Source organism: Mesoplodon mirus (assembly GCF_964341445.2).
Source record: "Mesoplodon mirus genome assembly, chromosome: 2".
NCBI classification, from domain to species: Eukaryota; Metazoa; Chordata; class Mammalia; order Artiodactyla; family Ziphiidae; genus Mesoplodon; species Mesoplodon mirus.
This window is the reverse complement of record NC_138977.1, coordinates 86,945,638-87,089,816: the sequence shown is the minus strand read 5'-3', so window position 1 is coordinate 87,089,816 and position 144,179 is coordinate 86,945,638. Positions and strand designations below refer to the sequence as shown.

The 144,179-nt window shown below is 33.1% G+C and overlaps 1 protein-coding gene across 2 annotated transcripts; it reads left to right on the top strand.

The window, feature by feature from the left end:
- Positions 1–34,775: 34,775 nt before the first annotated feature.
- GABRG1 (gamma-aminobutyric acid type A receptor subunit gamma1) lies at positions 34,776–96,234 on the top strand (the record flags this gene model as incomplete). Of its 2 annotated transcripts, none has more annotated exons than XM_082608328.1 (9): positions 34,776–34,894; positions 51,536–51,684; positions 65,765–65,832; positions 79,028–79,248; positions 80,093–80,175; positions 83,397–83,534; positions 83,661–83,813; positions 87,649–87,860; positions 95,968–96,234. In XM_082608328.1, the coding sequence occupies 9 exons, from the start codon at positions 34,791–34,793 to the stop codon at positions 96,232–96,234; spliced, it is 1,395 nt and encodes a 464-aa protein (XP_082464454.1). The 2 variants fall into 2 exon arrangements, with proteins under 2 accessions (XP_082464454.1, XP_082464455.1); XM_082608329.1 differs by having other exon boundaries at positions 34,791–34,894; positions 87,772–87,860.
- Between the last annotated feature and the right edge of the window lie 47,945 nt (positions 96,235–144,179).

Below are 144,179 nucleotides of genomic sequence, written 5' to 3'. Positions count from 1 at the left end.
ACTTCCTAGAAAAAAAAAGACATTTGAGCTGAGGGTTGAAGGAGGAGAAGCTGTTAGCTCTACAAAGAGAGAGCACTGAGAAGACAGAGCTAATGAGCAAAGGCATGAAAGCCGGAAACTGCTAGATGAGTGTGAAGAATCAGAAGCGGTATGATCACCTGGTGACAATCATGGGTAGGAGAGGAGATTAATAAGAGTCAGAGTCAATTGATGTACCTCCTGGAGATTAATTAATAATCATTGTTTTTCATTTGTAAATGAGAACTCCAAAGAGCAAGGGAAACTGTGCTTGAGAGGAATAAACTCTTCATCCATATTAATTGACTGGCTCTTCCAACGGATTGCCCCATAACCTGAGATTTTCTTTAAATTTAACATTTAACTAACCATAGTTATTTGATGATTGGGTTCTATAAACTCTGGTTTCCTCATCTGAAAATTCTACTGCTCAATTTCTGGCTCTTACAAGGATAAGGGAGGAAGTACAAAATTATTTTTGTCTCAATAGGCGACTATAAAAATTCCAGGGTACAATAAATGTCTAAGTCATTATCAAGATGACTGAAGATCAGAACATCATGCTTTGCAATAATTTCGTTAGCAATATTTTGAAAGAGTATTAAAAAAATTCAAAATACTGCCCTGAGAAAGGTTAAGATTAGGATTTACTAGACAATCTTCAGTATGAACAGCTGGATTAGTAACCTTTATTGCAATATGAAAGAGGAAAACATGATCACATCTAGATCTCTGGAGAAATTCTCTATGTTGTTGGCTTTTACAAACTCTGTATATACTGTTTAACCTTATTCTATTTAAAATATAGCTATGTTATGCACCAGTAATTAGCATAATATTATAGGAAAATTATATTTCAAAAACAAACTCATAGAAAGAGATTTGTAGTTGTCATGGACAGGGAGTAGTGGGAGGGGGTATTGGATAAAGGTAGTCAAAATGTAAAAATTTCCAGTTATAAGATAAATCAGTACTAAATCGTGATAAATATAATATAAATATAATCATCATGATAAATATAATGAACACTGCTGGATGTTATATTTGAAAGTTGTTAAAAGAGTAAATCCTGATAGTTATCACAAGTATTTTGTGATAGTATTTTTCTTTATATATATATATATATATATATATATATATATATATATATGGTGATGAATGTTCACTAAACTTACTCTGGTAATCATTTCTTGATGTATGTAAGTCAAATCATTATCCCACAGACCATAAACTTTTACAGTGTCAACTATTTCTCCATAAAACAGGAAAAAAGTAACCAAAAATTAAAAATTATATATAGCTATTTTCACAATATTGATAACATGAGCTATTGAGTTAAAGTAGAGGAAAGAAGTGACAAATACAGGGTCTGCAAATTGGACCCTACTGTATCTTCTGGTCTCAGACTTCTATTCTAAAATTATAGACCTGTGGTTCATTACTTCAAATTGTGCATTGAAAATATGAATTATTGGGTTGGCCAAAAAATTCGTTCGGGTTCGCCATACCATTATACAGAAAACCCGAACGAACTTTTTGGCCAACCCAATATTTTTTTTCTTGAATATGAAAGCATGAATTATTTTTTCTTGAATGTTTGGAAACTTATTCTTCTTGTAAAGGCCACAGTGAATTGTGTTTTGCTATTTGACTTCTAGGCACAATGCTGGCTTTTAGGATTTAAACAATCACAGCAAGTCAGAGGCCATGTCCCAGTGATAGCAATAATAACCAACAGAAAACTGGTTGTGTTGAGCCATAAGAAGAAAAAACTATAGACAACAACAGAAACTTTTCTTGTCTGTATTTTTTTAACCATAACTCCATTGGATGCTTGATTATTCAAGATTAAAATGAAGTTATATCTATAAAATTCTGAAAGGCTGAAGACAATATGGTACTTATTTCATTGAACAACAGAGGAAGAGTTATTTATTTGGACATTACCTTCAAAAATTAGTATCAAAAGTGTGGGATGAAAACCATAAAATCAAAAGTTTCCCAAGAAAGTTTTCTTTCTTTTTAAGTGTTATGGAGTCAGTTGAATACAAGTTCCACAAGAGCAGTTATCTTGTATGTGTGTTATTGCACAAGCAATTCCCAGGGCCTGCACAGTACCTGCAAACTGGCATGTGCTTAAAAAAAAATGTAATGTGGAATGAATGAATTAATAATGGCCATAAAATGGGACCTTTATTGAAGGAGAGAGTACTTATATGCTTTTGGTAATTACCTTATTTAATCCTCTCAATAAGTCAAGAAGGTATTAATATCTTCATTTTATAAATGAGAAAATGAAAGTATAGCTAGAAAATATCTCACCCAAAGTATGTATGCATTTATATACATATATTATATTAAAATTATATATGTGTATATAATATATATATATATATATATATACATGAAATGTGTGTGCATACACATATATCTATCACCTATCTTATTTCTTACCTACTTGGCCACATGCCTATCATCATGTCTAGAAGAGAGTGGAAGCTCATTAGATGCTAATCTCCTTTTCCTCCTATTAAGGGTCTTATATTTAACAAGCAGATTAAATAAAATCTTGAAATGAACTAATTTTTAGCTTTGTATAATACTATAAATTCATAAGGTGAGTTAAAAAGCAAAACTTTCTCTGTTTTCTCTCTCTCTCTCTCCCTCTCTTTTTCTCTCATTTATATAATTGATTTGTCTAGCATTCTTCCCAATGACTTAGAAAAAGACATTTATGTCTCAAAAATTATAACCATCTCACTTGTTCAGAACTTTATTCATTTCCATGAAAAACCTGACATTGCTCTGTATTTCACACAAATTACAATGTAATATATTTTCCACATTATTTGAATTTGTGTCTAGGGATGTCAAAAGGCCAAGAGCTTAAAAGACAGATACAGTGAATCAGAGAGCTAAGGAGATACAAAATTTAAAGTAATATATTCATTTTGATTGTGCTAACCTTTCCCCACAGCCTTTGAATAAAATTACTTTTGGAAAGGAATGGGTATTCAGAGATTTTAGGTTGTTAAGAAAATGAGGTCAGTATGTAAATGGTAGCTAAACAAATCCATAAAAATGATGACTTGAAATTCAGGGGTACTTGGAGGAAGTATTTATGAAGTCATATAGAAGATGTTCTTCTAAAATTTATGCATCTTAACATTGTCCATTACTTAGTAAGGCATATGGAAATATCTCAATATATCATTTTCAGAACTCATTCTTTATAAATAATTCAAATACTTCATTGTGATTCATGTTTATCTGAAAGAGATTGTAGGTCTTTTTTTTTTTTCTTTTGGCTAAATACTGGGCCAAAAGTGAAAACTAATTCATCTTTAGTTTTTCAATAGTGAAAATATTACAGATCTTTCAGAAGAGAGACGAATCCATTAGATAAGAGTGCTTCTCAGCCTGATTACAAACAATTTACTATTACATTGCTAGCTAGAAAACATAGAAATTTAAGTTTTTATGTAAATAAATGTGAATAAATAAATGTAAATCTCCTTCCAAGTTTGAGGTGGCTGTGTGCATTGATTTGGCTAACAGGATGTATTTTTTTGGACAGGAAACTTTAAAATCCATTGTGTTGTTCCACATATTTTATTCCTCCAGCTACAGTAACCTTGAGAACGAGTCTAGGTGGAGACTTTGTCAGCCCAGGTCTCTGACTAAAATGAGCAGAGCTCCTCTGCTGATCTTTATTGCACTTAGAACACACCTGATAAATGTACCTGTTATCCAATTCTGTTTTTGTTTGTTTCTGCAATATAATTTAGCCTATTATGCCTGATACATTATTATTTGGAATAATATTGTTTATGTATACAAATGGTATGCATGCATATTTGAAACCATAGATAAAGTCACACATTAAAATAATAAAATAGTTTTATCTAAAAAAAGCTAGACACATATGTTGCATTGTGCTATAGTACTTAGGAATAAATAATTACTCGTTGTGAATTATGGCTATGTTACTTAAAATCTAGTTCACAGTCACTGAGAGAATTCAACCTGACAATAATTATACATCTAGTACAGTATAGGGGCATAGTAGGCACTCTATAGATAGTTTTCTTTTTTCTTTGGCTTTTAACTGGTAAGGCTATTAACTAGTTTATTTTAAGCAAGAATTCAGAATTTGACTAAAGTCAGTATTAATCATGCAAACTTGAAATTTTGAATTCCCAGATTATTGCATTAATAAAAATTCAGCCCTTGCTCTCAAAGGGTTATAGGTTTTAACCAAAGCATAAAGCCCCAAATAATCAGTGATCTACTTTCTCTACCATAAAATAATCATACTAAATGGGTTTGTATGTATTGGTCAGTCACAACTTAATATAATTCCTGAAACATATGTGTATATGTGCCATAAAATGTTGGTATGACAGTGTTGATATGTGATATAGGCCATGTTTCCCAATATTTACATGCTTATACATATGATGTTTAACATGTATTAACTGAGTGCCTTATAAAGTACCACATATTGTGATAATATAGAGTTGTTACTCTTCTGGAAATGCCCATTTTTTCCCTCTACATTCTGATTTTCTGAATTTGTAAAAGAGGTTTCATTAAAAATTTTGTATATTTTAATGTTCAAAATAGGGTCTGACACATAGAAATGGCAGAAAGAAGCAAGTGAACCTGATTGGGTTTAACATTTGCATAGTATAAATTTTCCTGTGGTGAAAGTGGCCATTTATATCCAGGAAATACCTAAAGTCTAACAAATTGTTACCACATTTCCTCCAGCCACCATTTTAATTTTGCCCTTTATCATTTCACAGAAATGATCACAACAACTTTTGACTGGCTTATTGCATCTAGTCCTCCTTCCTTCTATTAATTCTGCATTAAATCACTAGAGTAAGCCTCCTGTCTCTACTCTGTACAAATAAAACAAAACAATCATAATAATAGCAGGAGTCAGCACTCTTAAGAGTACCTTCAAATCTCTTTCATATTTCTATATCCAAGTATTATGAGCCAAACATCCCTATTTCACTAGAGCAGTCAGTTGCTGACCGGTATTTCAGCAAGTGCTTGTCTCTCCAAATGCAGATTCAGTTCCATTTTAAGCAATTTGTTCCCACACTAAACCCTTGAATAACTTTTATCCCATAAACCACATTTGGTATTTATTATTCATTTCATAGTATTATAAATTCCTTTGTATTATGTCCACATGTTATTTCTGTAATTAAATTTTAAATTCGTGGAGAATACTCATGTTTTGTTTTCTCCCAAAATATCTATGATATTTAATGGATATTTATCAGTTTGATTCTAAAAATTTTTCACTTAATTTACTTTTTTTAAAAAGAGCATTGAAAATTTTCACCTTAGTAAGAATTTATATGAGAATTAACCTCAAAAATGAGAAACAAGATTACTAAAAAAAAATTCTGAGATTTAAAAAAAAATCCAAAGATTTCATATTTCCTAATATGCAGAAACTTTTAGTAGTCTTCAAGATCTCCTTTTGGAAAAACTAGTTAAATAAGAGAATTAACTGGTCTTTCCTCTCCAATGCCCAGCCTTCAGTTTTTGACATTTATAAATCATCATTGGAGCAAGGTGACTTCCATTTTAGTATGACAATATCATCCCAAGATGGAAAAAAAATTAAAAAGATATCAAAAATATCTTTTAGAAGAGAAATGTGGTAAAAAAAAAAGAAGAATGTTTGCTTTTCTCAGAGCAAACAGAAGATAAAGTGGTGAAAGATTGCATTTGTCAGTGAGCAAATGGAACTTTCATGTTAATGAAACATTGAGAGATGTAGTTGTAAACTTAGACAAAAAAATAAATATTGAAAAAGATAAGGGGAATTCATAAAATTCAAGGAACATAAACAGGATTTCAAGCCAAAGTTTTACCAGTGTGTGGGGAGTTAAAAATCACACAATGGGTTATAGAGAGCTGGGAACAGAAAACAGCAGAGTTAAGAATTATAAAGTCCAAAATGTTTTATGAGCAGAAAGTCAGTTTCTTCACTTCTCTAAGAATCTAGGAGACCAGTGGAAAGAAGAAAGATAATTATCTTGCTTCAGTACTAGAGATTAAATGGTGACTCCTACAAATGGCCTCATAGCTCCTTTCTTTCTTCCAGATCACCTTTAAGAAATAATCATTTCAGACTTTTTGATGACTTTTTGTGGAGAAAATGGAACCCTCTTACACTGTTGGTGGGAATGTAAATTGGTACAACCACTGTGGAGAACAGTATGGAAGTTCCTTAAAAAGCTGAACATAGAACTACCATATGATCCAGAAATCCCACTCCTGGACATGTATTTGGAGAAAACTATAATCCAAAAAGATACATGCACTCCAATGTTCATTGCAGCACTATTTATAATAGCCAAGACATGGAAGCAACCTAAATGTCCATCGACAGAGGAATGCATAAAGAAGATGTGGTACATATATATAATGGAATATTAGCCATAAAAAAGAATAAAATAATGCCACTTGCAGCAACTTGGATGGACCTAGAGATTATCATACTAAGTGAAGTAAGTCAGACAGAGAAAGACAAATATCATATGATATCACTCATACATGGAATTTAATTTAAAAAATGATACAAATGAACTTATTTACAAAACAGAAACAGACTTATAGATATGGAAAACAAACTTATGGTTACCAAAGGGGAAATGTTGTGGGGAGAGATAAATCAGGAGCTTGGAATGAACATACACACACTACTACATATAAGGTAGATAACCAGCAATGACCTACTGTATAGCACAGGAAACTCTACTCAATATTCTGTGATAACCTATATGAGAAAAGAATCTGAAAAAGAATGAATATATGTATAACTGAATCACTTTGTTGCACACATGAAACTAATACAACGTTGTAAATCAACTGTACTCCAAGAAAATTTTAAAAAGAAAGGAAGAAAGAATCATTTCAGATTAATATTTGTGAATGTTTGGTACCAGGAAGATAGACCTGATTTTGAGACTTTTGGAGAGTTAACACAAACAAATTTAGTTTCTGAAAAAACAAAACAAAACAAAAACAACTTAGAACTAAATCTAACACATGATAAATGCTTTCTTAGGGGATTATAAGGCAATTCTATCATCTCCCTTTCTGCTGGCTTTAACCAAGGAGAGGATTCACCTCTGGTGAATCTTTGTGATGATCAGGTAAAGGCCCAACTTAGTTTCAGGTGGACAACATAATGATTTGACATTTGTATACGTTGCAAAGTTATCCCCACAACAAGTCTAGTTACCATCTGTCACCATACAAAATTACAACTTGTTCTTGTGATGAGAACTTTGAAGATCTACCTTCTTAGCAACTTCCATATTTGCAATGACTTATTTAAAAAAATTCTTTAACTCTATACATTCTGCTACTAATGCATTCCATATATTCAATTATTTTCTTATAGTCTGTCATTATTTTGAAGTTTTAACATTAAATTTACAAGTATTCACACCTTTATATTACAAAGATTTTCCATTCCACAATATGAAATATTCTAAATGTATTCTAGTTGTCTTTTATATCCTTAATTAAAGTGACAGCATAACTTTATATGGATTCGACACATTTATAAGTTTTATTCCTATATTTTCTATAAGTTTGTTGCCTTTTTTTGGGTTTAATTTTCTCTATGTTGTATAAGAAGGTTATCTACATTTATACATCATTATTTTGTCTGGCTACTTTAATACTTATGTATTAAGTACCCACTATATGCAACGCAATTTCTAGCCTCTGAGGACAAAATAGTCCTTGCTTTTATGAAGTTTACATATCCAGCTTATATGATGCATTTAATGAGAGTTATAACTCTTCCTTTATAAAAGATACAATGTGTGAATGTTTATCAAAATACTTCCAGTTTCCCCTCAATTTAGTGTGAAACTTAAATTACTCTAAAAAAATAAAGTCAATAAAAAAATGACTAGTACAGTACTGAGTAATAACATCATTCTTGTCCAGCCCTTGACCATAATAGAAAATGTATCTAATCTTTCACCATTAACTTTGAAGTTTTTGATAGATTTCTGATAGATATATATTAACTAAAAATTTGTTGTAAAATATAAATTTGTTATTCTTTCTTTGTAATCACAAATGCATGTTAAACTTTCTTGAATGCTTTTTCATTATCAATCAAGATTATGGTGGGATTTTTCACCTTATTCAATAAGGGTAATTGATCCTACAATTTGTTCATGTAATTAATCATATTGTCATAGTATACTATCACTTTAATCAGTTCTAGACTTTATAATTATCAACTTTTTTTAAGATTTAGATGAGATAACACATGTGAGGCTTTTATTTATTTTTTGTAATTTTTTTTATTTTTTAACATCTTTATTAGAGTATAATTGCTTTACAATGGTGTGCTAGTCTCTGCTTTATAACAAAGTGAATCAGTTATACATATACATATGTTCTCATATCTCTTCTCTCTTGCATCTCCCTCCCTCCCACCCTCTCTATCCCACCACTCTAGGTGGTCACAAAGCACCAAGCTGATATCCCTGTGCTATGCGGCTGCTTCCTACTAGCTATCTATTTTACATTTGGTAGTGTATATATGTTCATGCCACTCTCTCACTTTTTCCCAGCTTACCCTTTCCCCTCCCCGTATCTTCAAGTCCATTCTCTAGTAGGTCTGCATCTTTATTCCTGTCTTGCCCCTAGGTTCTTCTAAACATTTTTCCTTTTTTCTTTTTTTTTTAGATTCCATATATATGTGTTAGAATACGGCATTTGTTTTTTTCTTTATGACTTACTTCACTCTGTATGAAAGTCTCTAGGTCTATCTACCTCATTACAAATAAGTCAGTTTCATTCCTTTTTATGGCTGAGTAATATTCCATTGTATATATGTGCCACATCTTCTTTACCCATTCATTTGTTGATGGACACTTAGGCTGCTTCCATGTCCTGGCTATTGTAAATAGAGCTGCAATGAACATTTTGGTACATGACTCTTTCTGAATTATGGTTTTCTCAGGGCATATGCCCAGTAGTGGGATTGCTGGGTCATATGGTAGTTCTATTTTTAGTTTTTTAAGGAACCTCCATACTGTTCTCCATAGTGGCTGTATCAGTTTACATTCCCACCAACAGTGCAAGAGGGTTCCCTTTTCTCCACACCCTCTCCAGCCTTTATTGTTTGTAGTTTTTTTTTTTTTTTTTTTTTTTTTTTTGCGGTATGCGGCCTCTCACTGTTGTGGCATCTCCCGTTGTGGAGCACAGGCTCAGGACACGCAGCCTCAGTGGCCATGGTTCATGGGCCTAGCCGCTCTGCTCCACTCTGCTCTGCTCTGCGAAAGGGCTTCCTAGTTTGTGGAAACCTGTCGTCCTTCACAGTTCCCTCCCACTGATGCAGTTCCCGTCCCTATTATTTTGTCTCTCTTTTTTCTTTTTTTTTTGGCCCTACCCAGGTATGTGGGGAGTTTCTTGCCTTTTGGGAGGTCTGCGGTCTTCTGCCAGCGTTCAGTAGGTGTTCTCTAGGGGCTGTTCCACATGTAGATGTATTTCTGATGTATTTGTGGGGAGGAAGGTGATCTCCTTGTCTTACTCTTCCACCATTTTGAAGCTCCTCTCAGCTTTTTAAAAATACAAACTGTGATCCATAGCTTAATGTCTTTCAGTATGTGTAAAACATAATTTAGATTTTAAATATCACTTTAACCATTTTATTTTGTAGCTAATGTTTATTGTATTCTATATCTATCTCTTTATTTAAACACATTTGTAAAAAAATTATGCCTTACATTCTTATAAAATTCTTTCAAAACTCTCCAAATGACAAACTGACCAAGTACCAATTATTATTTGGTGAGAAATTTTTGACTAAAAATATATCTGTTTCATTTTCCAGATTTTAATCATTATTGGGAATATAACTCTGAGTTGAAAATAAATTTCATTCAGAAATTTAAAGACATTATTGTGTTTCTAGTGTCCAATATTGAAAAGGAGAAATTTAATGCAAATTTTATTATTCCTTTAAAGTTACTATTTTCTTTCCCTCTTGAAGCTTTTAAATTTTATTTTATCTTAAGATTTCTATAATTTTACTAGTTTATTAATAGGTCAAAGTTAAGGAAAGAATGAACTGTTTCTCAGCATTTGATAGATGCAATCTAAGGACTAGTTTTAGACAAATTATCCTCTTAAAAATCCTAACAAGGACAACAAGCAAAAGCAACAACAAAAGCAACAAACATTTCTCCTATTCCATTTTCTTTGTTCTCATCTTAAGGAAAACACATTAGACAGAGTTCTAAAAATCTCCTTTAGACTAATCCTCTAGGTACTGGAAAATTTCTCTGATTTTCCCATTCACACAATGAATTTTACTTTTAGCCAATTTCAAACTTACTTAGCTTATATTTAAAAATTACAAGTGTGTTTTGCTGTTTAATATTTTCTCCTCTTTCACAACAGGTTTTTTTTCCAGGATTAATTTTTCCCAAAAGCTGCTCTTAGCATTTCTAATACTCAGAATTTTCTTTTTCTTTTTAAAATTAATTTTTATTGGACTATAGTTGCTTTACAATGTTGTGTTAATTTCTGCTGTACAGCAAAGTGAATCAGTTATATGTATACATATATCCCCTCTTTTTTAGATTTCCTTCCGATTTAGGTCACCACAGAGCACTGAGTAGAGTTCCCTGTGCTATACAGTAGGTTCTCATTAGTTATCTGTTTATACATAGTAGTGTATATATGTCAATCCTAATCTCCCAGTTCATCCCATTCTCCCTTCCCCCCCTTGGTATCCGTAAATTTGTTCTCTACATCTGTGTCTCTAGTTCTGCTTTGCAAATAAGTTCATCTGTACTAATCTTCTAGGTTCCACAAATATTTGTTTTTCTCTTCCTGACTTACTTCACTCTGTATGACAGTCTTGGAATTTTTTTGACTCATTTTGTTTCTTTTGGGTTCAGTTATTTTGGTCACTCACTTTGGTCCTTTTCCTTAGGTCTATTACTTATCCCCCCAATTATAGAAAATTCATTGTATTACTGAATGAAAATGCAGATTTATTTATATAGGTACCTAGTTTAGCATTCCCCCACACATACTATTATAAACCTATTTAGACAGTTGTGCTATTGTAATAAATTTAACTTCAGGGGAAGGTGCATTATTAATTAAATATTAACTCTTAGAATTGACTAAGGAGTCCCTCTTGATTACTTATTTCTTGATGCTAATTTTGGAATATGATGGAATTACAATAACCTTTCAGTGACTTGCTCTTATATGCATTTTACATTGTGATGGGCTTTCTTCAATCTCCTTTCTTCATCATTGCAATTCTAGTCGATGTCCTGGAGGTTTTTCAAAATACATGGCCTATTTATGGTGCAGTTTTGGTTTCCAGGGCTATTGGCTTTCCTTTAACAAAAATAGCATTTATGCCAAATCATGATGGATAGGTTTGGAAGAGAGAAATATGTTTTCTTGATCCTCTGTCATGATCCAATTTTAAAAATAACCAATCTCAATCTGTAAAATAATTCACAATCTTAACACACAAAAGTAGTATTTGTGATTGTTGGATTTAGTAGATTGGCCCACTTGAACCCCTATTCCAATCTCCTTCTATCATGCTGAAACTGTTTCTCAGATTTCTTAGGAGCTAGGTTCTTGGAGTTAATGAATTAGTATAAGATTTGAATTTGGAAATGAGTTAAGTGGAGAAGTGTTCAAATTATTATTATTTTCTTCTGCTGAGGGATTAATGATATGACTCTGAATCCAACATTCTGGAGGGGGAATTCTTAGTTCCTGATTATAACTGCAAGCCAATATGCTCCTGTAGCTAAAAATTGCAGAGGCAGCTTTCTGATCCTTCAATTTCCCGATGTGACAGGTTCAAGGAGTCATTTCCAAGGGGCTTAACCATGAGTCTGTTCCTAAATTCTTTTCTGTTTAACATCTTTAATATTAGAACAGAGACTGGCATAAGTTAAACACTCGAGAAACTTAGGGTATTATTATTAATAGAATGTTTGCTTTTTGCTTACTATATACATAGCCTGCATAAAAACCAGGGCTTGATCTTCTACACAAACGTTCTCTTGCAGAATACATAAGCACAAAAGGAATACATGAATCCTAGTCAAAATAATTGTTTTTATCTACAAGTGTAAATTATAAAACCTATTTTGGGTTTAAATTGTAGGTCTGAAGCATACAACAGAGATTTTATTCTATTTCCTTGGCAGTGAATAACTTTGGAAGAATTTTTATCTTGCATTTTCATAAAAGTTAGACAATTATTTTAAAATATATTAATCAGGACATACTATTAGTATAAAGGGCACTGATGGAGACAAGCGAAATATGTATGATCACATCAAGGCAAGATTACAAAGTAATTATCAAATTACTTTGATATTAACAAAGTAAAACACAACCTACATACCATTTTAAATTATGATAAACCTGTTATAACAATTTTAAAATAAGTTTTCATTTCTATTTCAAACATGTAATTAATAGAAAATATTTACTATATAATTTTGTACTCGTTAAATTCATGAGTATGGCAATAATTTAGATTAAGCAAATTATTTTCACAAGGCAGCTGAGGAGTAAAATATGGAATTCAAAATGAATCACACTTGAGGAAGAATCCTTAATACTGAATCACCTTTCTTGTTTTATATACTTCTTTAGCAATTACAGCTAGATTAGATATTAAAAAGAAGATATATTAAAAAGAGTCATACAGAATTGTAAGAACAAGCACAAATGATCATTTTAATTGTTTATATAGGAAAGCCTTGACTCAATCATAGCAAGGCAGGCATGGCAAGAGCAGGGTATGGTGATAGCATGTTATCTTAACTATACAACACTATTTTATTATTTTTATATATTATATTTTATTTTTATTTTTTTATTTTATTTATTTATATTTATATATTTCTATTTTATTTATTTATACTTCTATTTTATTATGTTATATATTTTATTTATATATTATGTATACTTATATATTTTATTATTTACACATTACACACATTTTATATATATATATATATATATATATATATATATATATATATAGTGCTTTTTATACCTACTCATTGCTTGAAGATCACATAGTAGAATGCTGGTTTTCAAACTCTACTCTTTCCAACTCTTACTGAGGAGACTAACTAAGGATTGCTGTTGTTTGATGGTATGAGATAAGAGCAAACAGCTGTGGAAGGAGCAAGCAGGGCTCTATAACCTGTGCCCCTGATTTATCCAGTTCAGGTCTTTTTTTAGTTTTTTGTATATTGGGATTTATGGTAAGTTTTTAATCTGAGAACAGGACTATAAATAAAATCAAAACCAAACCAAACCAAAACCAAATGTTTAAAAACATGTGATCTAGTTCAAGGTTTGCATTGTTAGATGAAGGAACTCAATCCTTTAAACATCCTTTGATTAATGCCAAAGTCAGCATTTAAGACCACTTCCTAATCCACTTGCCAGTCCTCTTTAGGCAGTGACACATTGCTTCTCTTATCCTAGTCTTTATTCATTCTACTTAATTCAGTTTATTTCAATAAACATATTATGTCCCTCCTGTATTCCATGCATATATTAGGCACTGGAGATGTGAAGATGGATAATTCATGATTTTCTTCCCTCCAAAATCTCAGTTTACTTAGGAGACAAACAGTACATACAGATTTCAGAATACAGGAGTAAATGCTACTATGAGGTGTATCATACCCAAATAAAATTAAGGCTCATTAATGCAGGATTGTTTGAGAAAGGGCTTTTATTCCTGATTTTGTTCATTCTGGGTACCAAAATCTTAATTCTAATATTCAGAAAATATTCACATGTTTCATATAACAGTAAGAAACAATATTAAAGTGTTTTCATTTAACTCAGAAATTTTTGAAGTTGACAAAAGGATTTATTGAGCATATGTAAATCTACACTCATTTATGAAAACTATGTAGAATTTCCTAAACTATACTTATACACAATGAATTCCAAAGAAGAGTGGCTTTTATTATTAATTTCTAGTTTCTCTTCATTAAGTAACAGGTAATAATATTTAACCATTTTATAAAAGAGAAGCTGTGATCCAGTTTGTGTTTTTTCCTGGCATTCACCATGTTTTTCTTTTCCAAATCTTCTGGTCAATTCTGGGATGTTTATATTTCGCTTCAGTGAAATATAAACTGAAGTTCTTTTTTCTCCGCGTTACTAAAGTTTTTTCTCCACCTCCCCTCCCCACCCCAACTGCAACGACCCACCTCCATCTCCAGTCTGAATAATGGTGTCTCTGGTGTCTCCATTGAATCCATGTGTTCACAAAGTATCAATGGTCTTCTGCCTGGTAACTAGAGACACGTTGTATTTTAAATTTCTTTGGCTACAAGACTTCCTCTGTTCAACTTAAAACAAAGCCTCCATTTGCACTGATGACACATACAGTGAATCATCATCAACAGTAGCTCAGGACCTAACTCTTTACTTATTTACTTGTCAATATCACATGGTCATGTATGAGATGAAGCTTAATTGTGAAGCTTAAATTATCAGACTTTGCTGCAGACTTCACTGTAAACAATGTCTTACCAGGAAATGATATCATAAGTTGACAGAACTCTTCTCTGCTTTGTGTTATACATAATGCTAACTTTAAATATATTTGGGATACTAACAAACATCTATTTTATTACCAGAAAGTAACTTTAAACTTCAGAGATCATGGGTCCTATTGCTTATATGAATGATTTTTACTTTCTAGTATTTCTCTGTAGTCACCTTTACTGCTTGTACTTCTATATCTGATAAATTATGTTCACTTCTATAATATCATGATTATTTAATCTTGTCTTTGAGTAAGCTTATGATCTCTTTAATGAGAGGCTATAACAAAAACACTTAAGCTGAGGCTTCTGAGACTGATTTCTTCATTAATAGATTCTGATACCCTGAGTTTAATTTATAATCATAAATTACTGTCAATAAACCCATGCATCTACTAAATTAAGATGAAAAGAAAAACTTTGAGAAGATATCTTTAAATTTAGGTGGAAAAAGTCACTTTAGTTATTTTGGATATTCAAGTCCCAAGTTTCTTTTATGATTAAAGAAATCAATGTTTTATTACCATTGGTATCCAATTTGCAATTCCCTTCTTTGATGTTTTGCTAGCATCATGTTAGCTAAATGAAGCAATTATGCTTTTAGCTTTAAGTAGCTACTTAAATTCTTTTGAAGTATAGTGGAAAGCAGCAGGGTTTTGGAGTCAGGAAGATCTGGGATTTAAATACCAGCTCTGCCATTTAGTAGCTGTGTAATCCTGGGCAAGTTATTTAACTTCTCTGAGTTTTCATTACTCTATCTATAAAATAAGTATAATAATATAAAGTGGAAGATTTCTTCCAGGGATTAAATGAAATACTAAATATATGCAAAAACACAACACAGATACTACTAAAAAGTAATTATTCATTTAATGGCAGCTATTACCAATTTTATATGCTGATGTATTTCTCAATTTTAACAGCTTACTTTGTATATACAAATATTTTAGAATAATATACTTAATTTGAACTGATTTTCATTTAGAATATTGTAGAAGCTTTCACCCAAGACCAACTGAAGTTATAAAGAAGAGCTTGGCTGCCATCAGGAGGAAGAGAATAAATGCATAGAAAGTCCTATTCCCAAGTCTGATAACACCAGGTTAGTCTCTGACTGAGGCTGGACCAGGGCACTAGTGAACCACTATCTCCGCATCCCACTTAGTTCAAGCAACAAGTGACAAGCAGCAGTAGCCTGGCGTTAGGAAGGGTGAGGTCATGTAGAAAGAGCCTATCTGTGGTTGCAGGTGTGCAGAAATGATTAAAGTTGAAAGAGGAGGAGGGCCACTAAAAAATGTCTGTTTCTCTATTCCCTACATTCTACACAAGGAAACAACAGCCCATTAATAGAAGAATTTGAAGAATATGTACCAGTATGAGTCAGGTTCTTTAGAGAAATAAAGCCAATAGGATATATACATACAGACGTGTAGAAAAAGATTTATTATAAGGGATTGTCTCATGTTATCAGGGAGGCTGAGAAGTCCCATGATCAGCTATCTCTAACTGGAGGCCCAGGAAAGCTGGTGTAGTTCCTGTCGAAACCCAGATGACTGAGAACCAGGAGGCCAGAGATATGAGTTCCAGTCTGAGTCCAAAAACCCAGGAACCAGAAGCTCTGATGTCCTAGGGCAGGAGAAGATGGATATCACCATTCAAGAAGAGCAAGTAGATTTGCCTTCCTATGCCTCTTTCTTCTAATCAGGCCCTCAACAGATTGAATGATGCATTGGTGAGGGCAATCCTCATTACTACATCTACCAATTCAAATGCTAATCTCTTCTGGAAATACCCTCACAGACAAACAAGCTATTTTTTTACCAGCTATCTTGGTATCCCTTAGTCTAGTCAAGATGACACAGAAAATTAACCATCATAGTAACCTGAAGATAATAATAGCAATAACAAAACCCAAATAGAGTTCAACTACAAACTAAATTAGCTCATCCCCCTACACTAACAGCATAACAAAAGAGGCATGACCATTTACGAGAATAAACACTATTTACTTCAGTCTTTATTAATTTACATACAATTCCTGATACTCAAGAAAATTATGAGACATTGAAAAATGTAAGACAAAAAATTAAAATTATTGTCAAGAGATAAAGCAATCAACAAAATCAGACTCAGAGATGGCTCTAGTCTTGGATTATGAGATAGGGACATTTACATAACTAAAATTAATATGTTAGAGGATCTAGTGGCAAAAGTGGACAACATACATGTGTGAGGAAAATTTAGTTAAAAGATAGATAACATAAGAAGGTAAAATAAGAATACTAGAATTCTAAAAATGTTACCAGATATAAAGAATTCCTTTAATGTATTTATTAGTAGAGGGACATAAAAGAGAGAAAGAAGAAAAAAGAGAGAATCCAAGAGCAGAGAAAAAACATGGAACAGTCAAGTATATGTATAATTGGGGTCCCAGAAGGAGAAGAGAAAATTTGGGTGCAGAAGAAATATTTGAAGAGATAATGATCAAAATGCCCATAGAATCTTAATCAGTATATATACAAAGAGAAACAAACAGATAAAAAAACTACCCACTTAGATACATCATAGTTAAAATGTGTGTGTGGGGGGGAAAGATTTTCAAAATTTTTAATGCAATCAGGAAAGAAAAGAAAACATTACACATCAAGAAAAAATAAAAATAATCTTATTGATCAGAAATTATGCAAGCCAGAATACAAGAGTTTTACATCTTCAAAGGACTGGGAAAAAAATAAAAACACTCAAAGTGGAATTGTACATCCAAAGAATATATCTTACAGAAAACTAAGATGAAATTAAGAACATTTTTCACTGACAGCATGCCATGTTAAGAAATTTTTCAGACCATGTTAAGTAATATGATACCAGATAGAAACTTCAATCTAGGCAAAGAAAAAAGAATGTGGAAAATAATACACACAAAACAGATGCAAATAGAAATTACATACTTTCATATTTTTAATACTTTAAAACATATTTGATTCTCTAAAGCAAAAATGTGAAAATATAATGTGGACCTTACAGAATATATAAAAGTAAGATTATGAGAACAATAGTAGAATGGATTGGAGTGCATAATTGGAACTATACTGTTATAATTTTCTTAAACTCTTTGTGAATTGGTATAATGTTATTTGAATGTAAAATGTGATAAGTTAAAGAAGAATATTGTAAGTGCTATGGCTATTACTAAGAAAAAGAAATATGAGTAACATATATGCAAATTGGATTAAAGCCTTGAACATAAGACCTAAAATTATAAAACTCCTACAATAAAATATAAGCAGTAAGCATCTTGACATAGGTCTTGGCAATGATTTTTATAATCTGATGCCAAAAGCAAGAGCAACAAAAGCAAAAATAAACAAGTAGAACTACATCAAACTAAAAACTTCTGTATAGCAAAGGGAACCATCAACAAAATGAAAAGGCAACCCAATGAACGGGAGAAAATATTGGCAAATCATATATGTGATAAGAAGCTAATATCCCAAATATATAAAGAACACATACAACTCAATAACAAAACAAACAATCAAATTAAAAAATGGGCAGAAGACCTGAATAGACATTTTCCCAAAGAAGACATACAGACGTCCAACAGATGTCCAACAGTTACATGAAAAGATGTCCTACATCATTAATCTTCAAGTAAATACAAATCAAAACCTCAATGAGATGCCACCCCACACTTGTTAGAATGGCTGTTACAAAAAAACAACAAATAACAAGTGCTGGTGAGGATGTGAGAAAAGGGAACTTAAGTACATTGTTGATGGAAATGTGAATTGGTACAATCACTCTGGAAAACAGTATGGAAGTTCCTAAAAATGTTAAAAATGTAACTAGCATATGCTCCAGCGAATCCACTTATACAAAGAAATGAAAATACTAACTCAAAAAGACATATACAATTACATGTTCATTGCAGCATTGTTTACAATAGCCAAGATATGAAAGCGATTTGAGTGTTCATCAATGGATGAATGGATAAAGAAATTGTGATATGAATTGTAAGTATATTACTTAGGCACAAAAAAGAATAAAATCCTACATGTCATGTTTGTGACAACATGGCTGGACCTAGACAGTATTATGCTAAGTGAAATAAGCCAGAGAAAGACAAATACTTTATGATCTCTCTTTTACGTGGAATCTAAAAAAAAAAAAAAAAAAGAAAACAAAAAGCAAAACCAAGCTCATAAATACAGTGAACATACTGGTGGTTGCCAGAGGTGAGGAATGGCGTTGTGGGAGAAATGGGTGAAAAAAAAATGACCTGTGCCTCCTGGTATAATGTTTGGAGAAGGACACAAAATTTTTTCATTTGTGTTCTTGCCAAAATCATGTAACATAAACCTAGTCAGAAGGAAATGTTGGAAAACTCCAGACAGAGGAACATTCTACAAAATAACTTGTCTACTCTCTTAAAAAATATCAAGGGTAAAATAGACAAAGATAGATTCACTATAAACAACATTATTGGAACAAATGTCAAAGTATGAATAATGTCTATAATTATATAGTAGTATTGTAAAAATCTTAAATTCCTAATTTGGATCATTGCTCCTAGGAAATACACACAAAAGTGTTTAGAGTTGAGAGATAGCATGTCTACAACTTACCCTCAAATGGTTCAATAATAATGATAATGATTAGTAACAATATTATGAAGAAGAATATGTATATACAGAAAAAGTAATCAAAGGTGTGGGGAGAATTTTACAGTTGGGACTATCACAGAAGAGTGTCCCTATATTTCTTTTTATTATTATTTTCTGTAAGTCTGAAATTATTTCAAACTAAATATTTACTAAATAAACTTCAAAAAGAGATATAAGTAGTAGTGAAAATAAATGAAATCATGAAAATAATTAATACAAAAAGACATGAAAAAGGATAAAAAAAGTACAAAGAATAGATGGAACAAACAGAAAATAAGGATTAATATAATAGATTAAGACTAATCATATCCCAGATCAAGTTAAATTGAAATGGTCTAAACACCCCAGATAAAATGAAGGGCTTATCAGATTGGATAAAAAACAAGACTGAGCTACATATGACCTATAAAGAAACTACTTTATTTATAAAGGTATATATAGATTAAAACTAAAAAAAAGAAGGATAGAAGAAATAAAAAAATAAAGATAAGAACAGAAATCATTTAAATTAAAAACAGAAAGACACTAAAGAACACCAATGAAGCAAAAAAGGTGGTTCTTTGAGCAGATCAATACAATTAATAATTCTCAGCCTGATTGATCACAAAATCAATTAAAAAAAACAACAACACAAATTACCAAAATCAGGAATGAAAGAAGTGACATCTCTAGATCCTACAGACATCATAGCAAGTATTGGTAATTTTTTTTCTTTATATGGACCAATAATAAATACTTCAGAATTTCCATGCCACAATACAGCCTATGTAGCATATTCTTGTTTGTTTGACTCTTTTTGTGACAAGTTAAAAATGTAAAAAACATTTTCACTTCGTGGGGTGTATAAAAACAGGGCCAGATTTGGCTCTCAGGCTATAGTTTGCCAAACCCCAGTTAAAAGGACATTAAGGCAAAATTATGAACAATTTTAAGTCACTAAGTTAGTAATTTACATAAAATGTACAATTTCCTCAAAATATAGAAACTTCCAATGTTCACTCAGGAAGAAATAGATAACAGGACTGATTACATGTCTATTAAAGGAATTGAGTTTCTAGTTAAAAACCTCCCAACAAAGAGAACTCCATGCCCAGATAACTTCACTGGCAAATACTAACAAACATTAAAGGAAGAATGTACCAGTTATACACAAATTCTTCCAAGAAATAGAAGAAAGTTGAGAATTTCCAACTCATTTTATGAGGGGGAAGAAAAATCCTACTAAATATCCCTCAAGAATATTGTATTAGTTTCTTCTAGTTGCCATAACAAATTACTACAAATCTGGTGGATTAAAACAAAAGAAATTTATTCTCTCACATTTCTGGAGGCCAAAAGCCTGAAATCAGTATAAGTGGGTGTAAATCACGAGTTGGCAAAGATACACTCTCTCCAGAGGCTTTTAGGAACACTTCATTCCTTGCCTTTTCCAAAAAGAATTTGACATTTATGATAAAAACTGTCAGCAAAGGAAGAATAAAAGGGAACATTCTCAACCTGGTTAAAGGCATTTACCAAAAAAAAAAGCAGCTAATATCATATATATATATATATATATATATATATATATATATATATATATATATTCATATGTGTACAGTAATATTGACAAATGCATTCCTGCTAAGATGGAGAGTAAGGCAGTGATGTCCTCTCTAACCATTATTACTCATATCATAATAAAAGTCTTTACCAGTAAAATAAGGCCAAAAAAAAAAACACTAAAAGTATAGAGATGAGAAAGAAATAACTAAAATTTATTTTATTCATACTTTGATATAATTATCTGCATAGAAAAATCCCAAAGAATTTACAAATTTTCTCTAGTACCAATGAATGTATTTAGTAGGGTTGTAGGATACAAGGCCTACTAAAATCATTTTTTTATATATCCCAGTGATAAAAAATCTTTTAATTTAAATTTCAATAGACTATTTAAAACAGTATGAAAAATGACATCTATAGGAATAATTTTAACAAAATATAGTCAACTTAAAAAATAAAAATTAATAAATGGGAAATAAAAATTATACTTTCAGTAAACAACTGAAAATCAAAAATTTAAAAATTGTATTTATAATAGGATCAAAAAATGTGAAGCACTTAGGGAAAAATCTAACAAAGTCTGTATAAGATGAATATGATGAAAACTAACATCAATGAGAGAAATCAAAGAAAATTTAACTAAATGAAAAGTTTATTTGGAAGATTCAATATTATTAAAATATCAATTATTCCCAAATTGATTTGTGCATCCAAAGCAATTTCAGACACAATCCCAGCAGGTTTTTTTGCTTTTTGTTTTGTTATAGATTAATAAGTTTATTTGAAAATATTTATGGATATGTAAAGAACCTAAAGTAGTCAAAACAATTTTGAAAACAAAGAATAAAGTATGAGAACCCCCAATTTCTGATTTCAAGACTTACAACAAATCTATACTAATCCAGATAGTGTGATATTGGCCTAAGGGTCATTGGACCAGAATAGAGTCCAAAAATAGGCTTACATATATAACAGTAATTAATTTTCAACAAAAGTTGACAAGGTAATACAATGGAGAAAGAATAGTCTTCTCAACAAATGGTGATGCACCATTTGGATATCTACATGAACAAAAGGAGACTTTGATGCATACTTTGCACAATACATAAAAATCAACAGTAATTGGATCATAGAATTAAACACAAAACATACAACTACAAAACTTTAGAAGAAGTCATAAGAGAAAATCTTTCCAAGCTTGGATTAGGAAAAATGCTTTTAGATCATCCCAAGCACAAACCATGAAAGAAACCAAATTGATACCTGTATTTCATCAAAATTAAAAACCTCTGGTCTTTAAAAGACACTGAAGAAAATAAAAAGAAAAACTACAGACTTGGAAAAACTATTTGCAACTCATATACCTATTAAAAACAATTCAATAATAATAATAGTAACAAAAATAAACCATTAAAAATGGGAAAAAAAAGGTTTTGAACAAATTCTTCACCATGAAAGAGATATGGATGGCAAACAAGCACATCCAAGAGGTTCAACATCCTTATTTATTTGGGAAATGCAAATAAAGGCCAAAATGAGATTTCATTACACACATATTAGCATGGCTAAAAATAGGCAATGCCTAGTGTTGACATGAATGCAGAGCAACTGTCATACACTGCCTCCAGGAAAGCAAGTGGTGCAGCCTCTTTGGAGAACAGTTTAGCAGTTCATATATAATATATAAGATGTATCTATGAATACAATATAATATATAATATAGTATATTTTAATATAATATGCAACCCAGTAATCCCCACCCCAGGCATCTAACCAAGAGAGTGAAGACATATGTCCACAAAAGACTGTATACAAACGTTTATAGCAGCAACTGGAAGCAAGAAAAATATACGTCAACTGGTGAATGGATAAATAAATCTTGGTACATCCATACAATTAAATATTGTTCACAATAAAAGGAACATAATATTGATAACATCTAATAGAGCAGAATCTTAAATTTATTATGCTAAATGAAAGACACAAGAACACAAAATTGCATACTTTATAATTCTGTTTATATCACGTTCTAGAAAAGGCAAAGAACAGAGATAGATATCAAGACAGTGATTGCCAGGACTGAGTATGAGATGGATTGACTACAAAGAAGTATGTTGAAAATTTTTGGATAGTAGAAATATTCTATATCTTCATAGTGACAAGTGTCAAAACCTATGGAATAGTATTCCTAAACAGGGTAAATTTTACCAATTGTAAATTATATCTCACTAATCATGAGATATAAGCAATGTTCTTTACACTCATTTCTGTTAGGTTTTATCTGCATCAAGATTTCCCAAAGCTAAATTCTGTCATCCAGCATATAAGTAAGCTTTCTCTTCTAGCTTCCTATTTTTCAGCCTTGCAAAAAATGCCTTTTAATTTTCTTTCAAGGTGACATTGATCAACTAAATCTATTCTGTCCTTGTTTGGTTGACTAACCAACTTTAAATCCACACAGACTACAGCTACTAAACAGTCTGAAACAACATGGACCCCAAGGACTTCAAAGCTATGACCCTCCACCTTGTCTGTTGGCAGCAAGTTCCTGCAATGTAGTCAACTGAGAGGGTTGATGAAGTTATCTCAAAGCAACCGTATCTGTCTTGAATTCCAAGATGAAAAAATTAAACCTCTGAGGTTATTCCACATGTATATTAATGTGGAAAAATGATATTATTTGGCTTTTTTTTTCTGATCACACATCTTCCTTTTTATTCTAAGGGTATATAGATTCTTGATAATTGCACTTTGCTTAAAGTTTAAATGATGTTAGTTGTGAGCCTGGAGGAAAGAGCGTGAATGAAAATCAACAGCAATATGAGTAATTTAGGGCAATAGTTCTTAATCTTCGGGGAAGAGAAGAAAGAATCCCTTATAGATAATCAAATATTTGCTGAATCAATGAGAATGAGATGAAGCTTCTTCTCAGAAAAAACCATATATATTATTCATGTAAAATGGAGTTCAAAGACTATGAATCCCATTCATCTTTTCATTAAGAGGTCATCAAACCCTAAGAGAAGGATCACCATTATGTTGTCTTATAAATACTTGTTAAGTTCTTGGAAGTATTTTAACATTCCTTGGAATGTGATACATTTAGCAAAGCTGCAAAGCTGGTCACATATATTCAGTGAGCAAATATGTATTGAATGCATTTTGCTATTGTATATGGTATCAGTGGTTTCAATGGAAGTCTATATATCATTTGTTTAAGCATCTCCTGAGAAGCTTGTTAAAAATACCAATTTCAGGATTTTACCTACTGAAACTGAATCAGGTTGTACAGGGTGGTAGAATTTCTATCTTTAAAGGCTCCACTAGGCCTTTCTGTTCAATAGCCTGGTTTGGAAATATGGTTCCAAAATTACTAAGTCCTGGACTACTTTTCAATGTTTACAGAGACATGAAATTATCTAACATGTTCTTTAACTTAAACTACTTCTCAATGAAAACAAATTACTGATGATAAATTTATTCCTAAAGACCATAGCAGTTAATTCCACGCCTTCATAACCATTTCAAACATTTGTTCTGGGCAGAATAATTTATGGATGTTTTTAGCAATAATGAAGGAACCATTATGAAGTGAACTACTGACTTTGAAGAAATAATACTGTAATTCTAAAATAAAATCCAGTTTTCAGAGAATAGCACACTGATGTTCATAATTCTTCTGATGGAAAAGTATGACAGAAATTAATATTTTAAAGACTTTTAAGAATCAGCTCTACTAATCAAATACTTAGTATTGGGGAAATATAATATTATGCATATGTGTTGTGTAAATTTGTAGATGCTTTCTCCTCTCCATCGATTCCACTTGTAAAATAGTTTAATATGAATTTGACATTGTTTTACATTCCTCACTTCTATGCCTCATAATTTGTTTCAGAGATTATTTGTCTATACTCTTGTTCTACCCTGGATATCTGGACAAATATATTCCTCTCTTTTACCCATGAGATATGACATAATTTACCTGATTAACTTTTTAAGTCTTGTTTTGATCAGTAAAAATTAACTTGCACCAGATCCTTGCACCATCCCAATTTCTGCTGAGAAACCTCTCCCCATATTAACCCTGACATCCCATCCTGTGTACCCAAATTTGTGACAAGTCTTCAATTCTTGATTATGTTTTCATGACTTAAATGCTGGTCTTATTTCTACAGCTAGTTATCTAAATAGATAAACAGACAGACTGACTGACAGATAGTTCACAAATTCACTCTTTCATCCAACAATTACAGTGTACCTACTATAGCTAGGTATTATTAGGGACACAAAGACAAAAGAGAGAGTCCCAGCTACAGAGAGTGTGCCATATGGTGTTATGACAAACACCATAATATAAAATACTTACTGCTATAAATGGAACACATACACAGTGTAGAAATACAGAAAAATAGATGTCAATATCTGATGATAATTGTGTATATGTAGAATCTGTCCATAAGATTTAATGTAAAAATACATTTTACATTGTGAATCAACACATTAGGCAATATTTATTCCCCCAAACTTAGACACTAATATTCTTGGAGACTTTGTAATTTGTACTTCTCTCAGACCACCCTTTTGTTCAAAGTGAGTCAGACTTCTATAGAATTTCATGGGTGGTGGTTGGTGATAAATGGCTATAGGTCAGCAGGGGTAGCAGTTGTGGAAGAAAGCTGGCTGTGAAGGGATAGAGAGCAAGGAAAAACTAGAAACTGGGGTGTTTCTCACAACCTCCAATCTTGACAACTCAGGTAATTTGCAGAAGAAAATGGCATCCATGGAAGGGTCCAATTCAATCCACCTGCTACCAGGTGGCTAATTAATGGCCTTGTGCAATGGTATCATATTTGGAGCTAAGTGTTAGTATCTGTTATTGACTGGTTGGAAATTTGCCAAGTCAGACCATACTTGGTGAATCTATATTACTGACTCTATGTATAACATTCATCACTTCGTGTAAAAGGACAGTCTATAAGGACATGGGTGGCTGGAGAAAGAGGGTAACTGATAGTCACACAGAACATCATCTTGTTCACTTGAATACAAAGTTCTTGTTCTGGTGAGGCTATCTTTGGTGACAATCATAGATGGAATGAAAAATATGTCGACATTCTGTGTTTCTTCAGAGAGGTCTATTCAAATATCTCTTCCCCATTCTCTTGCCACCAATTTTCCAAGTGTGTCTCTTCCAAGTCTCTGACCTTTAGACACAAACTATAAATCAATGAAGATTCTACTTCTGACAATCTCTCATTAAAAAAAAAAAATTCAACAAAACAGTTATACTACTCAAAGTTCTGCCTACTGGGAGTTTTCTTCACTCTATTCTGGAGGTCCTGGAGCAAGCTGAATTTGTCTACTTTTGTCTACAGAATCATTTGTAAATAAGGCCTGATGGGTTTTTTTTTTTCATCTTGTTAACTACTTATAGGAAATTCCTAATGAGACGCTAGGTGAAGATTGAGAGAGATGGGCAAAGGAGCTAGAGTAAAGTCCATAGACATTTTAGCTATTTGCTTGTGTGTCTCAGCCTATGCCTCACTCAAGCCTGATCGCTTATGTGTTGCTATCGTTTGACTATGGACTTCTGCCTATGCCAACAATACCAGTTCATGAAGGGTAACTCAGGTTGTATGGTAACTTGGTGGCTCACGTGAAGTGTTCAGTCTCTACTAGAGACCTGTAGCAAGCCAGAATCTATTTCTTAAAAGGAAAATAATAATCTGAAGAGGATGGCACAGCTTTGCTCTAAAATTTTAAAAGTTTTCTTTGTGATTCATTAACAGGAGTCCGTTCATAAGTGCCATACAGCCTCCTTATATGCTACAATCATTTCAAACATAATTGGATTAGTATTCTCTTTTGGCCCAAGTGGTAGAGGCTCTTATGCAGTAGTCTAAACCTATTGCAGAGTTTTTTTCTTTTTCTGAGTCCTAATAAAAATAATAAAAGCCCTAATAAAAAACAGACTTTAAGGTTACTCAGTAAATGGGTTGGAGTAATACCCCTAAATAAAGGATATGTTGTTTCTACAATCCAAAGAGACATTATGCTCCTTCTTTAATGATAGGAAGGACCCGATGCATCAAATTTTCCTTCACCTTCACAGGAATATCTCCACACCCAGGTCACTGAACCCCTAGTAATTTCATCAATGTGTAAACAAGACCCTGAATTTTTGTGGAATTCTTTTCCCACATTTTGGTATGCGTGTATCTTACCAAGGTGTCTAGAGTAGTTTCTTTTTCCTGTCCACCAGATCCAATCAGAATGGTGTCGTCAACTTAATGGAAAATCATGATGTCTTATAAAATAAAAAGACAGTCAAGGTCCATTTAGACTAGACTATGTTACTGGCTGGATGTTTGATTTAGCCCTGAGGTAAGTCAGCAACAGTGTATTCTGACCCTCTCCTCTGAAAGTAAACTTCTAATGAGTTTCACCACTGAAATGTTTGCTACACATCAGGTATCAAGAGACTCTGGAAATTCCAGTAATAAAAACAAATCTGGGATAACAGCTGCAATTGGAATCATTACCTAATTAAATTTTTGATAATCTACTCTTATGCTCTTATACCCATCTGCATTGTGTATAAGCCAAATAGACAAACTAAATGTATCTTTAGTAAGAAGTACCACTCCTTCATCTTTTACGTCCTTGATGTGGCAGAGATGTAACATTAAATTTTGTTTATTATATTGGTAGGTAAAGGGAGTCCTGGGGCTTTTCTTGGTTTTTTTTTCCCACAGGTCAAAGAATTAATTTGGTATTCTACAAGTTGCTGAGTATGTCCCTCACAACTATGCATTGTATACCTGGGATAAAATCACATGATGGGTTCAGGTGCATGTAGGCCTACCTTGGAATTACCCCAAACCATAAATCATCTCATCTCTATAGATGTCTACTATGGCTACACTGGACCACAGTGGCATTTGGATCTCCAGGAATTGCTGTAAGTTAAAACCAGGGCCTTATAATCTCAAAGAATCTGGTTATTCAGCTTCTACAGTCACTCTGATAAATGGTAGCAGGACTTCTGGGAGGAAGAATAGGACATAAATTTACAGAATAAATTTTTGTCTGTGTATCTACAATCTTCCTTAAGCAAAACCCAACTCTCCTTCATTAAGATGCTCTAGACTCAAGACTAGAAACTGGTTTGAGGGGCTTGAACTCTTTTGTGATAATTCAAATCACATCTTTCTTCACAAGACCTAATGCTTTTCTGACTATACACATCAGTAAGGTTCTATAGGACGATCATCTACTTCAGTTCCAAGGACACCATTATCATTTAACAAACACCAAAGATCTCTGCAGCTCAAGACTATGCTGATTACTGTGTTGCCTCTGGTGTACATTTCTGTACCTATGTCCATCTTTACTCTGGTGATTAAGTGCTGCCACTTGACTCCTGATATTCTAGGATTTTATCATGTTTCTGAATACAGAAAATCCCTGAGATCCCATTATCTCCATTGCATTTGGGAATCCAGTTTGATGGCAGGAGTTCCCACTATCATCTCTGGCCTACAGACAATAGCCACCCAAGAGCTCTTCAAGGCTTCTGGAGCTTCCCTGATGAATACATTAAGGGAGTGTGCTTGGACAAATTTAGGGGCATAGATTGGAGTTGGTGAACAGGACAAATCCATGCTAACATCTATTTATTCTTAAAACTTCAGATACCTACTTTTCAGTATCATGGATATTTTAACTTCATAACTTACTACTTTTGGGTAAAGGATCAGTCAGCCATTAAAACAAACTGCTAGAAATACTCTTGATTAAACATATTGAATCCAGAATCTTCACTTAGTGGAATATACCCATTTCAATGCATTTTGACCCATCCAGCATTATAATCCTTCTACCCTGATCCAATATACTTAAAATTTATTTTCATAAAGGCTCCCCAGATTTCTGTCAATAAGAACAATTCTTTTGGTGTTCATGGCACCCCCTTGTGGTCTAAAAGGAGACTTGAGGACTATAAATGCTTTTCTGATACATCCATGTTGTCACTGCATACTTTGTTGGCCCAAGAGCTACTGTAAGACAAATTAGGGAGGAAATATGCAAGTAGAAGGACGTTCTCTCTCTGTGGAGCTTAAATGGCCATGGGAAACTATATTATTCTTTAGCTGCTAGTCAAAACCATAAAAAAAGACGTATTGCAGGCTATTAACTAGATAAGTAGGGAGTTAGTTACGACATAGGACCCATTCAAAGCTGCCCTTGGGGCTGGGGCATTTCAATGCCAGTCCTGCTAGTGAGACTTTTTAAAAATAAAATATATTAGGCCATATACAAGGTGAATGAGTAATTGATATAAAGCTCCATCAAGATCTTTAAGGTTTTCATTAAATGTCAGGCTTTGATATATCTCCAAGTGCTATACCTTTTCCTGTAAGTGTCTCATATTCTGAACAGGACTGTATTCCTTTGAATCATGGCTGCTAAAGGGTCATTCTTCAAAAACTCTTTCCCACCTTTGACATTTTTATGGGATGGCCCTTTAAAGTAAAATATGGAAGGCTTTCATGACAGTGATGCCCTGGTATGTAGTCACTAAAATAACAGTGTTGGTTAACCTGAGGTTGGAAAAGGTGTCCTGGGCAGAAATATAAATTATCTTCTTTAAAGCAGAGATCATGACTCATCTGTCATCGTAAAGACAATATCACGTAGCAGCTCAAACATGGGCTCTGAACACTGACTCCCTAGATTCAAATCCCAGCTCTGCCACTTACTTGCTGTGTGACCTGGGAAAGTTACTAATTCTACTAGATCAATTTCCTCATCCATAAAATAGATGTGCTGGAAAAGAAATGCTAGAAAAGAAAGCATGAAAGATACAAAAAAGAACAGCGATAACCAGTGGCAAAAGGTCAGATTCAGAAAGTACTATACAGAAACCAAAAAATGGGCTGTACTTAGATGCTTTAAATCCATGGCTGCCTGCCACCAATGATCAGTACTCCCTCTCTTTGCTGTACTCTAGAGGCCAGGTACAGGATTAAGGAGATTGAACAAAGAAAGGGTGTGTGTCTCCAGTTTTGTGAAATCTCTTTGAGCTGGCCCTCTCTTCTGTTTGATTTAAATAATAATCTTATTGCATAAATTAAAATGCTTGGGTTTGTTAATTTTTATCATGGTAAATAGGAAAAATAGTTAATTCCCATGGTGTGATAAGAAGAAATAAGTCAAGAAACAAGGTCTGGATTTTGTCTAATTAGAGATGGGCACTTGGAATCTATGCTGTTGAAAGAGATCCCTTAATGGCTCCAGAAGTATATAAAATGAATAAAGCTATGCATGTTTTTGTTTATTTATTTAATTATACACTGAATACTTATTCATTCTACAGATATTTATCAAGTATTTAGCTAGTACTAGCTAGCCATTGCTTTGGACAAAAGGGGTGGGTGGATGAAAACAAATGAAATCCTTGACTTCACAGAGCTAAATTATAGGGAGAGAAAGGTACTGACCAAATGTACACATAATGTTAAATACAGATAAGCTATAATAACATTAAATATACAGATAACAATACCAGGTTTGATAAGTACTATAAATGTTTAATATATAAAATTTTAAAACACAGAACTGATAATTTGGGTAGAAATACAGATGCTTTTAAAAAATGTGTTATATTCTATGATACAAATATGAAATGGTTGCTTTAAGTGGAGGGAGTATTACATGCACCTATAATGTAGAACCATTAAGAATAATGCTTGGTGACACATAGTCAGAACTCAATAAATATTAACTATTATTATAGGACAAACTGTATCACAGACTAGCATGCAGTGAACAAGCAATAAAGGCTCCTTGGGGGAAAAAAATGACACCTAAACTTAATCAGAAAGAATGAAGAAAGACGAGGCAGATGAAGAAGAGGGAAAGGCCTTCTAAACTGAAGGAATAGCATATGACAGGACAAAACAAACAAACACACAAAAGTATGATATTGAGTGATAAGTTTAGGAACCTACAATTGTGATTTTGACTGAAGTATAGAGTTTGTGGCCATCAGAAGAAAAGTGTACCAGGAGAACTAGAAAACGACTCCAAATGTCCTCTTGCTCTGGAGAAGCCAGGTTTCAGGACAATCTTGAGGGTGGGGTGAGAACATCAGTGCCTCCTAATCTTCTTCATTCTCCCTGTTAGACTGTACATTCTAGAAATTACTACTCTGTGCCAGATTCTGTAACCAAGTGCTGGAGTGAATGAATTAGATTTGGAACCTACTCTCAACAAGTAAATAACAATGACAAATAACATTTTTTGAGTAATCTCTATTATCCATGTACTATTTAAAGCAATCCCCATGTCTTCATCCATTTGATCCTTAAAACAACTCAGTAAACTAAAAATTCTTATAACCTTTCTATAGATGAAGAAAGCAAGGCAAAAAGTTGTAAGTCTTGTTCACCATTGTATTCTTAGTGCCTGGTACAGTGTCTGACATCATAATTTATTCATAAATATTTGAATGAATACATTAATAATGGACAAGTGAATCATATGGAAAGCTAGCTTTGCTAGGCCAGGGTCGCACATACATAATCAGGTCACTGTCTCACTGGTCATTTTGTGGGACAATTATAGGACAATGGTTTTCAAATGTTTTGATGCATGAGAACCTCCAGAGGTTCTTGCTAAAGATTCTAATTCATTTGGTCTGGGGAGAAGCCCATATCTTTGCATTTTTAATAGATACTCCAAGCATTTTATTCTAAGGTGATACTTGGATACATTTTGAAAAAAATTCTGTGAAATATGAGTTGATAATCATTACAACTAGGTATGAAATTAATAATGGTTATGGCTCAGACTGTCAAAGGAAGGAGAAGGGGTATGGTGACTTCAATGACAATATGAAGAAATCATCAGCTGCAATGGAATCATTCTACTGATCCTTTTCATCCATATTGCAGGGCTTCTCATTTTGGGCACCATTGAGAGTTCGGACTCGATAATTCTTTGTTGTGGGATGGCTTTCTTTTGCATTTTAGAATGTGTAGCAGCAACTCTGGACTCTACTTACTAGATGCCAGTAGCTCGTCCATCCTCCAAGTTGTGACAACTGAAAATATCTCCAGACATTGAAAAATGTCTCATGAGGTCAAATTGCCTAGAATTGGAAACCACTGCCATAGTGGAAGACAGAGAGCTGTCTCCAGACACTTTCCTACAGCAACTTCTGGCCTTCTAATCTAGATTTGTATACAGTATAAGACACCTGATCTGTTTCTCCATAAGTGTTCCTCTGTGAGACACTATGGTTTGTTTGATGAGCACAGTGTACCTTCTTGGCTTTTTTTCAGAGCTCACACTATGTGTCATTCCCCCTCCCACCATACACAAACACATACATACACACACACAACTGATTTAGTAAATCAAATGAGACAGACTGTCAGCGTCAAGACATAGCTGATATACAAAATCATCATTCCTTCTTCAGGTTCCAGAGGGATCAGATCCCTTTAACATAGTTTACAGGGAATTATAGTTAACTATGACAGCAGAATAGGATCAGTTTCCCAGAATACAAATATTATAAGAAGGAAAAATAAATCAAAGGAAGAGACATAGGAATAAAAATTCAGATAAAATTTCTTGAAAGAAAGAATTTAAATAAGTTTGAAAAATTTCAGCCCCAAATTGGCAAAAACATATATTTCAGAAAATACAGAAACTTTCCCAGTTTGGAAATTATATACACTACCAAATGTAAGGTAGATAGATAGTGGGAAGCAGCCGCAGAGCACAGGGAGATCAGCTCGGTGCTTTGTGACCGCCTGGAGGGGTGGGAAGGGGAGGGTGGGAGGGAGGGATATGCATGAGGGAAGGGATGTGGGAACAGATGTATATGTATGACTGATTCACTTTGTTATAAAGCAGAAACTAATTAAAAAAAAGAATAAACAGACAATGTGTAACTGCCTAAGGATATATATTTCACCTATTCTCTTCATTAATTTCTCTTAACAGTTCTCAGCATCTTTCAGTTATGTATGAGAACAATAAGAATAAAACCTTGTTAAGAATTTTTGATGGGAAAACTATAAACTACTGTTGTATAAAAATATGCAATATCATATTGCCACTGATTATATGCAGAAAACTTACCTAATCTTAGCAAAATGCAAAGAGTACCTAGACGAGTATTTGTTATTCACTACATACGTCTAGTGAATTCATTCCTAGTTCACTGGCTAATCAGAATGGTGATTTAGTGTGTGCACCCAATGAAACAGTTAAATAGCTATGCAAAGCATATTCATAATTGGCCAGAAAAAAAAACTACCCAGATTCATATTGAAATCAACTTTAAATTTATTCACTTCAAAATCTATTATAATGAAACTTTATTGTTATACAAATTATTTGGTATGAGCTACCTTGACTAACATACTTTGTGGAAGAGAATAATGCTTCCTAATTAACGAGTAGTAGAAGAAAAACAAGGAAGTCAATACCTATTTTCAGAGAAGACTAGAAAGATGGCATGTCAAAGAGAGGGGAGAAAAGCCCAGCACTGCACCATCTGTTATTCTGGGCAAGAGAATACCTGTAACCTTGTTACCTCCATCCAGTTCCTTTAAGTGATTTCAGACGGCAGGGTAGCAACAACTACTCATGCACAAACACTGTTACTTCTACCTTGAACTATTTGCTGGGAGACAAATACTTTAAGGTAACTCGGTGGTAAATTGCAGTTCACCCCTGAATCTGGTCAGTTCCAGGTGATTGTGAGGTGATTAATGACAGCCAAAGACTCCAACCCCAGGGCTTCGGTGGGAAGCAGCGATTTAGGGGGCATAGAGGAGGAAGATGGCTGGGCAGAGCAAGCCTGTTTCCACCACCACCACTGTCTTAGCCTGTACAGTTTGTTCGAGCTGCCAGAGGCTTTCTAGTTGCCATGGCAACTGTTGGGCTCTGCTGCAAACTCAAAGCAGAGCCTCTGAAGTTAGGTACCAAACACTGGAACTCAACAAACGCAAAGGGGAGAACAAGGATTACACATGTAATCGATCTCCAGCTCCTATGACTAAAATAACCTTTTTTAAAATCGGATTTTTGTTTATGTTTTTGTAAAAGGAGATTATTCTTGTCTGGTATTGTTCATTAGTATCATCTTCTGGTGCCCGGAGAGAGGAGAATGCAAATCCTCTCTTATAAGGCAGCGGAAGGGGGGTGGGTAGGAAACGTGATTATCAGGAATGCACCCAGCCCGCTCATTCATTCATTCAGTTATATATTTCAGCATCTCCCGAGAACATATTTGTACTGGGCATCGTGCCAGATGCTGGGTCTGCAAAGAGAAATGAGACGCTCCCTCGCCCCCCAACAAAATTAACAACAATAATTAACAAAAATTAGCAGAACCTTCGCGAGCCTGGGGAAAACCAATTAGGCAAGGCAAACTCCCCACGGATCCCTCTTGGAAGACAGATTCAGAATCCAAACACGGGAGAGGAAACAGATCCCCGTAATAGAGTCAGGCAGGAGGGAAGGCTACAGGGAAGAGGGAAGCCGTCTTTCCCTAGGGAGGGAAATCTGTCAGGGCCACTCAAATGTTTCTCTGAGGCTGCCAAGGAGAAGAGGTTTGTTTGTCTTTCAGAAAGACGGAGCCCTTTTCCCTACTGGGCTCGATTTCTAGTAGGGGAAGCCCCGCCTTTTGGGGCCGTTGATTGGCCCAACTTCTTTTCAGATAATTTATGCCAGCATCCTCTAGGTCTGATTGGCTCCCTTGTTCAATTCTGCTGGGAGTCGCATCCTACCTGGTTGGGAGGTGTACTGCCTTCCCACACTCTTCCTTCTGTACTCACCAGGCTGCAGCTAAGGTGGGAGAAAAAGTCCTGGCTTGGAGAACTGAGCGGAAAAAGCGATCCCAATGGGTTCTTGGAAAACTCTTCTCTTCTCCCCTTTTCTTCTGTGGAGTCAAAGGAAAGGGTTGAGGTTGATGTTCCTGTTACTGACCCTGCATCTGGGAAACTGGTGAGTAAATTCAAGGACTCAAAACTATTCTTTGGTATCTACCCACTCCCCCCTCATTTCTGTTTTTTTTAAAAAAATCATTCTAGGTTAAATAATTTGCATTTCCCTGGGCACATGTGCAACATTTTACCATCAGTTTATTTTTTGATTAGATCTACTCTTTTTCTGATAGAAAGAAATTAGCCTATGTGCGAAGCATGGAGATTAGCTCAGTTGTTTTTGACTTGAAGCACAGTAGAAACTAGTAAAGATTCAGAAGTGGGGTGGGGAGTAGAAATGTTTTCGCTACTACATTTAGTCAATGAATGCCACTGATGAACTTTCTGGATGATTCTGTATTTTAAAGACAAAGTTATTTTAGAAACTTGTTACAGAGCATGGCATGTATGATGTTTTTTTATACACGAATATTGCCTTTTCCCTTACCTTTTTGCTATTCTAAAAAAAATCAAAGTTTTACATCAAGAAAGATCATAAATATGGCTAAAGATCCATCAGGGTTGAAACTATGTTACATTTAAGTTAGAAATAACCATGTATATTTTACTGAGCCAGCTTTGAATCATTTTTTTTTAAACTTGGCTGTGTACAAGTAAATAAATATTGTAAGGTGATGTGAATGTCCTGTGTGTGTGTGTGTGTGTGTGTGTGACAGAGAGGGAGAGAGAGAGGGAGTGCTTAGAACTCAAGAGTAAAATGCAATCACTATAGAGATGGAAAAATGCCTTTTTAAGTACTTGCATCACTGCTAAAATTTATTATTATTATGATTATTTTTAGCATATAGCTAGAGTGGATTTTTGCCATTACTAACAGATAGAACAACTGTATTTTCTCTCCAAAAATAGAGAATAAAGTATGTTAAGTAATATTAGACTTGCCAGAATATGTTTGACACTCAATGTTTTTTAAATATTAAAGTTTTAGTTTATTTATCCTTTTCCCTTAGAAAATGTTCTGCATGAGCACAAACATACTACTTGCTGAATTATTTCTTATATTTAAGTGCGTCGTAATGGTTTATTTCTTTTAATATATTATAAAATTATGGAAGATATTTTGGTAGGCCATGTATTAGTGCTCTCATGCATCTTCATAATATCGCAAATGAATCTGTGTTCTCATAAGTAAAAACAGACTAACCCACTGATTTTCTGAAATAACAACCTGTAAGCTGATTTATCACTGTAAGTGCAAGTTTCTCTTGCAAACTAATAGACAAGCTGCTTACTAAAGGGCATACTGTCTACTTAAAGAGATGTTTGGTTTTAAATAATACATTTTCTTCTTGAGGATATTTACATTATGAGAATCATGATGGGTTTCAGACTCTCTTCAAGCTGCTCAGAATTAACAAGTTGTGTGGTATAGTGGACAGAGATGGGCTCTGGAAGTCTAGAGACATGATTCTATGTGTCAAGGGTCCTTAACTGCTCTGAACACAGTTTCTTCATCTAGGAAATGAAGGACAGTAGTAGATCATTTATGATTTCTTCAAGTTTTCATATTCAATATTTCTAAGATTTGAACGGAAACATAAAATAACTCAATAGCTGCAGCACTGGCTTTTCATAGCAGTTTTCAAGAGGGAAATTCTAATTGGGAATGCTGTGTACTTTTTTTTTTGGTCATATGTATGAGTGAGAGAGAGAGAGAGACATGCGTTATGCAGCTAAAATAAATAAATCATTTTATCATAGTACTATAGAGAATATGGATTATTCTAGCCAGTGAAAAAATACATATTAAAAAATAAAGCTGTATGTTGCTGTTGTAATTAACTCTTAGGGCCTCAGTTATGGGAGTGTATGTCTTCACTTTTCAAAGTAGCTACAGTTGTGATGAACTTTTTATCCTTTTAATATTTAGTTGAAGATAATTGATGTCAACATGTATAAACCATTTACATTCATAATTTCTTCTTCCTTTCTTCTTCTTTTGAGGGACCTTTCTAAAACTAATCACAGATGGTTCTATTTGTAAGAATTTTGATGTCTGATGCCAGTTTCTAAATTAAATTTTCAAAGCCACCTATTTTGGGATTTACAGAATTGGAAGCTATTATTTTTTGTATCTAATCAAAGACAGTAGCTTGTTTACTCATTAGTTTTCATCAAAAGCATAAAGGAGAGGCACTTTATTGATTTTTACATTGCTGAACTATGAAAACCAATCCTGTTGTTGTAACTAAAAGCTGTAGTCATGGTTCCTATGTTTCATTCTCTGTAAGACTCTATGGCATCTTGGCAAGTTGGTTAAAATCCCTCAAGCTTGATTTGACTTATTTGTAATGTTGAAAAAAATATAATTATAATCAGACTTTTGAAAAGAATTGAAAAAGTGCTTTGAGATTTTACATAGTCTAAAATGTAATTTACGGTAAGCTTTGACTAAGAAGTTATATTTTGAGAGAGCTAAAGGAAGATAACTCATTTATATTTATAAAAAGAATCTCATGAGTCAATAATCATACAATTTAGCAGTCAGTTGCCCAAATGACAATATTCAAGTATAATTACATTATAAAATATATTATTTTAAAACAATTTCAGTAATATATTTTGTGGAGATGGTAATGCATGATTTTTCTTTAGGCATTCAGAGCTTTGGCTTCACTTTCTAATAAAATATAGATGCAAATGAGTACAAAATGACTAATGATGCTCCATGATAATTAAATATTCAAAGAAGAACTGAGAGACAAAATGATTTTGAAGTTAAAATGCAAATGCTATAATTGATAAATCCCCTGTGTATAGAGTCTTTTTGGTATACTCGTTTTCCTTTTTATCTCATTATATACTATGAGTCACATTTTTGGCTTATCAACAAAAGAAATGCTTGATTTTTTCATCTTAAAAATGAAAGAGACAAATCTAGTATTTTATATTTATATATTTATATAAAGGTGATTAAAATTTGTCTAAGAAAATAATAATGAAGGTGGAGTCCCAAAGAAGAGGAGACAGGCAGGGTGAAAAACTGAAAAAAAAGGGCTCTTGAGATATTGTCAAAATATGATGAAATTACAGCCACAGGCCTCAGGAGAATAATTCACATATATGCATGCTACCAACTGAGAATCCTGGACTCGACCATTAGATGTAATTTCTAGTTTCAGCTCCAGCACTTCCCACTAGGCTGATTTCAGGCAAATCTTTGAGGCAGAGAGTCCTCGTTTGTGAAAAGTAGAACTGACATCTACCTTTCCAGCTTGTTTCAAGACCAAGAGAGAAAATTTTTGCAAAGTACATGGCAGTTAAAGTTTTAACTGAAAAGTCATAACAACAGATATTCTTGGAATCACAGTAATTCTAGAATTTTTTATTCTAGTTAAACTTAAGTGCAGTAAACTCCTTGAATCGTTTGTGCATTATTAATTGTGCATTATTTGGATTATGGGAGAGATCATTCAACGAATATTTATTGAATGCCTTCTATGTGCTCTACACAGTGCAACTTGCTGTGTTTACAGTGGTGAATAAACTAGACATGAGAAATAACCATATGGATAGTACTTGTGTCTAGTGTTCTACATGAGTACTACCATTATACACACTGCTAAAACTGAGGTTTATGGTATTAAGCAAAGGAAAACATCTTGTAGTCAAAATAAGGAAATATACCTTCACAACTCCAAAGATAAACAGGAGTCTAAATTTTTAAGGTTAGAGGGTACTGATAGAAAAGATCACAATCAGGGAAAGAGAATTAGAACATCACGAGATTACTCATCTACACTACCAGAAAACCATGGAGGAAATGTCTCCAAAATTCTAGAGATAAATATTCAACCTGGGAGGTTATACTTAGCCGAACTACCAATCAAAAATGAAGGGAAAATAAAGCCCAGATACTGTTATTCTCCCCATTTCACAGATGGAAAAACCAGGGCACAGTAATTTTTACGAACTCACTAAAGATCATCTTGCTGATAATGCTGAATCCAAGACTCAGATCCCATGTGCTCTATGCCCAGAGCCTGCATTTTTAATCACCTTTCCTCTAAGATTATAAATGCCATATAAATCAAAGCAATTAACATAACTGTGGATGAGGGGGTTGGAAAGTAAGGGAGGGAGGGATATAAGGAAGAAAGGAAAGGAAAGGAAAAAAAGGAAAGGAAAGGAAAGGAAAGAAAGGTGAAAGGAAGAGAGGAGAGGAGAGGAGAGGAGAGACTGTAAAATTGGCACAAGCTCAGTAAGTTACAGTCCGCTGTGTATTTATCACATAATCTAGAATAGTATGTGTAGTGCTGGATTAATTATTTTAGGAAAAACTTAAATGAACTGGAATTCTTGATCTAGGAAAAAAACACCACTGGATAGAGAGTTAGAAGCAAGAATTTTGAATTCAGGTAAATTTTGTTGAGGATTCATATATTCTTAAGGATGCTAGAGAAAATCACTGTTGAATTTATTATGTATAGATATTACAGACAAACCTTAAACAAGTAATGAAAGCTATGTGAAGCCAGATTTTCAGCAGTACAAAAGCACTCTAACAAAATAATGGAAGTCTTGTCACTAAACTTCAAGCAGAAGCTTGTTAGAGTTCTTATACTCTGTGAGAGCCAGATGAAATTTATGTTTTTTTCTACTTTTAACTATCTCAGAATCTAATTCTATCTGTACTAAAATGGTTTAACCAACTGAAGCCCCATGTTTCAGGAAATAGTCTTAGCTATTAATTCAGTCAATAAACAGTTATTAAGCTTTAACATTCATTCAACAAATATTTACTCAGTGCCTACCATGTATTAAGCAGAGGTCTGGGAACTGGAGACACAGTGGAAAGCAAGCCATAATCTTTGCCCTACTAGTGTTTGTATAGTGTATACAGGACATATATGTGATAGTATACATGCTAAACAAAGAAGGCAGAGCCCCTGACCCCAGTGAACTTAAACTCTAGTAGTTAATGTTGAGACGGTCTATCAATATAAACAAGTAAAGACAATAAAATGCTATAACAGCTACTTGCAATTCTAGATGAGCTATAGTGGGGACACTAAGGAGACTGACATCAATTGTAACTCTGGGAAAAGACTGAATGTTCTTAGCTGTCACAGGCATAAGTTCAGGTCAGTGTTAATGAAAAATATACATAGGAAGATAACACTACTATTCTGTGGCCAGAGGTATGGTCTCACGGCTTGGTGGGCTTTTTGAAAACTATATTCCTAAGATATCCTTTACTTTGGTCATCTAACATATGACATTAAGATAGCAACGTCCTATTAAAACCTATATAACTTAGTTTAGTAGTAAATTTTTGAACTGTAGGCATTCTTTCCTTATAAATACAATTCATTTAGAGATTTAACATTTCTCCCTATTTTTAGACAAATATATTGAGTGACAAATATTTTGAGTAACACAGTGGTAGAGACTGTGCTAAATATTAGGGATATAGAAAGGAAGTTAACATAGACCCTGCACTCCAACCTGTAGGTAGATGAGCATATCAGAAGATCTATGATTAGAACATAGTAGGTTAAATATGAAAATTTTAATATTGTTGTGATCAGGGGGTGATTTGGTTCTCCACATAGATGTAGGGCTGCTAGAATCAAGGGTTCTGGAAAACAAGTTAATCTTTGGGTAGATTGCTAGGACCATGACTTGTGGTTGCAGAATTTGTGATCCGTTTCAATATAGGCAGGTCATTTACCTCTCAGTCGGCCTAGATGTGTACCACTATTAGAATAATTTTCCAACACATGTAGTAGAGTGTTTTGCGCAGGGATTACTTTTCTACTAAATAGCCACATTGACTAGAACAATGTAGCCCTATTGGTTGGATTAAATTTAAGTTTTAATCAGACATCTGTGTTCTATAATTTGTTACTCTGTGCAGGTGTCTTATGAGTGTATATTTGTTTCTGTCCTTTCCTTAGTGACAATTCTTTCTGAAAAACCTGCAAATTATCATAACTGGAGTTGACTAGAAAGAGTGTTTTGTTGTTTCTGTTCTACTCATTTGTATTCTCTCCCTTTTGAAGTGAAAGTTCTGAGAGGATACTTATGTCAATGAAACTATTTTACCTCTCATTTTATGGTCCCAAGACTTAGGGAGAAGCTATATCTTTTTGCATTCAAAAGAACAGACTCCCATTTTTTTCCTCCATTTAATTTTAAGATCTTTTCATATCATTTATAATTTAATAAGCCTCAATATTATGCCTTAATTTTGCAAAAATTTTAGCAGCCTGATAGAATTTATCTGATGCATAAGTGCATCAAAGGCTTAGAGAATGTGAATGTCATGAAGTGTTACATGTTTCTAAGTCTAATTTATGTTCCATTATGTTCTATGAATATAAAGTGGAGCAATGGAAAATTTGGTGTTCATTTTAATATACTTTCAATCCAGCGGTAATTTTTTAATGGACTGTGAAGAAAATTATGGTTTCTTTCCCTTCAAAAAATATTCACATGGAACCACTCTCAAAAGAACATTTATAATCTTTGTATTCATCATCCCACTAAAGACTATTCTTTGGAAGCATGGTTCCCAATTTTCTAAACTCTGTTTTAACAAAATAACGTTGACCTGCCAAACAAAGCAAATAAAAAAAATCCAAAAACTGGCAAAATATATTGTTTTATTATTAGTACTAGTTGTTGTCTTAAGGATCAATCACTAAACTATGAGCAAAGATGTTACAAAAAATAATCTGCTATATTTTATATTTTTTTGTTTTCTTTCTAAAAACATGTCACTATACTAATTTTTAAAAATCGATTCTGATATCAATCTGTCCCTTTTCTCATTAACTAATATAACCCTACACTCATATCTTACCTAACTAGATCAAACTATGTTCTACTAGATTTAGGAATTGGCCATACCCCTTTTGAAACTAACAGTGAAGCTCTCTGTCCCCAAAGTAATCTCTATTGCCATTAATTTCCTAACATTAGTGTGATTTTAAAGATTCTATGTATTCTACCTTACTAAGGAAACTACATAAAAATCACAGTGGATGAAGATGTCACATTTTATTTTTTCTCTGAGACTAATATTCCACATCTCAAATTGTAGAATCATTAATATATAATCCAATTTCTGTTCTATTCTGTGAACATAAAATATTTTAAATTTTAAGATTTTTACCACAAATAGTTTAGACCTTATTTTTCTTTACTTGTTTTCTTAAACAATTTAAGTAATCTCTAAGTGATATACATATATGTTGTTGAAATATATGGGAAAAACAAAACTTTTTTCCCTAATGTCATAATCGTTTTGATCATATAATGTAAATAATAATGGAATAATACTTAGTCCATTCTACTCCTCAAAATCACTTAACAATTTGGAGCCTATACTTCCAGATTTTTCCATAAGTTTACACAAATATGTGTATACACATTTGTGTGTACGTTTTTTATACAAATGAGATCTAACACTTGTTTTTGTCACACAGCTACTATCAAAGATATTTTTCTAGATTTGTACACATACTTAGTTGTACCTCCTTTTTAATGATGATATGGTATTCTATATTAAGGAAGTATCATAATTTATTAAATTATTCCATTACAGATTCTCTGTGGGTTTTTTTTGTTTATTATGAATATTGTTACTCTGTATATATATACATATGTACGTGCTTTTAGTTTCAATATTTCATCAATGTTGCCAAATTACTCAATTTATTATATTAGAGCAATTTATTCTATTAATGGTTATAAAAATGCCATTTATCTATATTATCAATAGTACTGAATGTAATGAATCTTTTAATATTTGGCCAATGTGATGGCTAAAACTTGTCACATTTTAAAGTTATTCTCCCTTGCTACCAGTAAATGTTAGCACAGTTTGTTATCTTTATTAGTCTTTTTATCCCTCTGAAATTTCTGTATACCAGTTATGTTGTTAATATCTTTGTCTCAATCTATCCTTTGTCTCCAGTCTTTGTCTAAACTGTTTTATGTCCTCCATGAGTTATTTTTCCTTTTTTTTTTTTTTTTGTCCTTTTTTTTCCTTTCCTGGTTTGGTTACGTGTTGCATAGAAAGACTTCCTCATCTCAAAAGTTAAAAAACGTTTTCAATATTTTCTTTAATAGTTTTATACTTTATTATATTTTGATCTTTAATATATCTGCAATTTATTCTCTAAGTAGTAATCTAATTTATTTTTTCTAAATGGCTTGATAAACCTTTCAATCCAATTTACTGAATAATTCATCCTTTCATTTCTAAACTGACTAGTCACGTTTATTGAATACTGAATTTCTAGACACTTGGGATCTGAATTTGAAGGTTTGATTTTGTTTTCACTGATTTCTTTATGTGTTATCACAATATGGTTTTGATTACAGTAACTTTATTTTGTTTTTGTTTTTATTCTGGCAGGGCAAATTTCATCTAACAATCTATTTTTCAATAAGTTCTTGTAATTCTTATATTGATTCTTCTACTTAATTACAGTATAATGATTTTAATCTGTTACATAGGAACTGTGGATTTTAATTAAAACTTTATTAAATTTATAAACTAATTTGAGAATTATGTATTAATAATATTGTTTTATAGCCAAAATATTTATTTGCCTTTATTTTGTTCTATTCGTATATTCTTCAATTGGTGTTTTAGTTTCTTCACATAAGACAGATCTTCCCTGCTATATTTTTTGTAATTGTTTTATAGATTGCATTTTCATTGTGAAAGAAATCAGCTTTTTTTTTAAGTTTATGATGGATGAGTACTAGGATCAGAAAGCAACTGCTACTATGTTTTAAAATTTATATTAGGTTAACTACAATCAATTCTCTGATTAAGGCCAATAATTACAGTTTTTAGTTGTTTATTTTCTTTATTCACTGTAATTTTACCTGTAAACAGCAAGATGATTTCTAATATTGGCCCATTTATTCATTTACTTAGTGAATTTTTTAAATTTTATTTTATACCTACTATATGTCAGGCTAAGTGCCAATGGTATCACATTGACAACCTTAACCCTGGCTTTCAAGGAGCTTACAGAGGGTCATAAATAAATAAAGTAAATAGCTAATTAAGATGCAGTGTGATCAATTTTATGGTAAATTTAAACACTGGACAAACTGGAACACATTTATTTAATATTCTAGGCATGCTTTCCTTCCCACTCCTCAAATTTTCAAAGCATTCCTCTCTGTGCCTCAAGTGATGGGTCCCAAATTCTTTTGTGTTAAGAGGATAATCACAGAATTGAGTGGACTATCACTTCACCTCTCTAAAACTCTGAAAGTTCAAATCTGTAACTCTATTATCTATCATCTTTTACTTATTTCGCTTCCTTACCAACTTTTATGAGCAATAAAAATGATTCAGCATTACTACCTTAAAAAGAGCTTTGTACAAAAGAATTAAGCAGGTAGAATATAAAGGCAAAAAGAAAATAAGAAATAAATTTTTTTAATTTTAACTTTTATTTTCTTTGACTTTCAGATCTAAATTCAGTGCCTATACATACTCTTTAAAAGTTAGCTCCTGTAGGCTTTGACATTAAAATATAGTCTACTCAGAACTATTAGAAGAGGTATGTTTCTTCCCTGAAACTTGTCACTTGACTTATAGAAATGTATCTGATGTACATAAACACTAATTTGTCATGAGCAACAGATCACAGATGAGGCCTTGTTTGGAATTTCATCTGCACTTTTTTTTTTAATAACCCATTTTATTTATCCATTCCACTACTGATGCATATTTGGATTTTTTTTCTGAATTGATGGTACATCCACTAATGCTTCTCTGAATATTGTGGAATAAGCGTTTTGGTGAACATACTATGCATCTGTGTTGAGTATGTACCTGAGAGTGTAATTATTGGGTCATAGAGTGTGTGCACGTCCATCTTTAGGAGATAACACCAAGGAGTTTTCTAAGTGGTTTTAACAGTTTGCCCTCACAGCCCTGTACAAGAGTTCCAGTGGTTCCACAACCTCATCAACACTTGGTGTTGTCAAGGTTTTTTATTTTAACCACTGTGGTTTATATATAGTGGTATCTAATGTTTTTAATTTACATTTTCCTCATGAGTAATGATGTGGAGTGTCTGTTCATGTACTCATTCCCATTTGGTTATCTTTGTTTGTGAAATGTCTAATCAAATCTCTGCCCATTTTTTTATCCTGATGGATCATCCATCTTTTTCTAAATAATTTATGGGAGTTAGTTACAATTTTAGAGATGAGTCTTTTTTCTTAAAGTTTTGCTATATGATTTAATATTATTTATTGCCTTGTCCTAAACAGCTTGAAATTCAATTTTGTAATCATAGCATCAGCAATATGTATCATATTTTTTTAACATCTTTATTGGAGTATAATTGCTTTACAATGTTGTGTTAGTTTCTGCTGTATAACAAAGTGAATCAGCTATACATACACATATATCCCCATATCCCCTCCCACTTGAGTCTCCCTTCCATGCTCCCTATCCCAACCCTCTATGTGGCCACAAAACACCGAACTGATCTCCCTGTGCTATATAGCTGCTTCCCACTAGCTATCTATTTTACATTTGGTAGTGTATATATGTCCATGCCACTCTCTCACTTTGTCCCAGCTTACCCTTCCCCCTCCCGGTGTTCTCAAGTCATTCTCTACAATTGCATCTTTATTCCCGTCTTGCCCCTAGGTTCTTCAGAACCATTTTTTTTTTTTTTAGATTCCATATACATGTGTTAGCATACGGTATTTGTTTTTCTCTTTCTGACTTACTTCACTTTGTATGACAAACTCTCGGTCCATCCACCTCACTACAAATAACTCAATTTCGTTTCTTTTCTGGCTAATATTCCATTATGTATATATATATATATATATATATATATATATATATATATATATATATATATCACATCTTCTTTATCCATTCATCTGTCGATGGACACCTAGGTTGCTTCCATGTCCTGGCTATTGTAAATAGTGCTGTAATGAACACTGTGGTACATGACTCTTTGAATTATGGTTTTCTCAGGGTATATGCCCAGTAGTGGGATTGCTGGGTCATATGGTAGTTCTATTTTTAGTTTTTTAAGGAATCTCCATACTTTTTTCCATAGTAGCTGTATCAATTTACATTCCCACCAACAGTGCAAGAGGGTTCCCTTTTCTCCACACCCTCTCCAGAATTTATTGTTTATAGATTTTTTGATGATGGCCATTCTTATTGATCAGTGTGAGGTGATAACTCATTGTAGTTTTGATTTGCATTTCTCTAATGATTAGGGATGTTGAGCATCCTTTCATGTGTTTTTTGGCAATCTGTATATCTTCTTTGGAGAAATGTCTATTTAGGTCTTCTGCCCATTTTTGGATTGGGTTGTTTGTTTTCTTGATATTGAGCTGCATGGCTGCTTGTATATTTTGGAGATTAGTCCTTTGTCAGTTGCTTCATTTGCAAATATTTTCTCCCATTCTGAGGGTTGTCTTTTCGTCTTGTTTATGGTTTCCTTTGCTGTCATCTGCATTGTCTTAATAGATAATGGAAGAGTCTTCCATAGGTGTCAGACAAGGGCATTTGCATTGCAGTAAACTTTATATGAACTATATCCAGGCTGACTTTACAATTTATCATCCAAATTAGGTTATTTTGTGAGTGAAAGAGGTTACTATTAATGTAATTATTCTAGGACAACAGGTGTAAGTCATGATTGTCCTGGGAAAATCTTGATGAATATTTACCCTATGTATGAAAAATAGTTTATATTGATTGATTGACTTGTTATAGACATATATATATATATCTTCTAGCTGTAAAAATGAATCCTTCTCACGATTATATGGCTTAGCATGCCTTGTCTTCACTTAACCTATCTCTCAGTTACCATTAGTTTAAAACTTTTGCTTGTTATATTCAGAAGAGTGATACAATCAGTAAAGTAGTCTTTTACATACAATAATTTCCATGTAATCAGATGGATTTGTCCAGGTATTAAAATAAGTTAGTAAGACCAAAAAAAAAAATACCCAACACTGATACAGGTGGCTAAGAAATTTTCTTTAGTAACAAGTTACTAGTGTCAATTAAAGAATATGAAAAGCAAAAGCCTCAGAGAAACAGATGCCAAGTTGGGATTGGACATGTAAGAGACTTTTGAGAGAAACGTTGTGCAGGTTAAACGAGAGGAAGTGGAAGTAAGCAGAGAGAGCCTTCAGATAATAATGAAGGTGCAAGTATAAGGCAAAGAGAAATGTTTGGGTTAAAAAAGTCTCAGACTAGAGAGCCCTACTAAACAGTCTTTGGCCAGGCCAGAGGGATTCATCCAACACAAGTTGCCCTTTAGAGGAGGCCCTAGTCTTGCAGGAATGGGTCTGTACTACCATTGCCACAATGTGCATTTATTACCTGAAAGCAGCCCGGGGAAGCTTGGATCTGGTACAGATACAGTGCTGGTTCAGAGGGCTGGCGCCTGGGCTGTCAGTCAACCATGTTTCTACCCCAGGAGAATCGAGTGGCAACTTTTTAAGGCTGTCAATTTTATTTTCTTGGCAGAGTGTAAAGCTCTACTTGTCTCTATAGAAACTTCTACTTAATTACTTATTTTTTATGATTAGAAATTTATTTCAGGGCACTATCTGGTGTATAGGAAGAAGCAGTTCATTCTTAGGTAGGCATTAATGTCAAATTAACTCCTTTTCATGTAGTTATATTACAAAATTATGCAGAAAAATTGTAGTATACTATTAATATACAGAAAAAAATTAAATTTTCTATAGTTCCACTAGCATAGAATACTTAGTGTATTCATTATACTGCTTTCCAGTTAAATCTTTAGCCATTTTATACCTAGGTTTTCATCAAGGCAAATTATTATATGTTACTTTGCATATAACATTAAATTATGAAAATAATTTAATATTTTTACAGACTTTTCATAATCACCAATTGAATGGATGCATCAATCACACCATATGGACATATAATACTTTACCTAAACCTGCTTTTTTGTTTAAAATTTGTGCTATTATAGATAACACTGCAATAAGCATCTTTGTATATGATGGTTTTTTGTATCATTTGCATAGTTTTCTCCTTCATTAGAAAATAAGATCATATAGATCAGGAATACAATTTTACTTATCGTTTTGTTTTCAGCAATTAGCATATATGTAATACATGATATTTCCTCTATAAATGAATTAAAGCATTGGACTGAAGACTGAGCACACACTTTAGAAAGTGTTTTTCATCAGAGAGAGTGTGTGTGTGCTTCCTTGAAATTATTATTCTAACTTCTCAGAACTCAAAGGCAGAGACTAAGCATTCTACCCGTGCACAACACAAATGCACTTGCTAACTACTTACCATAAATGTTGTTGTGTTCTTATAAATTAGAAAACTCATAATCTAACTACCCTGGATTGTTTAACAAAGCTAAAGTAAGATACCATGGAAACTTCAAAGTGAAAAGAAGTCCTCAAGCTAAATCAATCTTGTTTCAAATCCTGGCTCTATTATTTAACAGTGTGGGTCCTGTGAATTCTATAAATCTATTTTTTTCTAATTTGTAAAACAGGAATAGTAATGTTTATTTCATGGGATTACTCTGGATTAAATGACATACCTTAATATGGAAGAAACCTAACACTCAGTTCATGAAACATGGTAGGAACTTACTCAACAGCTGATAAGAACAATAAACACATCAATCATCAAAATAAACATTTAGTAAAATTATATACTAAGGAGTATATTTATTTCCAATAATGATAAAAGTATATTCATTCAAGTTATTTAAGAGAAGTGCTTGCAAATGTCTACAAATTCCCATAATATTATCTAAGAAAATAATACTTGTTTCCTCCAAATGAATGTTCACTCAACATAGGTAAATGTTACAAAACTTCCAGTTTATGAATGATAATGAAACATCAGATATGCTATATGAACTATCTTTAAAATTATAAGTGTTTTTTAGTCACCAAAATAATACCAACATGAAATTAAGGTAGTTAATGAATATTCTGAAGGTAATTCAGAAAGTGTGGAGGAAAACTGAAGAAAATTAACTATAATGAAATTTCCTTTCTGTTATTGCCAAAAATGAGGAAAGTTAGTTTGTGATGCCATTGAGGTCAATTTTTATATTACCTCTTAGATAGCTGGGAAAAGGGGGATATAAGTCAGTATAAGCATGTGCTTCCTGGATTACCAAGATGTTACTACCCTAAAACATAGGAAAATCATATTTTTTCTGGGAACTTCCATTTGACTACAGTTATATTTCAAAGAAAAATCAAGTTCTTATATGTGCAGTGGTCTGCATCTATCCATCAGGTGTTTTATTTTATAAAACTGGGATTTAAAACTAGATGGATGCCCTAAATTTTGGTTGTTGACAATATCTCAGCAGTTCTAATTAGACAAAATTTTCCTGGAAGACACATGAGCAGGATTCTTAATATTTCAGTACTTTTAATGCTTTAGTTTATAAATGAATGTATGTATGTACATATGTATATATTTTATTTAGAGAAAATAAGAAATTATTTAAAGGAAATCATACAACTGTATTTCAGTAGTATATATTTTTGAAGTTAAATACAGCAAAACAATTAATATAAATGAGCACTTCATTAAAAATCTGTTAAATAAATGTACTCCAGGAGTTCACATAGGGATAAAATTTGTATACTGTGGTAATAAACTACCCACAAATCTCAGTGGCTTACAATACTAAATGTTTGTTTCTTTCTCAGGCTACATGTCCATTGTAGGTCAACTGTGGCTATGTTCATGCTTCCTTCACCCTGAAAGTGAAGTCATGGAGTAGTAGCCTCTGCCTTAGTATGGCTGGTCTTCTGGCAGAAGGAGAGAAAGATATGGTGAACCATGCACTGACAATAAATCTTCTGCTTGACAATAAACCAAAGCAAATTGCAGGGCCAAACCTGAGTTTAACAGGACAGGGATGCATTGCAGAAAGGAGTATTTCAGGTCACATGACCAAGTTAGAAGTCAGTGGAGTGAAAAGAATAATTCTCTGACAGGAAGAGGAGGAAAAATATTGAGAAGAATAATGTACTCCATTATCCATTAACTCTCCATTGATAACTATCAATACAATTATTGTAAAGATAAAATGAGGTACAAATACTTAAAGGTTAAGTTTTAATTTACAATGTTAATTTATATTCTTTAAAAGGATAAAGAGAGTGGATGTTAACTAAACTTATTGTGGCAATCATTTTACTATATATACATAGATCAAATCATTATGTTGTACACCTTAAACATATAAAATGTTATATGTCAATTATATCTCAATAAAACTGAAAAATAATTTAAAAGGATAAAGAGGGTAAAGTCTGCATTAGCTAAGATGTTTAGGTTCACAGCAAAAGAGATTTGAATGAATAGTGTAGAAATATCAACTAAGGCTGTTAAGGTAAACTTGAATATCTACTGCGGGAGGGAAGCTCATCTCTCAAATATATGTAAATAAATAATATATTATAGATTTACCTGATTTTACCAGTATAAAAGTTTATATATACTTTTTCAGTGGAGGACTAATATTTACTAAAGTTGGGTGTAAGTCTAGGTTAATCTCACTCAAATGAAGGTGGGGTTACTTATGGGTAATAAACAAAGTAGTTTGTTACTTTTGGTGAATTATAGATGAATATTTATATTTCTATATGTTTCTACCACAATTCATAAGTAAGCTGAAACTTTATGCTTGTTAAACACACAGGCATAGCAGGAAGCATTGGATATAGGACCAGGGTTTGAGTCTCAGTTTTGAAAATAAATGAGTTTGTGCTTTGGTTGATTCCCTACTGACTTGTTTCCTCATTTACAAAATAAAGGCAGTGGGTTATTTGATCCCTAAAGTCTAACTTCTAGTCCTAAAATGTGATAATCATGCTTTCCAAATATATACACATATATATATGGAAAGCATTATTATATATATGTGTATATATATATAGACATGTGTGTATATATATATAATATGTATATATATGTATATGTGATTACATATATATGTATATATATATATATGTAGAGTGAGTCAACCACTCATGATTTGGTAAGACAATCTTTGACAGAGTTCTTGGAATAGATGTCTGGGGTCTTGGTTCTTCTGATTTAAAAGGAAGAAGCACAGGTGTGTTCAATACTTTTTCTTTTTCTCTTTGAACACTTCTTCACTCATCTTTCCTTAAGTCTTCTTTTCTGCACGTGCATTTTAAAATACATTTTACCAGACTAATGATTACAACTTTTCCTGCACTTATTTACCTTTTAATTTTTATTTTAGGGTGTGGTGGTATAGAGTCACTTACGTATGGTTGTGCAGATTGTGTACCGCACGAATCTAGGGCCACTCCTCACATTATCAGTGCATAATCTCTATGGCCTTAAATGATAGTTGTGGGAGTGGCAAAACTCTATTACATTAATATTATACGATATTTTCTTGCACTGGGTTCTTCATTTTGGAGTATTATTAAAGCAGGACAGTTCATATGATGTAGACATTAGTCTTACTGAATGTAAAATATTTCTAATGTTTTTCTTCCCCTCTTATTATTCTCTTACACAATTAGAATAATCTTAAACTGTTTTTAAAAATACACTACTTGGTTGAACTTTCTATTATGCAATTTTTGCTTTTGAATTCTTTAGTGTTGATAAAGCAGATGATGAAGATGATGAGGATTTAACAGTGAACAAAACTTGGGTCTTGGCACCAAAGATTCATGAAGGAGATATAACACAAATTCTCAATTCCTTGCTTCAAGGCTATGACAATAAACTTCGCCCAGATATAGGAGGTAAGTCCGAGTAATCATTCTTGGATTTTGGTGACTGTGAAAGCCACATTTGCTAATGTTATTTTATCATATTCCTTGAGTGTCTGATGCGTGTTAGAGACTGTGGGTTTGGCAATTATTATTTGGAATGGTACTGCTTTGGAAGCTTCACAGTTTGACGTGGGAAGAAAGACATCTAAACATTTTCGATGTAATTATTTTACAATTGCTACAACAGAGCAATTTTTGATAAAACTGCCTGAAAAACTAAGATATTTCATAAAAGGGAATATTCGAAAGGTATGTAGGAGTTCCAATTTTTTGCAGTGCTGCACTGTTTTAGTTAATGTAGAATTATAAGCCTTGAGAGTATATTTAGTGTAGACAATCCAACATTGTTCTTCTTTGTCAAAATTGTTATTCTCAGTTCTGAGCATTTATGTATACATTTTATAAAATAAATAACTTCTAAGTTTCCCACTGCAACACTTTAAAACAAACAAACAAACTATGTCAGCCAGATTTGTATTAGGATTACATTAAATCTATAATCAATATAGAGAAATTGAAATGTTTACCATACTGAATTTTTACTGTACCAAATTCATGATCATCATATATTCTTCCACATATGTTCAATTTTTTATTAATGTCTTCTGTAAAGAAGTGCTGAATATATTTTACTAGATTTAATTTTCTATATTTGAAGTTTTAATGTAAGTATAAATAGATTTTTTTTAAAATTTTACTTTCTAAGTTTTTATTAGCAGTGTATAGAAATACAATAGATATTTTGCTAATCTACTCTGTCCTCAGCAGCCTTGCTAAATTTATCAACTTTATTTGTTGTTATATTAATGTAGATTTTCTATAAACACAGAGAGTAATGACTATTACCAATAATGACTACTTTGCCAATAGTGTTTATTTTGCAAATAATGAACATTCTAATTAATTTTCAAAATTATACTTTTTTCATGACATATTGCACTAAGACTAGAGATCAGTGTTGAATAGTCCTGATTTGTTCCTGATATCAGGGAAAACAGTCTATATTTACTATTAATTATGATGTTTGCTGTAAGCTTCTTTTTTTTAAGATGCTCTTTGTAGTTCCTTTATCTTCTTATTTTGCTAGGGTTCTTTTTACCTCCCTACTGGTTCAAATGATTTCTGTGCACCTATTGAAACAATCATATTGATCATATTTTGCCCTTTATTCTCTAACTTTTTTTTCTGTAACTAACTTTGGCTGATTTTTAAAACAAACAAAATTTGCATGTCTGTAATAAATGTAACTTAGTTGTGACATGGTAATATATTTTAAATATCACTAGATTCAGTTTGATAATATTTAGTTTTGGAATTTTATATCTATGTTCATAAAGGGCATTAACCAGTTATTTTACTTTCTGTAATGTCTTTTTCAGTTTTGGAGTCAATATTATGCTAACATCTACAAATGAGCTATATTTCCCTCTCTTTTCATCTCTGAGTTATCTAAAATGGATACTATTTCTCCCTTCAATATTTGGAAGAATTACTTGGTGAAGTCATGTTGGCCTAGAGTTTGTATTTTGGGAAAAAAAATTAGCAGTTAATTACTTTATTAGTTTTGGTTAGTTTTTAAGGAATTTAAATTTTAAAATTTTCTTGAGTTAGATTGTTTCATAACATCTTTTACGATATTTTTAATGTTTTTAGGATCTGAGGGTTTTTCTCCTTTGCCATTCCTGATATTAGTAATCTATTCTTTCATTTATGAATAAATCTTGAGGGGCTTTAAAATTTTTATTAGTTTGACATAAAAATGAATTTTAGCTTTTTCAAATTTCTTTGTTGAAAATTTCCTTAAATTATATTATTTTACACTATTTTGTTTGTTGTTAATCTATTTTCCATGATTTAGTTTTCTGTTTTCCTAGATTATTTTAATTATTTTTTCAAAATAAAATTTAGACTTAATAAAATATTATCTATCCATGAAATTCCCAGAAACCTTTCAGCCATAATGTTAATATTTACATAATCATAGAACCATTACCTAAATCATTAAATTAATATCGATACAATACTATTAACTAATCGACAGACCTTTTTCAAATTATGGCAGATACCTCACTGATGTCGTTTTTTTCTGTTCAGAATCCCAACCAAGATCACACATTGCATTTTGTTCTCATGCCTCCATACACTCCTCCAACCTCATAGTTTCTCAGTTTTTCTGTTTGTTTCATGAACATGATAATTTTAAAGTATACTGGTCAGTGGAACGCCCCTCAATTTGTCTGATATTTTCATTATTGGGCTGTGTTTATGCATTTTTGCCAAGAACACTGCAAAAGTAATGTTTTGTGCTTTCAGTGTACTGTGTTAGGAGGTATGTGATGTTTATATATCTTATTACTGGTGATGTAAACCATACTTTCGTTAAGTGTGGTTTCTTCCACGTTTCTTCACTGTGAAGTTATTATCTTTCTTTTTGACTAATAAATATGTTGTAAGGAGATACTGCACTGGGGAGAAATATGCAGATATTTCTCAGCACACTTTTGTCCATTCCTCTGGTCTCTATCAATGATTCTTACCTGCAGGAGTATTACTGTGATGTCTGTCAAATGGTAAGTCAATATTATCATCGTTCCTTCTACACAAATTAATTGTAATTCTGCAGGAAGTAGGATCTGTGACTTGTCCAATTGGTTATCTATTCACTTATTTATTTACTCAGTGTAGACCTCTAGATATATATCTTATCTTAGAGTTTATTATCCTTTACCATCGTTGTTTATTTTATGGCTCAAAATGAAAATATGACAACTGGTACGCCCTATAATTTTATTTCCCTGTTCTTTTATGTTTCTATCATTTTCTGAGCATATCCTTACTTTCTAGCACATAAAATTTTCCAGGCTCCTCTTGATCCAACAATGGAATTCATCATTTCTCCAAGAACCCTGGTTCCTCTTTTTGTAGAATGGTATTTAGAAACCAAGATGTGAGCACCAGGTGTATTTCTTAATATTGGGTGCCATTGCTTCTTGACCTTCTCATTGGGCAGAAGGAGAAAATATATGTTCTACACATACATTCACAGGCATCTATATTTCTATGTCTATCCCTGTGTTTATGTATTATAAACCAGAAGTCAATACTGACAGCCCTGTTTCCAATCCAAAGACAATAGGGTTCATTCTAACCTTTCCCTTTTCCTTATCTGTAATTTCTTTTTCCATCAGGGAGACACCTGGCTCTCATTTACCCGTAGTATGTTTTATTATTTGTTCAATTCCAGTAAATACATAAAGTAATTCTATAATTTTAACATGTCTATAAAAAATTAACTAGAATAAAATATTTATATACTTTTTTTTGCCTTTATCTTTGCAGTATGTAATCAAAATACTGTTCCCAAAAGTAACTTAGGTTAGTTCTTTTCTTCCCTATCCCCATTCAATGTGGTTATGTTAACCATTTTTTAATAGTTTCATTTCCAGGTTACTGGTTATATTCCACTTTGAATGGAATTCATCTATGTTTACTTTTAGCATTTGTATGATTTTATTTCTTTTATTTAATTCCCTGATGCTTTGAATTTTATTCCTGTGTATGGTGTAAAGTATGAATCTAACTTTTATCTTTTTCAAATGGCTTTTCTGTTGACTCAGCATGATTTATTAAAAAGTCAATCTTTGCTTCCATTGTTTGAGATGTTAACTATATCATATATTACACTTTCTTATTCACTTTTGTGATTTCTGTCCTTTCTATTCCATTCTTTCATTTGTTTTTCTATTTATTTGCCACCACACTATATTAACAGTAGAGATTCAACAGTATTTTGAGACTAAAACATTTAGTATTAATATCTTATAAAGCTGGCCCCACCTCATATTTTCATTTTGTTTTGTTTTTCCTTTTCAGTTTTCCTGGCTATTGCGTGTCATTTAAAAAAAAATAGGAGCTTTATTATCAACAAGTTTAGATACATTTAAAAAAGAGATGTTGATATTTTTATTGGGATTGCATTAAATTTGTAAATTAACTTTGGGAAAACTAACATCTTTATAACATTGAATCATCTAATATGGGAATATGGGCTGTCTTTCTAAATCTTCATGTTAATTTTGTATCTCTCTGGAATGTTTTAAGATTTACTCATAGATTTTTTATATTTCTTAAATTGAATCCTAAGTATTTAATTTTTTTCTCCTGTAAATATTTCCTCGACTCTAATGTCCTCTACCTGATTTCTGGTTTTGTATATCAATGTCATTGATTTATGAATGTTCATTTTATATCTTACTACCTTCCTGCTGCCTTACTGATTTTTTTTTGTTAGTTTAAGCATCGTTTTCAAAATATGCTATCATACCATATACAAAAAAGTATTTTATTTACCAACTCATATGCAACTAATCGAATTATCTTGTCTAAAAACATTATGTTGTTTCATTGTCTAACATGTCTAATATAATAATGAATAATAGTGGAGATAATGGGTAATTTTGCCTCGTTTTAGTTCTTATGGAAATGACTCTAGTGTTTCTTCATATGAATATTCACATTAAGAACTTATCCTTTGATTTGCTTGATTTAGTTTTAAAATCAGGAATTGGTACTGAAATTTTTCAAAGCCTTTTTCAACTATTCCAGAAATAATTTTGAGTTTTATCCTCTTTAAATCTATTAGTACAGTGTATAGTATTAATTGAAATAATTTGCATTCTGGACTAAAGCTCTCTTGGTCATGATATATTATAAACTTAATGAGGTATTGGATTCTGCTTGCTAATATATTATTTAGTGTTTTGTATTGGTATTTATAAGTGATATTCATCTTCTATTTTATTTTTGAGTACTGTCTGCATTTGTTTTAGCCATCCTTTTACATATGTTTCATGAAAAGGTATTTTCCTTCATTCTCAAAGGTCTAGCACTTTATCCGGGTGTTAGCATCATCTGACTTTGGGAAGTTTGATAGAATTCCATTATAAATTCATCCAGGTCTTGTGCTTTTTGAAAATAGTTAATCACTTTGATCCCTTTGTTTTCCTAAGAAAATTGGTCTGTTTGTGCTTTCTACTCATTTTTGGTAATCTATATTTGCGTAGGAAAACTATCTCTTTTATTTAGGTTTTCAAGTTTATTTACAAAGAAGTCTTCAAAGTAATTTCTTAGGATTAAAAAAAACTTTTTCTGTTTCAATATTTAGTTCCCATTTGTTATTTCCTATTTTATATTTCGTATTATTACCCCCCTTTTTCTGATCAAGAAAATTAAGAGAAGTGGATTTTTTCAGAATTTCCATTATTAACAAATGAGCTCTACTGTTTTTCTATTAACTACCTTGTAATTTCTACTTTGTCTTTATTATAACCTTCACTATATTTTATTTTGTTTTGCTATTTTTTTTGAGTTGCAAATATAATGATTTATTTTCCCTCTTCAATTTTTGGTGTGTTACTATCTGTATTTCCCTTTTTCTCCTGTAGATTTTGCTTCATAAAGGTAAATGCATTGTTATTTGGTGTATAAATATTTTGTGTTATATCTTCATAAGGACTCTCATGGCTTTAAACATTAAAAAGTTGTTGTTTTTATTGAGATGGTTATATTGATGCCAATTACTTATCACAAGAAACAGAAATCTGTACTTCCATTTTACTTGTCATATTTCACTATTGTTATTTGACACTCTCTTTTATTTCAATTAATGTCAGCTCCCTGAAGGTAGAAAGCACCCTATCCCTCATTGCTAAAATAATGTCTGAAACATAAATTATGTTCACTTCACATTTACTGAGTGAACTTTTCTGAGTAGAACCTAGCGTGTATAATCTTTTAATTTCATGTGTAAGTATTTTGACAGTTGTTCTACTTCATGAATTTAGCATTTTACCTAAATTATTTCAGATCGAGATTTGGACTTTCAAATGCTATATACATCTGTGACATCACATCGTTTAATAGATTAAATGAAACATGTCCTAAGTACCTTGATAATTATACCATGCATAGCAGCATTTGTATCTGTGCATCTCAGATTATACACAATGAATTAGTTAATTGTTCACATGATTTGTAGGCATTCCTTTCTGTCCAAAATTTGTGTTAACATCTTTCTTCTTCATAAATTATGAAAACAAATTTAATCAATTTACTGAGGGCTTCTGAAATTAATAACAAATTAACATTAAAAGGCTTTGTAATTCTAGTAAAGCTGAAATTACTTTATGTTGAATTTTCTTTTTTATTTCTTAACAACTTTTCAGGTAGAGTCTACAGCTTTTCAAACAATTTCAGTGATTTAAATAGTTTGATCTAATCTAAAAAATTACTATCCCAATAGATTTATAGCTATCCCTCTACCAGGATAGATGGTAGACATGTGTCACTAGATAGGGGCTTGGGGTGAGAAGGGGAGGATCTGCTTTTTTTTATTCCATCTGTCTAATTGTTCTAAGTTTCTAGTGATGGGAACATGCAGGAGATATGAGGAGTTAACTGGGTGCAGTTTGAAATTTTTGTCTTCTTAGTTTTTATTTCCTTTTGGGTTAACACCAAATGGCCCTTGGTACACTTGGAGAGGCAAACATATAAATAGTGAGGGTAGGAGTGTAGGAATAGAGTAGAAATGCTTTATGTTATTGTTCGTAGGCATTTTATACTGTTCAATTCCTTGACCTGGGGAATCTAGAGGCTTCTCTATACCTTCCACCTGCCTTAGCTAGTTTCATCAACAATCTAGTATGGAGATACATACTGCTGGTAGCCAAAAAACTGGTAAGATGCCTCTGGTCCAGTTATCTTCCTTTGATGTGAATTGTACCCACAAGAAAATAAAATATCCTAGACATTCTAAAGAATGGGTGTGCAGATACTCCATTGTTTCTCTTTCTTTAAATCTCCTCTTCAACTTTCTTTTCCCTTGATCAGGTGTAGGAGCGGGAGCACGTTGCTAAGTCTGCTGTCTAAAGAGACATTAAACTACAGAATAAGAGATCAGTCTTTCATTCTCCTAAGAAGAAATTCCAAATAATTAAATTTACATATATTTAATATATATTATATATATTAATTACAGTCATACATTTGTGAGTATTGAATACTTGAAATTGGTTATTGACTATTGAGTACTAGAAATGTGGCTAGTATAGCTATATTTCAATTAAATTTAATTAATTTCTATTTAGATATAAGTAGTAATATGTACTGTGCAGAGTAGCATTTTATCTGTTCATCTCAGAGTATACATAATAAATGACTTAATTCTCTTCAAAAAGTGATGTTGGGAAAGCTGGACAGCTACATGTAAATCAATGAAATTTGAACACTCCCTCATACCATATACAAAAATAAACTCAAAATGGCTTAAAGACCTAAATATAAGAAATGACAACATAAAACTCTTAGAAAAGAACATAGGCAAAACATACTCTGACACAAATTGTAGTAATATTTTCTTAGATCAGTGTCCTGAGGAAAAATAAATAAAAGCAAAAATAAACAAATGGAACCTAATTAAACTCAAAAGCTTTTGCACAGTAAAGGAAATCACCAACAAAACAAAAAGACAGCTTATGGGATGGGAGAAAATATTTGCAAACGATGCGACCAACAAGGAGTTAATATCTAAAATATACAAACAGCACATACAACTCAATATTGAAAAACCAAACAACCCAATCAAAAAATGGGCAGAAGATCTATATAGACATTTCTCCAAAGAAGACATACAGATGGCCAAGAGGCAGATGAAAAGATGCTCATATCACTAATTATTAGAGAAATGCAAATCAAAACCACAATGAGGTATCACGTCACACTTGTCAGAATGGTTATCATCAAAAGGTCTACAAATAATAAATGCTGGAGAAGGTGTGGAGAAAAGGGATCTCTTGTATACTGTTGTTGGGAATGCAAATTGATGCCTCCACTATGGAAAACAGTATGGAGTTTCCTTAAAAAAATAAAAATAGAGCTACCATATGATCCAGCAATCCCACTCCCTGGCAAATACCCAGAAAAAACAAAAACCTAATTCAAAAAGATACATGTGCCCCAGTGTTCACAGCAGCACTATTTATAATAGCCAAGACATAGACAAAACCCAAGTGCCCATCAACAGATCAGTTAAAGAAGATAAGTTATATCTATCTATCTATCTATATATATAGATATATATGATATATATACATATATGTAATATATATAAATATATATATATAAAGGAATATTACTCAGCCATAAAAAGGAACAAAATATTGCCATTTGCAGCAACATGGATGGACCTAGAGAATATTATACTTAGTGAAGTATGTAAGACAGAGAAAGACAAATACTATGTGATATCACTTATATGTGGAATCTAAAAAATAATACAGACTCTATATACAAAACAGAAAAAAGACTCACAGGCATAGAAAACAAACTTATGGTTACCGAAGGGGAGAGAAAGGGGAGGAGGGACAAATTAGGAGTATGGGATTAACAGATACAAAGTACTATACATAAAATGCATAAAATAGATAAGCAACAAGGACTTACTATATAGCACAGGGAATTGTAATCAATATCTTGTAATAATCTGTAATGGAATATAATCAGAAAAAAATAACTGAATCACTATGCTGAACACCTGAAACTAACACAATAGTATAAAACAAATGTACTTCAATAAAAAATTTGAAAACAAACAAATATGAATAATTATTAAAGTGATCTTTGAAGGCATTCCTTTCTGTCCAAAATTTATGTTAGTATCTTTTCTAGATGTCTGTGTTAGTATCTACTAGCTAAGGTATTAGCACAGTCTCAAGTATCTATTTATCCATATCTACCTTTTCTTCCATGTGTATCCAAGTGTCTGTTTGTCCATATGTAACCTGGGGAAGGAGATGGAAAATGTTAGTTGACATTCCTTGCTAGTAAGGCCTGGGAAGAAGTATCTGGACCCAAATATGACATCTTTGTGTTGAGACCCCTGCTGTCTGTTCTAGGGCAATAAGACATATTAGTCATAGTTCTTTCAAAATCTGTATAACTGCAATATCCAGATCAGTGGGACTATTTCTTTTTTAATACCATTTAGGGGCAGTAAGAAAAGACCATTTATCTTATTTTCCAGGATTAGAGTTTTTGAGTGACTTAAATTAATTTTAATATCCAAAGTGACCAAAAAGCTACATATTATGCTAAAGATATCTTAGACTATTGGAATACAGCATGGTTAAAAATAAGTATGAAGAAAATATTTTTAAAATTCATTTTAGTTTATATCTTCTGACTGATAACCAATTCCCCACCCAGAGTGAGCTCTCTTCAGTTTTGCCTTAACTACCTGGAAACTCGATGTTGAGCTCACTGTTTTTTTCTTTCTTTCTCTTTTCTTTCCTCTTTGTATTTTCTAGATTACTAAGTTGCCTGGAATGTCTATTTCTATATACTCATTTCCACTAGGTGTTTATTTATATTCTGGTGAGATACTTAAAGCAAAGTACTTAGAAGTCACAGCACAGAAAGGGGCCTTGCAAAAATAATTCAGTGTCATCTTTACCTGTCTTCCCTCTATCAAAAATGTAATTTGCTGTGGCAGTACATGCTTTTCTCAGTCATTGTTGTACTATCACAAAAAACAGATCTTTGATCTCTGTGTGTATTGATGAATTAAACATAGTGTGTCCACTTTCTAAACATCATTTAATAAGCTTGGAATAACAATTTTCTTTTAGTTTCATTTTTCTACTTTTGAATTGAAGTATGGTGTTTTCCTTTTTAAATATCACTAAAATCCTGCAATTGGACAAACTTTCTACTGAGAAAATCATAAAGCCAAGAAAGTACGTACTCAATTACTAAAAATCCTGTATTTTAAGTGATTTCACCCAAAAGTATTGTTCATAGCATGAATCAATGAAAGCAGTAATAAGTCATTATTAAGGAACAATTACAGATTTCTGTTGTTTTCCTTTTTATATTTTGAAGCATATAAGCACTAGCTGTAGTTTCAAAATTAATCTGAAATATTTTAATTCACTTTCAGGTTTATTCTACTTCGTGTTTTGGGGATGAAGTTTAAAGGATTGGATCAAATGATAGCACCTCAAAGTTATAAAATGATATACATAATAACTCAAAAAATGCTCATAGTTTGCAAATATATGTTCATTGTGTAATTTATTGAATATGTTCTATGAATAGCAATGTTCTACACTGGAATTACTGATGTAATATATCTTTTGTCCCATCTCAGAAGAACTTGTTGTATGTGCATCATGAAATATCTCAGTGTGGCTCAAGCCCTAATGCCAGAGTTAATATTTTTGTAACATACATATATTTGCCTTATAGTTAGCTAAGGAAACGTTGATATCAAGGAACCAGGACAGATCACTCATATCTACATCTTTCTCTACTGTAAAATGAGAAAAGTATGTCCTGTAAATAAAAATGTCCTCAAGAATATTACTCAGTCATAAAAAGAAACGAAATTGAGTTATTTGTAGTGAGGTGGATGAAACTAGAGTCTGTCATACAGAGTGAAGTAAGTCAGAAAAACAAATACCGTATGCTAACACATATATATGGAATCTAAAAAAACAAACAAACAAAAACAAATGGTTCTGGAGAACCTAGGGGCAGAACAGGAATAAAGACGCAGACGTAGAGAATGGACTTGAGGACATGGGGAGGGGGAAAGGTGAGCTGGGACGAAGTGAGAGAGTGGCATGGACTTATATATACTACCAAATGTAAAATAGATAGCTAGTGGGAAGCAGCCACATAACACAGGGAGATTAGCTCAGTGCTTTGTGGATAGGGAGGGTGGGAGGGAGATGCAAGATGGAGGAGATATGGGGATATATATATATGTATAGCTGATTCACTTTGTTATAAAGCAGAAACTAACACATCACTGTGAAGCAATTATACTCCAATAAAGATGTTTAAAAAAATCATTTAGTTCTTATCATAAGCAGTGTTCAGACCCAAGTATCATGCAATAGAGAGCAGGCACTCAGTTTTTGTTGATTTATCAGATGAACTGAAAAAATCTAATCAGATAAGACTGGTACATTGCACTTAATTGCTTATAACTGTTAATAAATATACTAAATGAAACTAATAAACCTATTGTTATTAATTGACTTTCATAAAAACCACTCTGTAATTCTAGTTATAATTAGCTTAATTATATGATATTTATTGGTTACAATTCATAGCTAGTCAAACATAAATGGCAAATGATTAAAGCAACTCATCTCAGAAGTCATCAGCTTAGGTTAAGCTATATAACCTTCTATAAGTCATAGAACCTACTTTTATTTAAGAAATCTAATTGTTGGCTACTAGATCGAATTACATTGTCATGTATCATGTAAATCTAGAAACCTATAGTTTTGCATACTAAAACTATTTCTAACAAATCCCATTTATTTTTCTAGCTAAGAAAATATGTATGGGCTTCCCTGGTGGCGCAGTGGTTGAGAGTCCGCCTGCTAATGCAGGGGACACGGGTTCGTGCCCCGATCCAGGAAGATCCTACATGCCGCGGAGTGGCTGGGCCTGTGAGCCATGGCCACTGAGCCTGCGCGTCTGGAGCCTGTGCTCCACAGTGATAGAGGCCACAACAATGAGAGGCCCGCGTACGGCAAAAAAAAAAGAAAAGAAAAGAAAAGAAAATATGTATGTCATGTAATAAAATATTTGCTTGAGGTAAAACAAGCTAAATAAATACTGTATGTTTTTCTAAGTGTAGGGCTTTTTATAATTTCAAAGATTAAAAATAAATATGGTTTTAAAATAATACAGGCACTGTTTTCCAAAATGCCTCAAGTTTTCCATGGAAGCTTACCAGCCTGGAAGCTCTGACAGACTAAAAGTTACTAAGATAGGGAGACTTGAGACAGGATAGGGACTCAGACAGGCAGATTCAGCTATGTACTAGAGGAGGGGGTTCATCCTGCGAGGTCTAATATAGTGCCTGCATTGTAAGAGTGGTAAGTACTGGGCCAGAAAGGGAAATCACATAAACTTATCCAGAAAGGATAACTGAGTATACAGTACTGGAAACATGCTTACTTTAGCATAGAAACTTTCAGGGTACAAGGTGGTTTTTCTGCTTTATTTTATTTGCATTATCTCTATGTAAATCTCCATGAGATCTATGACAGATTTTCTCACAATGTCTTTTTCCCTTCTAGTCTTCTTTATGAAAACTTTATATGCATTCCTCAACAAGTATTTGCTGAATCAGTAAATGAGCCCTTTATGCCTTATATGGCAGGCGGGTAGGGAGTAAAAAGAAACTATGTGAAAATGTTTTTCATAGTGAACAAAAAAATCTCATGAGTGTAAATTATCATCACTATGGTAAATCTCATTATAGCAAGCCAAAAATACCTGACGAAGGTTCAAAGCCCAAATCACAATCAAATATGCACTATTGCAGATATTAGTTAATCATATCATTAGATTAACATTTAAAAGGCTGACCTGTGCTGCACATTTTCATAGAATATAAGAATACAGCATATACCATTTAAACACTAACTTGGAAAACACAAATGGTTATGTACAAAACACAACAGATGAAGTCCACAGGGATGGCTGTACAATATACTCTGAGAATTAGATGAAAATACACCTTTCACTGGAACCAGCTATAAACAACCCAAAGGAATTTTGTTAACAAGAGAGGAATGAGGTGTGAACAAATTTAATGAAGCTCCTCAGAAGAATCAGACCTGGATATAGTCGCTTCAGATCTATCACCTCCTTTAATCATCATAACTATGCTTCAAGCTCCAGTGTATGCCAGAACTAGCTTATACTGGCTCACAATAACCACTCATTATATATTTACCCGACTCTGTATTCAGTGACTTCACACTGGTGTCTTTAAATCATTCACTGTGGGAGTATTTACAACATTGAAATCAGCAAAAGGTACAAATCGGGGCTTTTTTTCTCCCAGTCCAAGAGCAAGTTTTTTAACATTTGGTAGCACATCATGATATGCACGAAGTAGGATAATATAACAATGTTTAGACTAAAATCCATCTAATCCTAAAATTCTATGACTATTGCAGAGCAAATTACCTAGCATTTTTAACTGAATAAACTTCCTTAGTTTTAATGGATGATTTAGACAGTTTTAGGCTGTAAACTGGGAGGCTTTTAGTCAAAAATGGTAATTTTTAGTTACATAATTTATTTGTAAAATGAAAAGGTTGTTGTGTTTATGTAATGGGCCGTGCTTCCTCATTTAATAATGAGAATGCTTTATTACTGAAAGTGTAAAATAGTAATAGTTGTTAAGATTTATTTAAATAAGATTTATTTAAGACAACCTATGATTATATCTTTGACCATTCTTTTTCTTTTTTTAACATCTTTATTGGAGTATAATTGCTTTACAATGGAGTGTTAGTTTCTGCTTTATAACAAAGTGAATCAGCTATACATATATATATATATCCTCATATTTCCTCCCTCTCCCACCCCTCTAGGTGGTCAATAAAGCACAGAACTGATCTCCCTGTGCTATGCAACTGCTTCCCACTAGCTATCTATTTTACATTTGGTAGTATATATAAGTCCATGCCACTCTCTCACTTCGTCCCAGCTTACCCTTCCCCCTCCCCATGTCCTCAACTCCGTTCTCTATGTCTACATCTTTATTCCTGTCCTGCCCCTAGGTTCTCCAGAACCATTTGTTTTTGTTTTTGTTTTTTTAGATTCCACATATATGTGTTAGCATATGGTATTTGTTTTTCTCTTTCTGACTTACTTCACTCTGTATGACAGACTCTAAGTCCATCCACCTCACTATGAGTACCTCAGTTTCATTCCTTTTTATGGCTGAGTAATATTCCATTGTATATATGTGCCACATCTTCTTTATCCATTCATCTGTTGATGGACACTTAGGCTGCTTCCATGTCCTGGCTACTGTAAATAGAGATGCAGTGAATATTGTGGTACCTGACTCTTTCTGAATTATGGTTTTCTCAGGGTATATGCCCAGTAGTGGGATTGCTGGGTCGTATGGTAGTTCTGTTTTCCGTTGACCATTCTTTATATTGGTATTTTGCAGTGAGGCCCACAGTAATTGAAACTGATGTTTACGTAAACAGCATTGGACCAGTTGATCCCATAAATATGGTGAGTAATGAATATTAAAAATAGTTATCTGGCATAGAGTTCTGGAGTATATATATATACCACAATAATAGAAAGAATACGTGAATAATTTCTGATAACTAATTCTGAATGAGTTCAGGGCAACAAGTGCAATTAGTGATTTGTTGGTTGTGCATAGGCTGACTCCAAGGTATAGAGATGATTTTGCAGGTGGTAGAGTCATTTTTTGAGATAGGGAATATAGCCATATGTGCCCTCAGATGCTGAAGGCACATTCAGGAGGAACTGTCCAGTAATGATTTGGATTTTAATTTCCAGGAAGAAGTTAGGACTGGAAATAGATGTAAATTGGGGAGGGAAGAGGGACAAGCAGCATAAAATATAGCTTAAAGCCTCAAGAAATGAGCCAAGGAAGATGCAGATTAAGAGGAACACAGATCTGAGAATCAGATGGTACTTATAATGAGGTCAATTCATGTAAAATACAGGTGGAAGAAAGAGAAATGCAGAAAAGGGACATACTCAGAAAAGTCAAAGGGTAGGAGAAGAACCAGGGAGAAGATGATATTGTATAATCTCAGGAAGAAAAGAGAATGGAAAAGAAGGAACTAATAATCCGTTGTCAACATACATGAGAATCCAGTGATAAATGCAATAAATTGGGCCCACTGGTGTTGGTTATATGGTACTGGTTATCTCTGTTAGGTGAAATTCAGTGGGAAAGTGAAAGAAAGAAAAGAATAACAGCTGAATCGTACGTCTCTCCTCCATCCTCAAAATTGGTCTCCTATCCAACTTCTTGTCACAGAGCTAGAAATATGGGTTCTGCAGTGATAGACAGGCAATCATGTGTGGAATTCAAGGTGATGGTGAGTAAGTGGGAATGCAGGTTAATTTTATGAACTACTATTTTGAGAAACTTGACTTAGAAGAGATTGAGCTAAGTGTTTGGCAGTAGAGAAGGAAGAAAGAGTAAAAGAGAAATATGAGCAAGAGAGAATATGACAAAATGTCAAGGAAAGGTCATTTAGGATGGAAAATGGAAAAGTTTGTAACTATGCTTTATCTCTTATACACTGAATAAATAGTTTTCATTACCAATTGAAAGACATAATTAATAATTCCAATATAACCCACAGACATTATTTAAAACAGGTTGAAAATGTGCTGCTCCAAACCCTAATGATCCCATTTCTGTGAGTCAAACTACTTGGTCCCATTTAATGAGCTCAATCATGTGTTATGTTCATCTCCTCTGATTTGGTCACCTGTGATACTCTCTCAGGCTGCTGTAACAAAGTGCCAGAGACTGCTGGCTCAAAAAACAGACATTTCAGATGTTTATGTCTCCAGTTCTTAAGGACAGAAGTCCAAATCAAGGTGTCAGCAACTTTGCTTTCTTCTCAGGCCTTTCTCCTTGGTTTGCAGATGGCCACCTTCTCACTGTGTCATCACATGGGCTTTCTTCAGTGCATGTGTTTCCCTGGTGCTCTTTGTGTATCCAAATTTTCCCTTCTATAAAGACAGCAGTCAAATTGGATTTGGGTCCACCCTAAAGACCTCATTTTAACTTAATCATCTATTTAAAGGCCCTATCTTCAAATACAGTCACATTCTGAGGTACTGGGGGTTAGGGCTTCAACATATGAATTTTGGGATGACACCATTTAGCCCATAACACCATGCAAAGATAATTCTCTAACACTTTGATGATTTTTCTCCCTAACTTCATTTATTCATTATTACAACAAATTGTCTCTTTATTACTGATTTTAACCACTTTATGCCTGAATAACCATTATTATATACTTGTCTGTGTCTGCTTATTCTTATAGTATTACAGTCATGCTCAGTTTTTCTCTTACTCAATATGATGTTCACATGATTGTAATTAACTTTCACAGCTGCCTATGTTGATTACTGTACTGACAGCCTTTTGGCCACACCATAATAGACATCTTTGTTGCCTTAGTGCAAATGAATATGAACTGGCTTGGGATAAGTTGAATTTGAGAGTCTGAAAATAGGAGCCAACTGTCAGGAGAAAGGGCTGGAGCAAATATTTATCAGGGATTAACTAAACCTCTGAGGAATTGGAAAAGCAGTGTTAAAGTAAAGAGAGAAGGAAAAAGAAACAAATATCAGACCTTGAGGAACATATATTGGGTTGACCAAAATGTTCGTTTGTTTTTTCCTGTAAGATGGCTCTGGTAGCTCTTAGTTGTCTTTAATTTAATTTGAAACAATTTTGTTAGATTGTATTGTGACAGCTGTCATATCATCATGCATTAAGAAAAACTTACCAAATTGATGAATTTTTGTGTAGCCATTTTAATACTGAAGGTGGAAGAAAAAAGCAAAATTTTTGGCATATTATGCTTTATTACTTCAAGAAAGGTAAAAATGCAACTGAAATGCAAAAAAAGATTTGTGCAGTGTATGGAGAAGGTGCTGTGACTGATCAAACCTGTCAAAAGTGGTTTGTGAAGTTTTATGCTGGAGATTTCTCTCTGGACAATGCCCCACGGTAGGGTAGACCAGTTGAAGTTGATAGGGATCAAATCAAGACAGTCATTGAGAACAATCAACATTATAACACATGAGAGATAGCCGACATACTCAAAATATCCAAATTAAGCGTTGAAAATCATTTGCACCAGCTTGGTTATGTTAATCATTTTGATGTTTGGGTTCCACGTAAGTTAAGTGAAAAAAACCTTCTTGACCATATTTCTGCGTGTGATTCTCTACAGAAACGTAATGAAAACATTCCGTTTTTAAAACAAATTGTTGCAGGCAATGAAAAGTGGATACTGTACAATAATGTGGAATGGAAGAGATGGTGGGGCAAGTGAAATGAACCACCACCAACCACACCAAAGGCCGGTCTTCATCCAAAGAAGGTGATCTTGTGTATATAGTGGGATTGGAAGGGAGTCCTCTGTTATGAGCTCCTTCTGGAAAACCAAACAATTAATTCCAACAAGTACTGCTCCCAATTAGATCAACTGAAAGCAGCACTTGACAAAAAGCATCAGAATTAGTCAACAGAAAATGCATAATCTTCCATCAGGATGACACAAGACCATATGTTTCTTTGATGACCAGGCAAAAACTGTTACAGCTTGGCTGGGAAGTTCTGATTCTTCTTCCATATTTACCAGAGACTGAACCTTCAGATTTCCATTTATTTCGGTCTTTACAAAATTCTGGAAAAAATTTCAATTCCCTGGGAGACTGTAAAAGGTACCTGGAACAGTTCTTTGCTCAAAAAGATTAAAAGTTTTGGGAAGATGGAATTATGAAGTTGCCTGAAAAATGGCAGAATGTAGTGGAACAAAAGGGCGAATACGTTGTTCAATAAAGTTCTTGGTGAAAATGAAAAATGTGCCTTTTATTTTTATTTAAAAAACCAAAGGCACTTTTCGGCCAACCCAATATATTTAAGGACCTGAAAGATGAAATTGAGGTAGTAAATTAAACAGCATAGTTGGCAAGAAAATGAAGATAAAGCAAGGGAAGAGAAAGTTTCAAAGAGTGTTTTAGCATTACTTCTACCCCAAACAAATTTGTATACAACCTCTTGGTTTTTGTAAAGATAAAACATTCTATATACCTGTGTGTATTGATTTAACATTATGCAAATATAAGATTTCATAAAGTAATGCCTTACTAAAATGTTAATTTTCTCTTTAAAAAAAATCAGAAAATATTCAGTCTCTAATTAATCAATACTTAGATAAGCCCATTTGGGCATGTGGAAGTCTAAATTTTCCTGCATTGTATATGTTTTATTTGGGGCTTTTGTTTTCAATTTGAATGAATTCATTAAAGAAAAATGAGGTCATTAAAGAAGAAGTAGAATTCAAGACTGAATTAGTATTCCAGAAATATTTTGACAAGAATGGCTAACAAGAGACTTCTATGATGACCTTCCTATATAAAAATTTCATGGTATTAAATATTTAGTTTTCCCAGTAGGACAAATTGCACACTTGTAACCTCGGACAGTGATAGTTTTTAAAACAAGCTAATTAAATGAAATTACTCTTAAAATTGGTGATACTAAAGCACATATAAGAAAAAAAAACTGTGGAATATTTGATAGTGTTTATTAAAAGAGAAGCATTGTCATACTAGGGATTAAGGAACAGTTTACATAGAAGACTATTTTAACTAAACCATGCAGGAAAATTAGAATTCAGTTATTATAAAATGAACAAAATTGCTTTGACTGTGAGTGTAATAAAGCAAGCAGACTTGAGTGTAATTAAGCAAGCAAGTGTTTTTTCCCTCTTTACACATACAACTTAAGTTACTGATAAGGAACAAAATTAATACATAGGTTTAATGTTTTTATTTTTTCAAATGAGGCAAAATTTTGTTTGGTGAAAAATGGTTGTTTCATTTTAAGCTTGGCTACATAGAATAGTATCTGTAGATTACTGATAAGACCTAAAGCAATATCATTCTACAATAGGATATGTCTTTCTTTTCTTTTCTTTTTAAATCCAGGGTTAATGGCTTCAATCCTGGTGTCACTGTCAAAAAATAGATATTTAATAATTGCATGTTGAAAGAATGAATAAATCAGTCAATAAATAGATCGTTCTTATAATTTCTATTTTGAGAATTTAAGTGCAAAGTGAAAAACAGATGCACTAATGAAGATTGAAAAGTTAACTTGGAAAGAGGTTGTTCAACTATGCATCTCTAATTAAAACTATAATTGTAAACAGAACAGAAATATACAATAAAAACTGAAGGCAAAAAATGTTAATAGAGGTTATTAGACTGGAATTAAAGTATTTTAACCTTTTATTTTTTCAGGTTTTGAGGAGATTATGTATTTTCACTCTTTCAAGTAAATGTCTCAGGATAATTAAACAATTGCACTTATCCTTTGGTAGCAAATACAACGTTCAAGGGTTATAGTGATTCTCTAAATCAAGTCAAAATCAATGACAGCTCCAGAGAATCCAAGGTGATATTATAGGTATACAACACAAGGGGAGTAAGTAGAAAACAGTTATAATTGAAAATTCCAGGTATAATTTGGACATGGGTTTACTCATAGGAACTGGTACACCGTTATATAGTCCAATATTTAAGAGATTATCAATATACGCATTTTGAAAGTGTCAGACCAGAGAGAAAAAAACAGCTATAAAAAACTGTTCAAGAACAAGATCCCATTTCATGTCTGTATAACTTAAGTTTATATCTTCCTAACTGTCAGGGTCAGAGGTCACATGGTCTTAAAATATGCTTCCAAAGCTGAATAGATTCTTCCAGCATGAAATTGCGATTGGTTTTGGTAATGGAGACAGGGCTGATGAATGAAAACACAAGTTATGAGGAAGGCAACTTAGAAAGGAGCCAGGGCACAAGTTAGGCTAGACTCCAAAGTAACTACCTGCTGGAGGTGACAATGCTGGGGAGAGCAGTACACAGATAGGGTTAAATAATTTAGCAAAAGACAAGTTGTTTTCTTTCTGTCCAGTATAGAAATATTTAACAATAATGCCCCTTTTCAGACTCTTTTTACCAGAAAAGGAAAATTCAACTGCTCCCTATAAAAGAAAAAATATTCTTTAAAAGTGTAGATGGAACTACAAAAGTTATAAACACTAATCATTATTGTATGGAAATACAGTATAGGATATAAGAGATTTTCCCAGAAACCAAATTTTATTCCATCATTCAAATGGAATGGCCAACCATCAAATGTGTGTATAGTGGGTGAGGTATAGTTAAATAATCCATTGGAGAATGGTGAGAAATGAAGTTTAATATTTTTTTATTTTCCCTTATTTTATCAGACTTGTTTTTGACAATAAACTCCCTAGACATATAACTTGGGTTTAAACATTTAGATATATTGAGAAAGATGGTGCTCAGAGAGAATTTTTTTCTCCATGAACTTCTTGCAAGGAGCACATTTCTTCAGCATGGTTCATACAATAGGTGTTAATGTTCATAGGTTCATCTTTCCATCTCTCTTTGTCTCTGTCTCTGCCTTTCTCTCTCTCTCTCTCTTCCCTCTCATTCCTCTTCTTCCTTTTCTCTCTTTTTTGTTCCTGCTGCTTCCAGATTTAAGGAAATAAAGCCTCAAGCATACCTTCTACATATCAAATTAACTGTGTTTTTTCCTCTTACTATATTAACAGGAAACGGTCACTCCTTGCCAGCTATATTATTGTTAGGAATTATGAAACAGCAAACACATTAAGTTTATTTGTTTGGTTTGTACAATATTTTAAAGTTTGTTGCCATAGTTTTAATTTCTTTTCTTTTGCATATTATGCTAAGATTTATTGTTTTCATTAAATACCCTAAAATCTATTTCTTTTCACAGGCTTTATTTTAAAATAATATAGAATTTAGGTAAGTTTTGATTCAACACTAGCAGAGATAAAATTAAAAATTTTAAATAAATATTATTTTCAACTCTGTACTTCTTTGATCCAGAATGCTCACTTGCCCCATGAATAGGAAGTTAAAACTCTTAGAATAAAGAAATTAAAATAACCTCTGAAACTCCAAAAATTATTAAAATAATTTTACTATCTCTTAAGTTGAAAAAAACACATTTAAATTTTTATTTTATGGTGTTATTTGTCTTTTATTTATGTAAGACTTGTATTGTGAAAGTTGGTACATTGGCTACTAAGTTAGAATATATATGGCCTCTTTCCTTTGGAGAAGTATAAAACCTAGTGGGGAAGATGTATAAAAACTAAAATATTAGATCGATACAGAAGAGGAAGGGCCAGGAAAGTACTGTGTATGAACCCATACATATTTTAAGTTGCAAATGGTGACCCTATGCTATTTTATTTCTAAAATTCTTTCATTAATATAGGATTTTTTCCTTATTATAAAAGAAATACATGGAACTTCCCTGGTGGCACAGTGATTAAGAATCTGCCTGCCAATGCTGGGGACACGGGTTCGAGCCCTGGTCCGGGAAGATCCCACATACCGCAGAGCAACTAAGCCTGTGTGCCACAACTACTGAGCCTGCGCTCTAGAGCCCGCGAGCCACAACTACTGAAGCCCGTGCGCCTAGAGCCCGCGTTCCACAACAAGAGAAGCCACTGCAATGAGAAGCCCGCCCACCACAACAAAGAGTAGCCCCCGCTCACTGCAACTAGAGAAAGCCCGCGCACAGCAACGGAGACCCAATGCAGTCAATAAATAAATTAATTAATTTTTAAAAAAAGGAAATACACGACCAATATTGGAAAATTATAAATTCCATTTAGGCAAAAGAAAAAATTAATATTTTAGATTATGATTATCCAGTGGTCACTATTGTTAACTACCATTTTAATAACTTCATGTAGATAGTTTTCCCAAATGTTATACTCTTAATATTATACATATTTTTATAACATTGTGTCTTTCTACTTATTATATCATGACTGATATTCCACTTATCTACTTTTTTAAAATATCATTAAATGTTGCATGATATTAGGGGATGTATTTGTACCATAATCTCTCTAGTAATCCATTATCTAACATCTTGGTCAGATTTTGGAGGTGTCTATATTGAATTGTTTTTTAATGATCTGCCTCCCAGGTTAGTTACAATTTTGAGTCCTTCATGAATTAGTAGATAGAGAATGTTGTAGAATGGGCCTGTACTGCTTGGTAGTTCTGGCCTCAGGCTAGGATTAGGGGGAAAGTTCTGCCAGAATAAGGACCTAATCATACATGTGATTAAAAGGTAGGTAGCCTTGCTTCCTGCCTAGCTGATTCAAGGCACTATTTCATTTGTCAAACGTTATAGATGATACAACCATATCTTATGAGTATACATTTTTCACCTCTTTGTTTAAAATCAAATTATATGAGTTATATGGTACCTACCAAGGGCTTTCAATGATAAACTCAAAGTTATTAGGCAACCACTCTGATTGCTTCACTTCTTACTAGAAAATTTATTTACACTAGGAGAATGACAAACGTTAATACATTGCTAATAATACTCTTTAAAAAAAAAGAAAAACAATGAATATCTAAGAAAAAGCAGTTTAGCACATATGGTGATAATTAACTTGGCCTAAAATAACTTCAGAGGGATAATATTTCACCATTTTTGAAGATTACATTTAAAATTCTGTTGAGGTACATTTATTAGTTGAATGTTAAAGTTTTCTTAAATACACACACACATAAACACATGTTGTCATACAGTGTTTATATATAGAAATTTTATTTAAAGAGATGACAGGTTATACTGTACAGCTTGAGGAATTCTGTACAAATCTCATCTATGGATTTCTCTCTCTCTCTCTCTCTCTCTCTCTCTAACTCTCTTTATTTCTTTTACTTTTACCTTTTTTTTGGTCAGAAACCTAGTTATTGGATAGAAATGCCTTGTGGAAGTGATAGAATTTTAAGTTGAAATTTTCCAAACTTTTAGAAACCCAAACTGCATTTAAGAAAAAGGCAGTTTTTCAGTATTGCTTTGTGAGGTTCTGATTCAGTAATCTGGGATGGGGACCTAGAATCAGAATTTTGAAAATGCTCTTTGGGGACTTCTGGTCAACCAGTTTTGGCAGCCACTGGCTTGAGCCATTTTCAACTATAAATTTAGCAGGAATTAGGTGGGATTAAATTAAAATAACAAAGATGCCTATAGAGCAGAAGTATTTTTATGAGAATAGGTCACTGGACAACACCATGTCCATTGTAGCCTTTATTTTTGTTTATGTTTAGAACAAGATCATCAAACCTTAGAGATGGGAAAGATCAGAACTATAATTTCTCATAGTGCCCTGATTTTTCCAGGGAGAGAGAGTAAAGGACATAGTCAGCACCCTACTCTAAGAAGTCACATAACTGGGACTCTGACGTGATTTCCTGACTCCACCCAACCAGTAATTCTTCAGATTACATCATAACGCCTCACTACACACACTAACTACAACACAGTTTTGATGTATTAGTATTAATCATTATTTATCTGAAAAGTATTTACAATTATGTATACAATTAAAGACAATGCCCTACCTCCTACTCAGTTGTGTTATTTTTATATTTGTTTCAGCCCAAAAGCTTTAAATAATGTACTAAAGTTTTAGGTTTTAGATTGGCAATGAATTTGAACTCACATCAGTTACCCTGCAGTTTAATTAAAATCTGAAATAGAGAAAGCTTGTTAAATGTCTCCACTTTTAACATCTTGCTATAGTGGAAATCATGACAAATCTCCGTAATGGAAATTGTGCAAATCCTGCCACAGACTTTGGCTTATCTGGGTAGAGCACTCAGCTTTGTGATATGCACAACTTGATCTAAACTACCGAAGTAAACGTCGGAAGCCAGCACTTCCAATAATAGTGTGAAAAATGCCATCCTAGTAGCATACTGATATGTCAGAAAAACCTGATTCTATTTTTGTGTTAGGATTTGAACTTGTAACAAAGAGTGGACCACAAAATTAACTTACATTTTAGAGATAAAGATCTCTCTTTAATGTTAGTATTCAGCTGTGTGTGAAAGTCAGTTCAGGTAAATACAACTTCTGTCATGAAGTCTTTCTTAATTTCCCATAGCTGAAAATGATCTCTATTGTTCCTATTTCTGTTTAACTCTATCCCCCCTAAGCATTATTAATTTCCAATTTTATTATTTATATATTCATAACAGGAAGTCTTCATGTTCATCTTTGTAAACCAAGAACAATACAGAGGTAACTCGGACACTGAAAAATATTTGTTAAAAAGTTAAGTGATGAATGAACATGGTGTTATGTGCCTTTGGAAATCTAAATTTAGAGACATAAAAATAGAACCCAAAGGGTTGATAACTGACCTCAGGATTTATGTCTGCTTTTGTAATATCTCTCAATGTACTGCTGACTGATTTCAATGATTTAAGTACATGACATAACCTCCTTCCTTATTTCTTTTCCATTTGAAAAAATAGAATAACACCAAGTTATTTTACTTATTTTGTGATAGTTCCAAGATGTTGGTGCTTTTACAATAATTGAGCAAAGTGGGGCAGAATCCTGTGAACTTTTATCACTAAAGCTATTTGTGCTGAGGATTAACTACACTTGTACCTTTTCTCTACATGTTTATAGCCTTAGTATCTGGTTTACTGCTAACCATTGGCCCATCATATTTTGGCCATGTGAATAGATACTTTAGGGAGATATTAATGCCAAGGTGTTAAGATCAGATCAGGATCAACCCAACTTCATGATGTAATTATGCACCTAAATTAATTATTTAGGTCTGTACTTTGAGTGATGCTAATTCCATTAAAAAAAAGTATTGAATTAACCAGTGCATTTAAATGTTAGACACAGCACATAACTGCAAATCTGACAGTGAAGTAGAAGAATGCACTACATGAACTTTCATCAGTTATGATTTGACTGATTGAGTTAGAAATCAAGATGGCTCACTTCTTCACCTTTATTCACTAATGCTATTTTCTGGGCTAACTTGCAAGGAGGCAAAGTTTCATAATGTACGTTGGATCTCAAATGTTAAATGCACTGTTCCTCATCTCAAAATGTTTATCCTAGAAGCTATTCTTCAACAAGCTACTTGTTCTCAGTGAATGGAAGTTCCTTTTCATGTTTGTTTTGCTTATTTATTATGCAGGTAATTATAACCTCTAAATAGGAACATGAAGTACAAGAACACAGTTTGATTATTTTCTCGAAATTACACTAATACAAATGAGCAAACAAAATTGGATTTTTCACTTATGTATAAAATGGCACAGACTTTAATAACTTTTCATCTCAATGAGGCATTTATTAAGGGTTAGTAATTTAAAAGAGCTTGGAAGTATTAGCCTTTGCAAAAAGTTTAGGAAGGGTGGATAATCAAGACATGCTCTGTATCTTTCTTTTCTTGAACATAGATCGAGGGACTTGTGAGCAGAAAAAAAAATCACACTTTCCCAAAAATCTCTGCTTGGAAGAATTTGGCCCTTTGGAAGTTATAACTCTTCCAGCAGTGATTAGCACATTTATAAACAGGTGCGCTAAAGAAGATCCTGCCAGCTGCTAAGCAGGATTCACAGATACTTGCTATATCCCAGCCCTATATAAGTTACATTTCAAGTGCAATCTTTAATGCCCTGTTAGTCAGGAACACTGAAGCCAAGTATACCTACTAAGTAGCTTGAGGTTTCCTCTACCAACGAATGTTGGATCTTTCCCAAGCCATAAACCTGGTTGGTATGTTAGCTTCTTCCTTTATCTTAAGCAGTTTCTGCTGTTCAATCCCATACAAAAGCACAGTGTAATTCTGGTATAGAATGTTGTTTAAATGGCAACCAAGACTATGTGAAGAGGGGGTCATGATGCAATGTTTTTGTGTACAGGGACCTCATGTCTTCACATGTATGCAAAACTGTGAATGACACACTGTAGATGTTAAATATATGAATGATCACTAATTACATTATTATATGGGACAAATTATCCATAATAATTTATCTATGCATATTAGTCACTTTATAAAACATACATTTCATACTCAATTACATAATGTCTAGGCCTGTGTTGGATTTTAAATAACTATTGATATGTATGTGGCTTTCCCAAATTGCAATAGTGTTCATACGAAATAGATAAAATAATGGTGTTTAAAGGTATAAATTTATAAGGAGTATTAACTAATCCATAGAAATCTAATGTACAGTATAATGAATATAGACAATAATATCATACTATAATTAGATACTGTGATAAATATCGCTATAATGGTAATCATATAACAATATATAAATGTACTAAAGTAACCTTAAACTTACACAAAGTTACATGTCAAATTTATTCAATTAAAAAAACCCATCAAAATAGATAAAAGGAGGTTTTCCACTCACATTACTCTCTGTATTCTAGTCAAGTAAATTGTAATTATAAATATCCTGCCAGGAAATTAGGATTTGATCCAACTTCTCTATTGACAAGTTGGTTCCTAACCTGTTTACTTATTATTCTCTCTACCATTGAAAATTTTTTTTCATTCATTAGTCAAGCTCCCAATTATAATTCCATTTATTATAACTATTTCTCTCCAGGTAAATTGGACAAGAGCTAGTATTACACCGAGTGAGTAACCAATCTCTCCTAACTCAAGTGACTCATCTAAAACTTCATATCTTTCAATTTACTCTCTTCCTCTTCTTTTAATATCAAAGTTACACACACATACATATAATCACTTTCTTTTCTTAGTAGCATCGAATATGCATTCTTATTCATTAATTTTATCAAATAAATTTTAATGCTTATAATATGGTAGATATTCTGTCAGGATATAAAGGTAGATTATACCTAATCACCTACTCCTAAGAATTCTCTCATAAACATGCAATTTCCTACTTACAGTCACTTGTTGATTATGGGCAGAGCCTTTGCCCTAATTATGGCACTCATCAGGCCTCACTATGACAACCATTATATGTGCTTGTTAGGTATGTGGATTTGGGATTCAACCTACAGTGTCTCAGTTTTCATATCATCTGCTCTTTGATGTGGGGAGAATTATTTTACGTCTCTATTAATAAATGTTCCTTAAAAATAAAGATTATAGTAGTAATTATTCACAGGGCTGTAGTAAGGATTTAATGACATGATACTTGCAAAACTCAACAGAATACTTGGCTTATTATAAGTGCTTAATAGGGGGTGTGTGTGTGTGTGTCTGAGTGTGTCTGTGTATGTGTGTGTGTGAGTATGATTGCTTTAAAATATTTGAAAACAGTGGATCTAAATAATTAAAATTAATTTTTTGAACAAAGGACAAGATAAGGGCTTTTAGATAATTTGGCGAGTGTTTGCATTTTGATTTTGTAGCTTGTGACTTTTTGTGTGACTTAAGCATTCGTAAATATCACAAAATTTAATATAATTGTTAACATGAAAATGATTGGCCTTTATGTTTAATAACTATATCCTACCTATTATAAAATCTTGAATACAATTTACAAAAAAATATGTAAAGCCACACTAGACAGCAGTAATTATGAGAAATCTTGGATGTTAGTTCACATGACTCATGTAAACAATGCAAAAAAAAAGGGTAAGATAATGGCATACTTTTTTTCTACAAAAAAAAGACTGAGTTTAAGTGCTATTTACTTACAGAAACTATAAAAATTCAACCTGAAGAAAATGTCTAAAATAGTGGCTTTACTATTATAAGTCATTACTCTTCTTTTTATCATTTAGGAATACACAATAGATATAATTTTTGCCCAAACCTGGTTTGATAGTCGTCTAAAATTCAATAGTACCATGAAAGTGCTTATGCTTAACAGTAATATGGTTGGAAAAATTTGGATTCCTGACACTTTCTTCAGAAACTCAAGAAAATCTGATGCTCATTGGATAACAACTCCTAATCGTCTTCTTCGAATTAGGAATGATGGACGAGTTCTATATACTCTAAGGTACTACTGTTTAAGAAAACTTGTAGTTGCTCTAATTTATTTTCCATACTAATAGTTGATCAACTCATAAATTTCCATTTTTCAAACTTGGCAAAGTGAGAAATATGAAGCTTCTTTTATACACTAAAATCTAAAATGGTGAACTATTGTGGAAACACTTGTTTAAGCTCAGAGCTACTAGTATGTGAAAAGGACTGAAAGCAAAGAGGAAAAACTTGATTTCTCCTCTTTGAAGCAGAAGAGATTGTGGTACAAACATTATGTTTTTTTAATCTATAAGGCAAGTGATTGACAGAGATTTTTTTCTAGGAGTTCATCCTGCTATAACATTTTAAAATACTCTGATTTTCAGTGGTGTAGTAAAACATCCCTAACATAGGATTAAATGAGGGTCAATGTGTAAGATTCAAGTTTATTTAATTCATTGTCTTGAACATATCGACTCATTAAGAATCATCCCATTAATGGAAAGATGTTTATGGTCAAAAGAAAAGAATTCACCATACTTAACCAGGTACACTCCGTTAATCTGCATGTGTGTGCACGTATATGTGTTTGTTGAGATTCTGAAGTATGAATTTTTAACTGTAAACACAGAGATCATACTTGGGCTAATTATGAGGTATCTTAGTTGCCTGGAAAGAAAAATGTCAGAATTTTCTTATTCATTTATGAATGTTATTATATTACTACTTAAGACTTTGAGACTTCAGAATTATTATTATTTTCTAGTGTATCACAGTCCATTATTGTAGGCCAAAATCACGTTTAAAAATTAGACAAAAGATTTTTAATGCCTGAAATTATTTTTCATTATTTAATATTTATTTTTCCATCTAAATAGATTGACAATTAATGCAGAATGTTACCTTCAGCTTCATAACTTTCCTATGGATGAACATTCATGTCCATTGGAATTTTCAAGTTGTAAGTGATAAAATACTTGATTTTTCATAGAATTTTATAGCCTCTGATCCTGTTTATTTAAAAATGTAAAATAAAATGAGATAAACTACAACTTATACAATTTTCAGAAGTGTGGACTATGTTTAACGGTCTTAGATAAAATTACAAATGACATATTTGTTCCTGGCTTTAAGTTAAAAAGTGGCAATAAATCCATAGTAAATATATATATTTTATCATTCTTTACAAATCTTAGTTATATCCATGTCTTCTTCTTATTTTGATTAAATAAGGGACTACTGAAGATAGTTTTGTATTCAGATGTTTTTACACTGCCATGAATAAAAAGTTGATTCAAATTTTATTCATCTTCCTAGAGGCCAGATTTAACTTTATTACATTGTACTTTAAAATATATTTAATTGATCTGGTGAAAAACATTTATTATATGAGTAGCAAATATTTGAGAAAACTTTAATGAGTTGGAAAAACCAAGGTATAAATAAATTTATTTTATTCAAAAGAATGAATTAAACACAGAGAAATGATTAGAGAGAAATAATTTAGATACAAACACTTAGTACCTTGTTGCAAAGAACTAGTTATAATCTTTCTATACAAATATCAGTTTTATTTTATATTTATTAACATATTTATCCTCACATTTATCTTTATAAAAATGTTTTTCTACATAATATATAATTGAGCAAGTCTTGAAAACCCATAAAATGACTTTAAAAATATTGCTTACGTCTATGAATTGTATAATGCTTTTTCCCTTTTTAAAATTCAATTTTTTTCAGATATCACATTCTAGAATTTATTCACAGTAGATTACAAGTATTTATAAGTATTTTCCTGCTTCACTTAAAAAATTCCCATATATCTCTTGCTGTCATTTATTAAGGATTCTGTTGATTTTCTTAATAATTTTAATCTCACTGAAATGTCCTTTTTACTTCATAGTCTCATCTCTCACTTCTCTGATTTTCTAACATTGACTTCTCAATGAATAAAACAGCCAAATCACAGCAAAGACTTGATTAAAAGGAACATTCAAGGACTAGTTGATACACAAATATTTAAAGATGTAGCAATTACTGTATTCTCCTCTAGATATCACGCCTGAATTCTTGGTGTGATATCTCTTTAGCTTTGATTGTCATTATTGGGAATAACCTATCCCTGTTAGTGCAATTGGGTGTTACTGACATAAATATAATAATCATAGCTATCTTTTTTCAGGCACTCTATAGGGGTCCAGTAGAGGATACGGCCTTCTCCATCTAATATTTCACAACAAATGTATTTGGAAGATTTCATTATGGCTCCCATTTTACAAGTCAACATCATGAGATTTAGAGTGGTTAAGTAGCTCCCTGTTTCTATTTGTGCCCACATTCCTATATATTATGATTATACTCTATTACTTCTACAATTCCAATGAAAAAGAATGGGAAATATGGAAAAACAAGATGCTAGACCTTTAGAACAAGAGAGAGAAGATGGAGAAAAGAAAGGAAACACATCCTTATACAGGCCAACAAAGATGAGAGCAATTTCATTGCATGGCTGATTAAGGGATCCTGGTGGGAAATGATACTCTGTTTTGGAACTTTTTAAAGTTGACAGTGAATTTCATTCCAGTAATACAGTAGATTAACCTTTGTGTCTAAAACAATTTAAAATATTTTATTATTAAAATCGTCGCAAAAACCTTTAAGTGATCACTAGGAAAGAATTTTCAGCCACAAAAATGCACATTAAAAGTTGAAATCAGAAAGGTAAGAAGGTTTGTAGCCTGAGGACATTTGCCAAAAAAAAGATAAAATTGAGCTTCGATTTTGACGGCCTTGTGGATTGGAAATGTAGTAAAACATGATCGCTACATACATCTGGGTTACAAAAGGCTGGACACTTAAGAGTAACAAGAAGGAGCGCCCCCTCCCCCATACAGACACACATGCACATACAAACACTAAGGTCTAAAAGGAAAGTTGTCTCTTCAATCAGCATAGCAGGGTGAATTAACTCCTTGAGAGGATTTAACCACAAGCCCAGCCCCACATGGATTTTCCCAAATTTCCTTTGCTTGATCCAAAAAACCCTTGTGGATTTCCAGGAAGTGTAGCAGAAACAAAATCATATCCTTTTTAAAAGAATTCACTTCCATTCTAGACAGCTGCAGAGAAGGCAAAGGCATTTTTAACATAAATAACAAAAGTCTAGTATCCAGAATATACATAAGAATTCAGATAAAAGAAAGATAAAAAGGAAAACCCAATAAAATAATGGGCAATTGACAAGCAGTTATCCAAAGAAGAAACCGAAGAATCTAATAAACACATGAAAATGTTTCTAGGTTTTATTCATAATTAGGAAAAAAGTGAAATAAAGTACACTCTACAGTGAAAATAAAGAAGACTGTCCACATAAACTTTAATGAGAATATGGATCCACATGTATTTTCATACTCTGGTTGGTGAGAGATGAGTATAGTATACTCTCTATGGAAAAAAGATTGACGCTGTTTCATAAAGTGGGAAGCATATGTAATCCACGACCCAGCTACTCCATACCTAGGTATATATACCAGAGAAACTTTTGCATATGCATGTTTTGTGACACATGTACAATAGAATAACTAACAGCAGTGTTAGTAATAGCCAACAGAAAAGATTACAAGTGTGGACACAGTAAAATGGATAAATAAATTTTAGCACATCATTACAATAGAACAAATTTACTACTACTACATAAAACAGCATGGATGACTATTACAAATATGATATTAAAAGAAGTAAGACATAAAGTAATGCATCCAGTATGTTAACAATCAAGCAGAGTTCAAAAAGAAACTAGACTAAGCTATATATTTCAGAATCGCCTATCAAAAAATCTATAACCAAAAAACAAGGGGATGATTATCACAGAAATCAGGTTAGTGGTTACCTGTGGTCGGGAGGGGAAATACTATATTGGAGTGGACACATGGTTTTTCCCAAGGCTAGCAAGATTTTATTTCTTGATTTAAATGGAGTCAACATGGATTATCATTATTTAATCATTATGATTATTCCTTAAACTATACTCATAAATTTTAAACAGTATTTTTTCTATATTTAACATATAATAAAAATGAGAAAGAATTTCAAAAGAATTTGTCTTTGGATGTTGGTATTGCAACAGCAAGAGATTTGGATCTGCTAATGTATATATTTTTAATTTTAATTTTTACCTAGATGGATACCCTAAAAATGAAATTGAGTATAAGTGGAAAAAGCCTTCTGTAGAAGTGGCTGATCCTAAATACTGGAGATTATATCAATTTGCATTTGTAGGGTTACGGAACACAACTGAAATCTCTCACACAATCTCTGGTAAGAAGGAAATACAAATCAGTGATTAATGCTAGTATCAGTGGCATTTGTATTTAAATCTATGGTTTGGAATCCTATACTTATATGTATTTTATAGCCAAAATAAAACATAATTTTTTCTTCCAGGGGACTATATTATCATGACAATTTTTTTTGACCTGAGCAGACGAATGGGATATTTTACTATTCAGACCTACATTCCATGTATTCTGACAGTTGTTCTTTCTTGGGTGTCTTTTTGGATCAATAAAGATGCAGTACCTGCAAGAACATCACTGGGTATGACATGTAATATATGCTATAGTGGCATATGACTTTTAGCAACATTTTAATGTGATAAAAGTTTACAGTTTAATATGTTAGAAATATTCCTCTAACTGCAGTCTGACAAAAATGGACAAATACTCTAGTGCAATATGATGTTGAAATGAATATATGAAACAAGTAGAAAATAGAATTGTAAAGAGCTTGAAATCTCAGAAAATTTTTAATATAGGTCAAGGGAAGAATAAAAACTAAGTAAGAGTTAATGCATGAAAATCATACATAATCCCTGAATCTTAAATGTGATCAATATTTTCAATCACTTTTTATCAAGATTTTATTTTTTAGCCAAATCACTAATAGCCAGTACTTATTGACTGGTGTGTGTTTAGAAAGCTTTGAAATCCCCTTCTCTTACAATGGTGCTAATAAACAGTCAATGATTACAAAGGGCAGGTGCTGAAAGGAACAAGAAGTTTCCAGGCTTCTGTGATCTATAAAATGTGTAATTAGTCTGTGAATATTTTTGAGAGTTGCCTGTACAATAACACTGATTAAAAGGGTAATTTGTAATTCATACTTGATAAAATAGACTTTTCATTTTTTCTTTAGCAATGTGTTACAATAAAGTCATAAGAAAATGTGTCTAATTATTATACATTTGTTTAAAAGAAAATGATAACCTAAATTTATGTATTGATATACAAAGATGAATTATTGATTAATTAATTCTCAACATCAGTATAATATATGAATCTCACTACTGATAATTGTATCCTAAAAACATAAAGTTGGGACAGTTTCTAGTTTCAACAATAAAGAGGTTTTCATGTGGTTTCTATGGTAGCTGGTGGCTAACTCCACTTAGTAAATATAGTAAAATGCAAATTACATAAAAGCAGCAACATAAAACCTTAAGTACCTAGTTCTATACTTGGAAATTCAACTCCTTGGGAATCTAAATAGAGGTGTAGATATAACTAGGGGATAAAATGCACTCATATCTGAGTTTTGTTTCCTACAATTATTTCAAATTATTTTATGTTCCAAGGTAATCAAATTACTTTAGTTTTTTTTGTATACTTCTCTGAGTATAACAAATATTATATTTTGTTCTTAAATATTATTCTTATATTTTTTCCCCAAGAAAATTTGGATGGATTATTTCTACCATTAGGGTTATATGAAGACAAAAGCCTATGCCATAGTGTCATAAAAGAGAATAGCCAATAGTGGAATTGTGTTTTTACATGAATTCATATTTTTAATATTACCATATCAACTATAAAGATAAGCCATAGCCAGATCTAACTTAAAGAATATCTCTTACAACTGTGGACCCTATGTAGTTGGAGGATCAAGGATTTTTTTTTAAGTGTACATACATACATCCATACATACATCATTGAAGGACAATTTCCTGAGCTCCTTTATTCAAGATTGTATTTTAACAAACATTTATCAAATGCTTTATGTGAAATAGGCAGCATTCTAGGTGCTGCAGTGTTAACAGTGAACAAATTGTGATGTGCTCATGTTCATGTTAAAACATAAAATATTTATGTTTCAGTGGGGTGTTTATGTTTTCAAAGGAAATCCATATTATTTTTAAGCTAAACTCTGTGATAATAATTACTAAATTAAAGAAATAAATGTGTAGAAGCTAAGTTGTGCTATAGTTTTCCTTAATTTATGCAATAGAAATGTAATAGTATTTTAGTAAAGTGAAATTTAATTCTGTCATTGATAATGAAATCAAAGAACACATTGGCCTTAAGATTTTTTTTCTACTTGGGATGGGACATTTTTATGGAAGCCAGGAGTACCTTGGGAAAGCTACCTTCGTCTGACTATGGGAATGTTATGATTTAATAAGTTATAAAAAAATAGTGCACAAATCAAGGAAGAGAGAAGACTGGTAGTCACTGAAATTATTTCGTACTTACCATATGAAAAGCCTTTAAATATAATTTTGGCTTTAAAAAAATTGAAGCAAAAACTGTCAGGAATAATGGGAGAAATACACAAATCTGCAATAATAATTGAACATATTAATACTCTTTCTCTTTCACTGATAGAATAACTACATGGAAAAATCAATTAAGATGTAGAAAATTTGAATGAAATTATCAAACTTAACCTGATTGATATTTATAAAACACTGCACCTAACTACAGTATACACAATATGTGCAAATGCATACAGAACATTAACCAAGATCTCAATAACATTCAAAAGACTAAAACTTTCCAGAGTATATTTTCTAACCAAAATGAAAGTAAATTAAAAATGAATAAAAATAACACAGCTTAATAATGGACTCATTTATTTGGAAAAATTTTAAATGACCCTTAGATAACTCTTGGGTTAAAGAAAAATCAAAAAGGAAATTAGAAAATATTTCAAACTTAATTTTAATAAGAATTTAACATATAAATATTTGTAAGATGCAGCTAAAGCATGCTTAGAGGGGAAATTTTAAATTCTAGTACTAGAAAGGAAGAAGGATTTTACATCTACTTTAAAAAATAAGTAAATACCTTTTATATAAATTATTACACAAAATTTATTACATTACTGTGCCCGTTTTTTGGATGAGAGGCACAGAGGAGTTAAGAAACTTCCCTGAGGTCACAGAGTTAAGAGTGGGAACATCAGAATTTGAACCTAATTTGCCTCCATGACTTCCAATTCATTATACGTGTATTATCTTTAATTTTTTCAATCCTAAGCGATAAAAATAAAAAGATGGGCATGTGAAAGGAATTATTATTAAGGCATGTTTCAGTGTAGACATGAGGGAAAGAGGTGGATGTTGCCTTTACCATACCAAAGAGGACTTTCTATTTTTTCAACCCAGATGTTGCCACTTTATAAATAATTGACCAAATTAAGATTCATTTGGCATTATATTTAGTACTTTTTGGAGAGAAAACAATCCCACTAATGGTGCCTTCTTTCATGAGGCAAAGAATGAGAATTAAGGCAGTTTAGATCAGAAGAGACATAACATGTGCAGCTGTGAGTTAGGGGACCTAAAATTAGCAGTGGTAAGAACCACAAGAAGGCCATGGATAAAGAGAAACAGATACCACCAAAGATCCATACACAGGGCTGGGGCCCAGGTGGGTATTCTAATTTTATATGTTGACTTCTTCAAAACATGAGGATTTACTCTGTCTTTTTAAAGTATTCCCTTGATATCATTTTGCCTGTATTCTTTACCGAGATGAAAAAAAATAGGTCTAATTCAAGTAATAAAAAAAAAAAAATTCTATAGTAGTTTGGATTACTTTTAACTGTGTGTGGCACGAAACTTCAAATCACTGTAGATTAAATTGGGTAGAGCTCTAAAATGGCTTCTGGTGCGCTGGCTATTGTATTCCAGCAAAATGCAATTAGGTAGAGGGAAAGAAGGGCATTTCCTATCTTTCTAATGACATCTTTTGGTAGTTGTTTACACCCTTGACTTACTTCTTCTTGGCTAGATTTCAGCCTGTGGCCACACATAGCTAAAAGAAGCTGGCAAATAAATTGTACTTTCAGGCAGGTGCAGACTAGCTAAAAATTGGATAGTCTATTATTATGGAGAAAGGGAATAATAGGTATGGGGAGTAAACTACCTGCAGTCTGGAGAATTTAGATGATTAGAACTCACAGGGACACAAAGCACACATTGAACACAATGTAACTGTGGTTACCAGAATTTTTCTTTTTCTGTAAATCACAAGTAATTATATGCTTTTGTTTCCATTGTTTATTTCTGCTCACAATATTGCCAAATCAGTTGGAAGAATAAAAATGGTCTAAGTTATTTTTCATCATTTATTTTTCTTCCCTCTCTCCACAGGTATCACTACAGTTCTGACTATGACAACTCTGAGTACAATTGCCAGGAAGTCCTTACCTAAGGTTTCTTATGTGACTGCGATGGATCTCTTTGTTTCTGTTTGTTTCATTTTTGTTTTTGCAGCTTTGATGGAGTATGGTACCTTGCATTATTTTACCAGCAACAAAAAAGTTAAGCCTACTAGAGAAAGAAAGCTAAAAAATAAGGCTTCGGTATGTTAAAAAAAAAAGTCTCTATTTTATAAACAACAATTTACTGTTAGAGATACTCTTTTGAGTACTCATGTTATACTTTCTTAGACTGATATGGTTGCTAGTGGTACCTTGACAAAAGATAAGATGAAACTGGAGTACCTAACATTGCCCACCAGCAAAAGTATTCTTATATTTTTCCCTAGAAAAGACTTTTGGATCACCTTTGTAAAGAGTGGTTACTATGCTGTGAAATTTTCTACAAATAGTAAATTCTTTGTACCTAAAAATTATTTAAACTCTCTCTTTGAATCTATTTTTGTGATAGGATTTGGACTTCTTACACTGGTACCCCACTAAATTAACTTAATTTTTAGAGATAAAGATCTCTCTTTAATGTTAGTATTCAGCTGTGTTTGAAAGACATAGCTTTCTATGTCATAGAAAAGATATCTGTTTGGCTTTTGTATATTTGTACTCACTTGCTCCCCCTTCCTAAGCATATATCCACCTTAACTTACATCACATCAAGCTGATGAATTAGAATTAACTCTACTGATTCTAAAATACTTAAGTATTGGATGAGTAACTATAATTTCTTTTTATAATGGCACGTATAACAACCTTAAAGTAATATCTAACACTGAGTATTCCAGGAACTCCTTTATATGCATAATTTCATTTATGCTCATAGGCACGTTATAGATACAAGTTCAGTAATTTGCACAAGGACAAACTTAGGAAGTGAAGGATCCAAGACTCAAACCCAGGTCTTTTATGGTGACAGAGGTCAAGCTTGTAATCCTTCCTTTATGTTGCCTGTTTTCATAGGACTCAGAAAAGTAAACATCTTTTTCTCCAATATTAACAAAAAAGACTCTTTATTGCTAATTCCAATACATGTTTTTAAAGCAGATTTTTTTCCAAAATACCAACATACTTGAGAACTATATAAAACAGTTATGCATGAGTGGCAAGCTTGTAAACCTACCATAGCATGTACATAATGAGGCATGGGAGTTTTCATGTTATGTCCTAAATTTCTAAGTTCTAGGATTCAATGCTTTATCTCCCTTCCCCCATTTTTCATTAGTTTCCTTATAAAACTTTACCATACTTTTAAATTATATTTTACTTTTTATGTTATATTCCAAGGACCAAAGCCTTGTGTATTTGGTTCCAGATTCCCACAATATCCCAAGGAAGGAGAGCACATTGTTGGTGGTACACATTTCAGAACTTGCATGGTAGAATTAACATGTGACTCTCTCAACTTGACATGATTTTAGCTTATCCATAGGATTTATTATGGCCTCTGAGTGAACAAAGCATCAGGGGGCAATTATTTCAGCTTTAAAATCCATTTGCTAATTTTTTAGGTAAAGAAAAACACAGGTTTTCTACTATCTTCCTTTAATCCAAACCAAACATCCTCTCTGGATTTTCCATTTCATCATTTACTCATCCACAGCTATGCTTGATTACTACCTTGACAATTTTATTTTTGGAAATTGTTAATGAAAATGTTTAGAATAAAAATAATTAACATTATAAGCCAGACAATGTACAATCTCACATGGATTCTAGAATTTCATTCTAAGAATATGTAATATAGGCACTAATATTATCTAAGGCTACTCAACCAATAAGTGGCTACTGTAGGACTACAGATAATCAGTTTGACTCCAGATCATGTGCTCTCAACCACATTACCAGATGTCTCATTTACTCAGGAAGCTGAAACATTGGAGTACGGGCTTTAAAGTTATGATGTTCATTTAATCATTCATTCATCAAATATTAATTAAGGACACCCATGTTCTAGCCACTGTTCTAGAATAGTTATTTAGGAAAAAAATGTCTGTATGTTGAGTATTTAAAACTTAGCACCAAACCCAAGAAGCAAAATATTAAAGATGAAAAATTAAGGAATAAAAAATAAATGAGAGCTTTGAAGCATTAAATTGCAAATATCAAAAGTTAAATTGATAGGTAATTGACTACCTATGTAAGAAAAATATTTTTAGAGCCGTCCAAAATAAAATTTTATAGTAGTTTCTTTCTGTTCAGTTATGTGCTTCGTGAGCTTTTACAATATAAAATGACACTTTAAGTGAAAAATTGGATCAGTAATCAAATCTGACTCCCTGCCTAGTTCAGTGTTTAGCCATATGGTCTTGCCAATCAGGTAAATCAGAGCACACTTTTATGAAGAATAGGTAGCTCTGCTTGCTGTTGTCTCAAAATATTCTATTTAAGAGCTTTGTGGAATCTGTGTTTTTCTTCTATTCCAGCCAGGAGGATCAAATGCAAGCCTAGACCCAGAAATCTTGCAGCATCTTGCCTTTACACCTGTTTTAATTGTTTGTGAGTTTATCTTCATTCTCTCTCTCTCTCTCTCTCTCTCTCTCTCTATCTATCTATCTATCTATCTATCTCTGTCCTTCCATCTGCCCACTTTATTTTATAGGCTCAAAATTCTGAGTTGTTTAAAATCCAGTATTTCCCTTTTCTTCACCAAATTATTTATGGCAATAGACCAGGACAAAAGATCTTGCCTAGAGTCACTGAAAAGTCAACATGTCTGTTATTAAAAGATACCAAAATCCCCTTCTTGACATCTCTTTGACTGCTTAGCTGAGAATCCCAGAAAACTCCGATTTATTTTACTCAGGAAGAGATGATATTTGAACACAATAGATTTTTAGCTTCAATGACCCCTCTAAGAAAAATATAAATTAAAAAAGATGCTTTCTACCTTACTCTCCACGTGATATATTGGACCTTTTCTCTCTTTCTCTTTCTTACTCTCTCTCTCCACCTCCCTTCTTCCCTCCCTTCTTCTCCCCCTCCCTCCTTCCTTCCTTCCTTCTTTCCATTATCCCTTTCTTCCTTCTGTCCTTTACTTATGTCCATATTTCTTTATTTCTTTCTCCTTTATTTTTTATTGTGAATGTCAGTGACATTTTTACTTGGTCCATATTACCATCCAATATATTTTATTGGGTTTTCAGTTCTACTCATTAAGAATATGATTCAGGTATGTTTGTATCAATATCTATTTTCAAGAGAATCTAGTAAGTTACCTATGTTGAAGTATAGAATCAAGATCCTTATGAAACATGTAAAGATCTCAGAAAAGCAATAGTAGTAAACCAGCTAACTAAAGAGTAGTTCTTGTTGAAACTCAAATAGCCCATTGATGATAAAAAAAATCTCAGAAAACCATGTTATACCTACATCAGGAGTCTGATCTACCCATTTGAGGTAGAACTTATTTGTAATCTCTCAATTGGTTAAAATGTTAAATGAAGAAAGTTTATTTCACCAGCCATGAACAAGGCACTATGAAGAAAATAACGACAGAATGTGTTCTCTGCTTTCAGGGATCTTTGAATCTAGTTGTGCAAAAATACATTAGAAGTGTAAATTTAAGATAATAAAGTACAGTACAAATAACAGTCCAATATAAAAATCAAAAGTAGACAAAGACACTATAAGGAAGTAGCAGTTAGGTGACTGGTTTCAAATACCTTTTGGGTAGCAAAATATTTTCTATAATAGATATAAGTTAAGAATATTTAAAGACGTTCTTATTGAAATAGAGATAGGTACCACAAAGTCCGAACTAAGTGGCCTGTCCTATGCACAGAGGAAATCTTGAGACATCATGTAATATGGTCTGTGAAGCACTAACAAGCACATAGTGTTGAGAAGAAGCTATGTCATTGTGAGCCAACAGGGCAGTGGGTGGCCTTTTTCATTTCATTGTAAATAATTTATTCAAAATGTATGTAAACTAACTCTTCCAAAGGGAATTTGATAGAGATAATTACAAAGAAAGCATGGCATCATTGAAGTAGTTCTTTAAAGAATAAGTTGCAGTTTTCAGGAAAACAAATTATCAAGAATATTTAAGAGAGAAGGAACCGTGTAAGCCAAGTTGAGGCATACATATAAGAATAAAAAGTAGATTTGTATATTTCTCAGGCTTTTCATCTAATTCAATAGCCATTAGCCATATGGCTAGGTTGATTTAAATTAATTAAAATCAACCAAACTTTAAAATTTAGTATCTTAGTAACATTAGTCACATTTCAAATGCTTAATAGCTAAATGTAACTAGTGGCTACCATATTGAACAATACTGATACAGAACACTTCAAGCATTGGAAAAACTTCTCTTGGACAGTGCTATAGAAAAGAGGAATCTTAGGAAAGAAAATACCCAAGTTGAGGATAGAAAAGTGGTTTATTGCCGAGACGTGGAAAGTCTCCAGTACCATGTTAAGAAATTTCAATTTTGCCCTGTCAGCACTGATAAGCCATGCATGTTTTTAAGCAAGATGGCATATTTGCTTCTATGTTTTTGAAAGATAATTATAAGTAGCATGGAGTATATACTTGAATGGCAAAAGAAGCAAGGAGATAAAGACTATTGCAGTAGTTCAATAAGTCATATGTTACTGAAAGTGGAACTAGGGTATTAGAGTGGAAGGTTTTGTTTTTTGTTTCTTGTTTGTTTGTTTGGTTTTGCCCACAATACCCAACCATAACATTTTCTTCACACACAAAAAATATCGTATTTTCAGCCAGTGCATATCTATATGAATAAACATTCTTTTACCTTTCAGAGCAAAAAAAAATAATGAAAAGATGAATCAATACATAGTTTCACAAATTATAAACCTTCTTTCCTGTAATGGTAATTGGCAAAGCTCCTAGGAAGGATTATTTGATATTGGTGAAATGTGAAATACAGTAAGAAATTTACTTGTGCATGGTTGAAACAAATGAACAAATCAAACAGTATATAAATGTACAAGTGATAATACAATTCTCTGCTTCACAGCCTTGGTCCCAACCCTCAGAATTTTTTTTAACTTTCTATTTTTTACTTTCCTCTGATAATTATTTCCATTAACTTCTAATTCTTGAAGTACCAAAATTGACAACTCAGAATCACCAAAATCCACCTCATGTCTATTTTTAAACATTGATGTTGATTTTGTAATTTTTGAAATTCTGACTGATAAATAACTGGGATTTTGTGAAAGTTGATTGGAGAAAATCTGTGCTTAGTTTGGCATTCTCATGTGCCACTTTTTGAATGAGAAATTAATAGTGATATTAGTCAATATTTCATAGTATCAATAACATGACCTAATAATGTTTGCTAATCATATTGCTAATACTTAATATTATTAATTGTATTAGTATATGATCTAAATAGTTATTATATTATTGGTCTTGGTGCTTAAAATATATTTTGTATATTTAACTATATGATTAATCTATAAGTAAGAGTATTTAATATATAAACAGACACATATGTATCTTTAATAGTGAGAATGGGATGGATTTCTCAAAATGTTAAGTTCAGCTATTCTTAGTGACTTTTTTAAATAACAAAAAAAGGCATATTCTCAAAACTACATCATTTGAAGTAAAAGGAAATTCTATTCAATTGTGTTGTTTCTTTTTATGTCATTTAAATGGATCTATTTTATTTTTTCACTGTTTGCTATTTGGGGGGCAGCAGGATTTTTATTTGAGAAATTGTAAGGTGGATTTTGCTGTTGTACTTCAGATAAATAAGGCATATAATGTTTATATTGTTCCAATTAATTTTTCAGTGGTTTCCAAGGTCACAAATGTGTCAAAAGTATTTTATTTTACTGATACTGTGTCAGCTTTTTGGCTATTTTTCTCAATACATATAAAATTCATTCCTAGTCACATTCATCATTCAATAAAGCCTAGTTTCTTTCAATGTATGAATTAGTGGCATTTTGGGGGAGGCAGCAGGAAACTAGACAATTGTCAATCTAAATTGTCACTGCAATAAGAAGCTCTCCATTATTTTGATCACCAGGGATTGGTCCATGTTTTAAATGAACCATTTGCAGTTTTTCTCTATTTTTGTGTACTTTAATGTTTAATCATACCTCTCATGCACAATTGATATCTTCTAACAAACACACCATCTTCCCATTTATGGTAGTTCTGAATGATATATGGAATGTGTTTTATGCCATATAACCTTGAAATTGCGGACTAACAAACTTGCATTTTAACCACTTTTCACTCTGGTTAACATTGGAACATATGCTATTTAAGTATTAAGTAACAAGAAAATGAATACCAATTTGCCTCATTTTTATACATAAGTTTAGTGCTCCACTAAAATTTAGGAGTCTAGTCGGGTATCTCCAAGTGTCAATCTCAAAAGATCTGTCATTAACATTTAATAATATACTGCCTCTGTTTTTCATGATATATCTAGGCAAGTGAAGTCATGCATTTGTGTTTAGGGCATTGCTTCTTATGTTCAGGCTGCACATTTTGTTCCTAATATGGATGCTATGACTTTTGTGATGGTTTTATCACTTAAAAATATCACTAAATGTGATTATTTGCTTCTCTTTGCATCTACTGAATGTTTAATATGTAGTGGGTCAGATTCTATGTTTCTTTTTAGAAACGAAATGGGTTTGAATATTGGTCCAAATTTTTAAAAATTATCATTTTTTGTGTTTAGTTTTTTAAATCTTTCTCATACAATGTTTAATTTTCATGGCTTTGAGATTTATTTATTTCAAAATTTAGGATGAAAAAATTTTATAAACATTTTCATTAGAATTTAAAATCAGGATAAAACAATTGTTATAATCTCAGCCTTGTACTCAGTGTTTACATAATGACACCACTGATTATAGTAAATTGTGAGATTCACATTTTAAAATAATCCCTGAAATAAGTGGAAGTCCTGAGAGATGAAGAGTTACTAAAATGGCAATCTTCACTCATATTTTACTTGCCATTTTATTCAAATGTTCATTAATGTATTTCTTTCCAGGAACATTTTTGATGAGGTCCAAGCTTTTGTTGTTGCTATTATTGTTATTATTGTTTGTTTTAGCACATATTTTATAGTGAATTATGATATATCCTCTCCAGGAATCAACAGTAGCAATGACAATTACAACACTATTATCAATTGGCAAGGGAATAGTTGATATGTTTCAAATATTTCGTTTGGTGTTTTATGTATATCATCTCATTTACTCATCAAACAGATCTATGTATTGTTATTGTGGCTTTGGTATGGCAAAAGACGTAGACACAAAAAAGCAGTGACATTTCCTGTTCAAAGTTATAGGACTCTACTGGGCAGAGCTGGAATTTCAGCTTAAGTGATTGCTTTAATATTCCACAATATCCTGACTCCAAAGTGATTGCTCCAAAGTGATTGTTCCAAAGTGTTGGGTTTAATATTCCACAGTGCCCTGGCCATACTCAATTTTTTATATTTTTAAAAATTCTTGTTCTTATTTAAGTATTATTCAGAACATGGTATCATCAAGAGTTAGTTTGATATGTGTCCCAAAAAATCTTGTTAAAAATAATAACTATTACTACTGGGCAAGATGAAGCACAGATCATTTTACATGTTATGAAGTTTATTCATCACAACCAACACAAAAATTAGGTGGTAATATAATTCCAGCTGGATAGCTGGAATGAGCAGCATTTTGGTAGAATTAACAGAATTTTGAATACCAGTTGTTCCCCAACCTGAATTTTTACCTCCTGCACATTCTATCTCCCAAATATGATGTTTTGTGCCTATCCACAACTCCAGACCTAATATCTTTTTTATTCATTCATAGCTCCTTAAAGTTTTCTGCTTTATCAGAATGTCATCTTTACTATTTGTTCTCATTATTACTAAGATAAAGTACAGAATATAACCATAGCAAACCAACACATGTTTATAACATTGTAAATGTTTTACTGTAAAATATCATAGAAAAATATAGTTTATTCTCATTTTAGAATTAGATTCATGGTTAACAATAATTCAGTAGAACAACTTTCTAAAGGTATAAAATATATTTAATTTTGAGTGTTTTTTTCCCTGCAAAATCTTGGGAATGTAAAATAATATTTTTATGTGCTACAAGGTAAATTATAATCTAAAAACATGTTAGAATTGGGTATTCATTTGATTTTTGGAAAATAAGATTATTTTTACTGTGTGTCAGTCTCTCAGAGTTTGCCTTGAGGGGACAAATTGATCGTTTTTATGATTTTTTTCTCAAAACTCATTTATTATTTTGCTCAGATGTCCTCTGGACTCCATCCAGGATCTACTCTCATTCCAATGAATAGCCTTTCTCTGCCGCAAGAAGATGATTATGGGTACCAGTGTTTGGAGGGCAAAGATTGTGCCAGCTTCTTCTGTTGCTTTGAAGACTGCAGAACAGGATCATGGAGGGAAGGGAGGATACATATACGCATTGCCAAAATTGATTCCTATTCTCGAATATTTTTCCCAACAGCTTTTGCCCTGTTCAATCTGGTTTACTGGGTTAGCTATCTTTACTTATAAATTCTACTTACTAGGCAAAACTCATAAGTCTGACTAAATCCAATATAATCGACTGTCCTTCAATAACATGAAGTTTAAATTTAAAATGCAGAGAAACCAATGGTTAAAATGTGAATAGTTATTTTAACTATTTTACAGCTTTCTTAGGTAAATAAAGTAGAAGCTTTCAGATTAATATACATAAATTTATGTAAAACAGATTAGTTGCAAAATTCAGTATATTAAAATAGTATTATATATTTGTACTTTAATTTTCTTTATTTTTACATATATCTTATTATGATTTTGAATTTATAAGTTCTGTGATTCATATTTCAAAGATGGAATAATTTTAATATATATTTTATTTAAGCATAACCTATCATTTGTAATGGTAGCTTAATCTAATGCCTAATATTTATGTAATATGTTTTTGCCTAGAAAATATTGTTAATTTGATTTTTTTTTTTTGCTTTTTATTTTTATGCTCTGTTTGGAATAGAGCTAGTTGAAAAGATATGAAACGTATGAAACACATGAAAACAATGATTTCATTGGATTGACTTCCAAGAAACTTTACTACCAAAAACAAATTAATTTATTTTTAATTTTTTTTATTATTTAAAAAGAAAAGGCCATTTTACTTTATCTTTGATCTAGTTCATTTCTTGATGAAACATTAAATAAAACTCCAGTTATATTTAGGTTTGGTGATTTACAAACTAAGATGGAAACCATCAAAGTAATTTAAATACAAGGTGAAAAAAAATGAGGAATATTACATTTAACCATTTTATTCTCTGCCGCATAACATTTATGAAGAATGAAGAGATTAACACTGAAGTGTTTAGATCTACTGACCCTGAAATTAAATACAGAAAGAACTGACTTTTTCTTAATCCTCTACAAAAATGTTACATTCCTTAAAATAACCAAAAACATTGAGGAACAGGGCTTCTATTTGCTCATTGTGGCTAAAGAATTATTATCTAGCAAATTGATTTGAAATGTATATTGAGGATATGGTCTTAATTATGGGCTATTAACGTTTTTCAGACCAGAAATGTTCTGGAAACACAGTCTTAGGCTTGTGTTCTATATCACCTTTCCCAGTTCCTAAATTTGGACTTGGTCAACTTTACGACTTTGTTATCAATTTTAATGATATTCTCTTTTTCTAGATGTGAGCAGGCACAGAAATCATGTTAAAGGTGGAGTTCTGTTAGAGGCACCTCTAATGAACATGAGTGTGTGGAGCTCTCTCAATTCTGAGAGGAACAAAAATAGTCTTACTATAGTTTAAAGCCTGTTGCTTAATAGTTTCCAAAATGTCTGTTTTGTTAAGAGGCGAGATAAATTTAGGTTTTAATTAATCTATTCCTGTAACTAGTTGGGCATATCAACTATTTATAAGAACTCCCTATTCATTCACCATTACCTAATTATCTGTAAAATCACCAGAGTGATCTTGAAGATAGCCTTTAAAAATTGTTTCCATTGTCAAGAGCAACTATCAGGATGAATAATTTTGTGATCAAGGCCTATCTTATGGTATGTGGAGGAAGCTATCACCTGTGCGCCTGACACCACGTGGATAGTGAATACATGTGTATGCTCTGGCATGGTTATACTTATGTTTTTAGAATATATAATGTTTTGGTTTTTTTAATCTAAATATGTTTCATTGTGTATCCACCACCTACATCTGAACTTTTTCACTTTGCTTATAAATCTTGGAAAAACGTAAGCATGAATTAAATGATATTGCCCAAATATCCACCGACACTGTTTTTTTCTGAATGGAGAGCCAACTTAAACTTTGGCCATGTATATATTCACTTACAAAGTGCTCATGCATTCATTGTTATAACATTGAGTATTGATGGATATTCTTAACGTAAGCATTCATTTAAAGATAAATGAAAAATGAAGAATAAATCATTTCACTAAAATGTATCATGGCTATTTCCATGTTTTAAGCTATATCCTGCTCATTATCATGGGGGAACTTTTAATTCTGGGATTCTTTCAAGTCTATCAGCATGACCCTATTTTAAAATTCTTAAAAATGGTTAATATTAATAGCTTTGATTTTCTCACTGGTGTTCCATTCACTTGGCTTTAAATGTTGACAGTATTTACAAGTGGAAATAAAATATGATATGATGATAAATATATGACAGATGCTTTTCTGTATACATTCATTGTATATATCATCAAAACTAGTGCTTTGTTTTCAAAGCCAGTGGCATTTTGAGCAGTTCTGTTTAAACAAGCATATCAGAAAGGGAAGTGTGTAAAAATCTTATTATTTCTAAAAATGAGAATGAAAAGGTGAAAATGCAGTTAGATTATTTTTACAAGAAATCAAGTAGAGCTTACTTTCAAAAGGTATGCAGTCTAATCCCTGTTTCTCTCTTCTTTCAAGTATTAGTTTTATCATCTTGAGAAATAATTTTTTAAAAATCCTCCTCTTTCTCCAGGTGAGTTATATCTTAATTTTATTGGATTCACTGGCACTTGTGTTTTCTGACTGACTTAAATGTTTTTAACACTAATATAGACCAAAAAAGTGGATATAGATGTGGGGAGAGATAATTAGAGCAGAGGGACTTAGAATAATTTGGAAAAGTGTTAATTCACATCGAGCCATCCTCTAAATATGTGACCAGGATCTAGAAGTATCAAGAAGGTAAATTGTGACTAGCTTGATTTTATTCTCTTGGGTTTACAATTGCATGATATATTTTATCTATTCTTGAATTGCATAGATAGACTCAATTGAAATCAATTCCTAAAAGGCCAAGTTTATCAAGAAAAAAAAAGAACTTAGATTTCCTGAGAATTCAGTAGGGAAAGGGCAAAATTAAAGAATAAATCTAACTAAATATAAAGTGTTAATGTAAGCAGAAATTAGATAATTCATTGGCTACATTTTATTTTAAAGATATAGATTTCATTAAGGAGTTTTAAAAACATTAACTTTAGGTTAAAGTACAATAAGTGTGGGTAAATATACAAATAATCACCAGGTTTTTTTTTCCCCTTTAGTGTGTTCCCATATTCTGACATCAAATTTAATCATATAATATCTTATATTTCAGTTTAAGAACAAGATCAATATTGAGAGCTGCATTCTTTCCAATGATTCAGCATCAAAAAGAATGATTGACAGTACTCTCACATCAAGGGCCCATAATTGTAAGATGTATTCCAAGTCAAGGTGTTGTGAAGAAACGCAACTCATACTTTGATTACACAAGAGATTTAGATAGGATGATTTGTTTGAGTTTAAAATTTAACTTAATAACCAAAAATTGATTAAATATATAATAAATGAATAAATACATGTACAAAATTATCAGTTTTATACCAGTGTCTATTTTCACTCTTGCAAAATTCAGCAAGATACCATTCACAATTATTTCATTGAACTTAGTGCTGGAGTTTAAGTGATCATTTAGACATTCAATAATTTAGCATATGTCCAACCAAAAACATTTTGAAAATAATTTCTGACCAAGCTGTTTTTCTTTATATCATCAAATTTATTTAACTCTTCAATGTCACACCAAATGAAGTCTAGACATACTTGGTATTATGTTTCTGTTGGTCATTGTTTTTTACTGCTAGCGAGCCCTTGACAGAGCACTGTAAAGTCACAGAAATCATTACCAACCCTCTATCAAAACATTCCAAATGGAGTTTCCAGACACTGTTGACCACATTGCTGTAGTCAATGTAAGGTCAGTTCTGTCTTTTTCTGCTTGTGCATTTTGGAAATGACATAACCTAGTTCAAATATTTATGCAGCACTTCTTATATATAAAGTGCTGACTTAGATACAACAGGGAATATAAAAATGAACTCTGGAGGAGATTAGAATATAATCAGAAGACTAGTTATACAATTTAAGGGATGGAGGATAACTCTGGGAAAGTTTCTTGGAGAATATAGGCTTAGAGATGGGAGCTTGAGAATTCAATATGTCAGTAGGTGAGGTTAACAGAGAATACATTTTCAAGTTGAGTAAACAGCTTGAATAAAAAACAGAAGCGTGGGCACAAATAAAAGTTCCATTTCAATTTAAGGTTAAGATTCATATAGGGAAGCAAAGATGAGGCTAGAAAATAAGTCTAGCCCTATGGTAGAGAGGCAAGAATATGAACTTCAGAGGGCTGAGTGATATCAATTCTTGAAGAGTTCACAAAGATACATGAGTACAGAAGCACCATTATTAATACCGCAAGAGTTTCATTTATTGGTGTGTGATGTTTGGAGTAAGGAAAGCCAGTTAGGAAGCTACTGTAATACATGAGGTGAGAAAGAATGAAGGTCAGTACGCTGGTGATTGAAGTTCAATGGAGAAGGGGGAAAGACAGATCCTGAATAAAAAAGGAAAAATGGCACACATGAAGCTGTGATTAACAGGCAACTGAGTGACATGTTGTGTGTAAGAAGAGAGGGAATCCTGTATTGCATAGTAGGTATTTGGGTGTAAATGAACACTAAAACACTGCAAGGAAATTCTGGATGTATTACAATCTTGTTTGCTATTACTTTTAACATTTTAATCAAATGCTTATTTTTCTTACTGATCTATGTTTCCCACATTAGGGATGAAAAAAAGAATAATCTCCTGAAGTATAATCTATCCAGATTATTATTTTTGTGAGAATCTGTTCCTCACGAAAAGGGCTTTCTCTTCAAATAACTTTCTCTTCTTTCTTTCTAACTAAGAAAAAAAATAATGTATTTGAACAAAGAGAGGAAGGAAGAACTGTGAATAGAAATAGGCAGCTGTGTGACCAGACAAATCCAGGAAGTTGATTCTGATTCTCAAACAATTTCTGAAATATTTGTCTCAAAATAAATTAATTTATTGTTGGACAATGAAATATGTACCTGGAAGCTTTGAGTCTGGGAATAGTTAAGATGAGCCTGTAATGCAGTTAAGCTGGAAAGAGCTAATTAAAGGACTTTTAAGATATAGTTGACCTAAATAGAAATAGTTTGGATCTCAATAAACCACTGTAATAAGAGTTATTTGTGTCCATAAAGTGTATGTAGTCACATCATATAATAAAGTTTTATGGCTTGTGATTGCAGTGGCTTCTGCTTCATCATTTTGGGGAGGATTTTGTGTGTGGCAAAGTTATCTCAATTTATCAAAGTATTATGTCCTTTAATGATTCTAAGTACAAAATAAATTCAGTAACGTTATGAAATAGTTACATTCTCTTAAAATGTGTCTTTTTATAGTTTTCATACAGATATGTCCCTTTTTAGTTTTAGAGTATGTAATCATGATTTCAGCATTGAAGTTAATTTATGATCAATGTTATTTCACATTTTTTTCAATTAAGAAAATAAATTTAAGAGTTCTCTTTGACACAGAGTTCTGAAAATAAATTAAACTGAATGAATTAGAAGGTTAAGCAAAGATAGTTAATATGTATGCATGATTTTCACTACCAAGACAATGACACTGGATTATTCTAACAACTTGTGATTTCATCCCAATCGGAACTTCCAGATAGTATTCCTCAGGTGAATCAATGAGAAAAATATATATTAGTAAGGATTAATACTCGGGCCATTCCAAATACCTTGTGTTATGAAAATGTATCATTTCATTTTCATTTCATATGTATTCATTCAACTGAGGAAACAGTTAGTGAAGGAAAATTCTCTGCCACTAAAATACAGTACTTAAAAAAAAAAGGAAAGTTTGTGATTCTTCCTTCAGGTCCAATGCTGTTTTTATTAAAAAAAAAAAAACCTGAATAAGATGAAAGAGGTTTTAGTGTTTCCTGAGCACTTGCCATGTGTCTGGAACTTTAAGTGCATTATATATTAATAACTTAGACTTCAAATGAATGAGCTCTATGTAACAGATGGAAAAACTGAGGCTCAGTATATTAGATACATGCTCCAAGCTCGTATACCTGTAACCTGAAATTAAATACAGTACCTCTAGTTATACATACACTTCTCTTTCAGTTACAAGTAACTATTCTGATGACAATGTGATTGTTCATATTCCAAAACTAGAACAAGTTTCCTTCAGAGAAGAGGTGTTTAGACTTAAAAAGCAGCTTACTCAATTCTGTTTGAAGCACAGAAACCCTATATTATTCAGTAAGAGCATAATCTTTGTTATCTCCTTATTTGTTATTTCCAGTGTGGACTCAATGTCAGCTGATATATTTTAAACAAGTACTATAAGAGTTCTGAAAAATTACTCCTGATATCCAATCAAATATAATACAGACTACCAGGCATGCCTCAGAGATATTGCAGGTTTAGTTCTACACCACTGCAATAAAGTGAATATCGCAATAAAGAGGGCTACACAAATTTTTTGGTTTCCCAATACTGAAGTTATTATAGTGTTTACACTATACTGTAGTCTATTAAGTGTACAATAGTTTTATTTCTAAAAAACGTACATACCTTAATTTAAAAATATTGCTGAAAAATGCTAACCATCATCTGAGCCTTCAGCAAGTCATAACCTTTATACTGGTGGAGAGTCTTGCCTAGATATTGATGGCTGCTGACTGATCTGGAGGGTGTTTGCTAAAGGTTGGGTGTCTGTGTCAATTTCTTAAGTAAGACTAAAATGGAGTTCTCCTCATTGATTGACTCTTCTTTTCAAGAATTATATCTCTGTAATAGGGAATTCTGTTTGATAGCATTTTACCCACCATAGACCTTCTTTCAAAATTGGAGTTAATCCTCTCAAACCCTGACTCTGCTCTGTCAATGAAGTTTATGTAATATCCTCAATTCTTTGTTGTCATTTCACCAGTCAAGTTTGCTGTCTTATATGGACATGGTTTGTGGTGCACCCAAAAAATTTTAACAGTAACATCAAAGACCACTGATCACAGATTACCATAACAAATATAAAAATAATGAAAAGTTTCAAAATATTGAGAGAATTAACAAAATGTGACACAGAAACAGAAAATGAGCAAATGCTGTTGGAAAAAATGGCACCAACAGACTTGTTCAATCCAGGGTTGCCACAAACTTTTAATTTGTAAAAAACGCAGTATCTGCAAAGCATAATAAAGCAAAGCACAGTACAATGAGCTATGCCTGTATTTTTTTTTTTTTAGAAAAAGGAGTGGCACACTATGGCCACAGCAATAGTAACTGGCTCACAGCCATACCCCTTCATTTAAGTATTGTCTGCGGCTGCTTCTGCACTGTACCGGCACATTTGAGTAGGTACAAGAGAAATCAAGTGGTCCTTAAAGCCTAAATATTTATCCTCTGGCACTTTACAGAAAAAGTTTGCCAACCCCTGTTTTGGAATAACTTTATTGTGCTATTTAAAAAGGCACCACATTTTTTAAAATGTATTTTCTTAATTTTTAAAAAATAATACAGTTAATTGCTCTCCACTGTACTTTATAGTCTCAACTCCTCTCAAAGAAACATTAATCAAAGCTATGTTCTCCTTTTTTAAATCTGCTAACAAAAACTGTTGTGAATCTGCTTTATTAATGAAAATGCATGCTTCATAATTATTTCAATGTTTTTTGAAATAGATAAAGTAGACTAATCTAGAGAGAAGATTGCTGTTACCACTAAAATTGACACAAGATGCTTTAAGTAAAAGAAAAGTGATAAATGCAACTGCTAAAGTAATTTTAGTATTTTCCCCCTTGTCACAGCATAAAGTATGTTTTCTCATTAAAATTGTTTGTGTCAGTATACTATCTTGCTTTTAACATTTTTCACAGTATTAAAATCCAAACAGCTTTTTCTGAATAATTTTATTGGAATAAATATTTAGTTCACTTTACACGGTACTCATGAGCTTTCTCTCTGCATTTCAGGGTGTGCACTTCAATAAATAAAAATTACAATCCAAATAGTCACAAAAAATTAGTTTGTTAACATTTTTATGCTCAATAAAATAGGAAAACATCTTTAAGATAATAGTATATAATAGGTAACTTTAGTAATGATACATTCAACATTTACCATAAATCAAATTTCTGAATATTGATTCAAGTACACTACTAAAAATTGTTTATGTTCATAATAAGATTTAGATTTTTACTTTTTTCACTTTTTTAGCTTTAAACCCTTTATTGTGCTAAAATTTCAATTCTTCATTATGGCTTGCCTTTTTAAAAGATTACTCTTATAATAAAATTTCAAAATTGTGAAAACCTCACTTTGCATTGATATTAATATTAGCATATCGTTTTACCACACATTTTAAAATTAATGATCTAGCTGATGAGTAGAAAAGCCTGTGCCATATGAGGGACCAATAGTAAACATTCCATTTGGCAAACTAGAAACCGTGAGCTTGGGTAACCCAGACAACATTACACACATCAAGTTCAGTCGTTTGCTTATAAATTCTGTGTTTATAAAGTAAACTCTGGATTTTAAGACATATTATAAAAGAACTAGAGCCATTTGTACTACGTGCATAATCCCTCCCATCTTTCCTGACTTTGTCTTCTCAAGGATGAGTAAGAAAGGTAAGAACATGTACTCTTAATTCAGAGTGTTTTGATGTGTTTTTCAGTCATGGTCCCAGAAGGAGAATGATGGGATAGTTGAATTGTGTAACTTGAGGAGGGTTTAACAAAAGGACACTTTACAAAAGTATGGGAATGAGTTAGGAAAACCTCCAAGCATCTTCCAGAATCCTGAAACTAATTCCAGAAGGAAGAGCTGGTGCCAAAGGATCAGAGGGGAGGGAGTAGTGGCAGGGAGCAAGAAAAAAATATCTGTGGGCAAAAGGACATTTGACAGATGCTGGCAACTTGTGGCAACCCTGGCAACTGGTGGCAACCTTGTTGGAGGATCCTGTGGAATAAATACCTCAGTGACATCATTTCCCTTCTTCCCTCCAATCTTCTGCTAGTGCTCCTCAGTGGCAAAATTTATCTGGGAGCCGAGAGCAAGGGGCATTTGATTTGATCCATACAGGTCAGTTTTCTGGGACACAGAGCAGAGGGCAGAAGACTGGAGACATTTGGAGGGAAAAATGGAAAACACCGAGAACAGTGTTTGAGGGCACTACTGAGAGATTTAGAACTGATTACAGTTAATGACCTTTATGGTCACATAATTACTTTCTCTCTGCCTGGAAAAACAGAGCTAGAGGCATCCCCTGGCAACTCGGAACTCTGTGCCTCTCACTGCACAGTCACCAGCCATGGCTGGATCAGTATGCCTTGGCAAAGTTGACCTATGCATCAGGAAAGCTTCTCTGTCTCTCCAGCTCTATTTTCTCTGATACAGGCAGGTTTTATTTGGTGCACGTTAGTGCAGTAAATTTTTACGTATATATTCGTTCTAAGAGCAAAGGGCTAATTTACAAATTTTTTTTTAATTTGACGTTTGTTACCAAAATTCCAGTTAATGTGTTTTTCTTTTCCTTTGTCTCTATTATACACCTCTTTTTCTTGATAATTTGAATGGAAGAAGAGAAGAAGGACCAGGAAAGACAAGATCCAGGTCTTTCTAGTTCTTTCTTTTTTGCTAGGATTACAACAATGAATATGACATAGTTTTTGACTTCAATAATTATTATAAACTAAAGTGTAATAGTACATGCTGAGCTTTCACTATGTACCTAGAACTATATACAAAAATTCAATTGTACATGAAGGTGAAACTTTAAAATGTATTGATGGTATTGACTGGTCTGCAGTTGAACATCTGTGATACACAAGCACACCATAGTTCAATTCTGATTTAACCACCTTTGACAAATAACTGTAATACAGGAAATTGCAGTTGACACACTAATCTAAGTATAGTGAGAATGAGCCATGTTTTTCTATGAGGAATTGTGAGAGGGAATGGCTTCTGATAATAATAAGAAAAAAAGAGTGGGAGGTAAAATATAATATAAAAATAATAAAAAGTAACTTTAGCCAGTACATAATATATACTAGGCATTATCCTAAGAACTTTATTCATAATAACTAGTTTAATTCTTACAACATCCCTAAGAAGTAGCTACTATTTTATTTGTAATTTACACAGCAAAGCTGAGGCACAGAGTGTCTGATATACTTGCTCAAGGACACAGAGAAAGTGAATAGCATACCTGGGATTAAACCCCAGCATGCCTCTCTATGCATACAGGATCCACATACTGATGAACTGGAGAAACAAGATTATTTATATTAATACATAACTGAGAAATCAAAGGCCAAATATTAATTGTCCTAGCATGAGACTGCAGGGATAAAGGGTGAAGGAAAAAAAGGGCAATCTCTAAATGGAATATACAGATTTCATATTTTAAATCCTTTTATTAATTAAAATTACTTCTACAATGATTCAGCAATCCTATATATATCCCAAAGAATTGAAAGCAGGATCTTGAAGGGATAGTTGCACACGCATGTTCATTGCAGCATTATTGCAATAACCAAAAGGTAGAAGCAACCCAATAGCTATCAACAAATGAATGGATAAAGAAAATGTGGTATACACATACGATGGAATATTATTCAGCTTTTAAAAAGAAGAAAATTTTGCCACATGCTGCAACTTGGATAAAACTTGGGACAATACACTAAGTGAAATAAGTGCATTCCTATGAAACCTTTTCTAAGCCTAAACCATGTAAAGCGAAGAAGCAATTACCTTAGGACACATCACTTACCTTAGGACACATCTTGCTAACAGATGCCCACAATAAATAGAAATAAAGTACATATGCTCACAAAGTTGAAAGCTATGGCAGATTGATGCTGAGGTGTTGTGTAGTTCCTGGAGAAGGAGTTTGGTGGTGCCATTCTTGCTGCTCAGGCTGTGCACTGCCTCTATAAAAGCTTATTGCAAAACAAATGCTGAACACTATTTTCTCTTTTCACCTTTTTTTTTTTTTTTTGTAAAAGCAAAAATCCTCTTAGGATTTATTTCAGTTAGCAAAATCAGGTACCAACGTAGGTCTTTCCATAAAACTGAAGTGGTGTAAAGTTAACTTTTGAAAAGTGGGGTGTACCTGTACTGTAGATTCCCCTTTATGAGGTATCTAAAGCAGTGAAATTCATGGAAACAGAAAGTAGAATGGTACTTGCGAAGGTCTTGGGGAAGGGAGAAATTGGGAGCTGTTCAATGGATATAGAGTTTCAGTTTTGGGGTTTTTTTTTCAGATTTTTTTTTTTTTGATGTGGACCATTTTTTTAAAGTCTTTATTGAATTTGTTACAATATTGTTTCTGTGCTATGGTTTTTGGTTTTTTGGCCGCGAGGAATGTGGGATCTTAGCTCCCTGACAAGGGAGCGAACCTGCACCCCTGCATTGGAAGGCAAAGTCTTAACCGCTGGACCACCAGGGAAGTCCTGAGTTTCAGTTTTGCTAGATGAAAAACTTCTAGAGAGCTGCTGCACAACAATGTATATATAGTTAACACAACTGACCTATACAGATTAAGATAATAAATTGTTTTTTTACCACAATTAAATATATGTCTATATATCTATCTGTAGAAGATAGGTAGATATACAGAAGTTAAATTACTTCCCCAATCTTCTTTGCAGACTACATATAGGTGAGTAGTATCAGCAATAGTCATTTATATTTAGGAAAATTAAAACCTTATTGTGTAGTAAAAAAAGAGAAAAAGCTTTGAAATTATGCAGAATTGGAATCAAATCCTAGCCCTCCCTTACTTCTGTGTGGCCATGGACAAATTACTTAAATTTATGAGCTTTGGTGTTTTTTTTTAATCTAAGAATTGGAGGTAACATATAATTCAAAGGATTTCATAAAGATAACATTTATGGAAACACTTGGTGTCTGGCAGATGCTCCAAAATTGTTAATATCTGCCCTTGATGTTTACGTGAGGGGAAAGGCTTATGAAGGGAGATTTCTTGAAATAATGACTTTTTGATCCAGGACTGTAATAGGAAGCAACTTTATATAGCAGTTGAAAATGTGACTCTGAATTCAGATACACAGTTTGTAGCCTAGATCCACTAGTCACTGACCACATGGCACTAGGAAAACTGCTTAACCCCTTCAAGGGCTGAGCCACACTTATTTCAACCATAAAACATGGATGATAATAAATGTACTGACTCTATAGAATGTGCAGCAGACACTATAAAGTGAGTGCCAAAAAATATATTCCAGAGAAAGACAAATATCATAGGACATTACTTATATGTGGAATATAAAAAGTGATACAAATGAACTCATTTACAAAACAGAAATAGACTCACAGATGTAGAAAACAAATTTATGGTTACCAAAGGGGAAGGGGGGAGGGATAAATAGATAGATATACAGAAGTTATGATGCTGAGCATATCCTAGAAGAAGAATGCATTGGTATCAATCTGCATGTAAGTCATAGTTCGGGATTAATATATACACACTAGTATATATGAAATAGATAAACAACAAGGACCTACTGTATAGCCCAGGGAACTATATTCAATATCTTGCAATAATCTACATTGGAAAAGGATCTGAAAGAGAATATATATATGTATATATATAATTGAATCTCTTTCCTGTACACCTGTAACTGACACAGCACTGTAAATCAACTGTACTTCAATAAAAAAAAATTCCAAAACCCTATCTTTCCCTTAGGCTTTCTCTGCTATAGAGGAAAATAAAGAAAATAAATATGTGTTTTCCCATACTTTCCTATAATTTAAGGGTGACCATGTGATCCAGTTCTCATTAATTATATGTAAGAAAGTGCCTGGGTGTTGCTTCTAGCAAGATTTTCTTTTTCTTCTTAAGAAATAGACTAGTGTCTGCAATCAGCCCTTACGCCTGTCAGCATTTGGCCTTCCCCTTTTTCCTCTTGGAATTCAGACAGAAGACCTGGAAGTGCAAAAGTTGATGTATAGAAAAAAATAGAGATCGTTATATCACTGGTGAGTTGCCACATAAGCCTTAGACTGCTTATCCCAGAATTTCTTTTCATTATGGATTAAAAAAAAACACCCTCTATTCTTTTAGACACCGTACAAGCTTATCATAAGCATTAAAAGAAGCAAAGGGAGGAAAACACTTAGCATGGTGACTTGCCTGCCACAAATTATTATTGACAGGCATGTATGTCTAGATGAATGTGAATCTCACAACCCCTCTATTTCATATTCTTTGATGCTGAGCATATGTTACAAGAAGAATGCATTGGTATCAATCTACATGTAAGTCATAATTGAATGTTTTTATCACTTTCCTAACCTCTGCCAATAAATACATAATTATGAAAAGCCAATTGTATTACAAGTTTCCTCAATTTTTACAGTTACTTTCCATTATATTCTGATTGATTGGCTGAACAGTGAGGAAAATAGACATTCAAGAATGCATGAGAATATATTGTAAAATCTTCCAAAGAGTGTGTAAAAAAATCATTTCTGGGATAGATTTTACTGTTGCATTAAAGAAAAGAAATTGGATCTGCATCTGGTTTGGACTATTTTGATGAGCTTAAAATATCTTGAGGGGAGTAGAGTGTATATAACATATGCTCAAGCCTTACTTCATTGATTAGTTTATTGAGCTGAGCTGACTTCCTAGTGTAAAGCTGATTCCTTTTGTGATTCATCATAGGGAAAGCTAATAAACTGAACTGCTCTTTCTACTATTATGGAAAATGTATGTTTCTTAATGGGCTTTATAATGGTGTAGTTTTCAACCATGACTTGCTTTCCTTAAACTATCAAGATGAAAATTAAAGTAGCATTTACTCTAAAACGATACATTCAATGAAGTAAAGATATGACTGGCTCTTTGAAAGCATATGAATCAAATCATATTTCCAGAGTTCCATTATTTACTGAACCAATTCCACAGTAGATTGTGTTTTCAAGAAAAGGTTGCAACAACACTTCCCAGCATACATGATTTGTTTGTTTGTTTGTTTTGCGGTACGTGGGCCTCTCACTGTTGTGGCCTCTCCCGTTGCGGAGCACAGGCTCCGGACGCGCAGGTTCAGCGGCCATGGCTCACGGGCCTAGCAGTTCCGTGGCATGCGGGATCTTCCTGGACCGGGGCACGAACCCGTGTCCCCTGCATCGGCAGGCGGACTCTCAACCACTGCGCCACAAGGGAAGCCCTGTTTGTTTTATGATGTGATTTTTGACTTTCCTCCAATTAAAAGGTAGGACTTAATTCAGTTACTTATTTTCTAGAAATTTCTATGGTATCTGGCCTTGTCAACATCTACAAGTTTATCTAGTACCATTTCAAAGACCCTGGGTGTTTCACAACAAAGAATCTTGGCATAATTTTTTATTTTTGCTTAGATTATTCTTCTCCCTACAGTTTGCTTTCTTGGCCCATTCTTGTATTGTAGATCTAAGCTTAAGTGTAATCTAAAAGAGGAATCCTCTGACTACTCTGTAAATGTGAGACCCCCTTCGTTATTCTCTATTCTCTATATACGATTGATCTGAGGCCCATTATTCACTTTGTAACACTTATTATAAGCAGTAACTTTCATAAGTATATACACACATATTTATTAATTGATTAATAGATCGTCCTCTAAGTTGTAGCTTCAGATAGTGAGAGGCCAAAATAGCTACCAGATAAGACAAAATTAATAACTATTATTTGAAAGAATCATTGAAATAATGGTTCAAAAGAGTCATAATTATACCTTGATTACAATACAACAAATGTATAAAATTTTCCTTTTAAAAAAGTATGGAATGCAATATATATATATATAATCAGGTAAATGGACAGTATTTAATGTTACCATCAGTTAGAAAAAAAGGAAATGGATTTAATAAAAATTCAATTAAACAATACAACAAATGCAGGAAAAACAGAAAATAAATAATAGTAAAGAAAAATTAAAGATTTATAAACATGACATGAATTGATAAACACAGGCAATCAATTAAAAAGTAAAAGAGAAAAATCACTTATAAAACAAGAGATAATAAAAAATATAACTAATGTAACCAAAGTTGTAAATGTAAGGAAGATAAAACATCAACTAGAGAAATAATTGAGACATTTTAGAATACTTTCTGCAATTACACAATAGTAACAAGGCAACATGAAATAGGCACGATTGACATAAAAGTATTACGTATACCAACAACAATGTGAATCAAGGGGAAAAGTCACTGGAGTCAGAGACATATAACAAGGGATTATTTTACATTTCAAGGAATAGACTAGAAATAAGTTTTAAAAACCTCCCAATTTGACTTTTCCAGAAAATATATTTTAAAATCTGAAAAGAAAAATAAAAATAAAACTATAGGCCTATTGCATAAAATATGTTACATATATTTTATACAAAATTCTAGCAAATAAAATTCAGCATTAATTGTTCCATACCTGACAGAGAATATTACTTGCTACATATGGCCAAGAACTTCTGAAATGATAACTAACTCAAGAAGGTTGTGAGATGTAGCTTCCCAGAGGGTTTTCCTGAAGCTAAATTTCCATTTCCACAGGCTATTTGATATATCTCATATATATGACAATTTAAAACAATATTTTTAGCTCAATAACTTATAGCAATAAATGTGTACATGCACAAATATACTTTTAATATTTCAAGGAAAATAACAGTTAGAAAAAATGATTTATACATTATTTATTTCAGGCAATTTTACCATTATTGAAGTTATTTCAAATCAAGTTAAGTAATGAAGGAACATACACATACTAAGGGGTTTTCAAAAATAGTGTTTTTGAGTTCATAAAGATTAATTCCAAGTTGAATATTCTATGCTTAATCAATCTTCAATTTTTCTCTACCACAGGAAAATTTTATGGAGTACATTTTATTCATAGTCGTCTTGAAAAGCTTATTTCATGATTTTATGGATGCCTTAATTCTACTATTTGAAAAACTCCTGGCTATGAAGGTAGGAAATGGATCCATGTCAGGGAATGAAATTCACTGTCAACATGTGCTTAAATAGTGGCAATGCTTGATGCATTATTTCATTTAATTCCTGCAGTCTCCCTATGAGGTAGTTATTTTATTTTAAATTAGGCACTGAAGGTTTTGGTACTAGAGTTATCTGTGCAGGTCATGCTGTTGGTAAATAGCAGAGTGAGACCTAGACTTAGATTAACCTGACTAAATACAGTGTGTATGTGTGTGTGTGTGTGTGTGTGTGTGTGTGTGGTGTGTTTCCATCTTTCATGGTTTGATATGGAGAAGGATAAAAGAAATGTGGTTAACTCTATGAAAAGCAAAATAAATTAACCACAAGTCACAGAAACAGTAAGCATGGTAGCTCTCCAGCAAAGAAAACCATAAAAAAGACAAAAAGACAACCCTCAGAATGGGAGAAAATATTTTCAAATGAAGCAATTGACAAAGGATTAATCTCCAAAATTTACAAGCAGCTCATGCAGCTCAATATTAAAAAAAAAAAAATCCAAAAATGGGCAGAAGACCTAAAAAGACATTTCTCCAAAGAAGACATACAGACTGCCAACAAACACATGAAAGAATGCTCAACATCACTAATCATTAGAGAAATGCAAATCAAAACTACAATGAGGTATCACGTCACACAGGTCAGAATGGCCATGCTCAAAAATCTACAAACAATAAATGCTGGAGAGGGTGTGGAAAAAAGGGAACCCTCTTGCACTGTTGGTGGCAATGTAAATCGATACAGCCACTATTCTCCAGAACAGTATGGAGGTTCCTTAAAAAACTAAAAATAGAACTACCATATGACCCAGCAATCTCATTACTGGGCATATACCCTGAGAAAACCATAATTCAAAAGAGTCATGTACCACAATATTCATTGCAACACTATTTACAATAGCCAGAACATGGAAGCAACCTAAGTGTCCAATGATAGATGAATGGATAAAGAAGATGTGGCACGTATATACAATGGAATATTACTCGGGCATAAAAAGAAACAAAACTGAGTTATTTGTAGAGATGTGGATGGACCTGGAGTCTGTCCTACAGAGTGAAGTAAGTCAGAAAGAGGAAAACAGATACCGTATGCTAACACATATATATGGAACCTAAAAAAAATTAAAATGGTTCTGATGAACTTAGGGGCAGGACAAGAATAAAGACACAGACGTAGAGAACATACTTGAGGACACGGGGAGGGGGAAGGGTAAACTGGGATGAAGTGAGAGAGTAGCATTGACATATATACACTACCAAATGTAAAATAGATAGCTAGTGGGAAGCAGCTGCATGGCACAGGGAGATCAGCTTGATGCTTTGTGACCATCTAGAGGGGTGGGATAAGGAGGGTGGGAGGGAGATACAAGGGGAGGGGTTATGGGCATACATTTAAACATATAGCTGATTCACTTTTTTTTACAGCAGAAACTAACACATCATAAAGCAATTACGCTCCAATAAAGATATTAAAAATAAAAAGAAGGGTGGCTCTCAATGTGAAATATTATTATAAACATCATAAACTATTTTTCTAAATGGTATTGTTTTAGAACAATATTTTATTTCCAAATTGCTGAAATACCACCATAAACATATTAGCATTTTGAAAATACATTAACAAAGTAATAAAGTAAAGCCAAATTGCCCTCAGGATAGATGAGAGCATCTATTAATGAAATAGGACTTTCAAAAATCATAAAAATAACAAGTAACAACAGACTTAAACATTTTCTAGTAAATTGTGAAAAATGGAAATAATCAACCTATTTGTGATAATCACAATCACAAAGAGCTTGAGGAATCTTATTACTGTTTTAATTCCTATTCAAATAGATTGTAGTATAAATATGATTTCTTTGGTAACAGCTTTTAATAGTCACAAGCCACCCAAGACAAACAAACAAAAACCTTGGACTCAGCTTTTCTCTTATTGCCATCATCACCTTTTCTACTGAATATTTCTAACTTTCTTCTAAATATAAAAAAATCTTCACTAAGTTTTCACCACCGAGTTTTGATGGATATTTACCCAAGGATGTATTAACAACTTGCAGGTTTTAAAATGTTTTCTGTTCTGTTTGCTTCATGAAACCCTGACTATACTAATGGTAATCATTTGACATATGTTACACTTGGTCCTTTCACAGAAACAAACAAAAGAAAAGTTGTTTAGAGTCAAACAGCCCACTATCCATCTACTATATCCAATCGCATTAAATAAATCACCTGAGTTTTCCATTTATCAGTTCCAGAACAACTGAATATGGTCCAAGTATTCTGAATCTCATCTTGAATTTCTAAGTCAAAAATCCTTCCAGTATATGAAAAAACATCTGTTACTCATTTGTATTTCAAGGACTTCTTCTAGACACCACATAATATTATATATTAGTCTTAAGAATTACTGTAGAAACATTTGAAGTGATAAGACTCAATTTTTGGAATTAAGTATCATCAAGAAATTTCAAATATAGTTGATGTTACAGAGAGTAACAGATGACCTCATCTCACCAGAGTCAATATTTTTCATTTCTATTACTGGTTTCCAAACTATAGGAATATTTTATCCATTCTTTCAATGTGACCTTTTTGAAGTAAATACTAGAGCTCATTCTCTAAAGGAATTCCTTCCTTGGTGCATGTGCAATGGTGGGTGACATATGTAAATGTGCAGTGGGATACCTGGGTTCTCCAAGAAGAAAGTCAACACAGGATTAGATATGCAAGAGCTTTACTGGGGGTAATTCCAGATGAATTACCATTACCAGCTTTACCTTGCATGATTTTCTGAAATAAAATTTGGAGATAATGTAGGTAAATCATATATTTCTACACTTAGATGATCAGTTTTTCAGGAAGTGATAATAATACCTCCTTGACTAAATACATCTTCCCCAGTCTGTCTTCTATACTGATGCTTCCAGTTAAGCAATAGAGGAGAGATACTGTCTCTGGAAGACCTTTGTTAAACACTCAAACACCTTTTCATAATAATGGGAGGTTCCAGGGAGTCTTCACTGCCTTCCTTCTGCTAGAATGGATGAGTTTTTCTGAACTGTAATGTCCACTTATTTTTGTATGTTTTACCATTTATAAGGCATTAGGGGACCTTATTTCATTTGATCTTCACAATGTCAAGAATTAGCTAAAGAGTACCACTAGTCCCATTGCACAGTTAAGAAAACAAGAACTAGTTATTTTCTGAAAGTTAAAGAAGTACTCAATTAAGGCCAAAGATATGAGCCTTTTCAAGGCTAATTCCAGAGCTCTTTCTAACACAAGGCCATTCCTTTCTGACTGGTGTTCCTTCACTTTGACCAGCCCAGACAATCTAGCCCTGTGGGATGTGAGGAAGGAGAGAGAGTTCTTGCTGAGAGAAGGGATTGATCCTACAAGAACAAATGCCCTTTGAATAAAGGAATATCTGAGGTCATTTGGCCTGGTGGGCAGTAAGGAAACAAAGGGGCAGAGAACTAAAGGTATTGAGAGGTGGAAAGGGAAGGCTCCAGACTTCCTAGATGTGGTCTACCTGTTGCCACATGGAAGATCCAATATATTTCACCAAGACATTCCACAAACTTAACATCATAGTAAGGTACTGCAGGATTGAGTAGTATACAGCACAGTATATGTCATTTTTAACTCTACCAACTAATTTGATTACTGTAATAATGTTCTGACTAAATTAATTTTAGAGATTGTGGAAATTGGGACTCAGTGAGGTTTAATGACTTTGATAGAAGTCATCAGCTAGCAAGCCAGAGCTGAAAATAGAACCAGCTTTTGACACCTATTTCAATTTCATTTCCTCTACATAAATCTCAGTGAACTGTATTTGTTGTACCTAAGACATTCTGGTCCTTTGAATCCTATTGACAATATTAAAAATAAAAATAAGAATAATATTTGAATATCAAAATTCTTATGAAACATAAGGTACTAGGTAAAAGCTAAGCAATCGTCTTAATAGATATATTTCACTTTTCATGATGGTTCATAGTTAACTTTTTTCCTGTAAATCTAGGCTCAAAATGGCATTGTCTTTGTATTTCAGTATTTTATCTTCTGAAGAAAAACTTAGAATGTCATATATTAAATAATAACAGATTTTAATGTAGGTTAAACTTTATCAACTTTTAGACCAAACAAGCAATAAAAATAAGGTTTTAAAAATTGACTAATTATAGTTATGCCAAAGTAATTTGTAGTTACAACACCAAGATTGCAGCTTACCATTAATTCATTGGCCGTATAATTATTTAACAATGTTGATAGAAGAATTAGTAGGAGAAAGAGCCTAGTGAATGAAATATGATTTGTTTATCCATTTTTCAAGACATTAGTGGGAAAACAAAAGCATTAATATAAGGCCACAGCAGTAATTGTCTATCAAAAACAAAGTGCCTATAGAATTTTTGGAATAACTACCTGAATATCAGGAAATGTTAAAATCGTAATACATGTCAAGTATAGGACAATACCTCAATATAAATTTAAGCTACACAATGTAGGTAAAATATATTGAATTTGTTTTGATAAAAATATATACAAAGGGGCTTCCCTGGTGGCGCAGTGGTTGAGAGTGCGCCTGCCGGTGCAGGGGACATGGGTTCGTGCCCCGGTCTGGGAAGATCCCACATGCCGCGGAGCAGCTAGGCCCGTGAGCCATGGCCGCTGAGCCTGTGCATCCGGAGCCTGTGCTCCGCAACGGGAGAGGCCACAACAGTGAGAGGCCCGTGTACCAAAAAAAAAAAAAATATATATATATATATATATATACACACACACACAAAGATAATTTACATTGTCAGGAGCTGAACTGAGAGAGAGCTGAGCCATCAAGTGTCCGAGTAGTGCATTAAACAACAAATCCAAAATAAAAGTTAAACCTTTAACTACTTACTGCTATGATATAAGCTAGAGTCTGAAATAGGATAGAGCTCCAACTCCCCCTTTCAGTTCTCCAAAATGGCACATCAGTCTGGTGTCAGGTGGATTATCACAGAAGCGAGGGTTGGGTCACTCAGCGTTTGAGGAAGCCCTTAACAAAAGGCGCTGGCAGTTTCACGGACCTTGGGTTGGGAGGAGAGCAAAGGTAAAGGACTAGGAGTGAACAAGTACTGGGTCAGACTGGGTAAAATTGCCGTCAAGTTTTCTGCCTCCTACTTCCTAAGGAGGTCACAGCAGAGGTACCTCTACCCAAGGCCCCAGATGAAGACCTGGGAAAGAAGATGCCTGGGTTAGGAATGAAAATATGAGAAGACCACACCAGGTAAGGGGCTCTGAACCCTTGACTGCAACTCCCCTCAGAGGCTGCAGTGCACTGGCTGTGCCCCAATTCTGGTGTGGGGAAGGCAGCTTTCCCAGTGAGGACTGTCAGGTAAAGCCTTTTTAATTGCCTATGGTTGGGCCTGAAAAATCATACATAAGTTTGTAAACAGAAGCCAGACTCCTCGTACATAGTACTCTCACTATGGAGCCAAAATATATTCCCTTTCTTTTTATTCTAAAAAGTAAAGTGAGGGCTTCCCTGGTGGCGCAGTGGTTGGGGGTCCGCCTGCCGATGCAGGGGACGCAGGTTCGTGGCCCGGTCCGGGAGGATCCCACATGCCGCAGAGCAGCTAGGCCCGTGAACCATGGCCGCTGAGCCTGCGCGTCTGGAGCCTGTGCTCCGCAACGGGAGAGGCTACAATGGTGAGAGGCCCGCGTACCGCAAAAAAAAAAAAAAAAAGTAAAATGAAAGATACTTCATAATGAATACAAACAACCAACTATTCCTTTATTTTCAAGATACATCTTTATTTTCAGTAATTGCAAGTATGGGACTTGATAGGTCTGATAAGGGAACTTAAAAGTTTTCTATTATACTTTTAAGGCATAGGAATTTTTCCTTACTAATTCACTCACTTCCAAGGTGATTTCGTCTAGTAAACACTATCTAAATGCTAATGACTCCGCAGTCCCCATCTCTTCCATGAACTCTACCCCCAGCCTCCAGCTTAAAACATCTTGACTTGGTTCTCCAGAGGACATCATAATCTTGCCCCAAGCTCTTGATTTCTATCTTCTCAAACATACTCCTCCTTTAGTCTTCTCCATTTTAATAAAATGTAACATCATCCTTCAGGTTTGCAGCTCAGGCTAAACATCTTGGGTGTATCCCTGACCAAACATTTAATTCAAGTGCAAATCTTGTTGGCTTTTCCTAAAATTCTACTAAGTTTATGGGTACTTCCTAGCACTTTCAAAGCTCTGTTCAGAGTAACAATTCACCATCATATCCTGCCTGTACTGAATAGATTCTTCATTTTCCTCTTCTCTTCTCTGAGCCAGAGTGATCCTTTTGAAATGTATGCAAATCAGATCATCCTAATCCTCTGCTCAAAACATTTTAATGACTTCCCATCTTTTTCAAGTAAAAATCCCAAATCCCTAAAATGGCCTACAAGACTACATGAACTGACCTGGTACTACCCTCTAGACTTTATCTACTTCCACTCCGTCCCCATTATTCCCACCTTGGCCATTCTCATTTCCTTGCAATTTGCTCAAGTACGCCACTCACACTCCAGGCCACACTTTGTACTTGCTCTTCCTTCTGCCTGAAAAAGCCTCCTTCTGATATCTTCATTATTAGCCTCTTCTCTTTCTTCAGGTCCCTGGTCTAATATCACTTTATCAAGGAGGCCTTCCCTTAACCTAATGAAATAGCAACATCTTTTTTCCCTTTCACCGCAATTGATAACCTCTTACTCTACTTAAGTTTTCTCCATGGGTTTTGGTGACAATATTAATCAAATAATTAATCCCACATTCTTTTCTAAATTTTCTATTAAAATGTTACTATAGTTAAGTATTTTTTACATAGGATTTCTAATGAATAAAATGGCTGTGTTAAAAACCAGAACAAGTGTTCAACAAATTCCTTTGAGTTTACGTTCTTCCAGTATATATTTTAACTAAGATGAAGCCATTTCTAATTTTCTTAGTGGTCAATATATGGAACTAAAGTTTACCTTTAAGTAAAATATAATTATTATAGGGAAAAAACTAATTTATGAGATATTTTGTTCAGTTGAGACAAACTCCTCAAACGTTTCACTCATTCAGCCATTCATTCAACCATTTATATGCAGACTATTTTCATTATGTTCATTTTATATATAAGGTTCTAAGTTAGCCATCCCATATGCAAAGTTAAATAAAGCATAGCCCTTGTCCTTACCTTTACCAGAACTTGATGTCTAAATCTAATCATAATTGTGATCTAATCAATAAAGCAGGCCCAGATAAACTATCCTTATTAGTAGCAGTATTTAAAATGACCTTATATGTTATGTTTTTTGCAGGAGATGATTGTCTTTAAGTGATTTTCTAATGATTCTGATTTTTCAGCAATTCAGATGATGTTTCCTAATTCCATATCAGTGAAGTTGGATATTATCCTTTATGTTTTTCCCTTGCAAGAAACTGCTTTGAGGCCATTTAGAAGAAGACTAATTTGTTCTTGCAATATCTTGCCAAGCTAACTGACATAATTTTCTTCTACCTATATCTTATGCAAGATGGATACATTCATATATCAAGAACCTAAACTTACACAATATTTGCTGTAATTATTAAACCATAAAGAACAGAACTACTTGCACTATTTTTCTTAAGGAGGACTAAATTCATATCCAGTTGACTTTGCATATATATGGACTAATAACAGAAAACGTGTGCCTTTTCTTCACTGATTAGATTTTCTATTCTTTTTCCATGGAGAATTTCTTTAAAGCAGTGATAAGTCCTAACAACTAGATCATTGTATTAGGTATTTTAATGTACAAGAACAAAAAGTTATGTTAGGTAGGTTAGATATTTTATATAACATATGTTCTAGTTATAGAGAATATATTTTCAAGTGCCTTGACAGCTGATTTCCCTATTTTAGAGAAGACAGGAAATTTGGCAAATCAAGGAATGATCAAGCAATTTTAATAACTATCCATACTGAAATAAGTTTGTTTGATTTATTTTTTTAACATGTCAGTTTATATCTGTATCATTGAAAGATATCTCAAATTAGATTTTAAGTAGTGATGAAACAGATATTCATTATGACAAGATAACTTGACTACACTATGGTTTGAATCACATCAAAATTGAATATATTGGGCTTCCCTGGTGGCGCAGTGGTTGAGAGTCTGCCTGCTGATGCAGGGGACATGGGTTCGTGCCCCGGTCTGGGAAGATCACACATGCCGCAGAGCGGCTAGGCCCGAGAGCCATGGCCACTGAGCCCACGCATCTGGAGCCTGTGCTCCACAACGGGAGAGGCCACAACATTGAGAGGCCTGCGTAGCCACCCCCCCAAAAAAAAAGAATATATATATATATATATATATATATATATATATAAATTTCAAAAAATTGCCAAGTGACTTTCTATTTCTATAACTAACTTTTGGTTTTTAATCTCAAGTCAAAATTATCTCCTACACTCATAATGCCTACTTGTACTTTCCCAGAAACTAAGAAAGAAGAGATATAAAAAAGAATGAAACAAGTCCCGTTAATTGTAGAAACTTACAATTTTGTTAGTTATTGTAACAGTCACCTAAAATATCACTAATTACTTTAGAATGTGAAAGTTATATGATTTTTTTAGTCAGTATTATAAAAATGTGTTTAACTTAGAAAAAGTAATTGATTTAGAAAGCTGCTAAGAATTTTTCTTATAAGATTATTATTATTTTTTATGTTTCCTTAATTTTCGCCAACATATCAAATATAACGAACTGTTTTTAAAATTTTAAAGTAGATGTAAAGTACTGCACATCAGGTGGTTAGCAACGAAATATCTAATCAAAACAACTATATAAAAGACAAAAAAAGGAGTGTGTAGGTAAAATAGTCAATTTTATACTTTGATGTTAGCTTCGGTTAGACGAAATGATACAAAAAGGAAAATTGGAAAAGAACATATGGTACATCAGAACTCATCAAGAAAAAAGTTAATGACTCTGAAGATTAGAGACATAAGTCTAAGCTACCTAATTTAGATAACTGGTCAAATTGCTGCTAAGAATTCTAAATCACATTATTAAATTCGGGATAGTTTTGTGAAAAAAGAAAACCATCAGCACTGCATGCAGACTTTTAAAAGAGCTTTTCTATAAACCTTATTCTTTTATATTTATGTAGTCTACACATTATAATTATTGCTCATAATTTCACTTACAAAGAGTTAAGCCACAGGTAATGTAGAAAAGACACTATAGAAGATCATTCTTGCCTGAATTTATTCTTACTATATAAGTTGAAGAATGGTGATTTTTCTAACTCTATCATTCTTTGACAATGATCAGTTGGCATTCTACTCTAAGAGTCTTCCCTTCTCCCTGAATTTATTTGTTTGCTTGGTTTTTACTGTTACTATGTAAATCATGAATTATTTTATGTTTGTTGTGATTTTTTTTCATTGACCAGATCTCTTTTCACTTATTTTCACAGCATCCTTGGGTAGCAAAAAAATCATTTAGAAAACTGTAATGAAGTGAGTCACTTACTCTTTTTAAATATTTAGTGTACTGTATATAAGTAAAAAATATAATTCTTCCCAATTATTTTTAATTTTACAAGAAAATATTCCCAGTGTTAACTTGATAGTAAAAACTGCTATATATCTGTATTGCCCTGCTGCACACCTCTGGTCTCCACAATAATTTTTTCTAAATTCCCATTGTGTTTTAATCCATAACTGTCATTATTTATTTTGAAGATTTACTTTCCCAAATTTGGCCAACAGTGGGGAATTTTTCAAATCTGGTTCTTGTGTCATTTGTACAGGACCCCTCATTTTTTAGTGTTTGCATACTTTCTGACACAATAAGAAATTCCAGAATCATCTACTTTCCCTGGAATTGACCATTTCTCTAAGTACTCCTATTTTACTTTTAATAGGGAACCACATTTAGAAAACAAGATACAGTGGTAAAGTGTGCTCATTGTGGCTGTAGTTCCATTGCTTCTATCCTTTCAGAGTACAGAAGCAGGAATTATGTATTGTAGGGCTGAGCAAATTTGTAAACACAGTGATATTTCTGGGAGCCAGAGTTCTCATTATGGGAGAAAAGACAAATAAATATAGAATGGGGAAAGAAAAAATCTTATTGTATTTATTTGGCATTAGATATATCAGCATAAAATGATAAATTTTTGTCATTTGAATTTATTTTTATGTAAAGAAACTTTTAACTTTTGAACTCATCCCAGTTTTCTCAATTAATAGACTTTCCATTTCTGTTCCTATTAGCATGAATGAAAATTTTACAATTGTTTTTAACAGAACACTATTCTCACAAGATGCTTTAGGTTTGAATAAAGATTTTGTAGTCATTAAGTTTGGAAAATACTGTATTCTCTATTTCCTTTCTGGTGATAGATGATACACAGTAACATTTTAAAGCTCCTAAGAAGTCTAGCATTAAAAGAGTCTATCTAACCACTTTCCTTAAACTATTTAATCACAGAGTCCTTTTCCCATTTAGAAAAAGGAAAATCTAATCAGACTGGTATTACACAGAATACATTTTAAGAAATGTTCTTCTATATTACTTCTACAGAAGTATGTTCTTGAGTTTGTCAAAGTGGACCCCTTAAAAGGGAGCAAAACTAGAGGGAACACATTATTTTCACATGTGCAAACTGTACACAAGGATTATTTGCTGCCTTAAAAAAGGAGAAATCCAAGGATAAATTTTTCTGGCAAGATCCAAAGCAAATTTCAGCCAGAGTCTGCTGATGGGACTCTTCACTGCCTCCAGTTTACAGCTTTAGGTGATGATTCAATAAGGGATCCCTCCTGCACTGTTGGTGGGAATGTAAATTGATACAGGCACTATGGAGAACAGTATGAAGGTTCCTTAAAAAACTAAAAATAGAACTACCATACGACCCAGCAATACCACTACTGGGCATATACACTGAGAAAACCATAATTCAAAAAAACACACCCCAATGTTCATTGTAGCACTATTTACAATAGCCATGACATGGAAGCAACCTAAGTGTCCATCAACATATGAATGGATAAAGAAGATGTGGCACATATATACCATGGAATATTACTCAGCCATAAAAAGGAATGAAATTGGGTCACTTGCAGAGACATGGATGGATCTAGAGTTTGTCATACAATTGAAGTAAGTCAGAAAGAGAAAAACAGATATTGTATAATAATGCATATATGTGGAATGTAGAAAAATGGTAGAGATGCACCTATTTGCAGGGCAGGAATAGAGACGCAGATGTAAAGAACAAATATGTGGATGTGGGGAGGGGGAGTAGGATGAATTGGGAGATTGGGACTGACATATATACACTACCATGTGTGAAAAAGATAGCTAGTTGGAACCTGCTGTATAGTGCAGGGACTTCAGCTCAGTGCTCTGTGGTGACCTAGATGGATGGGATGGGGGTAGGGGTGGGAGGGAGGCCCAAGAAGGAGGGTATACATATATACGTATAGCTGATACAGTTCATTGTAGAGCAGAAACTAATACAACATTGTAAAGCAACTATACCCCAATTTCAAAAATAATATGTGTTTACAGTACTAGTCAGTAGATTAATAATCCAAAAGCCTTATCCAAACCCTTGAACTGCAAGCACACAGAGCAAGGAGCTGAACAGTCAACTTGGACGAAGCACCTTCTCTAGACCAGATTACAGGTTTCTCTTTTTGCTTTGATGAAATGTTCCTGGGCTCAGGGGAAAACATTCCACGAACCTGAATGAAATCTCTTTGGTCTGAAATTTGTGCATAAACCTGGAAGGAGGTAGTTTTCATGTCGTTTGGTGTTTTGTGATGAAAATTTCAGTGTTCTGGTTTGTTTGTTTCCCCTAGGAATCTTCACAGATGAGCCTGTGTGAAAGTTCCCAGCAGATATTTCATTTTGTTGGCTTTCCTTCTTTCTCTTGTGGCTGATTTTTATCTTTCTCTTTCAAACTCACACAGCCTAGTCCCTCAGAGCTATGTGTTAGATCAAAATGTTATTGCATTGCTCTGTGACTGTCCATGTGGGGAAGAGATGCTCCTTTCATTGTAGTACATGAGCTAAAAACTTTGGAGCACATTTTTCCATAAGAAAGCTAACTTGAGTTCACCTAGCCCAACATCTTTATTTGCTAGCAGATCAACCTGAGGCTCGGAGAAGTTAAGTAAAATTGACTTCCTTACTCTTATGACCCTAGTGACTCAAGACTGCTGCTATCTCTTCCTTTGTTTGCTACACACCTATCTAAGTGTATCATTGTCTTTAGATTTGCCTTTTGCAATACATTCTCCACATTAACAAATGAGAACTCATTCAAAAGTGCACTCTTCATGCCATAAAATCTCTAAGGCTTCCCACTGCCTTAAGTAGCCCCTTAATTTCCATTCCAAGTCTGTGACTGACCTGGCCACTTCTGATTTCCAGCTTGAACTCTTCTCACCTCTCCTTCTCAAGTGCTGTCCTCTACGTTATTGACCTCAGCATGTTCTTGCATGCCCCTGGGTTTTGTATTGATAAATGCTGATTTCTTGCTCTATAGAAACTTCCACCTTATCCTTAAATCTAACTCCTACAGGTTATAGATTTGAACTCAAATATCACTAGTACCTCCTGCACACCGCCTTAGTTCCTTGCACACCTCCCTCCCTCCCAAATACCACTTAGCGACTATGATATGTGTTGTAAATATTTTTGACTCTATGTTTATTCACTAGTCTATGAGCTCCATCAAAGCAGGGTTTTTACTTGTTCTTGCTGATTGCTGTAAGTTATGCAATTAGCACAGTGCCCAGCATACGAAGGACTCAAGATATCTGCTTATAAAACAAAGTCGAAACTGGAAACACATTTTCCTGCTTTTTAGTCTACTATTCTTTCCTCTACTCTATATATTTTAATCTCACTTAAATTACCTATAAATCTACAATGACAGTCTGTATTTATTCATGTCCCCAGCCTTATTTACTACCCTTCAGCATGCTGTGGTTCCAGTTTATAGAATTACCTGCTGCTCCTCTAAAGTGCCATCTCATTTGTATCTTTATTCCTCTACTTCCTCCTCAGTCTGGTGAAATCCTGTTCATAGATCACCACCTCTAGGAAGCCTTCCAAGATTCCCCAGGTTGACACTCTTTTGTCTCCACTGTACTTTCATTACACTTGGCACACATTTTCAAAAGGACTTTTCCTACACATATTTGGCACATACTTCCAGGATGACATTTTTTATATTTGTTTAAATGTTTGTCACCCTAATAACTTCAAGATTCATGGATATAGGGATTATGATTTATCCACTTTTCAATGTCACTATTTATCACATAATCTGATGCATGTTAAGCTCAATAAATGCCTCTTGAATAAATAACAAAACTGGTATGATATTTTTCCCCATTCTTTTTCCCTTTAATTCCTGCAAATAAGAGATAAGTGGCACCTCACATATGATAAAGCAAGACACATTCATTTTATGTCAGAATACCCCTGGGTTCCAGTTTTACCATTGATGAGCTGAGTTACCTGAGGTCACTCCTTTTACCATTCTGAACTTCAACTTCCTGATCAATAAAATGAGTTAAAAATAAATAATTGAATAAATAAATAAAGTTTAAAATTAAGATATTTACATGAAATCCATTGTGACTATTATGAAAATGAATGCAGTGTTTTTAAATCAGTGACATGATATTCTGATGTTATCTTTTATTACTGTAAATATATAGATTAAAAATGAGATCTGAAAAAAAAAGAGATCTGAATCTTTCCTACTCCATTGAATTAATTTTATATCAAAAATTCTTTTTGGTAATTTAAATAATTATGAATGATTAATTAAAAGTAATTTAAATGTTTATGAAATATTATTTTTCTTCCTAAAGTTTCCTTTTTTATTTTATAAATTGAACATGCTCAGTATATAAAATACAGAACATTTACAAAGATATAGTTAACAAATCATTTTTTATTTTTATCTATAAATAGTTTTTAATTATATTTTGTTGCATTTCTCTCAGCCTTGTATCTATGTGTACTTTTATTTCCTTGTTTCACATAACTGTTATCCTTATCACAAGTCTACATTGTATTCTCCTTTTTTAAATTATTCAATCATCATATAAACAGAATTCATGTTATTTTTCACTAAGTACATTTTAATAATTGAAATTAAACTAATATACTAACAATTACTTTTGTATTTTTATATTGTTTCAAAAATTTACAGTTACAAATTATGTTGTACTAAATATCATTTTGCCTAAAGTTTTTTAACCTAAAGCAAAATTACAAAATATTGTTTTTAGATCAAATAATAAAAGACTTTACCTTTCATTATAAATATTGTTAGATTGATTTCCAAAATGATTATAAAAATTTACACTCCCACTAGCATTATGCAAGAACGTTAAATGTAAAAGTGTAAACTTCTTGCATAGTACATTCTTGTATTTTCCCATATCTATGCTATTTTAAAAAATAAAAATTATTTATTTTTTCATATGTATTTTTTTACCAATGAAGTTTACTTTCCCCCTAAACAATATATGTCCTCCTTTTTGAATTATCTATTTATGTCTTTTATTCATTTATCTATTTTAAGTATTTCTAATAGGTTTATTGGGGAAAGTATTGTCATATTATTTCAAATATTTATCCTACTTTGTTCTTCATATTGGCTTCTGAGTTATATTGAGTGCTTATTGCATATTAACACTCTTCCATGTGGTTTACCTGTATTGACACACTTAATCCTCACAGCAGCCCATCCATTGAGTACTGTTATTATTCTTACTTTAGGCATAAGGGTTTTAATATATAGGAAGTTAAATAATCTGCAGTAGCAAGTTAGAATTATCACTCGATGTTGTGGCACTAGCACCTATGCTATTTGGCAGTATACCATGCTGTCTCAAGAACAAAATAAATCATAAAATGTCATTATTTGAAAAAAAAGGATTTATTTGTTTTACAATTTCTTACCATTCTTGAAGTGATTCAGGAAACCACTAACTCTTTTTTAAAGAAATAAACTATGTGGATCCACCAATTTAGACTGTTATACATTACTATATAAGGTAAAATGTATTTAGGTTCCCAATTCTGAGCTCTTTCATTAGTCCCAGATGCTATATGCAATTTCTAAGAATTCAGATGTCTGCAATAGTTTAAATTACTATAGAAAAGTAAGAATCTTTCAGCAGATATAGGGAATATAAACAAAAGAACCTCGTCTAAATTCACTATGCACTCAAAGATTATATATAGATCTGGCTTCAGTAAAATGAAACTATACCTGTTCAAAATGACCTGCTGAAATCTAATCTGACTTTTACTCTCTCAGAAAAAGAATTTTAAAATATCAACTATAAATTTTTTTGAAATGTCATTATTGATAAACATTGGGTGTACTATTTCACAGAGATTCTCAGATTTGCCATGAATTATGTTTGCAGTCTTGAGTAGCAAGAACCCTGTGAACATCAAGCAATATCATTTATTAGATAATATGGTGACAGAAAAATTTACAATGCACATAAATAAACAAGTCAATGCACCCAACATAGGAGCACCTAAATACATAAGGCAAATGCTAAAAGCAATAAAAGGGGAAATCAACAGTAACACAATCATAGTAGGGGACTTTAACACCCCACTTTTACTAATGGACAGATCATCCAAAATGAAAATAAAAAAGGAAAGACAAGCTTTAAATGATATATTAAACAAGATGGACTTAATTCATATTTATAGGACATTCCATCCAAAAACAACAGAATACACATTCTTCTCAAGTGCTCATGAAATATTCTCCAGGATAGATCATATCTTGGGTCACAAATCAAGCCTTGGAAATTTAAGAAAACTGAAATCGTTTCAAGTATCTTTTCCAACCACAATGCTATGAGACTAGATATCAATTACAGAAAAAAATCTGTAAGAAATACAAACACATGGAGTCTAAACAACACACTACTTAATAACCAAGAGATCACTGAAGAAATCAAAGAGGAAATAAAAAAATACCTAGAAACAAATGACAATGAAAACACAGTGACCCAAAACCTATGGAATGCAGCAAAAGCAGTTCTAAGAGGGAAGTTTATAGCTATACAAGCCTACCTTAAGAAATAAGAAATATCTCAAATAAACGATCTAACCTTACACCTAAAGCAATTAGAGAAAGAAGAACAAAAACATCCCAAAGTTAGCAGAAGGAAAGAAATCATAACGATCATATCAGAAATAAATGAAAAAGAAATGAAGAAAATGATAGCAAAGATCAATAAAGCTAAAAGCTGGTTCTTTGAGAAGATAAACAAAATTGATAAACCATTAGCCAGACTTATCAAGAAAAAAAGGGAGAAGACTCAAATCAGTAGAATTAGAAATGAAAAGAGAAGTAACAACTGACACTGCAGAAATAAAAAGAATCATGAGAGATGACTACAAGCAAGTATATGCCAATAAAATGGACAACCTGGAAGAAATGGACAAATTCTTAGAAATGCACAGCCTTCTGAGAATGAACCAGGAAGAAATAGAAAGTATGAACAGACCAATCAGAGGCACTGACATTGAAAGTGTGATTAAAAATCTTCCAACAAACAAAAGGCCAGGACCAGATGGCTTCACAGGTGAATTCTATCAAGCATTTAGAGAAGAGCTAACACCTATCCTTCTCAAACTTTTCCAAAATACAGCAGAGGGAGGAAGACTCTCAAACTCATTCTACGAGGCCACCATCACTCTGATACCAAAACCAGACAAAGATCACAAAGAAAGAAAACTACAGGCCAATGTCACTGATGAATATAGATGCAAAAATCCTCAACAAAATACTAGCAAACAGAATCCAACAGCACATTAAAAGGATCATATACTATGATTAAGTAGGGTTTATCCCAGGAATGCAAGGATTCTTCAATTTACTCAAATCAATCAACGTGATACACCATATTAACAAATTGAAGGAGAAAAACCATATGATCATCTCAATAGATGCAGAGAAAGCTTTCAACAAAATTCAAAAACAATTTATGATAAAAACCCTGCAGAAAGTAGGCATAGAGGGAACTTTCCTCAACATAATAAAGGCCATATATGACAAACCCACAGCCAACATCATCCTCAATGGTGAAAAACTGAAACCATTTCCACTAAGATCAGTAACAAGACAAGGTTGCCCACTCTCACCACTATTATTCAACATAATTTTGGAAGTTTTAGCTGCAGCAATCAGAGAAGAAAAAGAAATAAAAGGAATCCAAATTGGAAAAGAAGAAGTAAAGCTGTCATAGTTTGCAGATGACATGATACTATACATAGAGAATCCTAAAGATGCTACCAGAAAACTACTAGAGCTAATCAATGAATTTGGTAAAGTAACAGGATACAAAATTAATGCCCAGAAATCTCTTTCATTCCTCTACACTAATGATGAAAAATCTGAAAGTGAAATTAAGAAAACAGTCCCTTTTACCCTTGTAACAAAAAGAATAAAATATCTAGGAATAAACCTACCTAAGGAGACAAAAGACCTGTATGCAGAAAATTATAAGACACTGATGAAAAAAATTAAAGATGATACAAATAGATGGAGAGACATACCATGTTCTTGGATTGGAAGGATCAATATTGTGAAAATGACTCTACTACCTAAAGCAATCTGCAGATTCAATGCAATCCATATCAAATTACCACTGGCATTTTTCACAGAACTAGAACAAAAAATTTCACAATTTGTATGGAAACACAAAAGACCCCGAATAGCGAAAGCAATCTTGAGAACGAAAAACAGAGCTGGAGAAATCAGGCTCCCTGACTTCAGACTACACCACAAAGCTACAGTAATCAAGACAGTATGGTACTGGCGCAGAAACAGAAATATAGATCAATGGAACAGGATAGAAACCACAGAGATAAACCCATGCACATATGGTCACCTTATCTTTGATAAAGGAGGCAAGAATGTACAGTGGAGAAAGGACAGCTTGTTCAATAAGTGGTGCTGGGAAAACTGGACAGCTACATGTAAAAGAATGAAATTAGAACACTCCCTAACACCATACACAAAAATAAACTCAAAATGGATTAAAGACCTAAATATAATGCCAGGCACCATCAAAGTCTTAGAGGAAAACATAGACAGAACACTGTATGACATAAATCACAGCAAGATCCTTTTTGACCCACCTCCTAGAGAAATGGTAATAAAAACAAAAATAAACAAATGGGACCTAATGAAACGTAAAAGCTTTTACACAGCAAAGGAAACCATAAACAAGACAAGAAGACAACCCTCAGAATGGGAGAAAATATTTGCAAATGAAGCAACTGACAAAAGTTTAATCTCCAAAATTTACAAGCAGTTCATGCAGCTCAACATTAAAAAAACAAACAATCCAATCCAAAAATGGGCAGAAGACCTAAATAGACATTTCTCCAAAGAAGATATACAGATTGCCAACCAGCACATGAAAGAATGCTCAACATCATTAATCATTAGAGAAATGCAAATCAAAACCACAAAGAGATATTGTCTCACACTGGTCAGAATGGCCATCATCAAAAAATCTAGAAACAATAAATGCTGGAGAGGGTGTGGTGAAAAGGGAACCCTCTTGCACTGCTGGTGGGAATGTAAATTGATACAGCCACTATGGAGAACAGTATGGACTTTCCTTAAAAAAACTAAAAATAGAACTACCATATGACCCAGCATTCCCACTACTGGGCATATACCCTGAGAAAACCATAATTCAGAAAGAGTAATGTACCACAGTGTTCATTGCAGCTCTATTTACAAGGACATGGAAGCAACCTAAGTGTCCATTGACAGAGGAATGGATAAAGAAGATGTGGCACATATATACAATGGAATATTACTCAGCCATAAAAAAGAATGAAACTGAGTTATTTGTAGTGAGGTGGATGGACCAGAGACTGTCATACAGAGTGAAGTCAGAAAGAGAAAAACAAATACCGTATGCTAACGCATATATATGGAATCTAAAAAAAAAAAAAAAAAGAAAGAAAATGGTCATGAAGAACCTAGCGACAAGATGGGAATAAAGATGCAGACCTACTAGGGAATGGACTTGAGGATACAGGGAGGGGGAAGGGTAAACTGGGACAAAGTGAAAGAGTGGCATGGACATATATACACTACCAAATGTAAAATAGATAGCTAGTGGGAAGGAGCCACATAGCACAGGGAGATCAGCTTGGTGCTTTGTGACCACCTAGAGGGGTGGGATACGGAGGGAGATGCAAGAAGGAAGAAATATGGGGATATATGTATATGTTTAGCTGATTCACTTTGTTATAAAGCAGAAACTAACACACCACTGTAAAGCAATTATACTCCAATAAAGATGTTAAAAAATAAATAAATAAAATAAACAAGCCAGTGCGTAAAATAAACCTTCTAGCTTGAATTATTGTAGAGGAGACAAAGGCTATGTAACAAATATCAATATAAAAGATACAACTTATACCTCTTAACAGAAAAGAAGAAAAAAAAACAAACAAAACACCGAAGCAAAATCCATCCTGGTTACTGTAAATGCTGTCCTCAGTTTTAAAAGAAGGGGCAAACTGCATTAAACACTCCAACACGGGAAGCAATGTGTCATGTTATTCTCTTCCATAGCATGATGTGATGGGTATTGTGTCTTATGACCACTGGTAATGTCCGCCACAGGAGGTGTCAGAAGGAAATCTTGTTGTGAAATGTCAGCTCTAAAGCCCTGAATAGTGTGTTCACAGATAGAGTTCTTAGATCAGCCAGCTGCAATGAAAACCCACAGGAAGGTGAAAATATTTTCCCCTACTATTATCAAATACATAACACCTGAATGAATACAGTTAACACCACATTACATTTTTTTGCTTTCATATTTTAATATGAAGTTGTGCTGAATGTTTTCTCTTACACATTGAACAGCACTGTACTATGTATTGATAATCATATATAACATGCTTTAAGCACTTAATCCATGTCAAATTTAACTCTCCCAACAATCCTTAGTGGTAAGTGGTGTCACCATCTACTGCGAGAGAAATTAAGATATGCTTTTAACACTTTCTGTTGATCCTAAGATATATTTCAACATCAAAAGCTATTACTATTACAATACTTTCATCATTGCTATCATTCCACGATTAGTAACTGATATGCATATTGAAAGCATATATGGTAAATTTAATTACTGAGTCAGATTTATGCAGTAAAGAAATTTCAAAACCATTTTTTAACAGTTTTAATAAATGCACAGGAAGAGTAAGATGAGATAAAAAGATTGTTAATGTTGACGTTTTACACAGTACAAAACATTTTATCATTATGTATTATTGAAGTGACTTTTAATGGGAAGACTCTCTGAAGTTTTATCTCCTTCAAATACTGGGGACAATGATTATTCTCACTAGGGAAAAAATGCAACTTATTATAGCTACATATCAAGACAAACTTATTCATTGGCATATGTTCTGTTTTAATTAGCAGTCAGAGTTCTGCTGGGGTGGCTTATCTTTGATAATTGAAAAGAAAACTTTAGCAGACACATTTACAGAGACAAGTTATCATGTTACATGCAGACCCAATCACAAGTCAGTATGGGAATCAGACAGGCAGGAAGAGGGGAGTGACCTGGGAGTTGACATGACCAAAATTTGAACTGACAGCTCCAGGACCAGAACTTTGCACCCACAGATGTGGAATAAAAAAGCTTTGTTCTGATTCACACCCACTAAATATCTAAGGGCACTGGTCTGGGAGCTAGTACCCACCATAGCAGACTCTAAGCACAAATGGGGTTGTGGGGTAGATTAAATCCCATTGAGGTCATAGTGAGTAGAGTGTTGTCAACCACGGAGAAGACACTTATGAGAATATAATTAGTTGTTATAGTTCGCAACAAATTCAGGGCGAAATGAGGGCATAATCTCAATGATGTTGCAGAAATCTCATCACTCTGACTTGGCAGAGAGGAGGAAATGGGGAGCAGTTAAGTTCAGGCCTGAGGCCTCACTTTATCCATTTTAGATAATGGGCTTAAAACAGAAAACAAAGTGCTGACTCTATCCATTGTCCAAAGGCTTCTAATATGCTACCAGGGTCATTGTCATTGGTCTTGGGACAGAAGGGAAATGTATCTGCATCTGTCAGGCTTCATTAATTGGGCAACTCAGCACAGGCATGGAGACAAGAGATCATAAAGCATTACGATTCAGTTTCTTATTCATGAAATAATGACAATTGAATCCCTAGGAGAGAATGAGCTCTTAAATATACAAGCAAAATCTACCAGTTAGAGAGGGGTAAATATTTCTGCTTATAATATCTGTTCATTAACTCAGCAGATAATAATTGAGAGACTACTAAGTGTCAGGCATGTGTATAGTTGCTAGAGTTAAAGATATTAAAAAGTAGTAGACGCTTATACTGTAAAGGGCAAACTCAATTTTCCTTTCCCTTTCTACAAACCGGAAAATAATTTATTTTACCATCAGAAGTTCGTATGTATATACTGTTGTGGTGAGATTGAGGAACTTTGAATTTTGATAGAGTGTCTTTATATTATTTCCTGTAAGGTTTTAGGATATCTCTCCTTAGATACATAATTAAATGTGAATTTTGCTGTTAAGGATTTTTGCAAAAATTTTATTCCAACTAACTGTGACAAGTTGTTCTGGAAAAGACTGAATACAGTTGCAGTTAAAATAGCAGATTTGTTTTGTTTAGATTTCAGTCGAGGATAGTTTAGTTCATCATGCTCTTCCATTCATGGGACTCTATGATCATCAATCTTTACAAGTCCTCTCACAAGTCTAGTCACAATCATAAACTGCAAGCAAGTATTCTTAATGGCACCAAGAAATTTGGTGATACTCACAGATTATGGTGACTGAAACAAAAAGAATAATGACAATGACAGAAAATTCACAATAGAATGTTAGTGAAAAAAGACTAACACATTACATCAGAAAATTAACTAAGCATAACAACCCAGTGAAGTAGGTGTTGTTATCTGCATTTTAATGATGATTAAACTGAAACTCATGACAATTAAGTTACTTATACATAGGATTGATAATTGAAGGTCAATAGTACTTGAGTAAAGAAAGATGCAGTGGGTCTCAAATCTTCATTTCTATCAGCAGAACAAGTGATTCTGATGGATTTAGTTCTTTACCAGCACTTCAAGAAAGACTGTCTATCTAAATCCTATATTTGTCAAATTTTGTGACTACTGCTCTATGTGCAGAGATGAAAAAATTATCAAAGTGTGAATAAGGAAGAAATCCAGAACTTCTTTGCCAGTTGTCACCCTTCCTTTCTCTATAGATATAAATGCTCATGTATCTCTTGGTCCACATATAAAGAGAAAGTGTTTTGGCAAAATATAATTGAAAACAAAATCTTCTGTCAATTCAGAAAATTTCTCCAAAATGTAGAGAAAGAAAACAGTTTATTATTGAGTAAGCATTATCAGGATGTGATGTGCATCGCAGGTAATCTGCTAAGAGGTTTAGGTTTCCAAGACAGAAAGAAATCTCAACCTTTTTATAACCAAGCAGATACAACCCATTGCGTATATATTCTCAAGATAAACAATAAATAGTCCTCGAGTAGGGGGACGTGACAGCATCATTGACCACACGTAGTGTGATCGCCTACAATACCCTGGTAATTGGGATTATCATCTGTGTTAGTTACTTCAAAGGAAAAATAATATTTTCATATCTCTATGACAGGAGGCAGTTTTGCAACTTGCAACCAGTTGAAGTCAGGCTCCTATTCTCCCACAGAAACTGGGAGATAGGGACCCTATCTTCCTTGGATGTTTACATTACAATGAGATGGTTTCCAGGTCCTTGAGAAAGCCATTCCTGGGTATTCAAACAGCCAACAAAAACCTTCTTTAGCTTTTACCAAATGTAAAACTGATAGCTAGTGGGAAGCAACCACATAACACAGGGAGATCAGCTCGGTGCTTTGTGACCACCTAGACGGGTGGGATAGGGAGGGTGGGAGGGAGACAGATGCAAGAAGGAAGATATATGGGGATATATGTATATGTATAGCTGATTCAATTTGTTATAATAAAGCAGAAACTAACACACCATTGTAAAACAATTATACTCCAATAAAGATGTTAAAAATAAATAAATAAAAATAAAATAAAATGTTTTACATACATTTCAAAGAGACAGAGAAATAACTTACACTTAGAAATTTTCTAAAGCAAATGGTCTAAGAAAAGGGAGGAGAGGGAATTCCTTTCCCTTATTTTTAACATAGAGAATTAAGCCTCCTATTTTTAATTTGTATTTGCCCTTACGGGTGCTAATGTATTCTGCAGTTAATATCCATGGATTTTCTACAACGTCCTGAGTGTCTTCTATCCACTGGTAATTTTAGGGTACCAATAAACATAACAGGGTTTGTTAACAAAATAAACAAAACAAGGCATATGCTTTAATAAAATATTTTATATGTATTAAAATAATTAGTACTCAGCACAAACTATGAGAGCAATACTATTACCCTTTTTTTTAGATGAAGAAATTGACAAATAGAACTGAAATAACTCAAGGTAGCCTGGTTCTGAAGTCTAGACAATTAGCTACACTTATAACCTGGAATCTGTTTTACATAAAATTTTCTCTCTCTCTCTCTCTCTCTCTCTCTCTCTGCCTCTCTGTCTCTGTCTCTCTCTCCCTCGCACACACACCTCCTCATATCTTCCACTTCTTGTTAAGAAAATTTTGATGACAAGTTTAATTCTGAAAAGTACTGATAGTTTCCTTCCAGACAATTTTCTGAAGGAACAAGACTACTCTGACAGCAAATGGCTGCTAGTTATTTTGAATGTTTGGAATTTATGCTTAGTTAATTCCTGCTCAATAAAACAAAAACTTATAAAGCATTAAGACAGGGGATACAAAAGAGAAAAAGAGCTTGCCTCATAGTCTTTGTTATTTCTCATTATAAAGTATGTAGCATGGCCTCTAAAAATCTGAAATAGTTTATTATATTTCTATCAAAACAAAATCTATTTGTATAAGACAATAATGCCCACAAGCATATAGCTACCAAAGCAAAAATCTTGCCTGCCAAATGTGTTTTCTTATTAAATCTCCAAGTAGTGTAAATTAAGTGTTGGTATTAGGCTAAACACTGAGAATAGTTTAGGAGGTAAGGTCTTGGCCTTCAGAAATTTACACACTAATGGGTAAGGTGGAACCATTAACATTCCAAGCACTGTCACAGTTACAAAACCTCTTTTGCATTTACTGCCTCATTTGGTCTTCATTACAACTAGTGATGTATGTCTTATATTAATTCTCACTTTGCAGGTAGGGAAATTGGGGCTCAAAAAGGTTAATTAATTTGTCTAAATTTACATTCTAAATGAGAGGCTGAAACTAGAACTTCTTACTAAATGCTGTGCTCATTCCACTCCACAATAGCTGCTTAATTTACTAATACTGCCTTTAAAATAGAGTGAAGTTAAGTCAGAAAGGGAAAAACAAATATCGTATATTAACGCATACATGTGGAATCTAGAAAAATGGTACAGATGAAAGGGTTTGCAGGGCAGGAATAGAGATGCAGACGTAGAGATTGGACATGTGGACACAGGCGGAAGGAGAGGGTGGGATAAACTGGGAGATTAGCTTTAACATAAATACACTACCATATGTAAAATAGCTAGTGGGAACCGGCTGTAGAGCACAGGGAGTTCAGCTCTGTGATGACTTAGATGGGTGGAATGGTGGGGGGAGGGAAGTCCAAGAGGGAGGGGATATAGGTATACATATAGCTGATTCACTTCATGTACAGCAGAAACTAGCACAACATTGTAAAGCAACTATACTCCAATTAAAAAAAGAACCTTCACAAAAAAAATTAAGTAATAAATTCAGATAATTAATGCACTTATTAATTTTAATAAAATAATTAAAATAAAAAGTATATATAAAATCAAGATTTCTAATACTAACCAATTTACATATATATATATATATATATATATATATATATTTTGTGTGTGTGTGTGTGTGTGTGTGTGTGTTACGCGGGCCTCTCACTGTTGTGGCCTCTCCCGTTGCGGAGTACAGGCTCCGGACGCGCAGGTTCCATGGCATGTGGGATCTTCCCGGACCGGGGCACGAACCCGTGTCCCCTGCATCGGCAGTAGGACTCTCAACCACTGCTACACCAGGGAAGCCCTAATTTACCAATATTTTACTAAGAAGTTTTCTGGTTCATTTCCAAAATCTAATTTGGAGAATCTCTTGTTTTGTGTTACTCAGCACTCATTTCACCCATATTCTGGTAGCCACACCCTGATTTTCCTGAGAGTTAGATACCTAGCTACCACTTGACCTTAGGGTTTTTAGGGAACACTGTTACTCCAATCCTTTTGAATTCCTGTGAGCCCTCGTCCAGCTTCCATATGCATTTGCTTCCAGTGGTCTGCATTCAAGACTCCTCTTCAGATGACTGCCCTCAGGACCCTGGATCCACTGTACCCTCATGCACAGGAGATCTGGAGATCATGTTTATCCAAGCCCAGTCATTGAAAAGGGTAAGAATAAATTACACACCGGCTTTCCATGTGGGAAAATGTAGAAGACATCCCTTTCTGGACAGTTCCTGAAACATACCCCTTTTCTGGACTCTGCCTAAAATTATATCCTTGCTTGTTTTCCTTCCCATCCCTGTCTTCCTTTCTGGTTTCTTCTAGGAATACTGCCTTACTCACCTACAAAGGAACCTGGGGAACCTGACCTAAGACAGAGTGTATCATATGACCTGACCTTACACAAATTGGTGACTCATATTCTCCTGCCATAGGTTTATGTTTAGAGTTGATATACAATGTATTGTATAATATACAATACAATAAACTAATGAGAGAGAATAAGATCTGGGAATCCTATGGGAGAGGACACTATCCCTTCTTAAGGAAATTGGAGCTAAGAGAGTGTAGAGTTTTCACCTTCTGCAGCTAGTTTTTCTGAGCCTGTTGGAGAGTGGAGCCAAAACATTGAGTCAAGTTGAGCCAAGTGGTGGGGAAAAAACAGATGCTAAGGATCTCATTTATGCCAGTTCATCAAACTTTGCCTGAAGGCTGGCCTACCTCTGGACTTCTCAGATACTTGAGCCAAAAAAAGTCCCCTTTTTGCTCATGCCAGATTGGCTGAAGTTCTCAGAAGAATAACAACTATTTTCTTATTAGCAGAGGAAAATGAGATACATTTTTCAATTGATGTAATGTAAGGAGTGTTGAGTCCATTTTTTGGTCAACAATGAAAAACTACTTGAAATCATTCAATATGCTCAAATTTTAGGATTACGTATTTAAAGATAGAGAACAGGCCACTGCTTTTTGAAACTGTTTTTATAAGTATTTTCCAGCAAAAGATAAAAGGGTCTCCCTGAACTAGCATTTTTGTGCTAATAAAAATTCCATCTTTGACAGTAAAACCAGATTGTAAACAGCACATTAAAATTATCTTAGTAATTTTTCACTAAATTAACCCAAGGTTGTACATACTCTACATGCAACATATACACTTTAAATATTATACTATTGATTACTATTTATGAAAGTTGAGAGAGGAAAGGGTGGTATAAATAATTCCAAAGAGAGCACATCCTCACTGAAAAGAGATTATGTTGTTATTATTATTACTATTATTAATTAAAAGCAGTGTATAACTAAGAGTATGGATTCTAGAATGATATGGGTTCTGGAACTGTATGCAAATTCTGACAGATTCTAGCTATCTAGCTATTTGATTTTTGGAAAAAAATAGCTTTCCTGAGACTGAATAGCCTTATCTGTAAAATGAGAATTATGATGGTATTTATATAATTAAGTTGTCAGAGGAATAAGTAAGATAATTCACTTCAAATACTCAGCACAATGTTGGCCATATATTTATAGTAAAAATTTTAAATCAGCAATTTTTATTGTTTCCAATGGGGAAATTGTTTATTCACATTTGTCACATACACTGGTTTTAAAAGAAATACTTTTTCACAAAAATATATATTTAACTTAGTAAATAAAAAGCTTACATAGCTAAAAGTAAAATATTTGACAGCATCCTGTATCTATGGAGAGGTTCTCAATGTCATAAGCACAGTGGTCAAATTATTTATATTTTATTTTTTCCTTTCTACTACTATTTAGATATAGTGTATACAATGGGATATTTTTGAAAAAGTTAGCATGAATTTATCAAGGACTATTCAGACTTGGAGTTATGCACCCTAGATATTTTAAATAAAAGAATCAGGTTAAAAGTTGTATTTTTAGTGAGGCCTCTTATTTGTAAAAATTCATAAATATATGTGAATAAAAAATTTCTTGAAAGATAAACTCCAAAATATTAATACTGTTCAATTCTGGGTTTTGAGATACTAATATTATTTTCATCTTTTTGCTTAATTATATTGTCTATTTTTCATATCATTTCTATGATCCACTTTTCAAATTTGAAAAATTAGTTTTAAAAAGAAAAATAAGCAAAATAAAATTAAATTAAAATATGGCTAATGTTGCACATGCTCATCATAGTTAGAGAACACTCATAAGGAGAAATTTGTTTTTTCCCTAATTTCTTGATTCATTATCTACACATGGCAGTTTTGCTGAAAATCATCTATCACTCAGAGTACAAGTATGGGTTAAAAAAAAATACCTTCCCAAAATATTCCAGAGGAGCCTAAGTCAGAAAATCTCAAGTACTGCCAATAGCTTCATTCTCTATGGGTTAAAGCCATTCCCTTTAGAAAATCATGAACTTAAATAATTTGGAATCCACAGCCTTCTCTTCTGTAGCACATAGTTAAGAAACTGAGTTTTGGGGCCTTTTATAAGATAAAAGAGATATAAATAAAATCTCTCCCTTTAACAAGATTTTTTAAAGTCTAGTATTCAGTTCCTTAGATTTTTTTATTGTTTATTTTTTAATTTCCCCTTTCTAGCTCTAGTTTCAAAAAGTCAAAGTAGAGAGAACATTAGGCAAGACATATAGCAAACTGCCTACAAGTGACTTAAAAAATTTGGTCTTTGATTCAGAAGATCTAGGTCTTAGATGAGTCTCTGAACTTGGAAGGTTAGGTGTTTCCAAAGTCACTTCATCTCTCTGAGACTTATCTGCCTTATATAATAATTAAAGTTAGGATTAGGTGAAGGCTGAAGCTTTTTCTGTCTCTAAAATTACATTTTATATGTTTACAGTTAATTCCTATAGTTAAAATCAAATTTTAAAAGTCCCAATACAGATTAATGTGTGAAATATATTAAATATAACTTCTCATATCTGTCAAGACCACATAACCAAAGCTTTCCCATACCCTACAATTTGACAGCAAATTTCCTAAGTAATCTTCAGATGCTTTTCTCTATTGAGAGTAAAAATATATATATTAATTTGGAGGTCATTTAAGATATTAGTTCCATTTAAAGGAAAATAACAGCATAACTTGTCTTTCCTCCAAATATATGTAAATTTATTTTGGCTCTTGCTAATTCATAGAATAGTCTAAAAATTAGTTATAAAATCTTAACAAGAAATGAAAAAAAGAGATAGGGAAAAAAATTAGAAGGAAAGAAGAAGGGATGTAGGAAGAATGGAAGATAAATATAATTGCTCTTGACGCCTTAAGAATATTTAACTTATGGATGTCTTAGCCCAGATTTTGTAAAATTCAGAGGCTGAAATGAAAACTTATATGCTAACATTTTATGGGTGAGGAAAATTGAAATCTCAGGAAAAATGGAGTGAGGGAAAATGAGCTGAGGATAGAAGAAGACCCCACATAAGAGGGTGCATTTCTGAGCTGGCTGTAGCCAGGTAATAAACATAGACAACTTCTCAGGGTGAAGGGCATCTGAGAGAACCACTGCACTGCAGAAAGTTTCTATGTTTCTTATCTCCCACTGACCAAATTCCTCCATAGGGCTCTTACACCCAGGCTTCCAAGTTTTTCAGTTCAGACTTACTGGGCGTCTTCTAGGGGAGCCAATCTCAAAGTAGCAGAGGAAGTCTCCAAAAGATCTTAGTGGCGCCATGTGTCTCAGAAGCAACAGGAGAACCCGTGGCAGAAGGCAACTGGTGTAGGTAAAGGTGTGAGGTGAAGTGCTGCCTATCTATGTCAATGAACAACATGGCAGACCAGGAGCCCCAGCCTGAAGGTCTGCTGCCCAAGCAGGTAGATTACCATGAACACTACGACACGGCATCAGAGCTCAGTAGGACTTCCTCTCCAGAAGATTAAACCTACCAGAAGGAAGATAATTCCAAGTGATCTTTCTGGAAGTTCAAACATAGTGCAGAAAGGGGGATGTAAGCAAAGCTAGAGAGTCACCTAAACTGCGTCCAATTCCTGGGTATAATATTTCTCCGTTTCTGTACTCTGCTTTAGAATTATTATATAATAATATTTTTGTTAACCAGCATGCATTTCTAATCTATTCATTCTCTGAAGATAGATGGCATTCTGAAGGAAGCCAGTCCACTGTAAATTGGTCTGCAAGGAAGTTATTTATGACAGGAAAGTATAGCTCTCTTTAATAGCCAGGTGGATTTATTGCAGAAAACATTCATTGCCTGAAATATTATTTCAGGTTGTAAAGGTCAGCATAATAATATAATTTCCACCAATTAGCTTTTATGCAACCCTTAGGTAGCCAATGGTAAAGATTATTTTTAAATGATATGTAAGGATCAATTTCAACTGGCCACAGGCCTTTTGGCAATGGTTGTTTTGTGTGTCTTAAAAATAATGTCAAAAGAAACACACACACACAAAACTAGCAACAGTCTCTCTTAAATTGACTTTGATATAAATACAAGACTGGAACATTAGTTCTTGGAAATGTCCAACTCTTTCAAAGAATTGAGCCTTTCTTGAAAGAGCAGAGAAACCATCAACACTTTGCTGAATAGGGGTTTCCCTGGTGGCGCAGTGGTTAAGAATCTGCCTGCCAATTCAGGGGATACGGGTTTGAGCCCTGGTCCGGGAAGATGCCACATGCTGCGGAGCAACTAAGCCTGTGCACCACAACTACTGAGCCTGCGTGTCACAACTACTGAAGCCTGCACGCCTAGAGCCCATGCTCCACAACAAGATAAGCCACCGTGATGACAAGCCTGCACACTGCAACGAAGGGTAGCCCCTGTTTGCTGCAACTAGAGAAAGCCCGCACACAGCAACGAAGACCCAACACAGACCAAAATAAATAAATAAATAAAATTATTTAAAAAAAAAAAACTTTGCTGAACAATGTTAATGGATGACTTGTTTCTCCTCATGAAACTGCACAGAAAGATAAACCATGAACTACAAATCTGTATTTCTTCTCTCTTTAATTTGTACTCAACCTTATTTCACCAATATCCTATAAGGTTTGTCATAATTAGGAGCCTGCAAGGTGATAATTCAGAAAAAAATCCTTGTGGGTAGGAAGACAGATGATAATTCAATCGATTGGTAGACTGCCTATTAATTAAAAATATATATTCTGGTGACACACAGGAAGTACTTCAAGATTACTTTGAATAAGAATTTTTATTTATATCAGAATCCAGAAATTCCAACATTTTTTCTAAATATTAAATTACCTTCACTGACATTATATAATTTTGTCCACAAACGTTGTGGCTGAGGCTGCAGTTTTTCTTTCAATTGTAATTTTCCCTTCCTTTTTTTTTTTTTTTTTTTGGTAATAGAACTCTTAAATGTTAACAAGGTACATGATTATCAGAATAAAGACCATATCTCCTAGTCTTCCTTGCAGGGAGGTATAGCCACCTCACTAAATTTGGCCCATGTCTTGTGAATAGAAGTGAGAGCACACCTTTTAGATCTTGGCTTGAGGGAGAGGAGAATACACTCCACTTCGTTTTTTATCTCTTCCTTCTGGCTGAAAGAAGCTATGGTGGTGAATGTAGAAAATGTAAGTTGTGAGAGAGATAGTAATGCTCACCAGACATTTCAGACATTCTATGTATTTTCAATATATCCCAAACCCATGTTTTTAGGGAAGGTCATATGCCTACTTCTGTCAGTGAACTGGGAGAGGAAGTGACCTCTAACACTTCCTGGCTTAGGTAGGGAAAATACCAGGTGCTAATCTGCAGTATCTCTCTTCCTCTGCAACGGTGACCAGTGAAGCTTCATATTCCATTTGTTGGTGCTATCAGATCATAGAGTCCCCATCATCCCACGTTCCTGAGTGACATTTTGGAACAGAGGTCTTTGCTGATGATATGCTACAGAGCAAGTAGACAATAACCTTTCTTACTTTAAGCCTCTGGGATTTAAGGGTTAACTTGTTAATGCATAATAGCTTGTCCTAACTAATGAATGGATAGAGGCAACATTCTATGAAAGGTAGAACACGGAGCTGAGAGAACCTGGGTCTGCAGCACTGTGGAGCTTTCATATCAGTTTTGGACCTCTTAAAGAGTTAGGTAAGAGAGAAATAAACATCTTTCTTGTTTAAACTTCTGAACTTATCGCCTTATATATGAAGTTTCACAGTATCCAAAGAGTCATTTACCAAATTTGAATTTAAATTCTTTAATGTTTATATTTTCTAAAATAAGAATTATAATTGGTCACAATAAAATAACAAAATCATAATTGCTAAGATTGTTAAAAACTACTATTTTGAAATCTCCTTTGAATAATGGTCTCTGAAGATATTCTCATCCAAGATTGTTGTATTTTTAAAATAAATACACATAACATACCTAATTCTGAACTTGCACATCATCTTTTACATAGTAATGAACTTTTCTTGAACTGTTTCTATATTCCACGAATTGTACTATTTATGTGCATTACTTTATTTACTCTTCACAATTCTATAAAGTAGATACTATAATTACAATCCCCATTTTATAAGTGAAGAAACTGAGATATAGACAGGAAGATAACTTGCTAAAAATCACACAGACGATAAATGTCTAAGACAAGATTCAAACCAAGTTTTTAATG